Source organism: Struthio camelus, chromosome 2, assembly GCF_040807025.1.
Source record: "Struthio camelus isolate bStrCam1 chromosome 2, bStrCam1.hap1, whole genome shotgun sequence".
Lineage (NCBI taxonomy): Eukaryota > Metazoa > Chordata > Aves > Struthioniformes > Struthionidae > Struthio > Struthio camelus.
Window position 1 is genome coordinate 158,475,233 of NC_090943.1, and position 114,179 is coordinate 158,589,411.

Genomic DNA, 114,179 nt, shown 5'->3' on the forward strand with positions numbered 1-114,179 from the left:
TGCCACTTGGCATCTGCCCACACCCAGGATTGTGCTTGCTCAACACCTAGTCACCCAGCTCCTGCTTAAACCCTACCAGCATCCAAAAGTCACCTCAGTGGGCAGATCTTTCCAAGGCCCCTTCAGCAGGCACATTCTGGGCTTTGAAGTGCACAGGCAGGATCACGTCTTTCACAAAACATAGCTGCAGCTTCTTTTATTGAGACGGTAGCTTGAGCATGGGGTGCAATTACAATCCACCTTCTCTGCCTAGAGGACAGGGCACATATCTAGGAAGCGGGAGGCTGAGGCTGGAGACCCGCCCCCTCCACCTGAAGTGCTGATCAGAGCTTGTGCTCAAGAGCATTCACCCTGGCCACCAGTCTAAAAACTAGGCTAGCTCCCTGAAGTGGCCTCTGTATACCATCGGCATGCTAGATTTAAATGGACAGAAAGACCAACCTTGCAAGTCTTAGTTCAGGAGATGGGCTTCATCCGGCATCAGACCCAGAAGAGGGCTTTGGACTTCAAGGGCTGGCTCTAGGCCAGTCCTCACACCATACATTTTTTGGATTGAGCTCCTGAGATGACTTACTGTCTCCGTCCCCTGATGAGAGGGCTTGAACACTCAGCTGGGTTTTCCCTGTCAGTCTTGGGCGAGTTGCTAGGCCTTGCCATGGCTGCTTGCAGCCTCAGCTGACTTGCTGAGGGTGGCACAAGAAGACTGTGGCAGAGCTGGACGTTGAGGCTGATGATGGAGCGCAATGTGGTCGTCTTCATCACTGAACTGCCCTGGTTCTCCTAAGCCACACCATAATGCCCTCACACAAACAGTCCTGTGGAGTGTTATAGCAGAGGTTCAAACGTCTGCGTAGAGCCAGGATCAGGACATATCATCACATGTTGTGATGTATGAGCCAGCTATGACATGATATTTAGGTCAGGCACCTGGCTCAAATATGTGAGGCATCGTGAATCTTCATTTAATCCACTGGGAGCCGAGGGCATTCTGATCTTCATAGGATCTGAACCAGTGACCTAAAAGTGAAAGGCCCTTTTTCCCATGCTAAAACTACTGTTTTTCCCATCCATGAGTTTTCATATTGGCTTCTATTCAACTGCTGCTCCAAAAAACAACATTTTGTTTGAATATTTTGAGGTTTAGAGGGGAGGATTTTGGCTAAATGTAATAAAAAATAAAAACTTGAAATAATTAATGGCTGAGAAATAGCAGTATGCTTCAGCTCAATTTTTATAATTAATAGAAGGAAAGACTCCTGAAGGAGATGGAATCAAAATGACACTGCGGTCTTGCCATTCCTCTTATAAAAACAAGTTCTAGTAAATATGAAAAAACAACCTGATATTACAATAACTAAAGAGAGCTGATGTAATCTATAGTGTGCTGTCATATAAGGACAAAGAGAATTGTCTATTCCAAGGAAAATTTTGACATCTGGGAATTTGTTTTCCTTCCGTATTATAAAAAGCTTCAATACTTTATGTGAAATAAAATTTTTAAAATGGCATTCTGGATCCATAAGATTTCTTTTTTCAGCAAAATCATCTTGCTTAATAATGACGAACCACATTTTAAAAATACAGTATAAATTTAAAGCCATCTTTTTTTAAAATAAAAAGTGAAACATCCCCTTCCAAAAAGGTCAAGTAGCACATTTCAAGCTTTACCAAAACGGCTTAATTCGTATTTTCCCAAAGCAAAATGTTGTCAAAATAGACATATTCTTGGGGAACATTTTGATTTCAACAAAACTATAATTTCCAGCGGAAAAAATCTTCCACTGCAAAATTTTCAACCCATTCTCCTGATTTGCATGAGGCAAACTGAGGCACAACAAGCCTGCAAAACAGCCGGGTGAACTTTATTAGCACAACTCATGCCACATAGAGGTGGCCTCACTTACCTCCTCCCGTGTATTAAATTGCACAAATAAATACACTTCAACCGCTGTGTCCAGGGGACATTTGGCCACCAAACCACCGCTGCCTTGCTCCATACGGGGAACGGACGCCCGAGGGCTGGGCAGGCACGTGTGTCCAAGGGAGAAGCCGGGCCGTGCAAGGCCAGCGGGTCGATCCTGCCCCACGGCACTGGCAGGAGAGGGGGAAGACCAGGCCATGGCCTGCTCCTGGCCAGGGAGCACCCGGGGCACCCCGCAGATGGCACGGGCAGGGGCCACGTGCCTCGACCCACCCTTCCAGCAGCAGCTCCTGCACAGCCGGGTGGGCAGGCAGGGCTCAGCCCTGAGCTTCAGCCCCTGCAGCTGCTGTGGTTAAATCATCTTCTTAATTACGCAGGAGAATGTGCTGCAAACCACAATTTACATTGGTTCAGCTCACCCCTGCCTGAAACCAGAGTAAACTGCACAAGAGGAAATCAAAGCTAAGAGCAGTTTTTGCCTATCTACACCAAGTGTTATCAGGATGCAGGGACATCGACGACTGGGAAATAAACATTTTAACTGAAATGGAGACACAGTCGTAGCTGTGGGTGTTTCTTAAACTACACAGATCTTTTCTCCATAGTTACCTTTATCCTGGTTCATACTAACTGTTGCTTATTTAACCCACTCTCTAAGAAGCTACTGCCGCTATGGGTGTTTCCATTTGCTCTAATGACTGTTCTTACTTGTCATGAGCAGATATACCCAGAAAGTTGGAACAAAGAACAAATTCAGAGACTTGTATCTATTATGACAATTGCTCTTCCTGCGTAACACTGTTTAAACCATACAAATTCATCTTTGCAAATGTAGGATAAATGGCTTCAGCAGCTGTGCTTTTAGAGGCATTGCGGATGTCTTACTCTGAGCAGACTGAAAATTACTTTCATCATACGGTTTGGAAAAAATAGCCAAACCTCAGGGCTTGCTAATGACGGGTAAATAAACCAAAGTTAGAATCCTGGGGAAGGAATAAACAGTAGCCGTGCTTGAGATTCGGTGCGGCGACCCAGGCAATGATACCGATCAATGCCTTCCCGGAGGAGGACAAATTAGAGACTGTGGAATTAGAGACACCATTCAGTTTAACATGAATAGAGCCTTAAGGAAAACAGAAGGGAACAACCTTGTGATGTTGTAAAAGGGCCTTTTTATTCAGCCCGTACCATACCTCCTTTCATTGTGCAACGCTGTTATCATCTTTCATTAGCGGCCCTTTCAGCACAGAATTTTTCTCCCATGGAACAGGCCGATTTTTATGGATGAAATTAGGACCATTAAATTAAAAACCTGGATGCTTAGCAACAAAACACAGTTGAGGAGAGAAGTTTAAAGGCATGCAAGAAGCAATCAAATCACTTGGCAAACAGAATAAGCAAATAAATACTTTGTGGCTGGACAAAAACTATGTTGTATTAGTTTTCAGGAATATCCTGGGAAATAAGTCCATGGTGGGTATGGGAGACCCAGTTTAACATCTCTGCTAAAGCCGAGACAACAATATGGAGCTGTAGGCTGGGGTCTTCTCTTTTCTGTAACATTGCATCAATTTATTTTACTTATATATTCCTAGCGGCTGGAGGCCAGGTAGCCACAGCTGCTGAGCTGGGGAGTGCCCACGGCTTACCTCTGGCCGCAGGAGTTGTTCGGGACAACCTGCAAAGTGAGCTAGTGTCAACGGGCGAGCAGAGGAGGTGCCACAGTGGTCTGCCCACCCCATGAGGCTGGCACAGCTGGAGAGGAAGGCAAATACAAGCCTCCACCAGCGGAAGTGTGACCTGAACATGGGTCCCCTCATCCTTTGCAGATGTCCTCCCCGTCACGGAAGGACTGACTGCCAAACCAGTTCAAAGGCATCTTGAATAGTTTATTAAACCATAACAGGTAACAGATTCAGATGTCGGTATAGGCGTTCCTACTATTAACAAATGGATTTGATAATAAAATAAAGTAATTAACTAGTAAACATATTTATCAAAGTATTTACATATATTAACTATTTACATATATTCATATGTTATGGCACAAGGAAAGGAATAGAAACAAAATAACAGACAAAAGAAGGGTAAGAAGCTACTCTCAAAAGGGAAAAGGAGAAAAGAGCGAGGAAGCTCTCACTTCTGTGGTTCGGACCATCACAGTCCCCTTTAACGAAGAAGCTTTGCTTGTGTAGACTGGACAATAACCATTCAATAGGTGCACCGAACACTCACGCAACCATGCGGAGAGGGATTTAAATCCCGGCGGGAACTCCCCGGGCGGTGTCCCGATCTGAGGGCAGTTCGTCCCTTCAGCAGACCGGTTGCGTCCGATGAGGCAGTCTCCAGGTTCGGAAGCCCCTGGTGGCCCCTGGTTATTTACAGCCGTGATCGAATTGGTACTGTGGTCATACATAGACACAGCCGCGTGGTGGCTCTGGCAGGTTCTGGATGATTCTGGCATGTTCTCGAATGTTCTTTGACAGACAGGTGCCACTTGCCCCACTCACGTGGGATTTGACGGCTAGCAGTTTCCTCCAATCACTGTCCAGTCACTAGGCAGAAAACCGTTGGCCAACAGCTATACCCAGATGGGGTCAGCCATAGGTCAGGCCAAGAGACATCAGGTATGCCCATTGACTTCTGTGGGCGCCACCACACTCGGCCCTCGTGGACGGGGACGGGCTGCGACAGCGGCACCGCTTCTGCCTCTTGCACGGTGTGCAGCTCCAGACCTTACTTTCCATAGTGTCTCTTTGGCTATAAATACTCAAAAGCGGGGGAGGAGAGGGAGAGAAGATTCACACACCCCTCCCTGATCACACAAGGTTAGTGGATTAAAAACACAACAATTCACCTTGGTCGTTCTCACAGCGGGCCCTGCTCTTCCTGCAGCAAAAGGCAGCGTGCAACTGGAGCTGTCGTGCAAAAAGCAGCGTCAGACATTCACGGCTCCTCTTCTGCTCTCTCCCCAGCGAGAGAAGGGGAAAACATTAATTTGCCCTTTTTCACAGGTTATCTGCTCTCCTCTCAGCACTCCTTACCGGCAGAGGGGAAAAGGTAGGAGGAAGGCGGCTTCCTACTCACTTGATCATCACAGAGAGTGTCAAGAAATGGCTTCAGCCTGAGAAGGAGAGAATGGGGATCCGCAAGAGCTAGGAGGAAAATGTGGTGTGAAAGAGCAAGGAACACACAACTAGTGTAAGAATTGCCAAGTATTAACACTTCCAAAACTCTTACACGAGCACTGTGCCGTCCAACGCAAGGTAGTACTAGTGTTTGATTCATCTTGACAGCTCCAGAGGAACAGAGCAGAGAGAGTGGCTTACATTAGTTGCATGCAAACAGAACAAAGTCCGAGCCAGCAATTCTATACACTTAGTGCTTTCACAAAGTCCAGTTACACAAAGCTGAAAACAATTATGAGCCAAATTATTTCAGAGAAAGAATTTAAACAGGAAAAATGTGAGTGATAATTGGGGACTATTTAAACACAATTTACTAAATGCCCCAAAAGGCACATTCTCACATTGCACAAAAGAGGTCAAGTGGAGTTAAAAACAAAAGCAAAACAAAACAAAAACACAAGCTGGCTTAGAGAGGAAATTAAATCAGCTTTTGTAAAAACCTCCACAAACAATCCCCCTCCACCATTCTCCCAGCAACAGAACACTAAACAAACCAAAAACACATATATCATAATGAATAAGGAAGGAACTGCTGATAACAAATGCATATCAGCAGACAGCAAGGGTAGATCGTTGAAACCAGAAGCAAAGGGATACAAAAAGAAGTATCTGGCCATCATAAGGACAATGAGAAGGGATTTTTCTCCTAAGTGTAAGTAAGTGGGGAGAAAGGCCTCCTAAGAGTAGTATTTATTCACTGTAGGATGGTAAAAGGGTCAGAACTGTGATTCATAATAGAAGATTTTAGGAATTTTTTCTTTTTTATATTTGAAGGAAAACAAACAGGCTTGGTTCTGTGGTATGCTGGTTGTGGTGCTGATGAAATGCAGTAAGGAAAAAGGTATGAAAAGTGGCCCTAAATAAAATAATGAATCCACATCACATTCAATCAAGTGTCTTACCCAGGAGTTCTCTAAGTTTGGAAATACTCATTTTTCAGTTGCTTACCATATTAAGAAGCTTACAGAGGAGTGAGAGAACATTTGTATACTCAAAGGGAGAGAACAGCATGATCCATGGGGCAGAGCGTGGCAGGGAAGGGGTGATGATGGACCTTCCTGGCTGCGTGCCCAGCCCTGGCCCGTCGCAGAGCCAAAGTCAGGTGTGTGCTACCCCTGGGCCAGGAGGATGCCCAGCAGGAGGAAAAGACTCCACTACTGAGATGTGCAAGTTACTGAGACATCTCGGAGGAGATCGCTCTCCCAGACATGAGCAGTTCCGGCTTTCCTGCACAACCGGGATTTCGCCCCACAGATTTGTCCACCTTTATGCACCACGCATGCAGCCGTGTAGTCCGCACTTGGTTATAAGCTGGTCTGTGAGCACCACAGGAGCTCAAAACGCAATTGAAGTATGGCCTACCCAAGGCTGGGCCTGTTAAACCTGACACTGGGCCCAGGTTTCTCGAATCTCCTGCCAAAGCCCTGCCCCCGGAGCAGGTCCCAGCAGCTTTGGCAGAGGCAGGCAGCGTGCGGCGGGGCCAGCACAAAGGGTCCGCAGGTCCCAGCTTTGGTGCCCATGGGTCCCCAGCTCAGCGGGACCTGGGACCCTAGGCAGGCATATGATCTCTTACATTTTTCCAGCTTTCTGTCAGTTCGTTTAGCCTCACATATAGTCTGACATCCCGCTCTTGAACCATTATTGACATCAGTGCTCATGCTCCCTGGAAATGTGTTCATCTGCCCTGGAAGGGGCAGCCTTGAAGTGGCTGCAAATTCTGGTCTCCAGTGCTAACTTGATCCACGGCATTTACGATAACTTCCAAGAAGTCAGGCCATGAGAACAGCGGTTTTAAATTGCTGTGACAGATGGTATCTGTTTTGCTCACAGCTGGTTGTATGTTAATACGCGACGGTCTTTTAAACGGATTTGGCTGAGCAACAGAGAGAAATGCTACCAGCTTGCCTTGCCCTGGCTGCTGCACGCGGGTCAGGCGGCGGCGGCGTCTGCAGGGAAGCGAGAGCGCGGCTTTCCTGAATACACCGGGGAAGGGAGAGAGGCAACGGCCCTCGTTGAGCAACGGGGAGTCGTTAGCAGAAAGCAGGAGAGGGGCACAGAGCAGACACCCAGCAAGGCCTAATGACAGCGAGATGCACTTCAAATACCCGGAGGGACTGGGAGGGCTCGCTGCGGCAATGCGAGGAACTGGTAGGAGGCTGCTGGACTACGATCAAGCTTGAAGTGAAGGCCCTGTCTGTACGGACACAATGGGCAGGAGCGAGATTTGTTTGCAAACCTTCCTGTTTTCCTGCTGAGTGTCCTTGAAGCTCTCCTGTTACAATAGCCCTTCCAGGAGAGTCTGGCCGTCGCGCTGACACGCTCCCCCTGTGCCAGGTGTGCTGGCCCTCGAGAAAGGGCACAGCTCCTCCGGCGAGCTCCTGGTATCGCCGCTCGTCTTACAGTCCACATCACCCCGAGCCAGGGCGCAAACCCAGGCCAGAAACCGAGGGCTTTTAGCCCATTGCCACAACTTCACCCTCGCCGGATAAGCTTTTGCATCGAGTATTAGTCAAAAGAGAAACAAACCCAAGAACCACAACAACAAGAGCGAGTACGGCCTCGTTCCATGAGGCTTAATGGAAGCCTTGGAACAATATTTTCATGGCCTGTTCTCCTCAGGAACAAGAGGGAAAAAAAAGGATTAACAAGTAAAGGAGTATTTAGATAGTTACTGGCTTAAAAAGGAAGAAATGCAACCACAGAAAACCTTCTGCAAAACAAGGCCTTGCTGCCTGTTTCTGCCACATTTAAGGGACAGCCCAGAGAGAAAAGCAATACTGGGAAATGATACCACTGCACGCCAGGGCTGAGCCTAGCTGAAGGCCCTGGCTTGACTGTTGTCTAGGGAAATGCCCCTGGGCAATCCCACCCGCGAGTGGTGGCTTTCACACAGGTCATACGCCAGCTCCTGTTGTCTTTTCCGTAACAGACAGGATTCCCAAACTTGATGCACCGCCTGCCTTTGCTGGGTTGTGCCTGCTGCTGCCATCATTGGTGGTGGCACCCAGGCCGTCTCTGGCGGGACTGCAGTGGGGAGTTGGGCAAGCTGCTCGGAGGAGCCCTGTGGCTGCAGGGGCTGCACCGCACACCCGCTGGCAGCGCCTCAGCAAGCCCTGGGAACACCACAAAAACCCAGGCTATTCGCTTATATCTATACATTCACAGCCGATTGCTCAGGAGTGAGTGGGACCATCGGCAGCGTAAGCTGTGGCAGGACACGGTCGAGTGAAGCCTTCTGTGAGCTGGATTCCTTCATCTATGGACCACCCCCCCACCCCCCCACCCCGAGCTGGCTGCAGGGACATCTCCTGAGGATGACAATGACACGAGGGAGCAAAGTGGTTAGGCATCTCTTTGGAAACTCCTCAAACACGCTACTATCCTTGAGCTATATTTAGGTGTACGATTGTTACTCAGTACGGCAGGTATTTAACTGAGCATTCCTGAATGGAAAACTGATGTCCTAAATTATGCTTTGAATTGCTTAAGAAAACTTTTAATGAGGGTCTTGCGCTACTAAAAGTTTAGAAGAGCTAAAGGTTTTGGTGTTTTGGATTTATAGTTTGACATGGGAAAATTTTGGACTTGATTTGAGTCTCCTTGGTAACAACAAAAAAAAAAAAGACCATGAGCTGTTGCTTGACTTCTCATTTTTTGAGCTCATCTTGTTCTCTTTATAGATTAGCTTTACTGATATCTTTGAACAGGTTTAATACAATATGCCAGAAATAGATAGAACAGTGTATGCAATAAATGTTAAATAAATAATAAATGGTATTCAAAGAGATGTTAGCTTGATATTTGTGTCTTTGGTCTGGCTACTACTTAGCATTTTGCAAGTTTAATCTTTCTCTGCTCATCTGCCTGTTATGTATGCGTTTTACCTTTTATCTCATTGTAAATAGAGGTTTTAATTCAACATTTAAAGAACATTTGGGAACTATTCTGAATGCTTCATAAGTGCTTATAAATCTTCCATGGCTCAGCTTTTAAAATTTCATCCATACCCAGAGGAAAACCATTCAGATGGAATGTACCAGTTAAAAGTACAGAGAAAAATCACAGATTTTGCAAGACATCTATAAATTAAGTGTGTGTTTTTAGCAGAGTTAAACAGATTCTTTATTGTACTTGCAACTTGTGAGCTAAACAGGCACCAGCACAAACCCTAGGCAGTAGACAACAGTTCATAGCAGGGTAATAGTCAAAATGCCAAAAACTAATTTGGCCCTTCCTCCTCTCCCCAAACTTTGCAGAAACATTTTTCTTAATTTTCTGGACAACTTCAGACCAAGGCAATTTATCTAACCAAAATAAAAGGCTATTTTTACATTGTTCCATAATTTATAATAAGAAACAGATCATCAACAGACAACAGTTATTTTGTTTGTTTGTTTTTCCTGGAAGCTCTATACCTGACAGGCCGCGAAATACTAAAGCTCATTGCAGATTAATTAGCCTTTTAATCACTGCTATTTTGCAGACCCGCTTAGAGACCCACAATTACTGTCTCATTTTCTTTTATACACTTCCTTTCCTTGATCAATGAATACAAGAATTCACCACCACAGCTGAGAATACTTAAACAATAAAATAAACAACCAAAAAGCCCTCTGAACCCATGCATTTTAGAAAAAAGTGAAGCTAATGGAGCAATCAATTGCTTTTCCATCATGCAGAAGTTGTTACAGAGAATAGCAATGGACAAGTAAATATATACATATAATTTGTAGATGACAGAAATAAGAATTATTTATAAAGATCAAGGTCGGTTTCAACCATATATTACCATTTCTGGAAAATCAATCTACATTATTTTTAGTACAGGTTAGGAACTGGGAGCAATGATTGAGTTATTTGCCAAGAACATGCTTAGACAGACTTGGAAAACTGGAAACTGTGATTTCTTTCCAGAGGGAACATGTATCATAGTCACAGCTGGTATCACTATGTAGAAGAGACTGAGTTCATAATTCATGGTGTAAGCGACAAAAATACGTTTTAATACAAAGCCTCATTTTACCAAGCAACAGGAATTACCCTTGAGCAGAGTTTAGTCAAGTCCATTTGAAGCTACACTGGCATTGCAATAGTACTTGGTGTTTTATGTTTGGAAAGTGCAGTTTAACATTGTCTAATCCTCACACCTCACTAGCAAAAGTACATGAGCTTATCACTCTGTTTAGCAGAGGGGCAGGCAGACCCAGCAGACAAGTCAAAAGTTATGAAACGATCTGGGGTTCATAAATACTTTTTTCCAACACCTCTATGAACCTCTCCTCCAAAGTAACACTCAACATACAAAAAGATTTTACATCTTTAAACTCAGGCTCCAGTGCTCTCAAAATTAAAAGGATTTAAGTTACAAATGTGATTGATTGAAGCACACACATAAGTGTCCTGCTGAATTACACACTGACACAGATGTGATACAATTGATCAAATCCACCATATGTTTAAAGCCAGGCTAGTCGCATGGTAGAAAACCTCTCTCGCACCTAGCCACCGCACCCCAGCATTGCACCCAGCAGTTGCTCTGTGAAGGGCAACCGTCTCTCCGAAGAAGAGAAACTGACAAGAGGAACCAGAAGGAGCCAGGTAAAATAAGAAGTAGCTTTCTCCTTCAGTGGCATCCTGCTTTACCGAGAGAAACAAGACTCTCTAATTGCACGTTAATTGGTGTTACCCTGAAGACGTGTTTCTGGTGCCTCTTCTTTTTCAGTTATAAAAGTAACTATAATGCAGCATGATCCAATCTCTTTGGTTGTAGCAGTTAGTGTTCATCCATCCTAGCAATAAATGGTGTTGTGCAGGATGAAATATTAATCTTGCCTAGAAAGGTCTTGTGCAGCAAAATTCCTTTTGGTCGGAGAGGAACTTCTTAGAACAACTTTACATTTATAAATTGACTGATTGGTTACAGATTGGGTAACCAGGAGAATCCCAGGTTTTACCACATATAGGACCCAATGTAAAATTAATCTCCTTGTTCCCTCAATAAATGTGGCTTGGTAATGTTTTACTTGGGCAGGGAGGGCAAAAATAATTCATAGTGGACACTCAATAGCTAAAGATAACTCAGTATAAGAGGGTGAAAGATAGCAAAAGATTAAGCCACTTACAGAGAGAAATACTGCTTTTTATATTGCAGACAGAGAGTATCAGAGAATGCACAGAGGAGTGAGATTGTAATGGCAGCTATTTCACTCGACTGTTAAGCACATTTTGAAGGGCAATCCTGCATACACTAACACTTGCAGGGAAGTGCTGAGCAAACTTACTCCTGTTCTTCCAGCCCTGCAAAATACCTCCTGAAAGCTGAAAAAGTAAAACAATAAACATTAAAGAATTATTGCCTAAGAGGGGCTTGGGAGGGCTCCACAGCTGGAAGTGAGGGGCCAAACAGCAAGGGAAACGTTGGCTGCACGGGAGGACAACGTCCCCCGCAAGGAGCCCTGCTGCGAGGCAGAGCAGCCGGCTGCTGGAAGGGGCCGAAACCCCAGCCTGGGTGCCTTTTAAAGCAAAGCAAGCACATGCTGCAGGGAACATTTGCACAGGCAAGAGTGAGATGATCGAAAAGGGATTTATTTTTTTTTTTCCCCCCCCATGAATAATGTCTGGGGTAAGGGAACAAGCTGAAACTGTATCAGCAGATCCCCTCATCAGTAACTGCCATTCTCTCTGACCTGCTAACCAAGCCTCCCCTGTGTTGCTTCCTATCACATTTCAACCTAAGTGAGCCACATTAGTAGATCCTGAACATTTAAACTATTCAGGGAAATCATCTGTTTTTCCAACTAAAGTGGGTTAGTGAGGAACAATTGTGCAGGCAGCTGAGGAAGCAATAATCTTTGCAGGGAGAGGAGGCAATAATTTCTTCATCCAGCTCAACGCAGCTGAAAGAGGCCATGTCCATGGCCTAACAACATCACACGATTTGCATCTGCAACTCCAGGAAATTCAACCTTCTGCGGGAGGTGGGGACGTCTTAAACTGTTCCAGAAAGTCCCACGAGAATATGCCCTGACGCAAAAACTGACCCTAAATTATGTGGGGATGGACCAATTGGCTGCTGAAGAATGATTATCGTTGTGCCAGCTTTATTTGTTGGTGTACTTTTATTTATGATAGTGGAAAATATAATCCTCACTATGACATCCATATTGTAAAATTAGAATTAAGCAAAGGTACCTAGGGCATAAAATGTAGTGTTGTTTGCATGTGTTCTCTTAAATCTAAACTCATAAAATAAATACAAAAATTAAACAGGCCTCTTTTCCAGGAACCCATTGCAACAGTTTCCTTTCTTATTCATAAGGGTTGTGCTTGAAGCTTAAAAAAAATACATTTTGGGAAGGAGTGGGTGGATTATTTCAATACCAGAGAGAAAGGAGAGCTTGTTAAGATAAGCATGATGTTGGCACAATCAGGATAAAAAGATATAATCTGACCACGAATACATTTAGGCTTGTCATTTTTTATCATCTTTCTTCTGAATGTAGCTTCCAGTTAAAGCACTTAAGGCCAACAACTCAACTCCACTTAAGCTACAGCTTGTTGCAGTTCTTATTTAGCAGTTTCCTAAACGAGTTGCCTTCAGTGTCCAGAGCTGGGATGCAGTGGTCTGAAAAATGCTACTTCTAAAGGTATTTGTGCGTTCTTTTGGGTGACATTCAAAAGAGCAAACTCAAAAACGGTGTGGTTTTTAGATCCTTCTTGCTCTGTCAGGTGATGCATATGGTACAAGCCAAGCTCCAAAATCTGCTCTAACTTTGGCTACTCTAGCAAGACCTTGTCAATTCATGCTCGATGCTGAAATTTTGAGTTAGATTTTTTCATGCTTCTCCATACCATCAAGTGTTGTAACAGTAGTACAGTCTGGAAGCGTCAAACCTTTTTCAAGCCCTTGTGGTAGCTGCTCTGTTACAATGTTAAAAAGGACAAGCCTTGAAGTATCTACCATTGTGAATACCTATTGCCTTTAAATATTCCAGGGGGAGAGAGTTCAGAGGAGGGCTGAGATCTCTCCCAGTCACTCTGTGTTGTGAATCCAGCATTTCTGATGGACCATCCTGGGATTTGGGATGCAGACCACTAAACAGCCATGATGTCCTGACTGTTTGCACAGCTGTGTGGCTGTTCTGCCTTTATAGCTGTATGGCAGGGAAGAAGATACAGCATCTGCACTGCTGAAGACAAAAGCAAAAAGGGGCTATCAGCCTTCCCTCCCTTCACTATTTTTGCTTCACCCTCTCCTACTCTCGCCTAAATCTCACAGAATCACAGAATCGCTTAGTTTGGAAGGGACCTCTGGAGATCATCTAGTCCAACCTCCCTGCTCAAGCAGGGACCTCTAGAGCATATTGCCCAGGATCACATCCAGACGGGTTTTGAATATCTCCAGCGAAGGAGACTCCACCACCTCTCTGGGCAACCTGGTCCAGTGCTCTGTCACCCTCACAGTCAAGAAGTTTTTTCCTCAGGTTTAGGTGGAACTTCCTGTGGTTCAGTTTCTGCCCCTTGCCTCTTGTCCTGTCACTGGGCACCACGGAGAAAAATCTCCGGCGCCAGGCTGCCTGCGCCACTGTCGCCGCCGCCGCCTGCCCGACCCGTCTGTCTTTGCACTGGCTGGCCAGGGGAGAGTGCAAACGCAGTCCTGTCAGCTTTGCTTCTCTTGTACAATGAAAACTGTCAAAGAGCAAGCAACTGCCTTTGTAGGAGACAGTATTTTCCAGAGGAGCTGGACAAAGACCAGAGAATGAATTCCCCAAGAAACCACAAAACCTTTTCTCCAGCTTCAGAGCAACATGAAAATTAAGAACATCAACACCCTCTGAAACACATACTTCTGCAACTTGGAAGAGAATGAGACAACAAACATGAAATATGTGTTAATTATGTTATTTAATGGACAACTGGAAGGTCCTCAGATAGATTGGTGATGAGAACCTGACTAGATCAGAGGAAAACAGGGGAGACCTTAGCAAGACAGAGGATGGGGAGAAGGAGTATAGAGAGAGGAAAGATGAAGGAATAAACAGAGATTGTCAGGTAATCCCCGAACCTCAGAAAAGAGATGTGGACAAAGTCAGATAAAGGGCAAGTGGAGTGAGGTGGAATGAGGTCACCCCCAAATATCCAGGAAACTATCCAAGTTTCTGTATTTCTCAATTGATTAAAAGTTTTCTCAATGAATAATCTAAGGATAAAATTTTAAACTAGATGACGATTACATCACATCTGGGGTAACAACAAGAAGAATAGCTCATGATTTTGACCACAGGAGGGCTCCCAGGTTTCATGAATGCATATGGAAACCTTTTGAGAAAGCGTAGAACGAGATTACAAGACATGGAAGATGACAGTCATGGAGTTAGACTGGAATCTGGTTAGGTCAGCTGGGCGTACTATGGGCATATAGCTTTCTTCCTCAACAAAACAGAGAGAAACAAAAGGAACTATTTTTCTGCGCTCCACTTTTTCTCTCTTCTCATAAAAGAATCAGTATAATAATGTCAGATGTTAGGTCCCTGAGGCAACAATATTTCTTCTGGTATTATTGGTAACGAGGACCCACCACCTCCCAAGTCAAAGGAGTTTTGGCTAGTGAATAATGTTTGGAGATTGTGTTTTTCTTTTGTGGGAAAGGATTATCAACATCTGAACGGTCTGCAGCCCACAAGGATTAGGTATAGCCTGCTAGAAGATAACATGGTCTGTGACCTGCTTCCTACTGTCTTTTCCTCGAGGGCCCTCAGAGGTGGGCTGGGAGTAGAGTGTAGACCATGAGCCAGGGGCTCTTGAACATAAGGGGGCATTTGCAGTCATGTGGCAGTGGCGCATCTGACTAAGTGAGGGAGCTGGGGACAACTGTGCATGTGCTCATACAATGGAGGAGGAAGAGGAGGGTGCAGCTGCTGTTGGCTGTGAAGAGTCCTTCAGAACACCATGCTCCACACGCCACAAAACACATCCCACTAAACAGCTAGAAACACAAAAAAAGACTAAAAGTAAAAACAATAAGATGCCTGAAGAAGACAGCAGGTGAAATCACAGACATTATCGACATCCTAAAGAATTTGTTTGATGAAAAGGGTCATTTGAGCCTAGGAAATGGTCTGCCACAATTCCCACCAAAGGCAATTCTGAGACAGTTCCTGCCTTCTGATGTAGCTGGAATGGGCCCCAGCTTTGCAGTCCCAGAGAAGATGATATTGACATTATTAACAGGAAGTTGATATCAACTCAACTGTTAGTAATGGTCTAGTTGGTCAAGGCCTGTCTAGAAACCTTCTGGTTGATACCTCAGATCTTTGATGTCCTAGACTCAATGACTTTAAATGCCTCCATGCAAAGCCACACGCAGATACAGGTCACCATGTTAAACACTCTGAAGAGATGTTTCACTTACCAAAGCTAGTCCTGAGGGTTTAATTGTACTAGAGGAGAAACTGGGAATATATCAGGATCTTCCACATCCTTTCTTCTGTAATAGGAGTGTGTAAGGCCTGACAGAGCTAAGAGCTATCTGGCAAGGAAAAACAAAGAGGACAGCTGGCAACAGTGCACACTGTAGAGATATGCATGTGCACAGAAATAGCACTGGCGAGGCTAGCACTGCGACAATTTGGAGATGGTGAACAGATAAGAGTTGGCAGAAAAGAGGGAGACCAGAAAAAATATTAGTGACAAAGAGGGAAGCTAGAAAGTTTCCCACTTGAGGAGGCAGAGAAGAGGCTGAACAGCTTGAAGGTCTGGGGCATGCTGGCAGAAAGGTCCAGGGACCAGAGAAGATTTACTCAGAAGGTTTATGAAGCCTCTGTTACCTCCACATCTAGCTTCTGACAGACCAGAGCCCTTCACTTACAATGCATTAAATAGCTCCCTACTTTCTGCACACAGCCAGGAAACAGAAACCTTCCCAGGCAAACATCCCCTGAAGAGAATTTCCTCCTTTTCTGTTGAGGGTTTATGTTCACAAATAGTCCAACATCTTTTCTAGTTAGTTCCAGTTGTAAAGTCAATCAGTTACAGCTGTGCTAATCCGCTATTACTAACTCCTTTACCTGCTGATCTCTTCATGGTGAAACTTGCAGGTGAAACCAAGGTGACCTCCGTCTGCCTTTCCCTATCATATTTAGAAAACATCGGGGTGAGGTAAGACTTCAGAACAACTGTACAGACAGTATGGATGCTACAGCATGGGAAAGATTTTTCTTTGGGAAAGTAGATGTTTGAAGAGGTTACATCTCAAACTTTTTGACTTGTAAAGTCAAAGAAACTTGTGGTTTTGTTTACCGCAGTTGACTGTAGCAATGCTGCTTTTTATGTCAACATACATTTTAGTAAATGTTAGCTTGTACTCTGTAGTGATGGGCTGTTTGCAGTAACCTTGGCAGTACTGCTCTTATCTTATATTTACACAACAAGTGCAAAGAAACGAGATTAGGTATTTTTCCAGAATGTTTTAAAAGCCTTTTTCCTCCTGTCTTGAACAAAGGCTGAACTTTAAACATTTCAAACACTTGGAATCTGTACAGTTAATTCATTATTAATCGTTTCCTGACAGGTCTATCCTGACTAGAGTATTTTCTTATTAGCATGGATACGGTGTGTATCTTAGGGCAGGTGCAATGGTTGTGTGGGACTCCAGCAAGGGAGATGGAAACTAGATTCACAAAACTGACTTGGACTGGGACTAGACCCAGAAAGTTAGGATGGATGGACATGTAGCATGGCGTTCCTCTGGAAATGGAAGGATTTTGATAAGGAAGCAGGTCCAATCACAAGCATTTTGATGGACTGGACTGACAGAAAATTAGCATGATCTACTATCCCCAAAGGAACAGATTTTTGTTTCTGTAGCCCTACAGAAATTTTTATTTCAGCCACATGATTCTCAGACTTCTGCGCTTTACAGATTTTTCCCTGAGCTCTTCCATCAGTGGTAGCACCACCTGAAGTGATTTAAAAATGCCACATATCGATCCCCGTACGGGAGTGCTTTGATCAGCTTGACTACTGGGCTTACTGCACACATATCCTTAAACACATTCTACCTCTCCACGGCTCCGATACTTCTTTGTGAAACTGTGATAACAGCTGCTTCCCAGGGAGGCTGTGAGACTTCATTTGTCTCTGTAGGTTAAAAGAGCAGGATAAGACTCTTGGCCATAAGCGCCCTGTACCCGGTCAGCACTGGGCAAGGGCAGCAGGTCTGCAGCGCCGACGCTCTCCCTGCCCTGGGAAAGCCTGACTTGCGTTCACCTCCCTCACCAGGCAGAACAAGTGCATCAGCTTTGCTGGGGAGAGGCGGCATGCAGTCTTCCGAAAAAGAAAAGGAATTTTCTTGTGCTGCTTAGCACCACGAACAATATCTCCTCCGTCCCCTGCAGAGAGCAGCCCAGCTGGGCTGCACGGCTCTGTAATATGAATTTAAAGTTAATTAAAGATGTTTGGAGTGGAAGTGAGATTGAAGACTGAGATTCCCTGAAATGTACCCTCTACCTGCTATAAATCTTTGCCTTTCAGGTCAGGACTTGAACTCTCCCCTCACTGGAGGGGCCCTGAAACTTTTCGAGTTCATGCACTTCTGCTGCAACCAGTGACAACTTCAGAGAGGAACTGTCCTTCAAAAAGCACATGCTTTCATTTGCTGAAATCTTCATTACCTCTGCGTGAGTTGACCAGCTGCTTGCACATAAAGCCCTGAGAGGTTGGGGAATACAGCAGGATTGTTTCATAGCAGCCTCCAGGGTCACAGCAAGACTGGTCTATTAAATATGTGTATATGAGTATATTTTACTCATACGATATCCCTGTGAATACTAGAAAACCTGCACAAGATGACACAGACCAAACAATTGTATTTCTTTAGTCTTTCTCATTCATCTGGAGCTGAAAATGCTTTACAACGTTATATAAACTGATCTGCTATTACCAGCAAGCTGCCAGGGTCCAAGCGAGGGCAGAAACTGTTTAACACTTCATCTAACACCATAGAGGGACTAGAGGTTGGAAACGAGGAACAGCACAGTACCAGCAAGCAGACAGCACTAATCTAACTAAACAACATGTTAGCTGACCAAGACAGACTATAATCAGGGGAAACTGGTTATGTCAGTACTGCCTGTACAGGATGGTGACTTTTGCTATAGTTTTGCCATCTTAACCATACGGTTGGTCAGTTGACTCGACCTGCTTTCAGCGTTTCTCCATAGCGATTGCAATCTTGTTCTGGTGAGGGATTTTGAAAAAGGGTTTAAACAGCACGATTTTCCTGCCACGGGGATATTGCGGCTCCCGACCAGGTCCGCTACCTCAGGAGGGTTTCTCCCCGAGCAGGAGCTGGTTAGGGGTGCCAAAAACCTGCCGATTTTGTCACCCTGACAACTGCTCGACCGAACGGCCTCTAACTCATTAAACATTCTTCCTATTTACCTCACCCATTGCAAACAGTCATTACTGCAGCCTGCAAAACTGGTGCTTGCTCAATAGGCAAATTCAATACTCGTTCTCCTCAATGGACCTCTTGCGGAAGCCAAAGTAATATCAAGAAAAGGAAATACAAAATACCATTTGCTTGTGTTATGCATTTTCAAAATGGCCAAAAACTGAATAGAAAGCAGAGAGGTTCCTTCCTACACACTGCCCTAAGCTAACATTCACCCTGATGAATACCAAAGGGAAATTACAAGTTTGCTTAAAAATGTCTGATGTTTCTGCAGAGGGACTGGAGTTGCTCAGAGGGATTTACAAGGAAGGCTCTAGCTTCGCACTGGAGCTTTCCTGTGGATATGACATCTTCCAACAGGAAAAAAGAATATCCAAATCCCAGAAGCCTCTACAGACTTTCCCCAGCACAGCTACTTCTGCTAGCACGCTAAAATAAAACAGCAATACCATACAACAGCTTGGGGCCAAGGAGTTAAGAGAAGTAAGTAGAACAGAAGAAAATTACCAGTATTTATTCTGACAGTAACTGACTTTAAAAAAAAAATCACATTTCCCTACACGCTAATTTATAAATGATGATTTTTTTTAGTGAGACAGATAGAGTTAAACCATCTTTCCCAGTAGTCATCAAAAACTGTGTTTCAAAAGCAGGAACTTTGCAAACTTTTCTGAATACATGAAGAAGAGTCTGTCTTTCAGAGCTTAAATGTTCCTTTGCTATACATCACTTTCTTTGGGAAGGAAATAGAGGAATTGCATCATTTGTTAGATTGCATTGGAGACAAAAAAAAAAAAAAAAGTAACAGATGAATGTCAAAGCAATGCAGTAGTGGTGGTCTTCAGTTTATGAACATCCACATTATATCATTGCTAAAGTCAGTGTCAGAGAAATTGGGTCTTAACTGAAGACTGTTTTAAATCCAGAGGAAATACTCTTTGTAGCACATGTAAGAATGTAAAGTTTATCATGGCAGGAAGCCCTGCTGAAAGCTTACAGAAAAATAAAATATTTCTGTGCTACCAGACAACCACAAGAGACAAATTTTAAGTTGCAGGAATAGAATGTTTCCCAGAGCTTTGTGTAGCTATTAGAATTTCCATCCAAATATTTTTTTTTATTAGGATTTTAAAGTGCTCATGTTGTGTGCACTTCTAATTTAAGCAGAAATTGACACCTAGAATAATAAGACTTTGTCTATTAGTCAGAAGAACTGAAATGTTTTTTTATCATCAGTGTTAACATGACTAATTCCAGTTTAGCACTTTCTCTTAAATGGATGCTAAAGGGATGCAAGTTGCTAAAATTTTGCCAAGTTTAATTTTACTTAGGAGACTTGACAACTTGTATGTGTACACGGCTGAGATGATTGCCACCCCTTCTTGCTTCCCTCCTGCATATGCAGCCCTCAAAGAGAAAACAGACACAAACCACTTCAGAAGACAGAGGGAAATCTGTAACCCCAAACAACTTTCTCATTTCTTCCAAATTCCTCAACAAGTATTTTAAACAATAAGCTACCTTTTATCTGGTCTAACTACTAACTATGCTCACTAATGCTTAATGTGGGTCTTTACAATTCCAGCTGCATGCTCCACGCTGTATGTTTACAAAAAAGCAAGCCAAATCAAGCCATTGCTTAGACACCTGTATGCAACAGTGTCATTGGCATCGGTCTAGGACTGTGCGATCAGTGTCCCCTGTGGGGCTTGCCAGGATTACAAAGTCACAGTCTGAGATGGTGACTGCACACATGTAGCCAACAGAGACTTGACTGGCTTGGCAACAGTCGTAAATCACAGGCACTGTGTGGGGTTTATAGTACCAGAAGTTATATATGTGCACTCAAGCCAAGGGGCTTTCTTTTTTTTTTTTTTTTTTTTTTTTTTTAAAGAATGAGGGCAGGCATTAGGACAACAAATTGGTCCCAAATCCAGGGGGAAACTCTGCAGATTCTGGCCAGGAGAATGAGAAGCAAAAAATCGGGCTAGGAGGGCCCTCTCTTTCTCCTCCCAATGATAAGTGCTGCTCCACAATGCCAACCAACCTTCTCTCCCAGCTCTGCCCCTATAGCAAAGTCTAACTACTAATGACTACCACGAATGTCCGTGTTCTGGTCTCACTACAGAGGTTAGGGTAGGCCATCTGGGCTCTTGTCAGTAGGCTCAACCAACAAACCCAGACTCATCAGAAGCTGGTTCTGCCCTGAGAATAAGAAAGAGCCTGCAGCACTCAGCTGCCAGCAAGTCCCTCTCAGAGTCCCTGTGAAAGGAAATCAAAAGACATTAAAAAAACTGAATGTGTGGTTTATTATATTTAAGATTCTATTTGTCTATAGGGTTTAAATATGTCTGTCACATAGTTAACAGTAAATTAATGTAATTTTACATGTTCAGTATTTTGATACACAGTACAGGACTACAAGTGTGGTAAAGGAGCATGGGAAATTACTATTTCCTTGATGCATGTATCAAATCCTGCAGCACCACTTAAAAGCTTGGACTACGGACTCAAGCTGCAGTATTACAAGCGCTACTAAATAAACCAAAAACATACCTATATTAAACATTAGAGAAACAAAACAAATGACACAAGGTTTTAATATTTAAGATTTGATACAGGATTAAAATACTAATATTTTTAATGTCCTGGTTTCAAATTAATAAATATAAAAACAATATAAAAATATACACCAGTTGATAAAAGGATGCACTGAGTAAGGTTAGAAAGCTAAATTTCACTTTCAAACGTATGCAGGTATGTCTTTAGGGAGAGGATTTCTGTGTAGCTGCGACTGGTCTTTCGGAAGAAGTCCAAGCTTGTGAGCTGTTCGATGTCGCGCACCCGTGCAGTGTGCATCTTAAGCAGATCTTCAACCCACTTTGATTCATCCTCCAAGCTCTGAAATGGGGGGAGGGGGGGAAATTATAACATGCTATGCCAAAAAGCAACTCAAAGCAAGTGTAGCTCTTCTAAAAGTTAGGACCATTTGAACAATCTCTGAGCACTACTCAAGAACTAAGGTGAGATAAAGGTAAGGTTCCCTAAGATAAAGGAAGCTGAAGGTAAAATTTTGCCAAGTTTAATTTTACTTAGGAGACCTGACAACTTGTATGTGTAGAGGGTTCACAGAAAATAGGTTTGAAACTTTAGATGCAAGATAATTCCTACAGTTTTATTTCAGAACCCATTTCAGGATATAGGTTGAGACAGGGGCAAAAGTCATCTGTGAAAAGCTGGCTCAACATTGCAGGTGTTTCAAAAAAGCAGGCATGCTGCTCCTAGAAGATCCACTGGTCATCATATAATTTTTATCTCACAGAAAGAGCTCCATATTCATCAGTCATTCCCTATTACCCAAATTCCAGACTGTTTATCTCTGAGCCCTCTCCCATACATTATCCTCATCACCTCATCTAACCTTCCACCTTATTGTTAGTAGACGATTACAAATTTCAATATTAGGGCTAAGGTTTATGCTGGTACGTGTAAAATATTGTTATTAAGACATACATATTATTCACTGATAGAACAAATACTTTGACGAAAAGTTGTCCCATATGAATAGAATCAGGAAGGTGTGATGTTCCCAGGGTCACCTCCAGCCCAACTCGGGCTGTGTGGATGCAGTGTTTCTCAGGGGACAGGTCCAAGAGACAAAGGGCACCAACACAACAGCTCCAAAAGGGGCAAGTCCTGTCCTGCTTCCTATCACCCCCCTCTTCCTGGCTGCTTGTGCCTGTTGCTTTCCTTGTGCCAGCTCCGTGCTTGCTGGAGACATCCACAAGCTAATTTAACTCACTTTTTCATGAGAAAATCAGCCCTGCAAAACAGCGGAGTTATTGGCTGTTCGAGTGAGTTAAATCAGCTTAGTGACGTGTCCGAGGAGCACGATAGCCAGCACCAAGGACTGCAAGGCTGGGAACAGATGTGGGAAAAGCATAGAGCAAACAGGACTTTCCCCATTTTGGCCTCGCAGGCTGGCACCACTGCCAGGAAGCCTCACCTTAGGGGACAGAGATTTGCGCTCAGGGAGTTCAAACACAGTGTATGCAAACCAGAAATCATACTGATAAAATTCCTTCATTTCTGTGCTTACTCCTGAATTAATCCCCTTTCGACTGTCTCAGTGAGGGCCTCCTGTGAAGGGGTCCTCTCACAGACAAAAGCTAAACTTCAATAACTCCAGAGACTACTCAAACCAGTGGAAGTGCCGCAGACCAGGCTGTGTGTCTCTCTATAAAGGCCAGGAAGGTGAGCGTGATCGCTTGCACAGAAAGGACAACTAGGTCACAGCCAGCTGCTCTAAAAGCATACATCCATGACCAGTCAGCACCCATCTGTTTTGATACAGGAAGCTTTTTAGCTCCAAAACCACTTTGCCTTTTCCTCTCCATGTCAATAGCAACCTGAGGCCCAAAACCAAGTCTGGAATATGAAATGAGAGATGCAAATTAAGATGGAAAAGAAGGGAACAAGCTCTGCTCCTTCCCCTCAGCCTGCCCATGCTCCAGGAACATGGCTTGGCAGCACACAGCCGCAGGAAATCCCTTGCTCAGCGTCCAGTCTGATGATCGGGTTGCTAGTCTGCAGATGGGTCTAAATGAGGTTACTATTGTAAATGTAATTACTGTGACATTTTCTTGTCTTCAAGTCTTCCTTCTAAACAGGAAATCTGCATTTTGCTCAGATGGACATCCCGTTGCTACAAAGCTCAGTTTTTAGACTACAAGGAGGACTCAAAAAAATTTGCTCAAGAACTAATATGAATAAATCACAGGACTGAGAGCTGGATTTTAAATCAAGTGCAGCAAGAGAACATTTGCATAACCCTAGAAAATCAGTTGCTTGATCTGTGTTTTAGTTTTTCCATTCCACAATTGACCTGTGAAAGCTCAGGTCCAGCATCAAGGTTTTTCAACACATTCATCAACTAACATGGTATTATATAACTGCAAAACTACTGATTAAGTGTATACATTTAAAATGATACTATTTTCTCCATCTGTGCCAATTAGTCTGACCTCAACAGCACTCAACAGTAAGACTTTTAGTCAGTCTTAGAAGGAGAAAAACCAACAACTGAGGAGATGGAGCTAAACAGAAACAGGCAATAAAATAGGAGGCCAACGTAAAATTTCTTTGAAAAAATACCAGATATTCTAGACCAAAGAATTGCAGTAATATCCATCCCTGTGAAATCAGCAAAGCATATGTGACAAATTATTAGTTGGAAAGCTGAAGATGTGCAGAGTGTAGACAGGTGGATCAGGAAATGGCTTATTAAGAGAGGTATTTAAAGATTCTGCTGAAAGGGAAGACAGTGGCCTGGAGGAAGCTTCTAGCAGAGTTCCTCCAGCTCTAGTCTTGGAACTGATTTTATTTAATATTTTCACAAGCGCTCTTTGTGGCAAGGTCGTTAAGAGTGCTGGTAAAAAACAGTTGGGAGCTCCTGTCAACTCAGAGGAAGACTGGAATGTCATACTGGAAGATCCAGACGCCTTGAGGGTTGGAATCATCAGAACAGTTTGAAACTGGGTTATCCTCTTTGACGCTGAGAATTTCTGACAAGCTAGGAGCTCCTCAGGTGAAAAAGCAGATAGAGGAGAAGGACCTGGGTGTGATTATTTATCGTAGGATGATTGTGAGCCACCATTATAATATGGCTGTGGAAAAAGCAAATCCTAGAAAGTATCAGTGGAAAGAATATCATTTTTATTTTGAGATCTCAGCTGGAATATTTTATCGCATTCATGTCCCAGAAGAAATTCAGGCTGGAACAAACGCATAGGAAGCTACTGAAATGCTCATCCTCGCTTATAAAAGGAGCAAAAAAGATCCTGAGTCTCCTGTGAATAGAGAGAGGTATATACCTAGAGTATAATCATAAATCATCAGGAGGAGTAAAACCCAAAGAAGCCCAGTGAAGTCATAGAAAGCCATACAAAAATGTTGACACAAGAAGAAATGAGCATAACCTCACCATGAATAAACACAGTTTGGAAATGAGACAAATTCTAATGAGGAGAGTAGCAGTGTTCTCCAACGGCCGTATAAAGAGAGAGAAAGTGTGTGCAACAAGAGCCGAGGGGGAAAGCTAATATTTCTGCAGATCTTAAAAGAAAGCTGTGGAGAGGTTAAGGGAAAATTTTTATATTATCCCAAGCATTTCATCTATGAAGCATTTGAGGTTTTACACAGTCACTTCTTTGAACAAGCCAGATGCAATACCATGTGCAAGAGTAAGACCGACGCTGCACATGAGTGCCAAAATTTTGCCTATCTTTTGATTAAAGAGCTACATTCAAACATTTTTGGAGTGATTCTTTGCTATGTCAAGTATAGAGTAATATCCATTAATGACTGTGTAGTAGCACTAAAACTGCATACAGAACTGTAATACATATACCATATGTAGCACAACCTACACGGAAAAGAAACCCAGTCTGGAACGTAAAATCAAAAAGGAAAAATTCCATTATTCTGAGCATTTCCTGAAAAAGATTTCAGCAATTTAAGAGGACAATGACACCTACCAGTTAGAGCACAATGTAGGGAGACAAGAGGAGAAAAAAAAAAAAAAAAAGGAGGACTTTTGTCATAAAATCACATATGGGAAGAGATATGAAGGCACAGGCACTAACAACTGTCAGATTAGCAACTTCCAGATCAGCAACTGGACCTTGATTCAAAGATCCAGCAGGGAAGCCATCCAAAAAAAACACACGATGAAACATATGTAGGGTTTTCTGAATGTTCAGATAGAAAACATCTCTGCCCAAAGCAGTTTAAAGTCTAAACGGAGGAAGCCAGACCTCTTCAAGAGAGAGGTGGACTGCTCCAAAAGCTTGGTTTTTAAAAAGAGGGACCTGAAAGCAAGCGATGTTTGATGAATGAGAAAGAGACACTGTTCCAGGTGAATTGTGTACAGAGTCGGAATGACTATTTCTGCTTGTAGCTGGAACAGGAGCTTTAACTTTTTGTGCCAATACAAAATTCGTAACATTAATGTGCTCATTCAGGAAACAGACTCCTGGCAGCCTATAGTGACGAGTCTGTGTGCAGGAATCCACACAGCTGTGCAATGGGAGAACAAGTTCAGGCGGAAGGACAAGACGAAATACAGCTCCCTGTGATGACCGCTGTCCTAGCAGAGAGCAGTAACCCATGGGGACTGTACCAGCTCTCCTGCTGCATGACCAGCTACAGAACATTTGCGTTACTTTCTAAAGCTCTGAGCAAACCGAATCCTTCGTACTTCGCCAAGATCCTTACCCTATAAGATTTTTCATCTTAAAGGAATATGGAAAAGGAACCAGGAGGGTTTCTGTTCATCTCTGGTAAAGAGAACCCAAACTTTCCGCTTGAATCAAGACATGTCCTGGAAACAGCAAAGTTTTAATACTGTGTGGGTTGGGTGTAATCATGCTGTTCAATGCACTCAGACTGCCACAGCAGACAGACACTGTAACAACTATATCCTACCTGCATATGGAAATAGACCTTGATAAACACCATCGGGCCTGCTGCCACCACAATACATCCTAGGCACAGAGCCTTTCCCCCAAGCCTGCTCTGAGGTTACACTGACAGAGTCTGGCAAAACATGGAAGCCCACAAGCTGCTTACTGTGCTGCCAACTTACTGCATGCCAGTTCTTCCAGATAATATTAATGCATGGTAATAGCTCTATATTTTCTCTGATAGCCGCATTTATCATGAGAGAGCACTCTTGCCTAATGAGCGGAACACGACACTTTTAGAGTCACGGCCTTGTGGTTTCATTCGAGATATTGGTGAGCCCTAGCATTTTCCCACTGCAATTGGGTTTCATGTATCCCATGGTCATATTCATCATGGGGCTAGAGCACTGCAGCAGAACCTCACTGAACTTACGTTGCAGCTCTCATCGTTGTCAGGCCGGTGGGGAAGTATGTAGGAGAGAACGGAGAGTGGTCCATCGCACTTGTCAGCAGGCTGAGTGAAGTCTAAGCAGCTGGTTATGATGCTGTAGTAATGAGTTGGAACAGGGATGGCACTGCCTTCCACAAACCTGCGGTGGAAAGGGAGATCACCACAGATAAAGCAAACATTTACCCACAGAGAATTAACCTCTTTGGAAGAAGAGGTTACAAAAACAATATGATCTTCCCTCCCCTACATGTGGGTACACATGTATGTTGTTGAGATGTGTTTGATTACTAAACTCGGTCTTAAAATGAGCATTCAGTTAGCTCATGTTTTGATACCGTGCCATAGAAATACCACATGCTGATTTCTAAAAGGCTTTTTCAGTTCAGGGATGTAGGCAGAAAGCACTACTGAATTAACAAAAGGCTTGAGTATCTAACTCATTAGCGCTATGGTATGCTGCGATATCCAGCTGCCTTCTCTTAAGCTCTAGAAAACATAAAGAGAAAAGAGATTATTTGAAACATAAACTACCTTCATCTTAAGGATGAATGAACACTTGATTTCAAAATCAAGGAGAAAAGTTACCTAGTGAATTGCCATTCCTGTATTTTTTCCACTGTCCTACGTATAAGGGTCTTGAAGAGAAATCTTTTTCAAGAGAGTCAGGAAATCCACATAGCATATCTAGTGGTTTTGTTGCTTTCAAAAGCCATGGTTCAAGTTAGTATTCTATATCTCTTCCCAAAAATTAATGTGAAAATATTGATTTGTTTAAGATAAAGGCATCATTAAGTGAAGTAGTACCAAAATCAATTTAAATATAAACTCTTACTGTTTTATTTTGTCAGGTGTATCATGTAAACCATCATAGTCATAGTCAAAGATTGGTCCACTTATAACATTGACTCCATTTCGTTCAGTGGCGTATCTCTTCACCAAAACTCTTTGGAAATAATTCCATACCTCTGCAGGGGAAAAAAAAAAAAAAAAAAAAAAAAGGGAGAGAGAGATCTGGATGAGTCAGAATGTGCCTAATTTATAAATAATCTTTTTCTGCATGAAGATAAAAATTCAGAGGACACCGTTAACCCTATCGTTGAGGATATCAAAGAGTAAGCATTACAGATTTACTGCAGCTTCATTCGGTTTTGGCCAATAAAGCCTATTTAGACTTCTTCTCTGTTCATTTTTTTTTTCCAGCCAGAGATAAAGGAAATGCACAGTACCATTCTAAGGCTGGCATTGCGATAGATACCACACAGAGAGCTGGCTGTTCCATCACTAGCAGTAGAAACAGCTATTCACACACAAACGCTTTTGATGTCCTTATAAACATTTCCTTTGTCTTTCTTATCTAGTTCCAGGGACTGATGCAATTTTTTTTTTCCTTCTAAACAGGAAATAATACCATGATTAAAAGCAAAAGCCACCCGTTTTAAAAGAAAGGCAAGTACAAAGATCACTTTCTTTCAGTTAAGCTCTTCTTAGAAACAAAATGTCTAACTTTTAAATTAGGTTCAGCCTAGTATGACCAAATTATGGTATGGCATCTCAGTAGATGTCTTGCCTAGAGAGGAATTTTAACCACAACTTTTGGAAAGAGCAGGACACCATGCTACCACATTCTGCTCAGCCTTAACAAGCTGAGGGTACAGAGACAGGATCTCTAGTTACATAATTTTTTGCCCTTTTTTTTTTTTTTTTTTTTAATATTAACAGAAGCTTGTCCAAACAAAGCATCTCAAACTTGTAGAAGTTTAACCTTTGTCAGGCCAGCTCAGACATAAATCCATGGTACACCAGCACTGACGGCAGTGCCAGTTTAAGCAGCTTCCTTGCACTCTCATCCCATCCTCTCTCCCTCCCTTCCTCAGTGCACTTTTTTTTTTTTCCTTAAGACTACTCAGTGCCATATGAGCTCACTGCTCAGGTTTATGAAGAGGGCCCCACAAGCAGTGGTCTAACAAGAACTGCAGCTGCAGTAACCAGTTGGCAGTCCCACTCCTCTGGCTGCTCACTCCACCAATGGATCAGCCTTAACAAAAATTAACCCCAAAAGAAAAGTATTTTTTCTAATTTTCCCACTGAAATGCAGTTTCTCATCTGCGTTCCCACCACAGCCACACAGACAGCAGTGTTGGTGCAACTGGGAACCAGCACAGGGGCAAGATCTTGCAGCTCCGAGAAAGTGGAACAGCTGAAGCCAGACTCGCTACTGAAAGGATGGATACAGAATTATTGCCTGAAGGAGACCGTTTAAAAAAAAAAAAAAGAAAAAAAAAAGAAAAAGCAGGAGAGAGGGCTTGAGCAGCCAGCACTGCCATCAAAACTAGCGGGGCATAAAACTGCCACCTCATATTCCCCTAGTTGTGAAAACTTCCATATAATGAACGTCCTTGGTTCTCTGCATTGCAACCTGCACACTAATGACTTTAGTTCCAGCAATGACTCTTAGGGAATCCTTCACTCACGTCTGATAAAGAGAAACACCAGGAGACAAAAAGAGCTGTATTTGGTTGGTTGCTCTCTGGTGATTAGCACCTCAGCTAATTTGATTAGATAAGCATTTGCATAAAAAGCATTTTTATAAACAGTGATTTCAGAGGGGGAAATCCCCAATAATTTTGCATGCTGTAATCAGTTAAGTCACTTTGCTCAAATTTCCAGCAAATATCACCACTTGTTCCTACTCAGAGGGTTTTGGTTAAAGACAAAAAACAAAACAAAAAAAACCCAAACACATAACTTTTTTTGGTTAAAAAGAAAAAGCCTCCCGTATGCTTTGATATTTATCCAAACCTCCCTGGCCTAAGATCTGATTTGGAAATTTCACAAGAAGAGGCTCTTGAGATTCTTCCAAGGTTTCCCAGGTCCTGCCAAGCCAAAAATACCAATAGAAAAGCCTGATGGTTCTCCTACCTCTTGGCAAAGCTAGAGAAAAAAGGGATGTGCAGACAAAATAAATGTTAATACAATATTCACAGAGCACTGAAATTTTCAGCTGTTTTTAGATCATTCTTCATTTTTCCACAAATTGGTTTCCTCTTCCTTTTTCTTTATAGGTAATAAGCATGTTTAGTCCATCTCTAAGCGTATGGATAGAAAATTAAAACTAATCAAGTCACCACTTGACCCTGAACTACAACAACACAGGCCATGCGCACACTCCCAGGCTGCTCCAGTTGAAAAGTAAAACATGTTGCTCAAGCATATGCTGCACTAACTTGGGGTACAAACAAGAACATTTGAATTGTCTTGTGCAACCTGAATTAACGTGGCATGAAGCACAATTGCTGAGCTACAGTTACTGATCATGTCTGTACTCCTATCTCAGTCCAGCTCTGAGGAAAGTATTATTAGCTTAACTCCTCCTTGTGGTGGTTTGCCTGCCCATAGCTAAAACTACACAAGTTCCCACATGCGTTACCTGCTGGTTGCACCTAATTGAAATTTCTGTGCTAAACTTCTCCCATCGATACAAGAATTCCATACAAGAATTCCACTCAACAGGCGCATTGTTAAAAAAAATTACAAGAAGTTTGAGAAAGACAAGAAGCACCATGGAAACGGCACTTACTTTTGAAGGCAGGATACATCGGAATGACATTTGTTATTAGAAAGGCATCATATTTTGCTTCTGCAGAGGAACTTAATTCTGAAAACAATAAAACAGAAAAATATTAACAGATTGAAGTATCAAAAATTCAAGGAACATAAAAATGTTTTCAAAAAACAACTTTCAGCCATAATCAAAAGGAATACTCTCTTCTAAACAGAAATTTGAATTCTTTATTCAGAAGTACACATTATATGCGTAAAATTTATTCTTACTGTAATGTCACAGCTGGGTATGGATTGCAGGGATTTTGTCTTTGTTTCAACTGCCAACCATTTCAAAATATTTTTATAGTTCATCTATTTTTATAGTCTCAGAAGTCGGAGAGTTGCTCTACATGCTTTTGCAAAATAGACACGTACTTTCCAGGGAAAAGACTGCCAGAGGATCCTCTAGTTCTGAGCAAGCCTCCTCCACCAGTAATTCCATGTCACAGATCCACTCTTTGAAGTGTTTCAGCCACTGAGTGAGGAAGGCAGAGCAAAGCAGCTCGCAACCGTGAGACGCTCCAGTTGCGTCCTTTGAAAGCTTACTCATCCCAGAAGACCACAGCTACAGCTTGCTCCAAGACTGAACAAAGGTAACCAGCACTAGGAGAATTCAGGACGCTCATTTACATAGGTTTGCAACTAGTGTTGTTTTGATATTAGGACGTTTCTACAGTATGCAGCAGTCCAACACAGATTTATAAATTAGATGTATGTTTATCTTTCCGCTGTTTGAATTCAAAGTTAAAAACTTTGGCTAGATTCTCGGCTGGTATAAACTGACTTCCCATGCACTGACTTCAAAGAAGTAGTGTCAAACATTAGTAGCTAAGGATTTCTCCCTTCATCACTACTGCTGCGTACGCACTCCTGATTACAAACTACAGAGACCTCCGGCTTTGTGTCCTTATTCCACGCTTTGCAGATTTAAGAGTCCAGCAGGGAGCACTGTGATAAGCGATACAGTCTTGTGCATTGCCAGGGCCATCACCATGCTCCATCACCTTGGTCTGAGCTACAGCACACAGACTTGATTTAAAGATCAGCCTTTGGAAGGTCGCTGGCTGGGTTACCGTCGTTAGCGGTAATGTTACAGTCTTCGTCACTCTGTCTGCCTTCCACTTCCAGCCTTCATCTGCCGGACCAAAGGGCCAGCTTTTGGTGATTCTCTTCTTCTCGTTTAAATGCTCCTAGTCTGTGAAAATCTCTTTTCACTTTTCCCCCCCCCCCCACCCCTTTTTTTTTTTTTTTTTTTTTTTAAACTTCAACCATTTTTGTGCAGGGAGCTAGACACTGGTTTGAAATCTCTCTCCAGGCCTGCGGAGAGGAGAGGCCACAGCCCCTCCACCCACATAGATGTGAATCCAGCTCACAGTATTAAGCCTTTGGTCCTGAGCAAGCGCAGTAAGAACATACAGTATCTCCATCCCATCCCTATGTTTGACACTGGCGCAGAAGTGGCTCCCCCAAGGCAACCGCATCACAGAGGGGAGAATCACCCAGGGGAGGAAATTCTGACCTATACTCCTTCCACGCAACCTCAAAAAACCCTTATTCTCTGTACAGTTGGTAGCTTTTTTCCCCCCTCTTCCCAGAAGTGCTTCCTTAAAAGACACACAGAAATAACTTTAAATTCTACAGACTTTCCATCTAAACTTACGAGGAGGGAACAGGAACCCATAGGAGATTTGTTTGTCGCCTCTGTAGGCTGCACAGCTCTGACTGTTTCCCGGAGAGATGCGCAGGTCTGCCCTCACGCAGCTGCTTAGGTGCTCGGGGACACCAGATACCTCGGCCTGCATTGAAAGACATGCACTGAAACCACAAGAACGACAATTCCTGCATTTACATCTAAAAAGGAGTTATTTAAGCAAAACAATTTCGTACAGTCAACAGATTAGATGAAAGGCCTTCTACGGAATAAAACAGGTAGAAGAAATTGCTGCTGGACACTGTTCAAAGGTAGTAGCTGATTATGCTATAAATTCTACTGGGAAAACAAATTCCCACTGAGAAAAACTCAGAAAGAAAACGAAAACAGGAAATTAAATATACAGTCCTTTGTCTTTAAAACTGTTATCTTCTGAAGGAAATAAGGAATTTTTTGTTATTGTCTATAATATTCAGCATTATTTCTGGCAGAGAACTCTATTTGGGGAAGAGGAAGTTTTAAACCTCAGGAATATAGCTACGACACAGGCTTTACCAGCATTTTTCAAGCCGGTTCCAAGAGCAGAGAGAGCACTGACCTGTTTGGAAATAGTGTAGGACGTCCAGAGAGGCATCAGGAATGTTTCGCTGTAGCCACTTTCAAAGTCATGGTGATGCAAGATGTTGTATTTTGTGCGATACAGTACTGCAGGGCGTCCATACAGAAGATGCCTCTCTACAAATCAGAAGAAGTTACATTTAAATTTACCAACGAAAACTTTAAAGATGAAAAAAAACAGCTGGCTTTCCAACACACGCTAATTTTACAGCAGTCCTCAATGGGATCCTGGCCCTTAACACCTAAGGAAACCTTGTAATAGAGAAAGCAGTTATTCTTACATATTTTTGCTTGGGATTCCCTTTCCAGGCTCACAACCCACTTTGGGGCTGCATGTCCCCTCTTCTGCATTCGAAAGCTTGTCAGGGTTATAAATGTTTGTTTAGAAACGACTAAGAGCCTGGAAATGGCTCAGAGCATGGAAAGAGGCAATTTCTCCAAACACGGCAAACTCCAGAATGGTCTTTGTACCCACATTTCAGTTGCACATAAGGTGAAAAATACTTTTTTTTGTAGCTTTACGCCGGACCCTGTCTTATCACTCCCTGCTCCTCCTCTCTCTCTCCTTCCTCTGTTTTCTGTACAGCAGAAAGTCCCCAACAAAAGGAAGGCTTTGCTCACTCACTGAAAGAATTTTTTTTCCACTTGGCTGATAAAGATGATATTCTAAAGACTGATGATGTGTTATTTTTCTGTCAGTCACGTGAAAGAAAAACAACAACAACAAAATCTTTTTGTAACTTTGGCTCCAAAAAGACATCTTTAACTCTGCAAAACTTATTTTTCTTTCGTAGTGGAGACACGGTATGGTTAAATATCACTAGCTACCTCAAATAAGTTTGCTTATAGGGAGGATACAGATAAAAACATCATTAAAACCAAAAAGAAGGAAAAAAAACGTCCTGGCTAATCTTCCCTTGTGCTGCATGAGTCATCAGTTTTGATAACCATCTGGAAGAGAGTCTTGGCTTGCTTTTGGGAATCAAACATAGAAACAAGGTAAGTAGCCTAACACTGTTTATTGACAGGAATTTAACCCAGAAGAAAAGGTCATGTTTTATTAGTGTTTGAGTCCCACCAGAGTATATTTTTATAGGACATGAGAAAGAAAAGTAGAGAAAGCTTTGTCTAAGGAAAAAGGTCATATACTTCCCTTTATTCAAGAGAAGCTGAAGGAATCTTTTTCTTCTGCGTGTGAATAACAACATCAGCTAAACATGCACGGTTCAGGACAAAAACATGAACATGTGCAAAAGCCTGTCATAAAATATAACAAACTAACTTGTAAGTACTAGAATTGTTTATTGTTTAAATAAGAGGCACTTAATTCCAGTTCATAAACAACTTGCAGATAAACAAATGAAATTGATTTAAATGTTATTTCTTAAACTCCAACAAAAATATTAATTTTATACTACTAAAGTGAAAAAGCATCAGGACCTAAGGCAAAATAAAGATGTTGAGACATCTAGGAGTACAGTGTTGATTTTTTTCCCATTGCCAGAAATTGTCACAGCAGAGAATAACTCTCTACTAATTGAAAAAATTAGTTTAATAAGATGAAAGTCTACAAAAGACTTTACCTTACACTATGCATTTGATCCTTTATAATAAGTGGTGGGTTTTTTTTCTCATTTCAGTATGAACATAAGCTTAGCAAAAGTTACTGCAGCACAATACATGTAATAAAAGCGTCAGCAAATTTTATATGGCTCATCTGGTGCTTTATGCTTTCAGAGAAGCTGCAGAAAGGCAATTAAACTTGCAGAAAAAAAAGAATATTTTCATTAATAGAAACTAAAGCATTGGCTGTATTGCCTGTTCACTGTAGTAAAACTGAAGTAGCAGCAGCTTTGTGAGGTTTTTTTTTTTTTTTTTTTTTAAATCTCCTTATCCATCTGATTTGAAATATGTCAAGTCCATGTCTAAACTCAAAGCCTGAGAATTTGCTAAGTTGCATGAGGGGAACGCTATCAGTTAGGCTGAACTGGATCACATCTGCAAGAAGAAAAGCTGTGCTTTGACGTGCCTCTAAGATGGCATTGCTGCTCCCAAAAGCAGTTCCCATCCCCTCTTCTCTGGCCTCTCATCCTATTTCTAAGTTTAACCTGGACCAAAACCCTGGGGGACCATGCAGCCACACAAATGCCAGCGTTGCCGTGGAGCAGGGAAGGCCCAGGAACTCACATCCAGGAGAGGAGCTGATGCTTTCTTCTAGAAGAAACATCGACCTCAACATTGATGAGGGACTGAATTGGCCTTAGCATCTCTGAACCAGCAACGCAATTGTGCATTGTTTACTGAACAGCTTCAGTGGATAACCCTTATCCTCAAAATTAAGCGTTACGAAGCCAATCAGAGAGAGATGGCCAAAGGAGTTGCACGGTCTTTTTTACCGGTGACCAAGTGAAACCCAAGACTGAACGTTACTGGTAAAACAGTGTGCAAACATGGTGCATGTTCCTTTTTACCCCATCTATTGCTTGTGATTGAATGGCGCGCTGTGTCGTGCTCCCTCTCCTTTCCTTTCTTCTTCTCCCTTTCCACAATAAGGATGAGATCTCCAAATGGTGATGGAAAGCAAGAGCTAAAACTTTTATCACATTGAGTGATACTTTGGCCCTGGTTATTGAGAAGACAATGTGCATTTCCTCACTTGAGGAGCACTTAATGTGCCATTCTGACAGGCATTTGAAAGGATAGTGTGCTACACAACATTAATTAAACCGAAACAGGTGTTTGTCTGGTATTAGTGAGGCAGTCTAACTTGCAAAAGAAAACAAAAATCATTTTTATTAACTGAGTCACCAGGTTCTTACCTTCTGTTCCTTTGACATGAAAGCGCTTATTGAGTTCATCCAACTTGTTCTTCTCAAGAATAGAAAAAATGAACAAGATTAGGATCACTGGAGCATTCTGACATCTTGTTTTACTAGGCATCTAGCAAAACAAAACTAGTGCTATAAAACACTGATGATGTCTTTGTTTCTTGTTTTACAAGAAGCATTAACTGTTTAAAAAGGGCACAGAACACTTCATAGGAAGGATCTGGGGAATTCTATTAGATCAAGCCCTCTAAAATATGGCTTGATGGCTATATGGCTATAACTTCACTAGGCAACTACTGCTAATAGTAGAAGTACTGGCAGATCCCAAATATCTACCTTGTCATCGCATGTACATCCTATATCAAAATCGGATGCAGAAGGAAGAGCTACAGGATAGAGTGGTTTAGCGACTTCATCTGGCACGGTGGGTTTATAAACACTGGCTCTCAGCAGGTGATTTAAGCTTCCATGAGTTCCATTATTGGGAGCAGGCTTTAATCCAAGCAGATCTGCCAAAACATCAAACAAATCAACGATGGTTAGATTGCAAACATATGTATCCAGTAACATATCTACTGAGCTAAACGATTTATTTGTAATAGTCTTTACATCTATGACACGCTAGTAAATGCTTTTAATGTAACCAAAATGCTAACATTTTGTCCACATCCTAAAACTTCAAGTCATGCCTGAATAGTAGGGTAGTCTTAATGACAAGAAGGTTAATTCGCATGAAGATATTGGAAAACAGCTTTATTATAACTACTTCTGCAGGTTCCAGTGCATACCCACAGACCTTCACACCAGCCACCTGGAATAGAGAGTTACTAGTCACCAGCTTTACAGATAAAGGATAGTTACCCTTTTGGTATTTCATGATTTTAAAAAATTTAAATGAGTGAATTACACTTTCAGTGTCGAAAGTTCTATCCCCTGGAAAATCAGCGTTAAGAAAAGATCATGACCAGTATCTGCATACAACATCAGACTCTACTTCACTGCTACAGAAAGAGTACAATAAAATCGTTATCAGGAGATGCTGTAGAAAACTGAGTGATGTCCCTGAGCTGCTCCTTGAGACGTGCAGGGGCAGAAGCAATCTTTGGGTGCAAATTGCCTTCTTAGACTAACGAAGCATGGACACCACATACTGTAGTGGTGCATATTCGATCTCTGCCAAGCTGCAAGCAGCCAAATTATGTTAATACCCTTTATTGGCCAATTGCTAGAATACAACAAACCCCAGCCTGAGACGTGTGTTCTGCCCTCCTAGCCAAAGGATGAGTGCCTGAGAAGGAGGGAATAGGGACAGGATACAGGGAGGGAGTCAGGACATGAGCTGTCATGTGCCTACATGGATCCCTGAAAGCCCTGTTAGCTAAAGCATCGTGCTTTTTTCACAATTCATTCAGCAGGTAGCTTACCACACATGACGTTGTAAAGTTCAATATTTTCAAAAGGAGGTACTTTGGTCTTGTATTTAAATGTAGGGCCGTAACCTATAAAGACAGTCTTTAGGAAAACAAAAAGAAGAATACAAAATAAGAGAGTTAAATGGTAGATTTTTTTTCAGTGAATATTTACATTTTAGAGACCTCTAATTTCTTCTGCCACCAGTGACCCACCCATAAAGGTTTTTGCACTGCTCATACCTGCATGCTGTTTATCTTATTGTCATAGCCATGGTCTCCATGGAAGAAACATTTTCCTGTTGGTTTCTTGTAAACATCCACAGCTTTCCTAAATTGAAAAAGCATTAGCAAGTTTCTCAGGGTTGTAGTTATGGCTGCTGACCGAACAATGTACTTTTGGGACAGGAGGGACAGAATTTCAAAGGCAGTAAGTTGCTCATCTTTTGCAAGTAGAGGGGGGCGCAGGCTCACCTGACAATCCCATCGGTAATTTAAAGCCACCTCTCGGTTTTGTGGCAGTTTGGCTCTAAAGAACGCAGTCAGACTTTGCAACTCCAGCACTCCCCCGAAGCGAGCAGAGCGTGACGCTCGCCAGTAACCAGGACAAGAAGGAAACGTGTGACCCCAGCAAAACTCCGAGGGGGGTACCGTAGCTGGTTATGCAAGTGGATCATCCTTTTAACTGTGGTCTCTCAGAAGGATATTCAATTTCATTATTCTCCTCCCCAAAGACACGGTTTCTCCCTGTGCTCCCAGGATATGGGGGTGCAAACCTAAAAGCCAGCTCTTATCCACTGATAACAGCTTTAATATCTGTTTACTTATTTTAGCAGACTTTCTCATATCACATCATCTCCTGCACACTGGAGGTATTGAGGATCATGCTCTCCCAATCAGTAAAAGGCCAACAGAGGCTGTAAATGCTGTGCCAATGGCAGTGTTTTAAAGTCCTTTCACCTGTTGGCCTTTAACCCAATTAAAAAAAAAAACGGAAACAGCAGCAAAGCTGGAGGGAAAAGAAAAAGGAGAGAGGGAAAAGATGAGAAAGATTGTAATGAAGAAAAATATCTGGAAAAATAAGTACTGTACATAGGAACGATAAGTAAAGCTCCTTCCAGAGTACTACTTTACATTTCGTTTTGTGAGGGACATGAAATGTATAGATAACGCACATAATGGAGTGGATTATCCTACAGGTTAATTTCTTCATCCTTGTAAAACTGATACTCAGCCAAAGTTTGATTTTGACCTTGTAAATTACTGGAGTTACAACAATCAACTCTAGAACTACCCTTTTCCTGGCTATGAATATGCAATCAATTACAGTTATATTGACAGATGACTTATGGTGAACCAGATTTCAGAAAATCTCGTCAGTAAATAAGCCAAAAAAAACTTGAGATGAATAATAAGAAAAATAGCAAATGTAAATCAGCTTGGGTATGCCACTTTGATCCAGTCAGTTTCAGTAAAATTCTTAAAACTAAAAATTTTATAGGCCTAAAACTCAGAGTCTAATTCTCTGAAATGTACGTGAACCCTAGCCACAGAAACTGTACAAGGAAAATAGCCAAAACCTAGTAGAGTTATGCAAGAAAGCAACTGGGGTTTCTCATTCACTGCTTCAGCAGGGTGATCCTTGCATAATTCACGAGAAGATAAGCACAGATGTCAAAAGGCACTTACAACACACTGTGTGTTTGCCTGGCAGCAATGCAGGCAACAAAAACTACTGTAATTTAAAGCCCATAACAGAATACTATGAGCCAAATCTGTGTCATCTTCCAAGAACCACTGAGTCAATTTTATGGCTAAAGACCCAGTCATTCTTAACACTGTAACATGCAACAAGTGTCAAAAGATCAAAGGGACAAAAAGAACGTATATTGAACTAGAAAAGGGCGTGCAATTCATAAACAAAGGCTATTGCACTTGTGTTTTCTCAGTAGTTTTAAGCGCCAACTCGTTTTTCCTCGATCAGTCACTAGCTAACTGAGTTTATAAAAAATTGCCCGTGTTTTACAACTGAAAATTCAGACACATTTGGGGAAGAACAAACCAAAACAAGGTTTTCACTGAGCAGCAGCACTGAAGCATCCTGGTTTCCTGCGGATTAGTTTCACAGCACAGCGCTCTCTTGCGTGCACTGGGATGGCCATCCCGTAATACCCTCAGGGTCTTCCACATATTCTCAGGCTTTTAGCCACTCTGCCACCCTCTCAGAATCTCCATTTTCTTTCCTTTTACCCATTCCACGACTCAGTCCCATGTTCTCAAACCTCCCCTGGTCACCTATGCCTTCCACTTCCTCCCATGTTCCCCACTCCCCAGCTGGGATAAGCTTGCACCTTAATAAATGAGTTGACCAAATAAAATATATGCGAGGTATATATGAGCTAATCAGTCAAAAAGCACACAGCTATTTGGGGGAACTAATCTGTGTTTCTCCTCTCTGTCTCGCTATTGCTTTTCCTAAACTTCACTACAATTTCCTGTTCTGAGACACCCGTCCCTGCATCAAACGTGATTGAACCTCACCAGGAGTTCAAAACTCTTCTTGTTCCCAGGCAGCAGGAGGGGGATGCTGACAGATCCCAGGGGCCTTTTTTCCTCCGAAAACCAGGGTGAAAATCAGGATAAAAGCATAAGCAACAGTTTACCTTGCCACGTGCCATTTGCGATCCACCAGTAAATGGACGTCTTCAATTCTTCGGTTGTAAGCATAGTGCAAGCGTTTAGGAAGGTGCTGTTTCAAGTAAGGCTTAAAGTGCTGGTCTGGCTTTCTACACTGAAAATGAAGCGGTTACAAACAACACTGTTGTCAGTGAGGTGCAAGGTACACGTAACCTTCAACTACAGAAATCAAGCTGCTAAACACATTACTGATCATGCCTTGAAAACGACATGAACATGCACAGTATCCCGCAGAGCCCTGTCTGTGCAATATTTGTGCAAGATCAGTGCATAGGGGGTCATTCAATGACGTATCTGGAAAACTTCATTCTCATGACAGTCTTTTCAAAAGCATCATGCCAAACATCACACTTAGCTTACAGATGAAGAACTTTGTTCTAACTTGACCAAAGCATAAACTTCAAAGGAAAGCTAAATGCTTGTATATATCTTGTATATATCTTGTCTACAGGTATATTTACTAAATTTGATAAAAATTGGCATTTATTTTAAATGTTTTTTTCCCATGAAAGACAGGGTAACGGTTGAGGGCTATCAAATGAACTTTTTCAGCATCTTCAAAGTGCTAGTAAAATATTTACTTGAAAAGATTACTTTCCATTTCTGAAGGAACGAATAAATAGACTCAATTCAGGGAGTCAGGACAGTCATGGAGATTCTGGCTCAGCACTACCCGAAAAGGTTATAAAAGCTACTACAGTAGCAAACAGTGGAATTCATGACAAACATTAATCTCTACTCATGAAGGGCCCTATTTAACACTCTTTATTCGCACTAATGATTGGTTTTCCTGCCTAAAGAGTGAGCAGGGAATGCCAAATAATGTCCCAAAGTAAGGTGTGAAGTCAGCAGTGCACTATAGACATACATCTCGGTCCTAAATACTTACTGTAAGGTTGGCAACGATCACTTTAGGGTCATCTGTTAAGTAAATAAAAAAAAAGGACAAAGATATCAAAAGGTGAACCATCTGCTGAAGAAATTACATGTCATATTATTAAAAGGGTTCCTCTTAAAAGTTGTCTGATCATTACTAAAAATATACTCTATATCAGATAGGATATTCTGAATATGAACTAAAATTTAACTGTGTTCCCTTTACTCAGTATTTTGTTGCTCAAGTAACGTTGCATGTTGCTCGGTGTTTTAGGATTTGGGCCTAAGCTTAATGTTTATTCTATTTTTTAAAGACATTCCATTTCAAGTATTATGTCTGCTTCCCTTTAAAATGTAAGGCCATTCCCAAAATATTTTGAAAGCACATTTGAACACAACAATGCATTTCCTTAGAAACAGTAAGATAAATGTGCTACATTTTTTGCCTCTTTTAGCATTATACATTTCAGTAAGCTACTATAGAGTAAGCGAAAAGCAACAGTGAAATAGTCTGGATAAGTCTTAGGATTATTAAAGGGCTGTGCAAGACGTAGCAAAGCTCAACCCAACAACAGCCCACACTAACTCTGACTTCTTCCAGGGTGAAGAAAGAGCATTCTTCAGTCTAAAGAGAAGGAACAGGTTAAAAGAAGGTAGAGTTTCATCTTTCTTAACTCTTTCTGATTGCTTAAGGCATGATCGTGCTTACCTTGAAATAAGCTCTATTGAATCCCAGATCTATTGAATCTATCATTGCAAAGGTGTGCCTGTAAGCCTTGGAGCAGCATTAGGAAATTAGGAAATTAGCAGAGCAATAAAACTGCTGGTAATTAGCCATTTAATGAGCCAAACTCCATTTCCATGACCAAGAAATATGCTTCTTTGTCCTATGTTCAAACTGTTAATTTATAAGCAATTGCAAGTATTCGGACTAGGAGGCTGGGGACAGAAGCCAAAAGAGGAGAATGGTGTTGCGGGAAAACCTGAAGTATGACTCAGAGGTCAATCACACTAGCTGATCTTTTTGGAAGATATTGCCATTCATCCTCCAAAGAAAACTAATCTTGCTCAGCAATTTGGGAATCCAAGGACTGAAAGTTCTTTAAAAAAAAAAAAATCTTCTCAGAAAAATTGAAATATAAATTTTTAGTAGACTCTGAAGTGCAGAAATTCAGTCTTTGTGTTAGTCCAGTGAGTTTTATCAACATACATTCTGTTTTCAACAGATCTTTACACGCACATCTTACATTCCTACAGTACAAATATTCAGATAAATGAGATCATAGTAAATAAAAATCATCTTTTCATGGTTTCTGCTATCATTCTAGAGATCTTTAATCTTCAGAAAACAATTTCTTGCAAAATCTGTCTTAAATCAAAGTATATCCAAAGTATTGTGAGGGGTCAGTTGGCTGTCCCCGCTATCTGGTGGTCCCCTCCACCAAAAGCTCTCATCCTTTTAGTATACTTTGCAAAAGCACGGGTACTTATGGTTTAGCTTTTGAGTTTCACAGTTTGTATGGTAGCTTAAACTGCTGGCAAAGCCACATTTGCACTGCTACACTGAAGCAGAGCAGTCAAGGTGCTGGCACAAGCCCCGTCCTGGTGCCACTGCTCTGGAGGTGGTAATCCTCAGCAGAGTGGTCAGGGCAGATGGGGGCAGTAGTGTCATAAAACACAGTTAGCCTCCCCAGAGGACACCTGCCAGAGCCCTCAGCACTCTCATATAAGGCCACCTGATCTCAAACACCAAGTCAGGATCAGCTTTTAATAGTGTAATACAACAAAGCGGTAAGTTGAACTTGAGTTGAACTTTGAGCCCCCTTGGCTCAAACGTACACTTTACAGTGCCCTTATATCCTTCAGCACCCCCAGTCCATCTTGGCTGTTTAGCAACCCACTCTGTTCCTCATCCACGCCCAAAGTTTGAAGAGGCTACTCAATTCAGAATTAACAATTCACTTAATCCATTAGGTCAGAAAAGGTAAAAGACACTTTTTTTATACCCCTCAAGTCCTGTTTTCATTGACAGGAGGGTGAAGAGCAGCCAATTCTAGGCTGTCTTTCCTCTGAATGTCCTGTCAACGCCAGGCAAACTTACACCCTTTGGGCTACATCGGCCCAAGGAAGGGATGAGGTCTAGTGTTCAGGACATAAATGATATGATTAAATTAACTTACATTTCAGATTATTGCTAGATCTAGGGCGAATTCGCCCTAAGGAGCCAGGCAATAAAATGATATCTTCCACATTAGTCAGATAGTTGCTTAAAAATTCAGTTCTTTCACAAGTAGTGTCTTCCATCCCTGCAGAAGGAAAATGCAAAATTAATCCAGACTGAACAAACATGTTTCCAAAACAGCGTGCAAGACACCCCAAACAGACTATTTTAAGTATTCTTTTCGTTTTGGTAACTAATCCTATTCCTCTTCTTTCCAGTCATCTAATTACAACATTGGACACCAGAAGGAGCCAAATTAGGGATGCTTTTAACACTTGCCTACATGAGAGAAATACCAGTCTCAACACTGTAGAAACAATCACCACATATACCATGTGTGCACTGTCACATCTCCAAATTAAACTCATGGAAAAATCCAAGTCTGTTTCTAGTTTAGTATACTACTTTGGGGATTTTTTTTTTTTTTTTTAAACAAAGAGAAGTCACACACAAAAGGTATTGTCTGTTGGTGGTCTGTTCTAAGCCAGCCTCAGATAAACAATTCTCTCCTAGTTTGTGGCTTGGAGGAACGTATTGACAGGCACAGTCCAGTTCTCAGCACAAAACTACCTCCTCTGTAAATTTGTGCTGTCCCGTATCCTTCTCTCCCCACAACCAGACAGGAGGCTTAATCCATTTTATTGCTAATCTAGCACATCTTGTGAGATTTTCATAAACAAAGACACGAACAAAACAGTACTCCTTACAAATGATTAACATCTGACTAATTTGTGGACTCTGGATATGTCACTGAAATGTTATGTCAGAACAGGTTTATCTCAAATATGGCCACTTTTTTTTTTAATAAAATTTTCTTTTTCCTATTGTCTTTGCTAGCATTTACTATTTCTTCTCATTATAATGTTTTCAGAAGAATTAACCTACCAAATCATATATCTGCTTTTTGTGGTGACCCTCCATCTATCCCCTAGATATCTTTTATCCCCTTTTCTCCTTCCTTGATGACTTTTGATGACTTTCTCTATTGAGACACAGTCCCTCACATATATTCCACTCTTTTTCCTGTTAAGATAGCTCATCTCACTAATTGCCATGAAAACGTTTTGCTCCAAACCTTTACTCCTCCCCTCATGAAACAGAGAACAAGGCTACTAAATTGTTTTCTTCCATGAAGACTACCAAAAAAAATACTCAAGGCATATTATAGTCTTCTGCTATCTGCTGGGAAAGTTGCACTTGGAAGTGACATCAAAAATGGCAAGCTTTGAAAAACTCTATATGAAGATTTAAAGGTCAAGATCAACGAAATTAAAGAGAAGTGTATCCCAGTGAAAATGAACAGGAGAGTTGAATGGCAACTCTACACTGACTGGTTGTGTTTTAGGACTTAAACTTCTAAAAAAAACAGCACAAAAACATCTTAAATGGGACTTAGGCCACCCATTATATGTACGGATGTATTACTCAAGCAATTCTATAGCAATAAAGAGTATTTTTTTATTTTACCGTGATCACCAACAAATATGACATTGACACATCGATGTAGTTTCAACTGTTTCAGTCCATCCATGAGTTGTCCTACTGTCTTGTCAATCTCCCTCAGGGGATTTACCATCATCTGTATAAACATGCACAAACAGAAAAAGTTACTGCTGTCATTGCAACGTTCCCCCTTTTAGTACAAACGGAGGTCCTTTGGCACAACTCTGATAGGATAAACATCCAGGTCAAGAGGCAAAGCCTTGGCTGAGCTGTTACACCTACAATTTATAACTCCTTTCCTCTATCCACACCATGGTTTCTTCCTGAGAAAGCCCTGCTGGGAAGACAGTAAAAGACACAAGACAGCAAAAGATGTTTATGGCTGCTTCTAGGCCTCCCAAAGAACCTTGCACATTTGGCAAAACTAAATACCAAGAAATCAGAAAAATGCATGTGACTTTGGGATTCAGTTTGTTTCTTCTAGATAAATAACTCTGCTTTTAACTGGCTGTTTTATGTGAATAGTATAGTTCAAACATGGACATGAAATGAAGCTTTTGACTCAGGATTCATATCCCAAGACACTTACTAAAATTCATCTCAAAAGATATCTGATACTAGGATGACTATATGCAAGTCACTTGACTTCAGTAGAACATGGAGCTCGGAGGGAGGCATTCATCTGCTCCAAAGCCAAGTTTCCAACATCTCAGAGGACAGTTTTGGCAAAATCGTCAGCAGGCCCCAAAAGACGTAGATACAGTGCTGTGATTTCTTCATTTAAGTTTCTTTTTTCATTAAGAAACAAAACAGAAAACACTAAAATAGGCTCACAGGATACAATTTTCACTCATGAGAGAATAAAACATTTTTACCAGATGGCAGAGAGAAGAGAAATATTTTAAAGTAAGATTTTAGGCAGAAGACTTGGATTTTGCTTCGGTTTTGAGAAGAAAATATTTCTTGTCACAGTATGCTGACTTCCTTCTCACTTCTCTGTTTGATTTGGCTGGTCCAAGTATCTGGAACAAAATATTCTCCCAGTGAAAAAACAGAATGATAACAAATTCTGGATGAGGAAAAAATAGATTTGGGCAGAATTTTCTGAGAAGAAAAAACAAACACCACTTGACTATGACCCAGAAAGAGAAAGTTCAGAAATTGTCCCTCTTCTGAATCATTAAGAGATGATATATGAGCCTGATAATTTATAAGATGACACAGGAAACGTCATCTCCCATGTGGCACTGTAACTACATGAAGAAACTGCTCACAGGAGATGGAATCACAGTGTGGAACAAGAAAAACAATTTCTGCAACACACAGTAGTGGTTCAGGCACAGAGTGAGATTTTGAAATATTTTGATTCAGGAAGACTAAGTAGTTAGTATTGTTAAAAGCATGAAACATTCTGAGTTTAGAAAACAGAAGAAAATACGGCTACAAGACAACTGTGTGTTTCAACATTCGCCGAGAGTCAAACAATGAGGGTTTTTTGTTTTTTTTTTCAATGAATGGGAATTCCATTTTTATGAAACTATCCGTATAACATCAATCGCCTAAGGAAATACAACTTTTTCTCAGAATTCAAATCTTCAGGAAAACTGGAAATCCAGATGGATTTCCCATTAATGTTCACTTTTCTCAGTGGACTTGAGGCTTCTTTCCTAAGAAAAGAGCAACAAAGTTTACAGAGATTTCAAGGATTCATGAGCGATGTTAATTTGTTTAGCTGCTCTCTTCACCAATTTCATCTGTAGGTCTGCAGAGACACTTCTGAAACTAAAAGAAAGTCAATACAGATGAAAAATTCTGTTCTTAAAAGAAACAGAAAGCTCACACAAGCAAGCCACAAAAAACTCCGGTTCTGCCCTTTCTACCTGTGTTCAGAGCAGCTCAGAGGAAGGCTCTCACCTGTATTCCTTCATTTAATTGCATTCTTTCTCCCTCTAGTTTTTAAACCTTAGCTAACTTTTATTTTTCTATCCTGAACTCAGGTTTTTTCCCAAAACGGTCACTGCAGGGTAAGGCCAGCTGTAGGTTGCACATCCGGGCAAGGTTTTTTTTCATTTACATGCTGTTTTCACAAGTCATGTGCTTTCCCAGATGCAACTTCCAAAGCTGTTCCAAAAAAAAAAAAAGTCTGGCATGTACCTTTCCTCAGTTATATGTTGGTCTCAGGAATCTGGGAAGCTGTACGGAAGCATTTTGTCTTTGAAGATGTATGGATATCTGAGATGGTACTAGAAGAAAGAGGGGATCATTAGGAAAGCATTAGTCATGGGATCTGAGATATGCAGACCATAATTATATTCTCTTCTGAGTTTTCCTTTGGAAGAAGCTTGATGTGGAGGAAGAATTAATTTCACTATATCCTATTATTTCTTTCCTTTGTAGGATCCTGGCCTATACTACATTCTGTTGCTCCTGAACAGCACCGAAAGACTAACTTGCATATGTGATGGGAAATACCATGTGTAACAATGGGATGGGTTTTCTTCTGAAATTCTAATGATAAATTCAGAGTAGACTTTTCATGAAGAGTTCTGAAACGGATAAAAAGTTAGGATAAACTTTTCATTGCGAGAAAGAAAGAAAGAATCGCATATGCTCACATCAAGAAGAATGTTATAGGCTACTTAGAATACTTAATGCCAGAGCAGTATAAGTTGTCAGATAAATTAATAAGAGCAATATTGTCCATAGCAGTTATCAGCTCTTCTCTCAAGTAAATCAATGCTAAAAGTACTCTGAAATTTTTCAGCTTTCTTATACCTGACAACTTTCTTGAAGCCTTTTGTGTCCCTGTCTGCCCCTTCCCTATTTTAAGATGAATCCTTACAACACATGCAACAAGTTAAAACACACACACACTTATAGAGAAGACTATCTCTGGCCTCTTGCAAAATACAGCAGAGTGTCAAGGCTTTTGCTTGAAGCCTAAAGGAGGAACATTTAGGTTGTTTATTTGAACTGTTTAGTTAAAATTCCTAAATGAAAAAAAAACACTAAAGTTGTCTGTAACCCCTCCCATTGTGTTAATTAGTGCCAGGTGGAGAAAGGCAGTGCGCTAAGGAATACCATTTTCCTCTACTTGCATCTTCCCTGATGAAGCAATTTCCAGTTGACATTTTTCTTGTGAAAACAGACTTATACATCACTGCACACTTCTATTGCAATCTGGCATTCAGAAATCATGTAATCAAGAATCCCTTGCCCTCAAAAAAAAAATCACAAATTGGTTTTAAAATAGTTATTTTTAAAATAGCTTTTCAAAGATTTCCTTTTAGTTTCTGAGAGTCACATTTTCAGGATTTCTCCATAATCAGGATAATTACAGACAGAGTCTCAAATAATCATGAGACTTCCAAGAGTTGGGGAGTTAAAGTGGCTACCAAGTATCACAGAGTGTATAATAGATCACAAGGGTTGGCAGCTCCGATAGTGTCTTCCCAGGGATTTATCTGAGCATTGCCTCCAGTTGATGGCTGGGTTTTAAAGGAGATTTTAAAGATGACTTTCCCTAAAGCAAACAGTCTGAAACAAGAAGAATAGTTCCCAGAAAACTTGGTCTTTTTGGCTGCTTTCCTTTGGGTCCTTCAGTACACCTACAGAAGTTCTGTCGGCAAAGTCCCAACCTGAAGCATCGAGGGAACTCCCAAATTGAAAAAGTAAAGCTAGAGAAGTGCCTAAAAAATGGCACTTTTGTCATAAAGTTTTGGAACACACGTGAACTTACTTTCTTCCGGCGAGCTTGCGCAGCATATTGATCCACTCTATGTACTTTTCTTCTTCTTTTCTTTGGAGCTGCAACTGGTCTTTCCTGTCTCCTCTTAGGAGCAAGCTTTCTCTTAGGTCTCTTAGGCGGAGTAAGAGAGGAGCCATAACTACTCTCCTGTACTGGCGGGGAGAGATGGCTGGACTCAGAAAAAAAGCCTGTCTTGACTCACATCAGATAGCAAAGCTACCTGTGTCAGCTAATCCTCGAGCACAAATATAGTGGCCTCTTCAAAAATTTAGGCATTTGGACAATTTAGGATCTGCCTCTCTTTAAAGAGGAATCCACCAAATTGTACTGAAAGCAGAATAGCAGTTATGAGAGCAGACAGCATAAAAGCAAATGAAATTGGTATTTCAGGAGAGGGTAGCTGGGGCTTATGTTTTTTGAAAGGATACAGTTTTGGTTATTTTTTATTCATCAAGTACTAATCCACTAATATTATCAAAAGACTATCGATATAAATTGTCTGCAATGAACTTTACTTAATGAGTGCTTGGGGGAGAGCGTAGGTGGAAATGCAACATCTCACTTGGTTGATGGTTCAAGCATGAGTACTAGCACCTGCCCCGCAGGAACGGCTTTCTACACGCACTTTTTGGCTGAATCAGTGACATCACGTACCCTTATCAGTAGCATTAGCCAGTGCCACCATTCTATGCCAGCCCATGCATCCCACCGAAATCACCTGAGCCCTTCTAGCCACTATCTGGGGACTGCAGGTCATAGAGCTTACCTCCTTCAAATCAACTGGGCAGGGCACTACCACCTGCCTTGTACCAGTTTTATGCCTAATTTGAGAACTGCATTTCCTAGCACTTTCAGTACAACATCTCATATGGGTAAAACTGTGGAGTATTTTTGTTTCGTTTTGGGGTTTTTTTTTTGCACAAACGCACAGATCACTGAGATAGACTTACAGAAGTGAAAAAGTCTTTTTAAGACTTGACTGGAAAAGCTACCATCCCATTATTTAACTCACTGACACTTTTAAACTGTACAGCTCCCGTTGACTCCAACACAAGTTGGAGGCTCTCAGCACTGCTCAGGAAAGCAGCGATAGATGACGCCTACTGGGAGACAGTAGAGTAACTACAGTATGCTAAGTATAACGGAGCACGCTGAATGGGCTTGAGAAGAGTTGGTGATTTATGATGATATTTACTTCTAAGTATTTAGTCAGCTTCCCACAGTTGTTCAGTTACAGAGTTATGTAAATAGGGAAGGGGAAGGAAGGGGATGTTACCATCTGCCATGCTGTTTCATTGCTTCCAAGGCAAGCAGCTGGAAAGGAGATTCTAGTCCAGTCTCATTCGTCTCTCTCCAGAAAGGCATTTTAATAAAGCAGCACCAGAGTTTTCTTTTTTAAAACGCTTCAAGCTTTGTGCAGTCCTGATGAGAGGAGCAGCAGGGAAAGGAAGGATTCTTGTTTTACTCTCTCTGAATAAACTCAGACAGAGCTTCACAATGCCAGAAACACACGAGCGCAGGAAACCCAGGAGTTTTGAACACCGAAAATAGCCGTCTCAAGACAACATGTTAGAGGAGCAGCAGGAACGGCCTAGCAATGCCAATTTTCGACGTGTTTTAGAGCTCTTACAGTAATATATTTCTAGAATATTTTATATCCAAAAAAAGTTAGCTTGGAGAAAAAAATAAAAGCCAAGTTCTTATTAACCAGCCAAATCTTAGTCTTGCTTGAGAAGAGTCAGAGTAAAGTTATGGAGGAGGGAACATCCCTCCTCGCTTACAGAAGGGAACTGTAACATCACAAGGGTAACTAGCCAGCCAAAGCTCTACTTCTTGACCCAGAAGAACCAACCTACCAGAGTTCAACTGCAGAAGCACAGAGGGAAAGAAAATAATTTGCAGAAGTAAATCAAGAGCAAGCATATATTCGATAACTCACATCAACTGTTCCTGAAAATAAAACAGAACTTCCTAAAAATACATCCTAAGAAGTTTATTCATGTCCCACCAAAATAATATCTGGACAACCAGTTCCATGTACATTGAGACTCATGACGTTAGAGGACATGAAAAGTTACTGCAGTGGTCACTGGCCATAACCTGTGTTCCATTTATATGAACAACACTGGCAATTCACCCATAAGGTTTAAGTGCTTCTAATTCACTTTACTCCTAGCTTTTAAGGCACTCTGGACTTATGCTGTTGTGCATACCCTATGTAGTTCCGAGTGCCATCAGCTGAAGTCACCGGAAGCTGAAGATGATCAGCAGTGAACGCCATTAGACCTTTAGGATTATACATTTAAGATACGTTTAGAGCATTACTTGGAATAAGAATCTCTGGTAAACATCCACTTTACTCTAACAGACATTTGAAGGATTTCAAGATGTAAAATTATTCCTCAAGCTATTAAATGCAGCAAGAAAAGCTCACAATAAGATGTTCACTGTTCAAAAGAAGAAATCAGAAGCCCATCTTAAATATAGCAGATAATTGTTCAGAGCTTGTTTTCAAACCTTATTGTTTTGCTGATCTGCCTTTGCATGAAGAAAAATGAAGTGGTCAGGACTAGTCCAACTGTCTAACTGCTGCCAGCTGTATACAAGAAAAGCATGATTTCACAGGGAGGTCATGCTCTCAGTATCAAGGAAGCAGCTGAAAGGGATCCCTTTGAGGACTTCCTTCCCAGCTGATTTATGCAAGTTTTATAGCTCCTAAAAATTATACTGAAAACAAAGTGTAAAGAGAAACAGTATAAAAACTCCCTAGCTTCTCTGTCCTGAAACCAGGCCCCTAACAAATCTCACCATCTGTATACTTACACAGCTGTATTCATTTAGTTAAATTTCCATTCACAAAGTTATGGCCATTATTTAATCTGTAAGCCCGTACATGCTCATCTACTAAATCATCTGTTCTCAATTCGCTAAAAATCAGTTTCATGCTCTTCTTGTGTTTTACACGAGTGGCATAAATCAAGTTATTTGTAAAACTTTCATAAGCTGTGAATTTACACTTACTAAGAGGCTAAGCTTTTCCTTGCAATTAGAGGCCAAACTTTAGATAACTCTCCAGAACCACCCTCAAGCAACAACAGCCTTAGGGCTTTTTGCTTTTGTAATGATTTTTGTTAGGATGATACAATTACCTTTAACTTTTTAGACACCTATAATTAACCTGAAACTAGATTACTCAGCATCAGACTCTTAACTGGCTTGCTAAAGGCTCAAATTAAAAGAAAAAATTCAATGTTATCTTCATAGCCTCCTTTAAGTCCATGGAAAGAGCCCCACAACTCTGTTCAGAAGGAAGTGATTGTCTACAGATAAATAAAATTAGAGTTGTCAGTCATAAGGCACAAGTAATATTTGTAACACTTCAATAAGAAGAGGAACTATAAAGCACCACTGAGTTACACATCCTTGAGCTGTATCAGAACCAGAGAACCCTTATGCCCAACAACCTGTTTGACCAAGTCAGCCATCTCTCCTGATCTGAGCCAAAGGACAACACTAAGATGCACGCAGGTGGCCAGTGTTGTCCTCCAGTATGGTGTTTCAAGCACACAAGTAAGAAACTACTGCTGGGTACCTGGCTGTTCTAGAAGACATATAAAACCTCCTGAAGTCTCATGACTGTGATCTGTGGGCAGACATTTTGCATTGAAACCAGAAGAGTTTTGCCAGATGTTCAGGTCCCAACCACCCTAAGCACAAAATTTGTTTTACCTCCTGACAAATCCCAGTCAACTGCATAGTCTAAGTGCTGTAAACTGTACAGTCTTGGAAGGGAAGCAGTATGTATTCCTTTTAGTCAGCTACTGAAAACCCAAACAAGGGGTTAAACTACTACAGTGTTTTGAACGTAATTTGTCATTAAAATACCTTTCAGCGCTTCAAAACGTTTTCCAAACTCAACAGTCCAGTCTTAGGGAAATAGTATTGGCAGAATTCCTGAACCTTTGTAGGGCCTATATGAAATTAGAAATAGCAGGCTTTTTACAGTTCATGACAGACTGGAATTATCAGTTTGGGTATTGCATGATATCAGCCTTAAAGAAACCTTTTTCCTTCTCTGCCTTTTCCTTCAACATTTTCTGTATGATATTTTTATTACTTTCAGGAAGGATAAATTGTTTGAGGAATGTTAAATTGTGCTGTTGAACCCAATTAATTTCATGTCTTTGCCAAGGAAATCTTTCCATTATATCACACAGAGAAATAGTCTCGTGAAAGGCATTGGCAGTTCCTTCTTAAAAGTGAACCTCAGATGATAAATCCTTAAAACAATAACTTTGTTTTCTCTGGCAGAGGGGGAGCATACTGCAGAAACAGGAGAAAAAAAGTTGCTAAGAACGTTACTCCTGAGCAGTGGCTGTTATTCCAAAAATGTATTCAAGACATGTGCTTTTCATACAGAAGAAAAGCTGTACTAACCTCTGAGTTGAAAGGACCATATCTGTGGCCAGCAGTATCTGGTTGTTCAGAGTAGAAAGCATAAGCGTAAGGCCTGAAAGAAAGAAAAGCCTTGTTCACATAGCTTTCCTTCAATAACAACAAAAAACCTCAAACCTGCCAGGTCAAGTCAAATCAAGTCAACTTTCAGCTAGAGCTGGCTTTATGGAAAGAAACTGTTGTTCAGTCATATGTTTCCATGGTATGATTAAGCAATTAGTTGTTCTACAAATTCATTAAATCCAAGCACACATGCAGGGAGGCTCACGGGGTACCATCTGAGGACACACTCTCTTTTCTTACTGTTGTAAGAGAGATCGTAACAGCAGCTCGCATGAGCTTTGCAGCCAGCAGCATGTGAGAACTCGTGTACTAAAAAAGTAGTGATAATTAACATCTTAGAATTTTCCCAGTACAGTTTCGGGGTACAGTTCTGCAACTGCCATCGCCTGTTAAGGTTGTTAAACCATTATTTGACTCAGCAGGATAAGAACAATGCAACTTAATCCACGTAACTAAATGTTTCTTGACAGGAAAGAAATTCATACCATAAATTTATTGAGAAGAATCAAAATGCTGACGATTAAAAGCTGGGATTCAAAAAAAACAAAAGTCTTCAACTTTGTAATACTACAACAGACTACAAAAAAAAATTGTAAAAATAAAATTTCCCCTTACTCTTCTAGCTACTTTTAGGGACGTGAAAAGGGGCCATTATGCAGCAACAGATGACCATAAGTGAATTACCTTTCATTATCCGGAAGGGTTAACCACTGCAGTATTGTTAATATTCTGCGTTCATGAGGGATGACACTGGACCAAAAAAATGCAAAAAGTATGCCTTGTTATCATAGAATACAAAAAGCATTCAAAAAAGCCACACTATATGAACTGATCCTGACATGATCAAGACCAAACATCATAATGTCATTTTCTTTTAGTATTTTGTATCTTCTCTTTCCTCATTTGGTAGTGATTCTTATTTTGCAAACAGAATTACTTCAGATCTGCTGGATGTCCACATATTCCAAAAGAAAGATAATTAAATGCTTGCCACTGGAGTGAGAACTCAAGGTGGTAAGTTTAACTGCGTGAAGAAGGATCCATTCCTGTAGTTAACCTAGGTAAGCAGTTTTTATTCACAACAGTGTTGCCATTGAAGTCAGATGGATAGCTGGCATGAATAAAAATCATGAAATTGCTCATGTCAGTACAAGTTTACACAATCATCCTTCTCTGGTAGTCTTGAAGATACTGGAAGAGTTCCCATTGACTTACTAGAAACTGAACCAAGGGCTAAAGCCAGCATAAATCAAAACAGGTCCATTTGGAACATCAGGCCAGCAGCACAGTAACTTGCACAACTTTGACAACTTCTCACTCTGCAAAACATGTTCATCCTATTTCATTGTTTGTATCCTGAGACTTCTCGCTTGGCTGCTAAGGCCAAAATTCATGCTATGAGAATGACTAACCTTATAAACAAGCTGTTAAACTTCAAAAGATCTCATCTTGAGCAAGCTCTACAGGCCACTGACCATGCTATTACTAAAAAATAGTAGCGTTTGTTGATCCAGACTCCATCAGATCAACAGCAGACTCCTAAGCCAGGAATCAAATTCAACCATCCTGGATTCACCATGTTGTATCCAACTCAACGTTATTTGGAAGCACATTCAACAGTGAAATAAGGATGCCAACAGCCATTTTTTGCCTTGTGGAGCAACAGTGGTCCCGAGTCTCCTGCTATGCAGACAACTTTCTGTTACAAAACAACTATAAGAACAAGAATTTATGCTAAAAATTAGCAAACTGGGCCATATTTAAGATTATCGTTCCACTTTATGGTATTGCATATAACTGGGCAATGCCATAAAGCTGAATAATATTCTCGGGTATTACCTAGTTTGTAAATTTTTATTAGAGGTGCAATTTCAAAAATCTGCATTATTCCATTTAAGTCATTTGAGATTAAAATCGTTCAACATTTATGTTTTCCTGAAAGACAGTCAATCTAAAAATTCGCTGCCTCAAATTAAATAGCATAGTTTCAAGGAGGATACGTATCATTCATACGTAAAGTGGCTGAATCCCTCTCTTCATATTGGCATTCATATGAACTGTAACTGGTTACCTTCCGTAACATTTTATATCCCAATGCAAATGACCACCAGCTCAGGTGTTTATGACAACTGTCTGGTTGTAATCTTTAGAATTATATAAATTCCTTTGTTTTGTAGAGCACTAGATTGAAGCTAGAGTAGCAAACAGTATTATTCTTAATGGAATTCAAAAAAATAGGCAAACCCCTTGGTACTTCAATCTTCACCGTTTGCCCATTCTCTTCACTAATGGGATCATGCCACCAAAATGACAGGTTGATCCACAGAAATTCCCCAGAACTCAGAAATGATCAAAATTTCCTTCATTTTCATTTAGGAAGATACTACTTAGCTGGGACAAGGGAAAAATAATTTGGAACAGAAGAGATCCTCAAGACTGTTTTTAAGAAAGGAGATTTAGATATCTTATTCAGAGGTCAAACAGACTGAAACATAAAACGAGTGTCTATTTTAAGGGGTGAGCTTTTGAGGCAATTAGGGTGCTGATGTCAAATGACATAGGAGGACAACAAAAGAGTCTTCCACAAATACTCAAAGATCTAGAAAATATTACTAGCAAAACTAAGGGGCAATAAAACACAGACAAATGAAGGAAAATAATTTTTGACAGACATATCTTTTTTTGAGACAATTGCTAAAAATCAGTGTATGAACGTAAAATAGCAAATTGTAGCATTTGTTTTAGTTATGAGAAATATCACACAAAGGAAATAGGAGAGGGTTACAGATGCAGCCTCCAACAAGGCAGACGCTGAAAGCTCAGAGGAAGGAAAATAGGTTAATAAACACTTGTATGAAATTAATTCTGAATTATTCGTTACAAGTCTCCAGAAAACAGAAGGCACTTACACAGACCAGAAGAACGTGCCAGCTTTCACCCCTTGCTTGGCTGCAGTAATCCAAATCTAATGAGGAAAATATAAGAGGATTAGAACGTGTTCAGGTCTTTAACGTCCCCCTAAAATCAAAAGAAAATGTTTTCAAGACACATTCTTCTACGCTGAACCTAGAAATAGGGATGCAGGCTGAAGACTGCAATTTTTAATTCAAACACTTGGAGTAACAAACCCATGCAGATTCTGTAGCAGTGAATCGGTGCTTTACCAGCTATGCCATAAACAATCTAAGCCCTAAACATCTGTATTGCTTTTAATGCAAAGCACTGAGATGCATGGCTAGGCGTTCCCCCAGGATACCACTTAATTTTCACCAGGTGCCATATTTCACCTGAGCACTTCAGTGTTCAATTTTTGGATGTTCGGTTAGGAGACTGCTACACGTTTAAGATCATAACATAAAGCTACTCAGGGTCAGAATAAAGGTCCCTCTATCCCAGTATTCTACCACCAGGAGCAGTCAATAGAAAATGCTTTGGGAAAGCACATACAAAAAAGGGTAGACATGGTGAGTGGGGGAGCAAAGGAAGTGGAGGAGGACTCCTTACTCAGTTTAAGAGCTTTCTGAGCTCACCCAGAACAGTGATTGATGGGAATGATGGAAACAATCTCCATGAATCTATCAAATCTTTTCTTTGAACCCATCTATTTTTATGGCTTCCACAAAAGCTTGCAGCAGCTAGTTCCACAGCGTAATCACACTGCATGGATGTATTTTTCTTTTGTTTATGTTAAGCCTGCCAATTTCACTGAGGCTACGGTAAAGTTCTCATACTGTGAAAACAAGTTATTAATCCATTCTCTTCCCATTTCTGTATACCTTTCATGATTTTATAAGCCTCTTCTGTATTCCCCTCTACTTAGTCCATTCAAGCAGCCTTGGTTTGTTTGATCTTTCTTTAATGAAAGCCATTCCCTACCTCTGGTTATCCTCCTTATCCTTCTCTCTCTCTTCTTTATTAGATGAATACATATACACAAGGCAGGGGAGCGAGAACAATCAAAAATCAGAAGGCCTCAAAATTAAAGTAAGCATGCAATACAAATTTATACCCTGACAGTAGTAAATTTCCTTTGCAAAGAACTATCCAAATTATTTCAAAACCCATTTAAGCAGTAATAGCTTAAAGGCCAGTACTGTGTATGTAACTAGGATATTTCCTCCCCGTGTACCTTATTTATGCATGCTGCATTTCATTCATTTCATTACAATTTAAGCCAAAACAGTTCCCTTACTTGGTAATCGCAAACCCTCTGGTTTACTTTAAATCAGCTGCTTGAAATACATTCAAGACCACTATATCTTGCTGAGGCAGCCACTTAAAATCATCATCTGAGCCTACATTATTCACGTCACGCCTGAATTTTTCACACACTAGTTTTAACTGAAACAAGTTTGGCACAGTCTGAGGAAAGATCATTTCCACATTGAAGCTATAGTAAATGGCAATTATACCTGGACAATGTTATATTCATATTCATGAAAAAATTGTGCATCTTTGCCCTTCAGTCCACATGTGCCCTGGACATACCTCTTCTCTGCATCATGCTCAGTTCTTCTAGATCTTACTGGACCTAATCCAGTTATATTAAAATTAAAACTGTAAAGGAGCATTTGTCTTCACTTCATTCAAAATTTTCAGTAAGGCATTCTCTTTTCCTGGGAAGAATATGTCCTTAATAACTTTACAGAAACGGTGATTTATTAAATAACTGCAGCAACAAGAAGGATCAGAACGCCCGTGCACTTGCAGCCCACTGCTCTCAGTTTTCAGGGGCTTCCAGGCAAGAGTCTGCTTTCAGGGGTGGCTTGTATTAATCAATGCTCATGCTGCCACCAGATGGGGAATCCCCCCAGCATCATCACCCAACTTCTGGAGCCCTAGTCTTGCATGGTGGCACAGAGCACAAACAGATCCGGTTGAAAATTAACCCTTAAAAAAAAAGTTGAAATTATATTGGAATTCTGTTTTGAATTGTGGAATAACAGGGTCATTGTTTTTAAATGTTCACGTAATACGAGCCCTGACAGGACTGGACAGAAAAACACAGGTAAACAAGAATAGAGATGAGAAAGGGCTTGCCCTTTCACAGATCATGTTACTGAGCCCATGGCTGCAGTTAGAGACATAACTGTAGCACAAGGATGCATCCACAAGCTCACTTGCAGCACGTACACAACCCCAGCCGGGAGTCTGTGTCTAACTAAAGCAGGTGATAGTCCACATTCATTAGTAGTTCTTGGGCTACCCCCGTGAAAAGCACTCTTAAAGCAATTACATTTTCCATTACACTGTAGATATACTCCTAGAGCAGAACCCCTTCATGGCAGAGACAAGAGGTCAAATTCAAACTCGGCATGAGGAGCGTCAGCCCCACTGCTGTTATGCTCTTTGGTCTTGCTGTATTTGGAAAACCGTTGTCCCTACAGAGCTGCAGTAAATTTATTTTTCTTTGAAAGTGTTCGAGTTCCTGCAAAGTTTAAGTAATTTTGCAGAAATCTTTGGGCAGTTACCAACAAACTAAGTTCAGGGAATTCAGCATTTGGATTTTACCGTCTGTTAACTCTCGTTTAGCTTTCTAGTGCTTTGGACTGCACAGATCCAAGCAGTTTGATCTGTCTTTGGTTGGCCAAATCAGATCAGCCTTGTTCCACAAGCAGCAGTTCAAGTTGTCCTGTGTTACCCCTGACTCTTAGCCCTAGTGAAATTACCCATGACCCTGTCCATTTCAGGCAGTGATTCTAAACTTGTGCCAAAAGACAGCTTCTCTCTGGCCAAGAAGTTGGTAGCTACTTTTTATTCCAGTCGAGCATACAGCACACTTTATGAATGCCAAGTGAAAACAGCATGACTGCCATCCTGAAAAAGAGGAATGCAAGCAGCCATCCACTTCCCACCTGTGTGAAGGTCAAAGCCACATGCAGCTTGAACCAGCAACCCTTACAAGGCACTGATTCTAGGAAACTTTTGCAAAGCTCTCACAATACCGAGTTCAGGACAGGACAAGAGACAAGGCTGCAGAGTGAAAACTTCTATGTTTTAAACAAGTCTTTGAAAGGGAAGGAAAAGTGGCAATAGAAACAGAGCCCTTGAAGAGCTTTTCCCATACTGGGCTGCAGGGTCTGACAATGTCCCCAGAATAAGCTAAGTAGAGACCATCTCTAATTGTGCAGTCAAAGTGCCTCCCTTAGGTCAGCTCTGGTGGGCAGCAGTGAGGAGAGGGCATGGACTCCCAAAGGCAGCCAGCCTGGACTCCAGACCGGGAAAAACAGCAGCCTCCCTGCTTCCAAGCCTTCTATCTCTGGAAAACAGCAATTTATGTTGGTATTAAACACTGGGATGAGGACACATGTCTGCCGAACTTGAAATAAGCTCAACAACTAAGACAATGATCTGTTCCAGGAAAAGACCAACAAATCACATGGTCCATATCTGACCCCAGCATCTGAGAAGTGAGTTCGCGTTAACTACTGGTTTAACTCAAGGCTACAATAAAATGCTACTGGAGCCTAAAAATAAAGAGAGAGGCTTTGTTTATTTAAAACCAAAATGATAGAATTCAGCACAATTCAACATCATACCTAGCATAACTAAACATTTGCGGAGACATCTTAAAGCATGCTGAGAAGCAACAGGAGTCTTCCAGGTCAGGCATTTCTATCCACATTAAACACACTTGAAACCAAATTTCCAGAGCGTTTTACAGCTGTGACAGTTACTGCTGGTGAATCTAGTGGCAGCAGTCTCAGTTATTCTACTTTATTACCCTGCCCTTTTTACCACTTCGGCAAAAGTAGATGAAAGATGATCCGCTGGCATAGCTGATGTGAGTACCTAGGTTTCCTTACCGTCCTCAGCTACAGGATAGTAACTCCAGCAGAAAAGCACAGCAGCTAAGGCACGTATGAGCATCTGAGTCTTTAAATTCAACTCACTGTCTTGCAAGATGCAAAAGTCATGTCTCTCCTGGGCTAACATACTGTCAATCAGGGTAGGAGAGGAGAGGAAGATGTAGTTGATACCCTCTCAGCCTTATCCATCCAGAACAACAGAAATTAAGAATAGAGTAAGCTCTATCTCCTCCCTGTTGGTTAAAGTAACAATCTTAAAGTTAATTAATCCTAGATGTTCCAGTATTGTGCATGTAAATGTAGTGTGTTATACTAGCCTCCATGGCTGGTCACATCTGTTCAGGTCACTTACCATAAAGTTTGCTGTGTTTGGCATTGCAAGGTCAGTACCATTTGTGAGCTTATGTAATTTATTTGCCATATGTAAATAAATTGGATTTAACTGTTAATATCTCAGAACTTTATAGTAAGCTTTTTTAACTATGTCAGATGTGCATCCCTGGTTTGCATACAGGACAAGACTTTGTCTTGTGAACCATATAAAGGCTATATTTCCACATGAATTTGCTTAACCAGAGAAGAAAGTAAGAGGTAAAAAATTCAGAGATTAACCAACCTGTATTCACATTCACATCACAGGGATTACAGAATACCTAGTTTTTCCAGCGTAGGGAGACCTGTTACATTATAGAACCACAGATTCAACTCTAGCACGCTGGCAAACATTGAAGAAATAAGATACATGATTTGCTATGTGCATACCAAATGTATCCTCTAATTTGAATTATAAAAAATTTTATATGCTCTGACTATATCTCTTCTCCTTTGTTAATGGATAAAAATAGACAGGCTACGCAACACTTGGTGTGGCCATGCCATATGGACCGTGGAAGTCCCAGGTTCTTTCTCTCTTCTTCTGACTCCTAAACAAGATGCATTTTTTGCACACAGATATTACAGGGGAAAATCAACCAAGATAGCTGTCAAACTGTGACAATGTGCACAAAAAGTGCTTCTGCGTCTCTCTACTTTTAGTCTTCCATGAAGAAAGCCGCGCCAGGAGCTTCGCAAAGGCTGCCCGGCACTCGTTGCGCTAGGAGAGTCCGGGCAGCGGCGCGTCCCAGGTCAGGGCCGACGGGAGGGCCAGCTCCAGGGGAGAGCTGTGCAAACACTCTCTCCGCTCACCGGCCAGCAGAGGAAATTGTTGTCAGGAGCAGAAATCAGGCGTACACCAACTGCGGTCGAGGAGAGGTAATGCATGAACAGGAAATCCCTGTCACGCTTCAGGAAAGGTGGGGAAGGGGAAATCGCAGCGTTTCTTCGGTAAACAAAGGCGTACGGGATTGGTACAAGCATGTGGGGTTAACGCCAGGGTGTGCCAAACATAACGCTCCTGAGCCATTTGCAATTTGTCTGGCCAACAAGGTAAAATGCACAGCAGCCACTTCCACCCTCCTTGTCCCTTTAACAAGATGCAAATGGACTGACAGCTTTGAGCAGCTCAGCACTGCCCAAACAAAAGATTCGGCCTCTTAATTAATTAGACAGAACCAAAGTGCCCTGTCTTTTTGGGGTTTTTTTGTTTTTTTTTTTTTTTTAAAAACATGGTTCAAGCCAGGAAAAAGAAACACTTCTCAAAATCCAAAATTTAAAGACACGCCTCCCTTCTCCTTCCCCCAACAACCTGCCCCCTTCCGCTGGCAACAAAGTGATGGCAAAACACGATGGCTCAGGGCAAGAGCTCAGGATGAAAAGGCGGATGGCAGCTTTCTGCAGAGCCCTTTCCCCTCAGCTGTAACTATCACCGCAACACTCAGGTCAGCCAGGCAAGAACAACGAAAATAGGAAGTTCTTTCTGTAACCCTTAGGTGGTCAAAACCAACAACATTTGGATTAACGGAAGAGCAAAATGATTGCTTTTATGCCAACAATAGCTTTGATATGGAATATGAAATTCAGATAAGCATCAGGAATATATAGTTAAGACGTATAGCAGTGATGCCCAGTGTCTATAAACACAGCTTTATGACACGCTCTCACTTCTTTAGGAACGCGACGTCCCTTTTTTAAGGCTCAGCTCTGCATCCCAAGCTGAGCCCTTTTGAAGGGTTATTCTCACTTAAAATGTCTAACAGTGAATGTAAAGTTTCATAAAAGGTGCCCTAAGCATCCCTCAATACTTTAAGATATTTCTGAAAAAGAGAGGCATCTTTGGAAGCAAATTTAGATCCCAGAGGTGCTACCTTGTGACAGGGCCTCTCTGTCTCCATTAATTACTGGAGAGCAGTTTTATAGTTGTCACCTTCTGATCTCAGGAGGGTCAATGGTTTATTTCTAAGGATCATGAAAGGTCATTAAGAAAAGTAATGTATCACCAGTAAGGTTAAGCTCACTACACCAAATCACTCATTGGAAAATATTTAAGATGCCACAAACAGAAGGAGATGGAAAACTACTGCTAAGGCAGCTGGGGGCCTGATTTAGGCAGTTCACTTAAATTTACATGGAATAAAAAGAGTCTGTGTCATGAAAAATAGAGGGGGAACATAACGATAATGAGTGGTTATGCACTCAAACACTTTTGTTATAAAAAAAACAAGTTATTTTACACAATAAGCCAGAAAACTAGGTCTCAGGAGGTCACACAATCAGTTAGAATTCCTTGAAACGCTTCCAGACTACCTTCTCCTCCCTTCTCCTTTTCTTAAGGCTCTTAAAATTAATTTCTTGTAACTCCTGATGTGGAAACACTCAGCTACTCATCTGCCAAATCCCACTGATGTTACATGGTAATCTGGATGTTTCCCAGCAAGACGCTGACTATAAGAACAAGTAATTAAAAAAAGTCTTTAACAAAGCATTATACAATAGACCAACCTCCGTGAGCAGGCAAGTATTTCAGAAGTGATCACCATTAAATGACATTCTCTTCTAGCAAGTTTCTGGGGATGCTAGACATTTTTATTGCTTTCCTGGGGAAGGTAGGCAGTTTTAGGCTACAACTTCCAGGTCTTTGCAAACCAAGCACTACTCTGAAGTTGTCCAAGTACTTCAGTTTGAGACCTAAGATCTAAAAGAAGCTATCAAAATAAATTTTTCTGTAAAATATCAGATAAGATTTCCCTTCCTCTTCCCCCCCCCTCAGTTTTACTCTCTCATCTTTGACTACTCAGCTATTTTTGTCAATCTACATCAATGTGATATTTAGAGAATATTATTAAAAGGACTTGGTTTGGGAATGTGCATAAATCATATATAGACAGAGAGGTTTTCTTCATCGAAATCTGTCCCCCAAGTTTTAAGAGCTCATCTTTGCATTTTCCTGACTTTGCTAGTAAAGTTATGCAAAACATGCAGCTCTTCCACATCATAATTACATCATATTTCTGCAAGAGATCTACCATCTTCTTACCTCTATCAGATTTGTCAAACTTACAGGTTTCCCTGTAAGTTTGCAAGTATTTGGGCCTGAATTAGCGTCCTTCCTCTGAACATTTGTTTCTGATTCTCCAAAGACATTTCCAGGCTTATTGTATTTTATTTTTAACACTTTGAGATCAGCTGTTTTATTTTATCATCCATACTCATGTATGCAACACTCCCCACTATCCTCTGAAAAATCTCATTCGGTCTGTGGTGATCCACTGGTTCATAGCTTCCTTGAACTCTTCTCCACTGACTTTTTTCATGACTCCTGTTTACAATCCATAGCAACTCCTACGCTCTGGAACAACACAGGTGCTTCTAAAGGATGGGTGTGGGAATTATCTAATATTCCCTACTCAGCACAGTAGGTGATGCAATATTCTTAGAGAGATATGTTGTACTCTAAAAATATTGTGGTTTGAAGTTAGAGGCATTTTTGAGTCCCCAGCAGAGGAACTACCTCCTACCTAGTTTTGATTAACGTAAAATGCGCAATGAAATTAGCGATGCATAATTAAGTTACAGCTGCTTAAGAAGTTGCCACACAGCAGCTGAGCCACAATATTGCCTCTGAGCTCGATGTTTGACTGCAGGAAATTGGAGGTTGGCTTGTAAAGGACCTGTGGCTGCTCCAGCTGAAGCAGAGACAGATGAAGAGGTTACCTGCTGCTGCCCCTTCAGTGCACGCATCCTTGATCCTGCCTCTCCTTTGCTCACGTCTACCAGCACAGCAAGGCACATTTCCTCACTCTGTCCTGTCCAAACAAGCCATGCTAAAAGCTAACCCAGGTCACAGTTGGGCAAGGGAGTGACTACACTCACTATTATGCTGACAAACTTTACAAGAGAACAAATATCTCATCCTGGCTCGGCTACAGCCAGATACATCTGCTAGTCACACATCTGTCTGCAGCTCCAAATGGCCTTGATTTGCATTTGTTGCAGACAAAAATCACTCACAAACAACACACACTAACTCAACAAGCCTAAAAAACATCCACATAACTCCCTTTAGTCTCTTGGGATAATTCTGTCTTAGAGTTTGGGGGCTGACAAATGACCATCTTAGCAAACAGCTCTGACAACTTATGGCGTTCCCAATCCCTTCCTGATTTCCCCCACATCCATCACCTTTCTTGTAGGGTTATTTGGTTGGGTCTTTTTAAAGAACTTTTCACCACAGATTATAGTTCCCCAAACAATCAGTTCAACAACATATGTATGCACCTTGGCATTTAAAATCTATTAGCTTAATTTAAAACCACTTCTCCTTGCAGTTTAAACAAAGCCACCACAGCATGCACCAACAGGAGAAAGTGCAGCAGAAGCAGGGGGACCTTCCCAGCTGTAGCAAGGCAGGACACTTTGAAGGAGACCATTTGCCTGTCCAGAGGAGGGATTCAAGAACAGAGGAAAAAAACCAGTTCAACGCTGGTCTATGAGACAGTGCCTAGTTCAACCATTGCTGCCATGTTCAAGGCAGAAATTAATTCACAAGCTTCTATAGCAAGTCAGGTAACAGTGATCACTTGTGGACTTAAATAATTATGAAGCTGTGCCACGCTACTCTGACAGAACATTAATACTCGAGCTGCCACAAGAACATTACCAGGACGAAAACCTGAGAAACCTATAATGAAAAGGAAACATTATGCCTTGGTGACAAAAATATAGTAATTCGTGTTAAACGGCTGCCGAAAGTGAGGGTTTTTTCCTAGCCACGTCTAATTTATACTTATCAACACAAGCACCGTTCCATAATCAATGGTTTTATTATTCTGAAAAGCAAAAGCCAACTCCAAATGTTACATTAACATGATAGACACAGGGCCAGCCGCAGGGAGATTAGGTACAAATTGTTCACAGATGTATTTTTTTAATTATTATTATTGGCTATGTTCCACAGCACAGGGGGAGGGGAAGGAGGAGGAAAGGAGGAGGGAGGAGGAGGGAATCAAACTTACTGGTTGACCTCCCCACCATCTGTGATTGAATTTCTCTCGCCCTCGAAGACTGAAGCTGGCATCGAACACTGGGTCATACATCGAATTGCCAACGATTCCATGTGATTCAGGATAGAGTCCCTTTGTGCAAAAGTAGATTAATTAGTAAAAAACCTAATGCACATAAATCCAGTTCTCCATAGCTATCCACAAATACCACTAAATTATTTTAAATTGAGTATCCTTGTAACTGCACACCAGAAGAGACTTTCATTTTAAGACAGGCACATTTAAAACTGCCTGTAGTAATTAAAGCAGTAGGAGATGATTGAATTGTGTTACGAAGCACAAAAACTGCTGTTACTGGATACTTTAAGGTATTTCCACACTGGATAAAAGTTAGTTTGGGGCCATCTAAAATAAGCAAAAACTTATGAAAAGACGACTGATTTGAACTTTCAGTTCCTCTTTATGAATACCCTTTATGAAACAGTAATTCATTCTTTGGTGGCAAGAGTAACACTTAGCATTTCCATTTTATAATGTTTTATCTTCACCAGTGCCTCTGAGATAAGTGTTATTCCCAAGAAGAAACTGAGGCAAATCACGCAGAGCCATGGCTTTCCTCTATTCCCCTAGCAGTAAAGGGGATTTAAGAGGTTTCTTCTCTTCTCCCTGTCTCAGCCCTCTCAGCCCACTCCCATCCCCAGGTATTTATTTCTCCATTCCCTTTCTCTTCCCAATTAATGTTTGGGCAGAGGCTGCAGCCTACAGGGAAGAACAAAAAGAAAAAAAAAAAAAAAAAGGGAAAAAACGCAGCTGTAGGTCAGGAAGGATGGGAACCCCTTGACCCAGCTTCAGAAGCACTGTCACTGCCACGCAGGAGCGTCTCGCAGCCCCAGCGGGGACAGACTGACTGCCAGCATCACCGCCAGGCTATGGAGGTGGCCGTTCATTTTATAGCAGAGCCAGCACGGCACCCAGACATGCTCAGCAGCTGTAAATTGTGAAGTCGGCTGTTAAATCAGCCCCACTGACTTCAGTTGCTCCAGCGAAGGAACAACTGCTGGTTGTATTCTCGTGGTAGGATTTCTTTTTCTCCCCCCCCCCTAGAAAAAACTGTGACCTATAATTACACAGCAGTACAAACAACACCAGAAGCAGGCATAAGAAAGCACAGGAAAGCTGCAACACAGTGTATAATGGTGAGATACACTTTATCTGAGAACTCCAAAACGTTCAGGAGAATACTTAACCTAACGGACAGTGGAACAGGAGGGACAGCCAAGCAGTTCTAATAAAAAATTTTGCCTCCCACAGCCCGCATTTCTAGTGAAGTGCAACATTTTATCATCAAAAAAAATCCTTCCCAGAGACTTACGGTGGCAAGGGTGTACAAGTTGGGGAAGGTTTTGGTAGGGTATACAGGTCTCATATAAGGAGAATGTGTTCCACAAGATCCTGAAAAAGTCAATAGTGAATGCAAACATTAGAAAGCGAAGCCAGCATACACAGAAAACAAAAATAAAAGATGTCATTTGCTTTCAGCAGAAGCAAACTGCAGAAACTGGTTAAATTTTAACTGATTCAAATGAACAGTCTGCACCATAACAGTGGCCAGCCTTCCCACAGGACAAGGCACTCATTCACTCTTTGCACTTCACAAAACCCAGCTAAAATAATAATGCAGCCGCAGGACTACGAAACTGTCCATACACAGTTACCCCTTTTGTATTAGCCTCCTTCCAGATCCATAGTCATTAGAAGTATCTTGCTATTAGGTAAATCAGCAGGAGAAAACACAGGCTAATTTTAAGTGACAAATATACCAGAGCTTCAGTTTCACAATGGGCTTTGGCTACAGCTGTCCTGATGGCTACACAAATACAAGGGCCAGCACATACACAGGGAAAACACTGTTTAAGAGTATGGGCACCCACACAAACTACCACACCATAGTGGGAAGCTCAGCAGATACACAGCGTGTCCAGCACTCCACAAAACCTCCAGAGTGCTGCTCCCTGGCGATGAACACGGGGCTGCTCCCTGCTGGAGCATGCCCCCGGCCCGTTAGCACACACCAGCTGACTCGCTGCAGCTTCAGGACCTGCTTACCCTTAGCTTTAACATTTCTGACTCAAAGGGAAAATTTTGTGGCACCTCCCAACCAGCCTATAAAAGTGCACGATATATATCACATACTGGGGATTCATTTCTTTGTTGACTAAGAATCAACTTCACTTGCCTGAGCAGCATTCCCAAAGGAAGCAGCTCTCTTCCCGCTCCTTGACTGCCCTGTTCTGCTTTACCCAAGGTGTCTGCTGGTTTGAAGAGCCATCTAAAACCAAAGGGGACTTCTGCTATTTCACTTACATGGAAGGAAGATTTAATCTTTGTCAGACCTTTGAGTCTGAAGGGCCCTGCATTTGGCCGAGCCCTTCTACCAGCCAGCACCAAGCTGACTTTTTCCTCAATAAACAATGAAAACAATTGGACTGCAAGAGACTGTCTTTTCTTCATTGCAACAAAATAGATGTACTTACTCAGTTTTTCAATATTGGGCATGACCTTGCTCCCTTTCTTCATGTATGATGCACGGAAACCATCAACAGAGAAAATGATCAAAGGAGGACGAACAAAGCTAAAAGCAAAACCAGCAGGACTGTAAGGCAGCATTTCAAAATGTTTTTTATGTCCACATGCCGAATGAGACCCCTGAGTATTTAAAGTATAGGTATTGCAAGTGCTATATGTCTCTAATTTTTTGCTTATAGAACAGATCAACACAAACTACTAATATTCACATTTAATAGTATCCAGCATTCAGTCATGGTCAGTCAAGAGCCTGAGTTTCAACAAAAAAGACATCCTCCTTGTGCAGCCAGCAGTGTACAGCCAGTAAAGGTAAATACTTACATAAGGGGATGGAGGAAAAAAGAATAGTAAGCACGAGTACCCAGCCTAGCACACAATTTGTTTTTACAAACCTTATGTCTCATAACACCTGGTCTTCACTCCTTAAACAAAAGTCAATGTGGTATTTTACATCTGCTCTATGGGGCAGAACCCATTCTCACATATTAAAGATAACAGTACTCCATATTTTTTTATTATGTTTTTATTACTACTTCTATGAGGAGTTGAGCCCAGTCAGGCATAGATGTGTCCGAGACGCACTTGGGCTTATCCACCAGTCACGCACTGGTGGGTAAGCCATCACTGGAGTCACTCACTGGAGAGGCTGGTGCTCCTGCCTCCTCATCACACGGTCTGAGTTGCAGTGCAGCACGGCACCTTAGCAGGTGCTTAACATCAAGCATAATAGCAAGCCAATTGGTTTAGTAAAATACCTACATTCTTCAAGTTGTTCACAGGTTTGAATATTTCACTAAGTCAAGGCCAAACCCCCTCACTCAGGAAAATAGTACTTAAAAGAAATGGGGGGGGGGCTGAACTACATTCACATGTGGCTCAACCTGAATTCTACCGAAATGAGAAAAACATTTCCACAGACTTAAGGGAGTTTGGTTACCTTCCCCACCCAGAGAAGTGAGGCAGGCAAACTGCTCAGCAGGTGATCAAAGGACAAAGAGTTCAAGCCCACACATCATATACCACTACTCATCCAGAAGTGGAAAGGGGAATGAGTTACAATGCGACCAGCCCAATTTTACAGCCAGTGAAACACAGGACAGCAACAAACCCACAGCCATTCGGCAAAGGAACTGCAAGGCCAGCAAAGAAATTCAGCGTTCAAAGGCCCAGGGACTATTTGCCTTGTTAATTTTAATTTGAGGTTGCATGCAAAACACTTACCCTGCTGGACATTCAGGAGTCTTTATTTCTTCACAATCGTCATCTACCCAGTGGGTTTCCCCTACCAGGGAAATCGCAGAGTTAAAAAAATTATATATGGACACAGCTACAGGTTTTGCAAAAGATTTCAAAAAAAGAAGTCTAGCTCCAGTTAGTGGACCATCTTGTCATACTTCCTGTGAATAATGATGAGGTCTCTTCTACAGAGCTGAAGAACTGACCAGATTATATTCTATTCAACAAGAATACCCAGACTAGCGCTGCTAGAAGTAGGTCTTAAAACTGGAGTCAAAAGTATCCTTTTAGTTGCAGGAGACAGTGGTAAAGCTTTAGACACAGTGGTCTTTTTTTTTTGATCCATCAAAAAGGGCAGTGCTGCTTCTGGCTGTGAATTCCTACCCTCCTTCCCACCAGCTCTGATGTCTCCATGAGCTCATTCAGCTGGCTAAAGTCACAAAACAAAACTCATTCTGGGGAAGAAAAACAACCCTAAATAGTTTCCAGCTGGTTTAGTGTGCTGATCAGCTCATGGAAGGATCAGGTGAGACCCAGACACAGCTAAAAAAGCATCAATACTCCTTCAGAGTAAAATTATTTTAAATTATGTTATGTAATCAACTATTTTAGCAATTTTTTTTTTTTGCTACTGAATGCTGACTATAGAGCAGATAATGACCTGCACTTTTCACAGGTCAACTGGAAAGCAAATTATTCACTAACGAGGCTCACTTCCTGAACCTGGCACTATTAAAGGAATTACAGTTCAATTAAAAGGGCAAAACAGAAAGCACCATAGAAAAGAGCTGCAGGAAATGTGTCCTGCAGCAATTCTAATTGACCATGACAGGAGGTGGAGGGAAGATTTCCAAGAAAAAAACACTATCCTTAGATAGGCAAAGGCATGAATAAAGAGGAAACACTGTTCTCACATAAGGCTTATTCCTGTCAGACTGCCAGGGTCATTGAGATCATTTGTTATTAGCCAATTAAACAAAGATTATGTACATTAAAGCAGGAGACATGTAAATTCCTCTGACTTGACCCTTGTAAGAGGGAGTGCACAAAAAAAGCAGGAACTGAGAACTATACCAGTATTTGAGCAGTTTCAGCCTTGTGTTTTTTTGCAGAGGGGAAGAATGCAGTCTACTGGGACTGGCTGGAAGATGCATATTTAATTTTGATTCCCAATAATAAAACTCAAGTAAAGAAAAGCCCATTTTCAGTGCATCGATCTGGACTATTACCATCTTCTGAATTTATGCAGTTGGCCAACAGGGGTGTGGAAGACAAAATTTCAAGCCTTATTCCCTCCACCATTACAGTGAATAAATGAAGACTAAGAACTAGCTGAGATCCAGAACTGAGTGTATATAAGGCTTATTACTAAGAACTGGAAGACACATTACATAAGGCAGGACATGTTTCAAAAAAATCAGGGTACAGGATGAAAATTAAGCTTTCATAGCCCATCCACCGCAGGGTGCAGGCCATATTGTGGCCATGGTGTGTCTGGAAGGTGGCACAGCCACCCCTACCATGACACTTGGAGCCTATGCCACCCTTCTAGGGATTACGGCCCTTGTATTCACTCCACTCCTGCCTCAGGAGAAACAAAGCACTCAGGTATTGGGCCAAGTCATTTGAGCAGAAGCTTTTGTGACAGGGGTGGGGAGAGGCCTTTGAGACAGAGATAACATATCTAGTAATGGTCAGTTCTTTCCAAGATGTCAGATATCTCTTTTCTCTGTGATGCAGACAAGTGTATCTGAATACCTTGGTATTCTCCTTTAAGTTCTTCTTTGTCCACCCACCCTTTTCTCCTCCCACCAGTATTTTTGCAGGCAAATACAATGTCTTTCCACCATCAGTGAATTAGAAGTATCCAGCTTTCCTAGTGTTGGAGATCTCATCCATATAGTCTTCCATATATTCTTCCTCCCAAAAATCAGAACAAAATAAGGAGAGGGGATCTCCTTTAGAAGGATACGCTTTACCCATAGGTCTACCTTCTATCAGGTTCAGAAAGACCAAAGACTTACCTTTGCAAATGACTTGGTAATTAGTGCAACAATCTCCTCTACTTAAGCAGTCTTCAGAGCAGTGACAAGCATTATCATCATTCCTGGTTTCTCCACAGCGATCTTTGGTACATTCCCAGCCCCGAGCTAAAATATTCACAGGATAAGCAAGAATGGCAGATTATAATCAAAATAAAAAACTACTCACTCAAGCCATAATGACAACACTCTAGTCCTCGTTAAAGTTGGATCTAAAGTTTATGGCCCTGTTTTAGGGAATTCAAGACCTCTGAAGGAGGCATGTTGACCATAAACAAAAAGGAGCCTTGTGTCCTGCAGATGCAGGAAGGCTCCTCCATCCATATACAAGTGCTTTCAACCCTCAGGTGCTGCACTCCAAGCTCTTCACAAACTGAATGCAAGCAAAGATGTAACTGGTGGAAAAGAAAAGACAAGACGGACTCCTGAAGGATAGGTGGAGCATAAACTAAGAACACTGGTGTTTCTTAGACACTATTCTTTTTCTCCTAATTATTAGGAAGTCCCAATTCAATGCATGGAAAATGGAGAAAGTTGAAAAGGGGCTATATGGCATGCAAACTGGTGCTCTACTTATATCAGTCCCTTGTGCACAAGAGGCAGAAGACGCTTTCTAATACCTTAGCGGGTGAGATTCAGTACGAACCACAAAAAATTATGAGAGCAAAAACTGCTTTCCAAGGAAAAACAGCTGTAAAACACACCAGCCTTTCTCATCTTGCAAATGAAGTCAGGATCCAAGGCCCTGTCTAAGTTAGGGCATTCTATCACGGGTACCAGTTTGCCAGACTTCAGAACAGGTCCTAAGGGTATATGGGTATGCTTTTCCATAAGTCCTGGCCCAAGCAACAGGAAACTTTAAAGATCACTTCAGACAACATGCACCCAGCAAAATATACAATGTACCCCCCCCCCACAACCTTCTCCTTACTGTGGGGCTTTGTTTCTATAAATATATAATATCGACAAACTGTAAAAGTGGTAACTGTCTTAATAAGTGCCTGTGGGAGTATACAATAATTTACATGACAGTTCACAGGTATCCATAGAGGTATGTGGATATGGTACGCTGTGGACAGGAGGCTGAGGAACCCCAAGTCTCTCCTTTTGTAGCATTTTCTACTGTGCTGAAAAGCTTCAGAGCCTCACACTTTGTAGCCATTTACACCCAGGGGAAAACAGCATCAGCCTAAAATTCTGAACTTCTTGGCCCAGAACCAGATTAGTTCATAATTTTTTGGTACCAAGCTATTGAAACGATATCGCTACCTACAGAACTGAGGAAGTCAGGACTCTCAAACATGGCACATCCATAGGGCAATTATATTTTTAATCCTCAGACTTCTTTTCTGGCTGTTTAATAGGTGTAATTCTTTGATAAAGCAAGAAAAAGTTTAACAGCAGAAGTAGAGGGCACCTGTGTCAACTCTGACCACTGTACAAACATTCAAGGAGATGGGTACAACTAAGAACTTAAATGCAGTGTGTTAAGAAATAAAACATAACTCATGGCTCTCTTTGAAGTTGTCCTTGCCTATGAGTCATGAAAGAAAAAAAAAGAGAAAAAAAGAACTCTGCTGTATTTCCATTCCCCCGGGTCCACTGAAACGAAGCTGAACGTTTTTACCCATGGGTTATATGCATCCTCACAGCTGGAAATAAGAGTCTGGAGCAATGGTAACAAGCTCAAGTCCATCACCTGCAGCTCGCTTGGAGAGGACCTGCACAGCTGAAACACTCCCAGCTTCAGAGGCGCGTACACGAATAACCACACCACGCGGTCCACAAACCAGCGCTCAAGTACCAAGTTTATCACTTGGGACCAAAAAAAAAAAAAAAAAAAAAAAAGATGGCTGACCCTGACAGAGCCCCGTCCGGGATTTACCACGGCTATTTTCACTCCAGCCTGGAGGGGAAACGGGTGCCCGACTGCTGATTATTGTTTTTAACGAGCATCCGAAGATCTGCTTCTCAGGTGGGAGCTGCTACGAGGCGTACGCTGCCTTTCGCTGCCCGCCAAACCTCGGCGGAGCTGCGGGCAGCCCAGCCGCGAGGAGCGATCGGTACGCGTCCCTCCCGCTCCTCGCAAGGGAGCGCGGGCTGCGCGACGGGCCGAGCGGAGCCGAGCCTGCCGGGGGAGGCGAGGAGGGGACGCGGGTTACGGCAGGGCGCGCTGGCTTATAGCGGCGGCTGCCGGCCGCTCGCACAAGCCAGGCGTCAGCGGCGCAAGGCTGGAGCCCCATCGTACCTGTCTTTAAGCACAGATCATCAAAGTCGAAGCAGCAGCTGTTGTAGCTCTTGCACAGGTTGTCACAGCGGCAGCCAGGAGGCTCTGCCTCTTGAAGTTCAAAGCATCTGTTTTTGCAGGAGCCAGAGGTACTGATCCAGGGGGAATCTGACAGGACTGTGTGGAACAAGAAACAGGGCAACATCTGTCAGGCCGGCAGCAGCGGGACGCGACTGCTCAACCGGGAGCCACCGTGACGAGCGAAGCCTCAGCCGCCTTGTTAGGCGAAGGGAAGGGAAAAGGAAGAGGAGAAGGTTTGTTTGCAAAAGCAAAAACAAAACAAAAATCCAATAAATTCCAAAAAGGCTGCTCTTTTTGGAAAAAGGGGGAAAGCAGCGTGCTGCGATAACGTCCTGCAAACAGAGCTGGCTTTACCTCTGTAATAATCAAGAGAGCGTTAGCAGAAGCGTCCTGAAGCCCCCAAGGCCCACTTCCAGGAGCTGCAGCTATTCCTCAGAAGCAGGCCTTTGTCTGCAGAAACCAAGTGGCATTTTCATGGCTGGCTGCGCAGTTCGCTTAGGAAAGGGCTGCAGTTAATCTACGCGCAGTCAGCAGGACTTGGTTTGCTGTACTGGCAGGCGCCAAATCAACATCAAGCGTGAAAGAAAACTATAAGATGCCCTATAAATTAATGGGGAAATAAGGCAAGGCTTTTTGGTGAGCTTCTGCAGAGCATTAAATTATAAAATCTAAACAATGGCATATAAGAAAAAAAATCAATATATTTGATGCCTATAACTAAATGAAGGACTGCCAGTATGAAACCATGAAAACCATTAGACCAAAATAATCTATTAGTAAAGGCCCTTGTTGTCAAAGCTGATGTGTGCTTCCCTGCTCTTTTTCTCAAAACTTTATTTTATACACTTATCCTATCAGAGAATCCTACATGGCACCTTATGTAAAGCAGAAAAAACAAGCATTTGCTGCTCTCTAATGTTAATGATGTTTTTATGAAATAGACTACAACAAACGTATGCTATTCTTTAGAAACAGAGGTGTTACAAGGAAAACTGCACAATGTCTTTTGTTCCTTGAGAGACCTATTAAAATTAAGACTTAGATTTTCTTGGTGTTTGTTTTCTTTTAGACCACGTTTTGGTTGTGGCAAACCTCACAACGATTAGCAACACAGTTTTAAGAGAACTGATGCAATGGTACTTTTGGGAAACACTCTGGTCTTTTTTCATGTATATATATATATTTTTTTTCCCCTGCTCTTTTGCATAGCTGAAAGTTTAGTCTCCACATAAACTGAGGAATAGTGTCTTCCCAAATAAGAGGGCATTATCCCAACACTGTTAGAGGATATGGAAAGGATGATGGAGGGGGAGCTGGGAGGTGACACTACAGCTAAAGCAGACTTAGCTGATCTCCCACCCGCTTTGAACTCCAGCCTTACTGTTCAACCACTTGCTGTGCAGCGGCACTGGCACCGGTTGGACACCAGTATAAGCCAGCTGAGGGAGTTAACTTGGCAGAAAGTTAACCCTACAACAAGATAAGGGGGGAAAAAAAAAATCTGCCATGCTTACAGTGATGGATCATGACAGTTGCAAGACGCGTGCATATGACTGCTGGAAAAGGTAACAGTAGACACCTGTGTTGACCTCCCCTGCTTTTGTATGTTTTTCAGTCAACTCAGTAATGCTCACAGCAAGTAACCATGGCTTATTCACAATTAAGTTTTACTCTAGTTACATACCCTGTAAGAATGCCCTTAATGAGCCATCAATATTTCAGCCATCTGGAACTCCAGGGAGCTAACAGCAGCGTGTCTATTCAGGCAGCTCATGGACCATTACTTTCTTTGCCCCCATGAACAGACCACGAAGATATGTTAGAAAGTAATCACATGAGAATTGTTCCAAAGTACGCTAGCACTCAGATTTTCTTATCTAGAAGTCTTGCTCCTTATTCTTAAGGACAGCTGCTTTGTAACAAATGCTCCTGAAAATCTGTTGCTAAAGAATTTTTCTATGTTATTTAACCTCTGCCTCTATCATTCCTTTGCAAAGGTATGGTTTTTCTTGACATCCGAATTACAGATCTAAGAAGTTGCAAATCTGGACCCAAAAGGTAATATACTAGCGTACGCTATCTATCCCTTAACATTGTCATTGGCCTCTTCATGTCAAAGGTATGCTACCTGTAATAATCTTTAAATGAAAGGGAGACCATTTCTTAAGGTCAAAAGACACATGCCAACACATGTTTAGATGAACAAACGCTAAAATCGCCCGTGGAGGCTGTGGAACTTCCAACACCGGAGATTTTGAAGAACAGGTTAGGCAAAGACCTGTCAGGAGTAATTCTCTATACCGCAAGATATGGACAAGGTCTAGACAGCTGTTCAAGGTCCCTCCAGCTCCATCTTCTAAGACTGCAAGAAGGGTTACCATTTTACATGAGAAGGGTTTACCTGGCTACCTAGTCAGTTTTTTTTTTTTTTCCCACATCTCTGACAACCATGAGCTACAGTTTATTACTGATGTGACAAATTATCCAAAATGCCTTAGCACTTTCAAGTCACACCTCTTGAGTCAATGTAGGACACTTTACATATAGCAACACAAAGAGGACTTGCTTTAACTCCTCTGATCTCTGAATATATTAAGACCGTTCCATTGTTCATTACACTTGACCTTGCCTTTGCAGCCAGACCATGATTTTCAGGTCGCGCACAATGCTATGGCATGGGTACTGGTGCATGCAGAATAGTTTGAAAGTATATCATCAGGAGCTCCATCCATGGCGAGCATTTTCAAATTAACAGAAGTCCCTGCATGGAACAAACTCAAAACATTTCAAAATCCTTTTCAAAATTCCTAGATTCCTCCACAGCTCCTGCCATCAGACCTGCTTCCACACAGCAGGCAGATGCACCTCAACATCTGCAACAGAGCTTTTCACATCTTTTCCCACACTTTATTTTTAGCCAGCTGAGCTGAAAGCAGCCATCAAAGTATGATGCTGCTTTATCTCATGTGTCATCGATAAAAGAAGATACATGGGGCAATAGTGTCTTCTTGATTCAGTCCGTGGAGGTTATCACTATGAATGTGTGATATTCATCTTGGAAAGCACCCTAACAGATTACTTGGCCTAATTCCAACAGTAAAGAAAGGATCAGGTTTATTTCCAGTAATATTTCAGTCATAGGACTACACTATATAGACATGCTTACATAGTCTTTCCAGGAAGAGACTGCCTGGTAAGAATTTAGCATTTTCAACCTATATGGAACAACCAAATACCTAAATGTCTAGAAAACTCTAGAACACCAGTTTTGCTACATAACAATATTCATATTGTGAACTTGCATTTTCTTTCTTCAAACTGCCATTTCAATGAATAAATTTCAATTAAAAGTCATATAAAGTAAAAATACATCCTAACCATACTAATACAAGAAAGATCAGATTCCATTATTAGTGACACTCTTAAAAGTGCACTGGGGAGAAAAAGGAAAACTTCAATGTTACTCCTTTTGAGACTTAGGCTGTCATCCTGTCCTGACCAAGGAACATGCTTAAAGAGAGTATTAAGGCCATTTTTTTTCCTGAAAGCGCTTAACAAGAACTCTAGAAGACTCATACAGCAAACAACTTAAAGGCAAAGCTATGAAAAAGTAGCAGTCCTGGTTCTCTAATTTCCTTGCTCTTGAGCGTTTAAGTCAAACTTTTTTCATTGAAATATTTTGTTGGGTACAAACATTATCTCAAATGTATAAAAGCATACATATATATAAAAATATATACATTTATGAACACTTGAAAAGATAACAAGAGATTTTTTTTTCCTTTTTTTTTTTTTTTTAAACTCTTACAGTAGTACTTTGAAAAGTATGCGTGACTTAGAACAAAAATCATGTTGGTTTTGATTCATAAAGAACCTACACTAGATTAAAACAGAAATTTGCACATTATCATGGCATAACTCTGGAGAAAGAGCACATCAGACATGTACAGCAATGGTTCTCAACAAGACAGTGTTTTGTCAGGACAAAATAGCTAATTCTAAAGCACCAAGACACTTGGGAATACATAAGCCAAGACAGAGTGAAGCTGAAAGAGAACATACAGCAATCTTATTCTGGATATTTCATTGGCACGGGGCTTCTGAAGAAGTACAACTGGGAATCATACGACGACAAGAGCCTAAACAGATTCTGCGATCCCAGCATTTTTGTCTTGTTAAAGGAAGGCATATGTTCCAGCACAACAGTTTCCTTTCTCTTTCAGACAGGTGTGGCTATAATATTTTATTCTTAGCTATCACATCCAACTTTTTAACTGAAATAAAAGTAACTAGGCTAGCCTAAACAAACAAGGGACAAAACCCTCCCTTAGTCTTCTGTCTCTCATTGTTGCACCCTGGACTGGATTACTTCAATGCCACGTTCTGGTCCAATCCCAACTCAGTAAGTTTTCTCTAGACTGTCCAAAATACCCCACCTCCTGTCTTCTTGCAAGAGATCCTTTATTTCTTACTGTTCTCCTGGGATGCTGAGCTAAACCTCCAGCTATTGGAAACAGCAAGCAGCTACCGTTCCCAACCCTGTGGCACTGAGCAGCGTGCCGGTTGCCTCAATAGCGCTGGCACTGATGAGCTGCAACTGGTCCCCAATATCAGACCTTTGGGACTTCTGTAAAAGTTAACTGAGCAGCTCTGCCCCAGACCTCTGACAGCGTCCAGCAAAAGCAAAGCAACTGACAGTCAGGTGTTGAAGACGTGAAACGCAAGTCTTTCATGTCACTATTAAACACATTACCTAACTACTGTACAGTTAATGTACTAGGAGATAAAAATAGAAGGAAATTTGTTTTTCCAGTAAATTTGTTTTACTGCAATATAAATGCCAAAAGCAATAGCTACTACCTTTTTAGTTACCTAAAATGCCTCTGCTCAGTCATCAACAGCCTTGATTGTGGCTGTGATAAGACAGCAATTCTTGTGGAAGATAGCGGAAAGAAGGGATGCAGCTTCATTACCAGGGACACAACCAACTCAAGCCAAGGTAAGCAATTTTTAATGAAAATTCACAAGCTATCATTACAGACAGGTATCCCTAAATGAACTCCTTTCATTCCAGGTACGTTAACTGACTCTAAGTCAACGACTACAGGTTTCCTTTCTCCTGCCAAAGGAAGGAACAGAGACACAAGTCAAGCCTCCCTAAAATAATAACAATAATAATAATAGACGACTTTTCCATTTTATATGTTTTTCCACTTGGACTACGCTTGAGCTCACAAACCCTTCTACTGCCCAGAAAGCAGACGACAGTCACTTCTGTGCCACACTCTTGCTTTCCTCCAAAGAGGGAAGGAGGAGACGAAAGAGAAACGCGCGCCTCCCCGCCAGCACCGCTGCTTCCCGCAGCTCCCGACGGGAAGCGGACACCTGCCGCGCGCGCCCCTGCCCTGGCCTGGCCTGGCCGCCGTCTCCCACTCGCCAAGCAGCGTGACCTCGTGAGCCACAGAAATCCCCAAAAGCCTTTCGCACAGGCGCTTCCTGAGAGCGGCCGCGTTAATCGAGATTACAGAAACCGCTTCCGCAGCTACCAGCGTAAAAAACCTCTGCCCTTAAAGCCAGCTGTTTCTTTTGGTCCTAGGAGGAAGCTACGCAGGGTGCAAACGTCGCAAACGCTGCCTAACAGCTGATGAGCCTGGTCTCTGCGGGGCTGACAGGGCTCAGTCCTAAAATAAGCGACATTCTCCATAGTCACATGCACACAGAGCAAAAGTTTAAGTAAATAGGAGACCTATAGGTGAGTCCCAAAGGTCAACTGACTCAGGCTCGGCGAGTTATTTATTCTTCACTATATCCTAGAGGTAAAAGGAACAAGCAAACTACTGTTTCGGAGTAGGAGTGGTTTCTAGCCACAGTATATAACATAAGGGTATTGCGATGAAAAATTTATGTTGGTTACTGTACCTGAGACTGGGCCCTCATCCCATTCTTCAGATCTCCTAAACCGATTTGTTGTAAATCCCATGCAGACATTTACTCCAAAGGCAAACGCAAATAAAGATATAACCTGCAAAAGCAAAACAGCAAAGCGATCAGACCGCGCAAAACCCAGGACGTTTCAAGTCAAGAGCGTTACTACTCAGATGGTGGAGGTGGTCCTCCGCGCGTTGGAGCTCCCCAGCCCTGCAGCTCCCAGCGCTGGCGTGGGAACTGGCAGAGCCGGTCACCAGTTCAGAGCAACGCAAACCAGAAGGGGTTTATGAATAAAACATCTCTTTTTGCAGCTGAAACGCTTCTTTCTGCGGGAACTTATTCAAGAGAGACAGGCTACTCCTCCTCTAAAAGCAAACACGCTGCTTTCCTCCCCTACCTGATGCAAGTGGAAGCAGCTTCTCCTAGCCATACTAGAGGATTCTTGAAAAGCCCTCGCCGTGCGTGCTCTTTTTCTTTATACGGAGCGCAGTGCTCTGTTTGCTCTGGAGTTCGGGCTATTAGGCTACAACTAATCCCACCTGGTGAGGTTGACAGGCTCGTGTGATTTGTCCAGGGGGTGATTTCATCATGTTTCACTCACAAATCGCAGCTCCGAGTGCAAGAAGCTCCAGGCATCATCCCTCGCTGCGCCCTCCCCCCAAACACACACACACACACACACACACACACACACACACGCGCGCTTTTATGTGGTTTCCTCTGGCAAAGCAGGATTTTCTTATGCTGCTGCGGCCAATAGCTGTGCGGGGTGGTTTTCAGCCTCCTCGCAGAAGTAACATGCTTAAAAGAGAAACCAAATGCGTTTGCATCTGGCTAAAAGCAGCCGGGGGGGGGGGGGGGGGACGGGGGAAGCTCCGTGGAGCTGTGAAATGACCCCCCCCGCCCCCCGAGGATGTCACACAGCGCTCCGGCGAGCGTCGCTGCGCGGGGTCTCGGCGCACGGGCAGGCGCAGGCAGCCGAGCGCCGCTGCTGACCTTGTGACAGCCGTACGCTTTTGTGAGCTCCGTCCCCAGCCGCATTCGTCGAGGCTGCTCCTAACGTTTCAGGGCGTGCAGAGTTGCTTAAACTGGGGGCAAGCACAGAGCATGCATAGGGTTTGCCCCCCCCCCCCCGCCCCGCTCCCCTGCGCTGCTGCTGCGGTGCAAGCTGCAGAGGGACGTGCTTGCAGGCAGCGTTATCTGCACGGCTCCAAGCCCCGGCGTTTGGGAGAGGAAGGGAAATGACGCGTTGCCTCTGCCCCGCGCTTTCCCGTTTGCAGCGGCAGCAGCGGCAGCAGCAGTAGCAGCAGCAGCAGCGGCAGCAGCGGCAGCAGCAGCAGCAAGCTCCGTTGTTCTGATAAGCGCTGCTGTTCGCGGAGCGGAGGATAATGCTGAGCGGAATTACGGTTCGAATCAGTGGCTTCAATATTATTTGCCGAGGCAAACTATGTGCTAGCGCCGCTCCCCGCCTTTGTGTCTGATGAAAGCCTCTTTCATTAAAGCGTTTACTAGCAATTACATTTAAAGGGGCAGAGCCAAGGTTCGTAAGCCTGCAAATGGACTTGGCTTCCCCTGGGACTTGTCCCATATTGAACGCTTGCGTTAAGAAAGCCAGTATAATTTGCTGTAAACCGTGTGGCGGTATTAAACACAAGTCTGAGCTTTCTTTAGGAGTGCGTTTTACCTGCTGCGGTATCTGCCCTCCCCTTTACAGGGCAGAGGCTAAAAATCACTGCTGTTTGCTACCCACGTCTTATCGGACTGCCACCCTCAGCTAGGAGCTGATCCTTTTTTATGCAGCTTGTTAACAAAAAGCGGCTCCATTGTGCAGCTGTATCTTTGCGCTGCAAGCCTCCGGGAAATGCAATTAGGCTGGGAAGAGCTAGATGTTAGCTACTGCAGGACATTGTATTCCTCTCCTTTGCACTGGCCAGAGAAAAGGCGTAAAGTCAAGACTCGTCTCCTAATTTTCACTTCACTACTAGCTGATTGGAAAAGGAAGTAGGCAACTGAACTATAGGCTGCATCACATGCTGAAGGCAATCTCCTTCTAGCAAAAAACTGCACAGAGTTCTAGAGAAACGCGATCACCAACATTGTTACTAGCTGTTCCTACAAAATCCTTAGCCTCTGATATATCCTGCATTTAAATGACTGCATCCCATGCACTAGGTAAGTACAGCAGTGCACGACAGTAGCATAAGGGAAACAAAAGGCATCACACACAAAAATCTCTTTAACAGTGTTGCATATCACAGTTGATGAAGTTCGTAATGGCAGAATAATAAAAATAAAGGCAGAACATGGCACTCAGCAGACCCAAGCTCTCTCCCAGCCTGTGACTCTTGGCTCACTGAGTTACCTAGGCAAAACACAGCTCAGGTTTCAAATCTGGTGACCAATTCTGAGTGCCCAAACTAACGTGTCCAGCCTCATTTTCGGGTGTATTGAACGCTTGCAGCTCCTGCCTATCTTCTTACTCTTCCTAATGTGCAGGTGCTCTGTTCTTCTGAAGGAAAGTTCTTAGCTAAGTTGAAAATGGCAACCTGGAAAAATACAATGTGAAACAAACAATAAAAAAACAAAAAATACAGAAGCATGGATTACTCCTACTGATTTGAAAAAGCACCTCTCATTCATTCATTCATGTAACCTCTCTGGAGTTTGTAAGCTCTGCAAATACACATTAACAGAGGAGCTCATTTTAAGTTTCCTGGTCCATGCAGCAAGTATGTTACATTAATTAACTTTCTGTATAATATCCTTTGAAAACTACAGACGACAACCACTCTGAAATTGTTAACAACTTTCTTGTGTATTACGTAACACATTTTCCAGCAGCTCTGAATTGGCCTTGTACTCAAATGGACGACCTTCTTTTCGTAACAAGGATTCTGCCCAAAACCATCCCCCAGATGCACAAGGAACTTACTAACTTAAACAAGGACTAACAGTTCTGCTCAGGCAAAATTTCACTGTGGGGTTCACTGGTGATCAACTTTTTAATACGCAATTAATTATCATTTAACTCATCAAAATAAATACTATTGTTTAAAAAAAGAATAAAGAAGCAGTAATGTATAATGTATTTCTAGCTAGTATTATTCAGCAAGAATTGGAAACAGAATGCAGAGGTTCACTGCAGGTTTTAGGACTTAAAGGAAACACACTAAAAAGGAATTTTATCAAAATCAATAGACTATGAAATTCCTGTTCATCCGTTACTGTGCATAAGGATTGGCCTTTGGCTTTTATGGCTGTTTAATGTATATGATGTTATTGATTGTTTAACTCGGAATGCAAAACTTCCAAGCGGCCACTAGGTGACACTTTGAATGACAAGTTCATATTGCAGTTTTTCCCCAAAGTTACAAGATTTTCTGCTCTGCTACTCCATAGAGTTAGAGTTAATATTAAAAAAAGCAGTATATTCAGTCTAATAAAAATCAGATTTTTCATGAACAGTTTTTTAATGAGAAAAGAAAATGCAGAGGAAATCAAGTAAATTGGCTGAGTCAGATGCTGGGACAGGCTCCGAAGACACTAGGGTTTCTATCCACTCGCCTACACTTTGCACTGCTGGGTGCAGCACGAAATCCCCATCGGCTGACAGTGCACCGGGGAAAAGTTGCCAATAGCGTTGACAGCAACACCAAAAAGGTGAAGGACCTCGTCTCCAAGCTGAAGGTCCTCTTCCCCCTCCACACACCTTGCACGTATAGTTGTGGCCATGAAAAAAAGACTGGTCGGATACATGAAAAGGCAATTTCAAAGAACAAAACCTTTTGGTGAACTACAGAAATTCAATCCCCCAACTCAGGCAGCGTCCACGTCAAGTCTCCTCAGATAAAAGCGCTGTGAAACCAAATAAGCTTTCAGCAGCTGAAGAAGAAATGGAAAGATGTGGGTACTTCGCTGAAAACACCTGGCGTCTTTTCAGCAAAACTAACACAACAAAGAGGCACCGCATAACGAGAAAAGTGGATTCCTAGGAATAATGAGCTGTAAACCACATTTTTATAGTGCTTTACAGATCAAAACCAAATATCTTTGACCCTCGGCCAGCAAAGCAGTTTAAACCAGGATTATGATAGCAGGGTTGTGGCTGCGACTTGTGGTCCCTTGAGGCAGATGGTGACCGGTTCCTAACGAAAGCAAGAGGGGTTGACACGAAGCGATGGGAGCAAGACGGAGAGGGAAGAGGAAGCGAGCGCGCGAGGGCAAGGTCACCAGGAGGACAACGCCTGCCGTGTTAGCGAGTCCGAAGGCAAAAAGGGTGAGGAGAGCAGAGAGGAGCAAGCGCCCAGGCTGCTCAGAGGGCGTTAGCGGAGATCAGCCGGGGATCCGGGCCACAGCCGTACATGAGATCCAAGAAACTGGGATAGACAGCCTTGGGGGAAGGCCGGCCAGGCGGCCAGGGCGCCGGGGGAAACATCGCGGAGGAGCCTAAGCGCCGGAGGCCTTAGCAGAGCGGCCTGGTTAGCTGGAGAAAGGAGACAAATGTTCGATGACCTGAGGAAAGGGCATCTCCTCTTCCAGCGCTCCTACCACTGCCAGGCCATCCGATCGCACGCGAGGTGTTAGGCCTGTGACCCTCGCCGCAGCGTTGGTGCTACTCCGGCCTACGTACGCGTTCCTCAGCTTCCAGGCAACGGCGGATGCCCTTACACGTTTCCAGTCGAATCGCTGGTCGATAGTCTTCTTGTGAAGAAGGGCTAAAGCGTGGTGCTGTCAGTTCACAACTGCGTTTCTCACTTCAGATGATTACACGCAAAAATTCTGGCGTGCAAGCTATCCCGAGGCGAAGCAAAACCACGTCTGCACGCCTGACGCGAGCGCAACGTGAGAGCAGGAAAGCTGAGAGGCGTTTCCAACGCCGCCAGCGCGGGGCCAAGTACGCCTGCAGCTTCCCACCCTTCTGTTTTTCGCTGTCCCCAGACGTGACTAACCTCGCAGGGGGCCCCCGGGGCGCGGTGGCGAGCGCCACGGGCGTGAGGTGCGCGCGCGGGAGGAGGGGGAACAGACCAAAGCTGGGAATACTACTTAAAGATGGAGTTAAACCGGTATCCTCGACTTCAGGTCGTGTCCCTGTTTTTTATTCATGTATCTTGTACATGCACCCTTCACCACGTTTAATTTTGTTTTTTATTTCTTCAGTTCAACAATTAGCTTTGACCTCTCCGAGCGTGTGTAAAACTTCCCGTGAGGACGTCTACAATCGTCCCGCAACATATTCCTCCCACTTAATCACAGCTGCCCCCAGCCCAAAGCCCATTCTGGCGCACTCTTCCGGCTCGAGGCTTGTTTATGCAGAAAAAACTTCCAAGTGCTAGTCTCTCCGCTACAACTGCAATGTGGATATAATTAATAGAGATTTGTTTACTTTTATACTTTTCTCTTTGCCAAACAAGTGTTTGCTTGTTTTAAATCTCTCTCTTTAAATATTGCAGCACTTGGATCAAGAAAGAAATATTTGAATTATCATTTTTCTTCTCGTGACTTCCCGTCTATTTTTCTTGATCTAAAAAGACGCTGGTATTTTCTAAATAGCAAAATCCTATTCTATTTCGGTTTAAAGAGATAGGCCACCACAAATACCTGTTCTCAGCTTGCCTGTAATTGGAGCTGTGGACACCCATGCTCTCCAGCACCAATACTTCTTCTGGGGAAGAAGCAATGTGGGATGAGGCTAGGACAGAGGATTGCCCCACAGCAACAGAGGGGAATGCTCTCATGTGGGCACATTTTCCTTTTGTTTCTATGTATGGTTGCACCAGGAAGCATTTCAGGACTGAAGAAGTCACTACTATCACAGAGATCTAGAAGTGTCTATCTGCGAAAGCTTTTTCGGCATGGTAAATGAACGCCTGAACATACGATTGCAACGCTGCAGTCCAGTGAGGGGCTATAACAGCGCTGCAGACAACAGAAAACAAGGCTGTTGGCCCTCGGGGACCTGAACCTACCTCCCATGCGTGTAGTTCTGATTCAAGCTCACAGCTGGTTTACTCCCGTAGGGGCTGCAAGACTGCAACGCTAAACGCAACTAGTCCAGCATAAAGAAAAGGAACTCCTCTATTAAAAGAAAAACTCAAGAAATCGGTGCAGCTGACAAAGAAGAAAGGTCCTCTGAAAATGAAAAATATAACCATTATTAAAAGTTGGCTGAACTCCCTGAGGTGGTTCACTGAACGGCCCCACGAACGCTTAGGCGGAGGAGGATGCAACAGGGACTGCGCGGGCTGCTGCTGCCAGAGACAGGCTGGAGGATACATCTAACACACTTGCTTCAACCTGCAGGCTCATTTTGAGGGCACTGTTTTATGGTCGAGAGACTCATCTTTATAGTTTACAGAAGCTGAAGCTGCCTCCAGCTGCTGGGAGGACTGAGGTATCTGACCTGGAAATACCTGGCTGTCGTGCCCTTTCCCTTCAGAGCAGACATAAAAGCAGCGGGGAGAGTCCCAGTAGCAGAGGTCTGCCAGCAGTCCCCGCAGACTCGCTATTCCTCGCCTCATCCCCACGTGCAAAGTCACCTCCCTCTGCACCAAACTCTAGCTCTTAGGGCCACACTGCGAGTCAAAAACAAGTTAAAACAAATTCCCTTCCTTTCACAGGGTTTCAAAGTCGGGTGAGCTCCCTGAGCTGGCTCTGAGCCCTGCAGGTAGCGTGGGTGCAAGAGGCAGCGAGCAGCGAGCGGGACTGGCGCCAAGCGCTAGGGAAGGGGCATCCCGGCGCCAGGGTCCGGCGAGGGCAGAGCAGGGACGAGGCAGCTCCGCTCCTCCCTCCGCCGGCTGCCTCCCAGCAGCGGTACGGCAGCTCGCGCCCGGCTCGCAGTGTTTCTGAGTAAGCATCTGCCTCAGCCTTTTTTAATGGCAAAGTACAAAAGCTTAAAAACAATTAATTACTTTTTAGGTCATTTCAGACAGATGGGCCATTTTCCAAACATCACAAATTTTCCCAAGAGTTGAACTGTGTCACCACTACTGTAGTCAAACGCCAGCTTTTTTTCTGATTACAGCTGAGTGCAAAGATGACAAATGTAAGAACAAAGGGAAAAACATCCTGTTGGAGCAGTACTCCCTGTTTTCTCAGGGTGAGAAAAGTAGAAATGACATTTCAACAACAAAACAATGTGATCCTTTGCTGGACTCCTTTTAATCCCGTATCATAATATGTAACTGAAAAAATTTCAAGCTCTGAAGGAATGCAATATAAAGTGTGGAGGAAGTGCTACTAAGTAAAAATATGCAGCTCTATGCTAGCATGGTTCTGGATTTTTTCATAAGGATTATCAAGGGGATTTTTTTGTTGTAGATATTTTTCACCTTTGTAGCATAAAACTGTAGAAAGGAATAAAGGCAGTCATTTTTTATAGATTAGACAAGTTAACTGTAGGGAAACTCTAGCCACTTAAATATTAATAGATCTCCTCAATATATTAAAGCAGATAATCTTACTGTGTTTTGTTTCTCTGATTCAGCTTTTTTCCATCCAACTATGAGAGATTTTCAGAAATAATCTTTTGCTCAGTTTAATGATTCCTGACTGCTGTACAATAAAAGCAAGTTATAGTTGCTCAGCCTTTGCAGAAAAGATATATCTCCTCCCCACCCCAGTAAATCTCATGAAGAGCCTCGGCAGAGGCACCTCCTTCTCCAGGAGCTGACCATCCCCAGCTGCCTCTCTGCTGCCCATCTGCGCGACCCCTTACTGACTGCTCTTCCTCCAGCCTCATTTGGAGAGATAGTATGATTAAATCACTTCTATTTTTTTTTTCTTTCTTTTTAACAGAAAACTTTCGGCAAGGGAGCAGGGATGGGTGATGGAAATAGGCTGAGCACAGCAATATATTCTTCAGACTTCAGCTGCGCACCTGAAAAGGAGCAGCTCTACCCCTCAGGCTAACCAGGTTCACTTTGCACTGAAACAGAGCAGGATCATGTATATATTTCCTCTGAGGTAGCTTAAGCCATTACAGCTGTTTTAAAAGTGAGTATGTGACTATAATCTCACCCCTACTGGTAAGCAACCTGAGCCTGCTGAAACATCTACTTGACTTTGCAGACGGTTCAGCATGTTTTTGGAAGGAATCAGGTTCTGATACCTTCTGACAACACTAGGAAAACCTCTGTTTTCATTACTCTGGCGCTTTATGAATTAAACAACTCCAAAAGCCCCATCAAAGTGGCAGGTGACAGTGCAATCAGATCGCAGTGCTGTGCTAATGAGCCGGTACAGAAGACTCAGGGCAAAGGTGTGGGCATTTTTTGCAGAGACAAAAGCTTCAGCAAATAAATGAGGCATGATAAACCAGGCCAGTAGCAAGTGCCAAGACAGCACTGTAAAAGAAAGGCACCCACTGTACCAGTACCGTCATCCCATGGAGAAATGCTGGACGAGGTGGGCAGAGCGGTGGAAGGGCAGAAGAAGAAATCTTGCATTTAGCGGGGTGAAAGAAGAGATAAAATATTACAGCGGAGCTCTGGAAGCTCCAGCGGAGGGAATTGTTCCTCCTATTGTCCTGTGTGGGGGACCAACGAGGAGGAAACCACCCTTAAGATCTCTAATCGATTGGTAAGGCTTCCGTTTGGGTTGTATGTTGCCACGCAATTCCAGTATAGGTTAAGGGACATTAAAAAATTAGAACCTATGCATTCTCTGGTCAAGCGCAGACAGCCTAAGTAATGCATCCTCTGGGGACCAGCAGCTAGCTAAGGTTTGGATGGTTTGAGCTGTTTCCTTTAAGAGAGGACTTAGATAGTGGGATCAAGTAATTCTTTGGTACAATCCTGTCGTTTACAAGGAATGTACAAAAAATGCTGTTTCCCTGAGCACGGAAAGGAATCCTTTTGTTCCAGATACCCAAAAGGCACTTAACCGCTTCCAACGCTTATCCTGAATGAAGGGCCATCAGCTCCAAGGAAATTTCGCCAGACTTTATAGCAGCACTCCCTTCCCCCATGCCGTCCCCCCTCCCCTCCACAAGCCCTCGGTTGTTGTCTCCTGTTGTCTCCGCTTTGCCTGTTGTCTTCCTGGCCTCCTTAGCTCTGAGGTCCCCATACGGCCCACCCTAAGGGAGACCAGAATTTCCAGGTGAGCCAGCCTTAATTATTTACAAAGATTTGTCTCACCAGGACATTTCCACCTCACTCCTTCAAAATAGCTTTATTTTCATCCAAATCTACCAGGAGGTTTTTATTTCTTCCAGCTAAAATATCTTTCGGGTGGTGTCTGAAACCCTGTCCAGAAATGCTGGGACAACAGGCTCAGGCGAGGAGGCCATTCCTGCCCGGCCTCCGCCGCGCTGCCAGGCAGAGGCGCAGGGATTCGCTAAAGCTCCAGCGGCTGCAATCGCAGTTTCTCTGCCCGAGCGTAGGCAGCCCCCAACCCTGACCTGGGGGAAAGATTAATGGCCCAGTTCCTCTGCTGCTACTGCAGCACTGGTTCCTCCCTGCCAGCCTATCAGGGCACCAGTAACCCCCATCAGCCCTAGGCCCCTTCCCCGTTCTCCTACTCTGGCCAGAAAACTTTTTCAAGGTGTCCCGTTCATCAGCTGCACCAGGCATTCACAGCTGGTACAACTGACAAGGCTTTTCTCCAAGGAGAAATACACAGCAAGTGATTAAATATTTTGATGATAGCAATTTCTACCTTGAAATTCTCTTTATGCTCTTTTCCCTTTTGTGGCTAGTTTTCAAGAGTGGCGGTGCTTACTGCTGTACCAAAACCCCTTTCTGCCTCAAGGACTCGCACTTAAACGCGGCGGTTTGGTGTATTCTGAAGAGCTGAGCTGCTGGAGTCAAGTCGCTGGGGGCACATCGAGCGAGCGAGCGAGCTGTGTGGCATTTGTAGGCTGTATTCCTCCCTGCTGCTTTGTTATGCCATTCGCAAAGTGCTGAGGAAAGTGTTCAAATCCTGTCCCAGGTCTGTGCGGGGCTCACTATAAAACGTAGAGAGATTCACCAGGGCAGCCTGGCCGGAAGTATTCTGCCCATGCATTCGGCAGTATACCACACACTGATTCTTAAAACTTCTGCTATAGCATGGAGACAGCAGTAAAATCACCCTGTTTTCAGGTCTGCATGTACTACCCCCTTCCAAATTATTCATGCCTGGCAAAAGAATGACCTGCTGGGCTAGCATGTGTTTATAGCACGTGGATGGACCCATCCTGGCATACCTCCTCCCCATGTAGTCCTGGCTAAGTGTAGTCTGCAAACACTGTAGCTGGGCAGCATACAAAACATGCCCTAGAGCTGTCCTTCTACCTGCTTTTTGACAGATGCCAATACAAAACCAGAAGCTCGAGATCTGACTTTAGATAGAAAACCTGTATGAACAAAGCGGTATTAGGCAGGATGGTTAACACATGCTGACTTCTTGGAGTACTGCAGAGCTGAGAGGAAGACCCTCAGCTGAATGTACTATTTAACAACAAGCAGCAAGAAATAAAGGACCACAAAGAGAATAAAACAGGAAATTGCAGTAATGGGGATGGGATGTAACTGCTGTGGGAGTGAGGATTTCAGAAGAAAAATGGCAGGAACAACTCTGGCAGCATTCCACAAATGATATGCAGGCTCCTACACCCGATGACGTGGGAGGAAAAAATAAGGTTATGGTCAAGGATGCGTTCCCAAGACCTCAACTTCGCACACACACGCACACACGCACACGCACACACATACAAGAGTTAACGAAGAGGAGATAGCAAAGCCAGAGATGGCTTCTGAAACAAGAAGGCTTTCAGCTTAAAGTCTTTTAATAGTGAAAAAATACATGGAAACATAAGTTCAGAGGGTGAGAGTCCAGAAATGAATAATGTTGTGCATTGTACATGTACATACATATGAGGTTGAGGTTTAAGGCTCCAAATGAAAACTCTCTACGAAAATTATATGAAAACTCTCTATGAAATTATATAAACAGAGGAGAAAGCTTAGAGATGAAACCTGACGTACTTTACAATAAAAAGAGTGGAAGGAGGACATAAAGTGTCCAACAGAAATGAAAAGAGAAGGACTAGACTGAAACTGCAGAGGAGGCAGCTGGGGACGCAATTTCCTGTCCCAATCACACATGACAGAAAGACGCATCTGCAATAGTACAGAAGTTTGGTTTGGCTCAAACAGGGCTAGGAGACTGAAGCTGAGCCTACCTGCTATTACTTTATATTTTCGGTCTCTTTTCATCCAACTTTTATGTACAGCAACTGGGATTTCTAAGCATTTCTTCACACTTGGGAACAATATCACTATCTGGAAATAAGAAGGCTGCTAGGGCAAAAGACCATTTACCACAAATCCTTCTGATGGAATTTAATCATTACCCAACAGCAAAACATTTCTCTGATGCTCATAGGGCCCATCTGTTCTTGCGTATTTATTTATTTACATTTCTTAGTGTACTGAAGCAAGTTTCCCTGTTTTCTACCACTCTAAAGGCATGGAGCGCGCACATTTTGCAGCTTTGAAGGCAAAGAAAGGCTGCGAGATCACTGGCCCTGACACCCCCTAAACACGGTCACCATCGCCCCACGCATCGAGCCCATGGGAAGGACCTGCAGAGGCAGGCGATGCCGCCGGTGCCACTGCTCCGGCTTTGCACACCACAAGGCACTAGGTTATAGGTGTGTCGGTAATAACAGGCATTGCTCCGTTTGTATAAGTGACCTATTAATTTGCTGAAGTGCCCTAAATTAGCAATTAGAAAGGGTGTGGGAATGTGGAGTCCCTGGCCCTAGCCCGAGCTCTGTGAGTAACAGTCTCACGCTGCCGCGTTTCATGCACCTCTAAGAGGTGTTCGCTACCTCTGCTTCCCGTTCAGCGCGTGCCGGTGCATTACATTTGACATCCTCGGATAAAGCCTCTCACGGGAGCGGGGTTATTCAGAGTTACAGCTTTCAAGAATGATGCTCATATAGCTTTAGCTATCTGGCATCCCAGCTCAGCCGGCTTCCTTTACAAATAACTGGAAAACTCCTCGCTGCAGTGACTTTAAACTCACAGTTCAACCATCATATTACGTCCTCTGAAATGAGGCAAGATTTTGCAGAATACATATCGCTACCCTAATGCGATACTGACTTGTTTTCTTAACGTCCTAGACAGGCCTGCCTCCTAGGGAGGAAATTTATACAGCCTTGGGCTTCAGGAGAAACTCCTTCTTAGCCCCAAAACTTCTGCAGCTGTCTCTGAATAGTTCAGCAGGTGACTTGCGCGCAGCCCCCTGTTCAAGGCAGGGTCAGCCTCTTTTTCTTCCTTTCTTTCCCTTTTTTTTCCCTTTCTTTTATTTTTATTTTCAGCGCACTCTAAAAATTACTAAAGTTATTACAATTCCCATCACACAGAGGAGAGCTACAAAGGATGAACTGTTTGAATAACTCCATATTAACTTGGGTCCCTAATCAGCACTTTGCACCTGCGGCACAGGGAGTTATGAAAAGTTAACAGACCCTTGAGGTGTCACTACTCTGATTAAAGAAATTCATATCTTTGCCGTGGAAAAAAGGCTTAGGTAGAGGTGCCTGTAATGGGAACCTTATTTAGACAGATTGCCTTGAAGCCCAGCACTTTACTAGTACAGTCCAGACAGTGCAAATTTTAATATAAATCAAAAGCCAAATGATGTGCAAGTTAAACTCATAATTACTTATTCCCATAACACTAAGACTGTAGAAAGCAAATACAAACAAAACACAATCAGCTTTACTTGTGCCTGGACTGGGTGCTGATTTTAACATCATTATAAGGTAACTAGATATGAAAGGCAATTTATATTAAAAAGATTAAAAGAGAAGGCTATCTTCATAATGCAAAACAAGCAATAATAGAGCCACTATGTTTTTTTAAAAGTATACATCTTTGTGCATTAAATAAAAGCCTCTGCTTGGATTCTGGATGGAAAGGCTTGCATCGTCGCCCCCGAAGGCACGCTGAGAGGACTTTCAACTGGCCAAATCCCGATCCAAACGGCACTTGGCAAATGTACATCGATGCTGCTTCAGAGCCTCGCTTGACTTGCAATTATATTTATAGTGTAATTAGATTTACTTAAGGCCGCCGTAACAAGCTAGAGAAAACACAGCGGGTGGAAGGGAAGATGCTCCTACCGTACCAGCGGTTCTCTTCTCTCCATGGCTGAAGGCAGCGGGGCTCGGCAGGGGCTTGGGCAGCTGGGTTCAGCGGGGAGCGGGCGCACGGCCGCCGCGCGGTGGCCCCGGGGCTGGCGCGGGTGAAGTCAGGGCACAGCTGCCCGTGCCGGACAATGGCCCCATTGGCACCGGACTCCCAACAAAGGCGTTGCTTTCAAGGGGGATTTTGTATGCACACGTGTGAACTTTGCCTGAAATGACTCTGTGTAAAGTGTCCCCCCTCGCCCCGTGCTGAAGACCTGCTTCTAAACGCACCCCTCTGATGTGCATGCTTAATCTTTTTTGCTTCTTTTTTTGGCTGTGGATGCCTCCGGAGAGGTCATGCGCACGTAACAAGGCGGTCGGCGGTCTTTTGAATCGTTTAATAGAGCTGTTCAGTTACGGATGGATTATTTTCTTCGCTTTCAAAATCCTTCACCAGGATTTACAAACTGGAGTGCTTTTATCTGTGTTTAGGCATTTAAATACAAAACCAGAGGACCCTGACTTCCAATGCGCTGTACTGAGCTGTCCTCCTTCCAAGCTCAGGCCACCTTTGCGGGAGCGCGTACAGGCTCAGCCTCAAGCATCCAGATACGAACCATCGGAGCCCTTGGATTTTTGATGGATTTGTGGGGGAGAAAGACATCTTAATCAATTCCTGTGCTGTAAATGTGATGGTTAAAGTATTTTAGAAGCTTTCTATTTGACTGGATCTAAAATAGAAGCTGGCATTATTTAGCATATATGAAATCCAGATATTTCTACTGCTAGGCTGGAGGGGTGAAAACGGAACTTATTACCCTTACTTCGGAATAGTACAGCAAACACAGCGCAGCTGTGGCAGGTAAAAGCAAGGTCCTTTACAATGACTCTTTGTTACATTAGAGGCAAGGCTGATAGCAGAACATGTCCTTAACGTTAGCCAACGTTTTCCATTGGAAGATCTTAATTTTTATTATTTATAATTCTGTCCAGCTAACATTTCCACTGACCATTTTCGTGCTGGAAAGACTGGGGTTATTTTTAATCTAAAGAAAAACACTACCTATTTTGGAGAACAAGACAGAGGAACAGTTTGTTACACCCATGTTAAACACGATTTCAGATATTTTTGCACGTCAGATCCAATAATTTTAGACCTAAATCCAATGACAGTTACATAAATACTAAATGTAAGCAATGTTTTTTAACTGGAATATTCTGCAATGTCTAGAAACAAAATAACTGAGTATCTTAATAGCAACAAGGGAGCAAACAGAGCACAGAAGAAGAAGAAACAAATGAGCAAGCTGACACACGATCTCCCCACCTCATCACAGGCTGTTCTCAGCATTGTGCTTCACCATATTGGTTTGAATTCCACGTGAAAGAGGGTGCCTCTCACTTCCCTTAGAAGCTGATAGGCAGCATGTCACGTCATTGACAACATATTTGCCTTTGGTCTCCATCTAATTTTAATCTAATTTTTCAAATTTTTCATTTCACCTTACCATTGCTGATTATTTCTTATCTAGGCAAAATATTTCAGTTCTACAACAGAGGGGGCTTAAACTCGTTGTCACAAGTGTGCTGAATACAAACATTTTTACGTAACAGACTAAATACTCTCAGTGTTTCTGCACTATCAACATCTGGAGATGATCACCAGCTTTCCCATTTAGTCTTCATTTGCAGTACCTAGCATTATCTAATATTTCCCAATACATTCATTGCGATCTGTAAACATTTTAGTAGACATTTTCCTCTGTTTAACAGCACAGCATTTCTGGTCATGTGGCTATCTACCTTTTTGAGTCCTCCTCAATTGAAAAAAATCTTAGCCAGCTCTTTCCCATTCTGTATAAACAAACTGAGGACATTCAGCAAAACAGATGCCTGCTATCTCCAGACGTCATCGGGGCTCAACTTAGATGCTGCTTCTTAAGAATTAACTAACGTGAACTAATACACTTCCAAGGGCAGAAAACACAGCGGAGAAGCTGTTGGAAAAACCCCTCAGCCTGGCCCGGGGTGGGCCAGAAGGGGCACACGGCAGTGTCTGCCTCCCCTTGCAGACACCACACGGGCAAGCCGCGTCCATCCTTAAGGACCCGTAAGGTAGGTGAAGGGCTTTAGCAATGGATTTCTACCCCTAAACACATGTCAGCCCCTGAAGAGTTTGTTTGCGGAGCACTGGAGAAAGTGTGTTTAGGTAATAAGGTCTGTTCTAGATACTAGTAACGTGAGGTGTGTAATGGCTATTTTAAATTTTAATGTCTGACTACTCATTCCGAAGAGGTTTTTCAGCCTCGTTCTCCTACTCATCCAAGCAGCTGCTCACTGGACTTTTAAACAGTTTGGTGGGGGTTGTGCGTTGCTGCTAGCACTATGGCTTTTTTAAAAAAAAAAAAAAAGCGGCCACAGCTGCATTTTATCAAACGTCCATGCCTGGCGACATATCTTCAACGAGCGACAGTCAGAGCTATTGCATCTACTTTCAGGATTTGGCTTTAAGCAGGAGCAAAACACAAGCCCAGACCAGGGCAATGCTGGACATACACAGGAATATAATTTTGCACTTAGGAAATTTGCAGGTGTGACAAGGAGGTACTTCCTGTTTCAAGGAGTAACCCGCTGACAGTGGATTGCAAGTTTGGGATGAGGAATTTAAAATCTACTGAAGTCTTGATTTTGTTATACAAAATCTTCAAAACATTCATTTGAATAAAAAAGAAAGCTACAGGTTTCCAAATATGCTGTATACAGAGACTATAAATGGGAAACTCGATTGTGCAAGAAATGCATTGACTTACCGAGGGGCATAATTTCATGCTTTTCATATATAGCGCAGGAGAGGGTATAGGGGAAGCTTAACTAAAACAATAAAAATTATTCCTTCTGCTTCAGGATTCAGAATTTAAGGAGGTGACAGTGGGTAGGAGTGAATTCTGCAGCAAGCTAGCAGAAAAGATTATATGGTCTTATTTGTAAAGCAGATGTTCTCATCAGAATCAGAAATTAGGAAATCTGAACGTCTCTTGACCTTGTGAAATCAGAAGGGGTAGCTACATATTTAAATCAGGCCATGTGTTGAATACTTATATATGGATTTGAGGACCTGACATTAAGGTCCTATTTTATAGGATATGCCTCAGCCTGCTAGAAATAAAGGACTTTTGAACATTACTCCTTTTAATCCCTTCATTTTCTGCATTCATTTTTAAACAGTATAGTTGCAAATAAATTCATCAAAAGATTATACCGGCAGTTAAATGTGCCACGGCAAATATGAAAAGACAGCACTAAAATCAACCACAAGAAAACAGCGCTTCAAAGAAATTGCACTGCAGATAGCCATGAATAAGAGGAGACTGTGATTTACAAGAAACATACAACCCCTCCTACTATTAATCTGTTCCATATTTGATGCTTGAGAGTGAACTACAGTTGAAAAATATCCCAGGGGATTACTTAATGTGCTGCCTAATGCAACCATCCACCCCCTGCAAAGTACAACCTCATGCGGTTTTGCTTCATTAGGAGCTCCTCTGCAGCTCCCAGGTCCCAGCTCAGTTTCACCTCCTGCAAACAGGTTTGAGCATGAAGAAACGGCTTCTGTGGCCAGAGACATCCAGAAATATGTAATGCTGGACAAGCATTATTCCATGAGCTGAGTTAATGGAAAAAATGTATTTTGTCCGACTACCTTCTAGGCATGGCTGGAGTTATCCCTTCTGAAATCTGAAGGGATGATGTGGTGTTGTACCTCTAGCTTTGCTTTGGCATGCTTTCCTTCTTTTAACTCTTAGTTCACAGTATTAAAGCTGCACAACAGCTTTCCTCAGACTCCAAAGGTTTACCACTTCTGTTCAAAAACAATTTTCCTACCATGAAACATTTTTTTTTTCCAACGCAATTCGCCCACCAGAGGGGATGCCATAGTATTCTTTATCCTCAGTTTGTTCAAAAACATATCTTCACTTTGAAAAGTCATCAGATCCAGAACTTCTGGCAAGGACTTCTAAAGAGCCTCTGGCAAAAATTTAAAGCTCTCCTCTTGAGCTCTGTTAATGATAGCATATGAGGCTAGAAGCATCTGTAAAATAGCACAGCTTTACAAACCTAAACCAGCTTGGGATCTACCTCCTCAAGGGTATCTACTGCAGTGAGTTGGGATGAAAGAGAATTGGCCATAAACTGGAGTTGTGAGAAACGTGCGCAGGGAAACAGGGTGTGGATACATGAAGAACCGTAAAGATCATTAACTAAAATTTAGTTCTCCCCTGACAAGCCTGAAAAGGCTCTGCATGCGCTGAAGGGTTCCACCTGGACAGTGCGAACTTGCTGAGATAGTTCGAACCCTTTGTCCCTTGGACCATCATACAGGGCGTTCCAGATCTAGGATAAGGCCAAAAAAGGGCCATAGGGGAAAGTGAAATATCACCCGCATCAGATAGCAATCCTCGGTTTTTCATAACTCTAAAACCTGTATCATGACTTCTTTGTCTACTTTCCCTAGCCCTAAAATATTGCTTTCTATGCTTCTTAACTTTGTCTTCTCACACTAGTTTTCTTGCCCTACCCCAATCCACAGGCCCTGTCCTGAATACCATTTTTGTAATCTAATGCAGATACAAGTCCACACCTCACTTTGAAATTCCTGCTCTCAAACAATACATACAAATTCCACACCCTGAATGATACATACAAGTTTCTTAAATGAAACAGTAACTCACAAATTTTAACAAGAGACCAAGTTAATAAAATCCTTCAAGAGATCTGACAAGTTTATGCCACAAAAGCAAACACTGCAAGTTTCAAGGCTGCTCTTGTCTGCTACAGAAAATCCCTTGTTGAAATAAAGCTGTAAAGGTTTGGAGAGAGCTATTTTGCTAGGAACCAAGGATACGCTGACAAAATTTAAAGAATTGTTGAAACAATATGATAGCTACAAAAAACCCACAAGCCGTATCCTTTTCACCAAATTAAACGTGACCTTTGCTTTTGTGCTTCAATACAGCTGGTTATGGAGTCTGTCTGTCATCTTGGTCTCACCCTGCTCTTCAGTAGCATCCTTTCCTCCTATTCCTCACCAAGCAACACCTCCACCCTCCAGGTGCACCAGGGCTCCTCCCAGTCCTCTACTCCCTTTGTAACTTCATCTCTCCTCTGACAGCCCTTCAAAGTGTTTCCCAAATGGGATGGCAAAGCCCTTAAAAAAACACTTAAAAACAGACGGGACAAAATACTTATGAATGTCCTACAGGGAAAACCTTCCTTTGCTGACAAGACTAATGCACCAGATAACGTAACTCCATCGGTGAAGGTAGCCAGCATCCCAACCCAAACACAGCCACAACTACAGTCAACATACCCTAGAGAGCTGAGGAGTGAGGAAACTCTCAAAACAGTTAACAGGTGAAGGGGTGAGGATGACCCCCAAGGGGTCCCACTGCAGCACAGGCACTGGGGGCACAGACAGATGCGCAGGTCATATGGCTGGAGCAGCCTTCAAGCCTGGCAAAGGATTCTGACCACCCAGCAACCCCTACGCCAGCAAGTGCCTGCTTTTGGTCCTGTGGCCTTGGCACGGCTTGTCTTTTTCATACAACATTTGTAGTTCAAGAACAACAGGCTGGCCACCATTACTATGGTTTCTGACTTTTAATAAAGCCCAGGATTTACACTCAGAAAGTAATAAGAAAAAGTAATAAACAGGAGAGGACTTAACAATATGAAAGCTTTTTGGGGGATAGAGGGGGTGGGGGTTCTTTTTTAAGAAAAAAAGAACAAAAACAAGAGACTTTCTTCTTTCTCATCAACTTCCACTGGGGTATAAAAAACAATTTAAGTGAATGGACAAGTCATACTTGGGTTTCCAAGAGTTTTGAATCAAGGCTTCTTGATGTGCCTTCTGAGCTCCAGTCTGAACAGAGATTTGAGCACAGTGACAGTCACTCCTGCACAAAATGCATCAACTCTGGGGACAAACCAGAGCGCTCAGTTTTGGCCTCTGCAGAGAGGAGCAGCTGAGAAGGGAGCGTTCTTGGGCTACACACAAATGAACCAAGATATCTGACTCGAATTTCACAGATAACTACTTGAGACTTATAATGTGACTCCAGTTTATTTGCAAAGCTTGGTTTATATTCCTGCTTATAATTTATGTTCTGCTTTTGATGCCTTACAACATCTGTGTCCTTTTCTCAGACCCCCCCCCCCCGGCACGGTTTTATTCACTAAAGCTTTTAGAGTTTTGTTTTCATTCTAATGTTTTTGCCATCTAAGTTTTTTAGTTCTTTTTTTTTTTTTATTATGATGTACATCACACTGAGCGCTCTGGCAGCCTGTGAGGGGTGTCTTCTAAGAAGAATAAATTATGGGCATTAATAACAAAGCATAATGCTTTTGAACATTTGGTTTCAACGTGGAAGGATTCTCTTTCATATGAGAATCATGTGGTGGATTTATTTGTAGGGGGACTTTTTCTATTATTAAGATCTAACAAAGCAGTATTTTACGGAAGGGTTTTTGCTTTTTACTTGTTCACTCGGTCACGGTTGTTGCAAAGCTCTGCTGCTGTTTTTCATTTTGCTGCAAGGAAGGTACCTATGTGCACATGAAGGCTACACTGTGCGGTTTTTGCTTTTAAGTTTTCAGTTGCATGTGTGTGTGCGTGGCGGGGGCTTGTTTGGGCTTCTTTTGTGGAGAAGGATTAAGGTAAGGATACGGAAACCAGGGGAAAAGTAGTTCTATAAAATAAATCCAGCTATCCCCTCTGTAAACACATACCAACCAAATACACAAGTTATGACAAATTGGTTTGCTGTGTTCATAACTGGGCTAGTGCTGAAAAACAAGAGCACTATATGCATGAGCTGCAACATTTATTTGGACCTCCTTGAAAAGTCTTCCTTTCAGGAGGCTCAATCCTGCAACATAAGCAATTTAGTTCTCATGAGTAGCCCCATTGACTGAAAACGGGGCCTGGATTTACAGGGTCACCTAAACCAACAGAAGAGTTTTGAATGCAACTTTTTCCCCATAAGTCACTTCCCATTATACACTTTTGCCACCTGGACTCCATCTCCTTAAATCTGTTTTATTGGTCCCATATGCCTTTATTCAGCGAAGTGCCCAAGTGCTTTGATGAAAGGGAAGGGACGTAAGCGAGCACCAAACTGCTTTCCTGAGCTGGTGCTGCAGCCGCGCTCCAGATTAATGCCTCCTTTCACATAGCCACGTCCCCGCGCTGCATGCAGGGAACAGCCTCCCGCTTGTAGTTCCCCAAACACGCGGGCTTTCTCTTCCAAACCCTCTCTAAAATCCACCGCCTGCAGGCCCCCTCCAGCTCACGCCTCTGCAGCCTTTGCCACTGTCCCTCACCCAAGGCAGGACTCTGTTTGCAAAGGACCGTTCAGCAGTGAACCCCACCACCAAGGAGTAAGCCCCGGCTTGCTCCCCGTGGCCCCCGGGAGCGGGGTCTCGCCCGCAGCCGAGCCCCCGACTTCTTCCACCCCTGCTGCTCCCTTGGCCACGGTCAGCAGAACTGTGGATTTAGATCAGGTTAACTAATGGCGAAATCATACCCTAATTAGGGAAGAGACAGAGATAGCTCCATCTACCCTTCCTACAATATATTGCCGTGCAGCTTCTCTTTTACTTCCACGTTTTATAATGTGAAAATATTAGAAAATGTTTTAGTGTAGATTTGCCAAAAATAATGGCAAACTTTGCAGCTGGATGGATCTTTAGCGGCAGCTAAACATATTTCAAAGCACAGTGGCTATTAGCTATACAGCTGCTTTTAAGTTAAAGATACAAACAGTTTGATTACATGGTACTTGAGATCAAAAAATGAAGGTGAGATGTGAAAACACTTAAAGGCTTTTATTGGTGTTTTTACTTCTCAGTGACAAGAGTCAAGGTAAAAGTGATGTGATTATTTCTTTTTATCATTTTCCAGCCATGGTACAAAAACAGGAATTGGTTAATTACTTCAGACACCTATGGGGTCAGATTGGCAGCAGCGAGGAGCTCTGAGCCCTTTCCTTGTAACTGATGTCATGAAAAACCTGTGCGTTTCCTTCCTCACTGCATGTTGCACGAAGAGATTTACTGCTGTGTTTTAACCACATGTCAGTGAGTTATTCAAAATTGAGAGCAGCAAATTTGGGACTTATCTGTAACATAATTTTCCTACTGATAGGCTATAATTTACAGCAAGTGTTTACCTATTTAATTAGCTGCATGATGAGATGAAATACCACAGAAAAGTAGGTAAGTACAAACTGAAAAATGAGATGCAGCTGAGATTTCCTAGCTGCCCCATGCTGCTCAAAAAAAGCAGCAAATAACTGTATAGCAATACAAAGAAATGGATGTTTATTTGCGTGGTCCTTAAGTTATACCAGCTCGTGCAAGATCCAGCAATGCCACCTACATCAATTCATTTTAAACCAGACTCCTGAACTTCCCAGCAGAGACAAAGACACATACGCTGAACTTACGTTGGCGATAACGTTGGCTAGTTTAGCCACCTTTTGCTAAACAAAGGGTTTGAAAGTCATTTCTCCAGTCAGTTTTAATGATTAGGTCTCCAGTCAGTTTTAATGATTAGGTCTTCACACCAGCCTGGCCTGGAGATGCAGAGCAGTGCTATCGCAGGAGCACACACCTGGGCACCCCCCTACTTCCCAAGCTGCCTCTGCAGGAGGGCAGGGAGAGAGGTCCCCTTTCCCCTTTGGAGCCAGAAGCAGCATATGAAGAAAAGATGACTTCCCTGAAGAAAAAGGGATCGAAGATGCAGCTTTGCTCACTTCCCATGTCCACGGGACAGGTTGCGAGTCTAGAGCTGACGGAGGTGGTGGGTTGTGAGAGGAAACCAAGGAAGAGACCCAGTGGCTGGTGAGAACTGAACAGCTGCATTTTCTCTGCACAATGTTTCTTCTTGTCTCCTGACAGCACGTGCCTTGCCAGCCCCTCTGCTCTTGGCTGCTTTAGCAACAGGCATGCCAGGGAAAGGCACAGTAGAGCACGGAGGACCTCACAGGACGTCTAAGCAATACCCAGAACGAAGGCAGGAGAAAAGTAATTTCCTGTTACCGTAGATTTTTTTTCCCCTCATATCTTCTTCTCCCAGCTGATTCCTTCTCAGATGAAGCAAGTTCAAATCAAGCTAAGGTGGTTTCAACTCACTTTTGGCATGTGCCCAGAGCACAATCTTCCTCTGTGTTTCAAAAATCAAACCTTTCATCTGGATTTTGAGCATTTCCAGTTTAAATTGCTGTAACCTTTTTCTGCAATATAGCCATGTAGTCAAAAGAGCATATAAAACTTAGACACTGCAGCAACCTACCAAGCAGCATGCAGTTGAGCTTCTCGTTCCCATTTTAAGCCTGCTTTTATGGAGAATGACATTGAGATAAGCATTTGTCACAGACTTTGTTAATAAAAAGCTGTTAAGCTGACTCAGAAAATTCCAAGAACCTCTCTGTCACAGTCATCTTAATTTCAAATTAGGTTTCTTTGGTTCACCTCTAAGGCCTAGTACAACTCCTTTCCTCTAGGTCCTTTACTTTTAGTGCAAGTGTTGATATTCTGACCAGCCCCTTGGCTGAAACGGTGAAAATCTTTCCAGTTTGACCTGCTGGGGGATTTTAGCCATAGGACCATGGGATGGCCAAGAAGCCGTCTTCTTCAGAGAGAGAAGCATTCAACAGAACTAGCCTAGCAAAGCCTAAACCAAATAACCAGGTAATAGGACTATTCCGTCTTCTACTTTCTCTTCTAGCCCCACTCACAGTCATTTCCATTAGTTTTATCACATTTAGCATGTAAGCACTGTAGCGCAGAGATCCTGTTCCGTCTCTTGCGAAGCGCTCACAGCACTTTCAGGCAATATTTCTTATGGAAGTTACAAGCTTTCTCCTGCTAACAGAATTTTGCTATTTGAACTTAGCAGTTGTAAAACATATTCCAGGGGAGCAATATAATTTCAAAAGTAAAAGTAAGCAAAAAATATATATTTAAAAAGACAACTTTTCAGGGTATCTTCCTACATTGTAGAGGAATCAGAAGGAGCACACTCTCATCTTGTTTCCTTCTCAAGTGACCATTTTTAAAATCTCTTACTGAAGCAGGTACTCTCCAGAAGAGCTTCTCCTCCCTATCAATTCAGCTCTCTTTTTACCAATAGGTAAAAACAACAGGATCAAGGCGGAACTGTGTAAATAAATAAAGAGCAATAATATAATTTGTAAAGGGTTCTGAGAAGGTGTCGTCTCCCTGCCGCAAAGCAACAGTCTCCTCTCTCTGCTCCCTTATGTTTTCGCCATTCATCTAACATTGGAAGTAAAACTAAATTGTTAAATCAGAAACTGGGGAGTAAGCCAGGCTTCCAAGCCTGGTCTATGAAAGGCCCCCTCTGTCCATTAGAGGGTTTTACGGGGACTGCAGACAGCAAAGCTGTGTCAGCCTTTCAAGTCCGTCTTTATCAGGCAGATCTCCTCCTCCTGCGCTGCGGAGGAGAGGCCGTGAGAGGCTTCGACCCCCCGGCTGCGCCTGCCTCCCACCCAGCGCACCTCCGGGCTGTCAAACCCTGCACGCGCGCAGCGAGCCGCCTTCCCTGCGCACGCACCGCTTCGGCCCCCGCCTCCCTCTGCTCGCAGTGTTTCATATGCCCGCTGGATGTTGGCAAAAATAAGATATCTGTAAGAATTAAAAATTAAAGTCTTTTTCAGTTTAAGTACATTCCTTCTGTCCTACAGGTAGGCTGTTTCCGTCTCATTGTGTTCACAAAAGACACCACAATAATCAGCAAGGAGTTTGCTTTCGTTCCTTCCGGATGATTTGCCGTAGACAAATTGTATCTGCAGCGGGAGAGATTAGTCCTATGTCTACTAATATGTCAAAGGCTCAGTGAGCGAAGGGGGGAGGAATCCCTCCAAAAGGCTGTTTGTTACAAAATACACCACGAGCAATCAATATACCTCCAAAGAGCAAAAGCAGCACTGGAGCAAACCCGTAATGCGAACCAGACCGAATAACATGAAACAATCAGCTAGCTGGGTGAAGCAGTGATTTGGCAAACGTCCTTACGCTCCTTGCCATGGGATTTCCAGATAGTCGTGGTGAAAGTAAGTAAACATGCCTCATTAGAAATAAGGTTAACAGCAGACAGAGCAGTAACGCACAGCTGGACCATTCATTCAAAAAAGGGATTCCTTCCTATACCTGACAGTAAAGCTTCCTCTCTGTATTGTACCACAAAGCTACGCGGATACGAACTTTTTACAGGGTTTACTTCTATCAGAATATTTCGGAACTGGAGGTGCTGCACTTTGATGGCGGTGTTTATATTTCATAACAAAAACGAGAGGTTCCCTGAACTAATCTGTACCCTTTCTGAATGTCTGAAGTGCCAGTTTGGGAGCTGGCTTGTTCTGGCTCCCCGTCTTGTGCTTTATCCGTTAGACAAAGAAACTCTGTTCCAGAATTGCCCAGTCCTTCCTGGGGTTTCTGAAGCCAAATCAATTTCCTCACCTGTAGAATAAGAGGGTTGATGTATGTAAAGGGTTTTAGAAGTTCACTGTGTAGATGCCAATTGCTATTGTCCATGCAACAACCGAATCCTGATTTTTTGGTTTATGTTTCATAGAAGGCCCTCCTCCCATCCCCAGGGAATGTGAACTGCGCAGAATGGAAAACAGTAAAAAAAAGAGGGGAATTCCCCTCTTTTGTCAATAGGGAAATTCAGTCTCTGCAGTGCAAGGATGAAATACATAAAGTCATTTTATAAGTCTTCAGCTCCAGAGCTACTAATGCAGGGTTCCTTTAATGCCTTCAAGCTTGGATTATTAGCCTGTGATCTCCCAATGCCCAGCCTTTCTATCTGAGTAGCTACAAAAAAGATGTGAGGTTTTTTGGTGACACCAAACCTGAAGGGGGCTGACAATCCCTCAGACTGGCAACTAACAGCAGCAGTTGTATACAAAGGTTTGGATTTTTGGATAAAACAGCAGGACCCAAGGGAAACATTCCTACATTAAAGTCAACACTTGAGTCCAAAATTTGACATCTCCAAGATGCTAGAGAGCTTTCCAGAAAACAAGACCATTACTCAAAGTATGATAGGGGCTTCTAATTGTTACAACATCATCTCCACCAGACATTAACACTAAACTTTAAACACTGAACACTGGGGTTTGACACAGCTCCAAGAAAATGCTCTGCTAAGCTTTGGAGAGGACGTGCTAAATTTGGAATGCTGTCTAGAGAGAAAACCAATTATTTTCAGCAGAAGTGCACCTAATGTTTTGCAATGACCTTAAAGCAGGGCTATATAACAAGGGATGGCAAGTAGCCACTGACACGAATTACATTTGATTGCAGCTCCAATATTGCCTGTCAGTGAGTGACCAAATACTGAGAAGATGCATGGTGTTCAACATGCAGCCCAAGGGTGGAAGGAGCCTGCAGTATGGCTGAAAGACAGCCTCCTGCCCTCCACAGGATTAGCTCCTGGCTGATTGTGCACTCGTCTTCCACCGAGAGCCTGCTCAAGAAAGTAAGCGATTGCTTGTTGCAGAAGACATCAGCGTAAGCCCGCGTTCCTCATGCACTTGTTAATGTGTTCATATCTCGATACCAACTAGTTTTAACATGCTTGCAAATACTAGCATGGTCCTCTAGATCCAAAATGTCACCCAAAATGTCACTCAAGCCATGGTAGATCTCATTTCTGCTGGAGTTTGTCCTCTGGCAAGACACTGCTACATGGCTCTGCTGCTCCTACTCCAGCATGTCCTGTTTATTTAGGTGGTCTCTGCATACGGACTGGTGCTGTAGACCCTTTTGTCAAACTATGTTGTTCACAGCAACAATTAGATGATCTTATACAGCCCCTTGCTCCATCTGCTTCCCCACATCAGTGCCACAGCGCAAACTAAATCGGGGAGCTGTCTCAGATCAGAAATTTTGAGCTAGCTTGTTCTTTGCTCAGATCAGTTCTGCAATGGTGAATGCTGCTAAGGAGAAAAGGGCAGAGTACCACAGTCTTGCTGTTTATGCACTGCAAAGCACATTGGGGCCACAAGGACCACTTGGACCTTTTAGACGCTGCAGTGATGCCAAGAGCCACACAGAGCAGCCCAGCACGGTCACTGCGTAGGAATTTGTGACTGCCTTTCATTAATGGAACGTCACTCAAACCTCTGGTTTCTCGGCTTTTTCAAGAGATGTCTTTGCAGTAGTGTCCAAATGGTTTCTAAAATACTGCCACAATATTCCTTTGAAATAAGGATAGCATTATTATTATTTTCAGATGAGATGCGGCGTTATTAGCAAACTATTTACACTAATCTTAAGAGCCTGCCTTGAGACTTCAGGAATCCCTGATTTTGGAATACATAGCGTTAGATAGCACTGCTACTTCCAACCAAAATCACATTTCAAAAGACATGAGCTAATTCATGGAGGGTCAGGTCACTGATGACTATTAAATATGACGACCTGGATGCAGCCTACAGCTCAGGCAGTCCTTAAACTGCTAATTGCTGAAAGTTGGAAACGGTCACACAATATTAATCCTCTTTTTCATGCTGTTTCCTCAAACATCCTGTAGGCACTACCAAACACTAGCTAAACTGCATGTTTAAAGCACAACTTCCTGTTATCTCCAGCTGAAGCCATCGGGGCTCAGCAATTCTGTGAAGGAGAACTGTGCCTCTCAAGATGGGTGCTTAACAGAGAAGTTAAAAATGACCTTTTCCGAAAATTGTAGTTTAAGTGACCTGGCAGCATCGCATAATAAATTTGTCTGTGGAGAGAGAATGCAGCTTTCCGGAACAAGATTCAACTGCTATGAGCATGACCTGATTTCTCCTACAGCCTTCTGCCCCACTCAAGATGCTGCTTTGGGATCATCTCATCATTCTTTGATGCCAAGGGGCTGCATAAGCTTGCACAGATGGTCTTATTTCCCCTTGAATTGCAATTTTAAATAGATTTGTCAAAGAGAACACTTTGTGGTATTTTGGTGCATTCTAGAAGAGAGAAATAAAAGAAAGAGCAAACGTCAATGTCCATGTCAATGACGTCCATGTCAATGACGAGACGCGCGTTGACACTCTTGCAGTTCAACAGCAGCACCGGAGCATACCAGCTCGCGTAAGGTATGAGACCGGCAACTAAAAGCTGTGGTATATTGTTATCCTTTGTGTTGACTGATATTTAGTGAGGAATAAAGCATGCATTTGAGCAAAAATGGCTGCACAACCTACTAACAATCTCCAGTTACAACCCCAACTGAGGGTGGGGATGGGGGGGTGGAGGCGGATTGTGTCCCCAAGGGCTTCTGTTCAATTCTCATCATTTTAGCCCATTTTCCCTCACTGCTCAGCTTCTCCTTACTGCTGCTCCCTCACAGAAGTTCACTTGTCTTCTATCCTCTGCCACCAGTTTCCTGCTCAGACCTCTTTCTCTCCGTTCCCTCACTCCTTGGGCTAGTTTAACTCTCCCTTCCACCCGTTTAACTCAGCTTCACTGGGGGCCAGTCTAAACCACCAGACTTCACTTTGGAGTGGCTGAGGCCAAAGCACCCATTCCTTTCTGCTGCTGCTTCTGCAGGAGCACTGATTTTGTGAACTGTTTCAGCCAGAGGTCATTAAGCACAGTGGTAAGTCTCACAGAAATTCAACAGAGCTTAGATTTCCCCATACTTAAGTCTCCTCTGCAAAATGAGCAAAGACTGCTAAATCATGTGGATGCTTTGGGCTATTCTACTCTTCACGTCTGCTGAAAATTTTGAGTCTTTTCATTATTCCAGGGAGATGTTAGTGGGCGATTCAGGGAGCAGATATATATAGCTGCCAGCCTCTTTGAGTTGAAGTAGTCCAAGAAAAAGTCCAAGAGATGATAAAGTTGAATAGACCTGAAAGTTATCCAAAGCCTGGAGTTTGCATTCAGTTCCCTTGGGAACACACAACACACACTGAGCAACGGATTCCAAAATATTAAGAAATAAGCTAGCGTGCAAGAAAAATAAGGAACTCCTGTTGAATTAAAGAGTTAGGTCATTAATGCTTGTTCATATTACATTACTCACACTTGAGAGACAAATAACTATCTGTTGCCTCACTAACCCACATATTTATTTGAACAAATATTTCCCAAGAAGTAGGGGGGAGAACCATTGCAACAGAAAAGTTCTATATTATGGCCTTATCATAACAAGCCACTTCACAGTGTGCTGATGTGTATCGTATACAAGCATCCATTGTAAAAAGCTGTTAAGCATATCTCATTTTACGGTGCTGACATGTTCGTTCATTCACGGAGGTCATTAGCTCACAACGGCTCCTCTCATTTCCATACGGCTTTCCGAGGTTTTGGTACATTTCAGAACCAAAGCTTAATATGAGCACTATTAACTCAGAACATGACCAGTGCACACTTAAAGTTTCTGGCAATTTTATACATATGTGTATATACACAAATCCTGCAATCATTCCAAAGAAATTTTATGAAAAAAATACACAGAGTCCGAATGGAAAGGGCATAGTAGATGAGGTGTTTCATATGCTTAATAGCCTCTATAAAAAAAAAAAAAAAACAAAAAACAAAAAAACACACCCAAACCTAAACAACAAACCTACCTATTTTCCTCCAAGCTGAAAACAGTGCTCAGTCAGGCCTCCCTGTAAACATGATGCCGCAAACAGGCTCTTCGGGGAGGTGAATGGCTGCCTGTGTTTTGATCAAACAAGTCGGTTATTATTGCTTGAGTGACAGCGTGACCCTTACCTCCTAGCAAACAGAGGCACGCCGGCACCTGCACAACGCAGCAACTTTGCCCGCTCTGGCGGATCAATTCAAAACTTTCAGGAGGTGCTCCAGACAGCCACGGGCAGAACGCTATTGACTGGGACAAAAAACACACAGAGGAAAATCAAAATCTCAGAAAAAGTAAAACAGGCAAATTATCGGAGCAGACAGCAGCTAATTAGCAGATTCCCCCCTCCCCCCCCCCGTCACACACACCGTTTTTAATTATCTATAGGCTATGAGAGACTATTTGATGGCATATACTGATACCTTCCGCATAAAAATATTTCTATCTCACCGTTCAACTCCTCATCCCAATGGGCTTTAAAACCTTGCCATCCCGAGCAACTTGTGTCTGAGGCTGCAGAAAAAATCGGTACAGAAAATGAGGGGAAAGGAAGAAGGGAGACACAAGAGCGCAAGAAAAGGAGCTTGAGAGGTGACAGGGTGTAAGGTGCTCCTTGTCCATCCAGTGAATTGAGCTTGTAAGAGCAAAACTGTTCACTTTCTACTGTCCCTCTCCCCCCTCACCTGGCAAAGTGCTTATACAGCATGAGCAGGCACTCAAAATTTCCTCAGCAGCCCACCTAAACAGCAGATGCGGCTGATGAATATATCAACCAGGAGACATGACGCAGAACAACGAGGGGTAGGAGGAAAAGTCCTGGCAGTTATGACGGCAGCTTGGGTGAGCCTATGTGCTTTCTTGTATACTTTATTGTGCCTTCCTGAAAGGACAGGGAAGTCATCACCATGTAAATAGGAGATTTTGGCAATAATTTGAAGCAAGAGAGGGGTGTTGCCTTGGCAGAGAGGAACCAGAAGCATCCTCGCTGCAGATGCAGAGAAAACCAGCCTGAACAAAACTGGGATCCAAAAAGCTGGGATAATCATTTCCCTCTGATCAACGCCAAAATATTAGGTAACAGACATGCAACAGCTGCTCACCTGGAATTTCTGTTAATAGCAATAGCTTTGTGGATGCTTCGTATGGATTCAGCCTTGCTTTAAAGAGTGTCTTTAAAATGCTTTAAGATTTACAGCTTCCATCTTTTTCCCTGGTAGATAGATATCCGTCAGAAAATTCCTTCAGGAATCCAGGAAGGAGAACAGGATTGTCCCTACCTGAAAGTCATCTTCCCATGATCCCTGGGTGGAGCCTCTGCCATGGTTAAGTGCAAGATAGATGGATAAATGAGAAAAAACAGCACTCAAACCGGGGAATCTGGAAGAGGCTCTCAATAGCCCAGTAGTATCTGCTCTGATTGCTGAAAATTGGCCCAGTGTCTAGGGGGTAGGTACAGGACATTTGTTCAACTCTCAGAACCATGATCAGAAATATGTCTTCATAAAAATGGAGCTGTTCTGTGCACAACAAAAAAGCCAATTCCTGACTATTTTTCTGTTCATTCAAAGTACACATTAATAATTATAGACCAGGTAAATCAGGTTAAAGTACATTTGATTTCTGTAATGAAGTCATAAATCATTCTTCTCTAAAAACAAACAAAAAAAAAAAGAGAGAAAATCCAAATTGTTTAATAGCTTGTAAGATGACAGGTCTTCAGTCAGGATAAACTGCATGATTATACAAAAGAAATGGAGCTCTGGCTGTGTTCTCAATTAACACTACAGAGTATAACGTTCAAGGAAGAATGGTCCAAAATTAAGAAGTTGTTACATGCTACACACATTATCAGTGTCTTGTTCTCATTTATAAATGCCTTTCTCTCATAACTGAATTGTTGAACATTTACTGAAAAATAAAAGTACTGCTTCAGCTGCTCTCTCCATACTATTTTACGTAGGTTTTCGTATCTCCTACATCACAGCCGTAGCCATCCATCAATTCCTTAAAGTCCTTCATCACTTTTCCTACTTGTTACAAAATAATTTCCTTTTTTTTTTTTCCCTTCTATGAGGAGACGTACAAAAAAGCCTTGTTCTCTCTTCTCCTCTGTGTCTTGTCCTGGCTTGTAAGTGCTGAGTGCTTCATTAAGCATCTGGAACATTTTCAGTGCTGTAAAAACAGACTTCTAGTCTTAAAAATCTCAGTCTTAAAGCAACTGAAGTGTTCAGCATTTTGAGATGAGGCAAGTACTCGCAAACAAATGTAATAACAATTCCAGCAGTTTAAGAACAACTGTGCACCCTTTGATAAAAGCACTTGAGACAAAGAACATTTTCTATCCATAATGCTCCAAAAACAGGTAAAAACAAGAAAGATATTCCCACAAACCCTGGAACTGTAAGACATCCATAAAGGACAAGAAATATCTAACCAGATTGTCAGAGAGAATTGATAAACGGTAGTAGCCTGCTCCTGCCACTGAACTGGGGACAGACCATGGCAAAGCAAGGTGCAGGGTCACATCCCATCCTGGTGGAGCTCAAACCCTCTGTTTCGGTGGCGGTCTTTGAGGGATCTGCCTTTCTTGAGCCTTGCACAGCCCTGTGACTCAGCACACCAATAAACTGGAAAAGAAGTGAAGTTAAAGAAATAATGGAGGAAAACCAAGGAGGCTGTAACAACTCCATGGGCAAGTCCAAAACATTTAAAAATAGTAGAAACTGCCACAGGAAGGTGAGTGTTAGAATTGGTCTGGGACCTGTAACCTCACCACGTCTCTCTTCATTATGGTAGTAAATTATCTCAATCCTTATCCCCTCCCCTTTTCCCTACCTCTATTTTTTCAGTTTATGGAAAAATTAGCAATTAAATTACTAAAACTAGCAAAATAATAGCACAGACTCAGTAAGCTGCGTAGAGCTTTCACAACTGCCGTATCAACTTGCAAAGTTGAATTCAAATGGAGTATTCCCAAAACTGCTAAAAAATAAACCCAACAACAACCACCACCTTCTTCCCACACATGCTTCAATTGAGAGTCCTGGATGGGAGAGGAGCTAGCAAAAATCCTGTTTTTAATGGCAAAGTTGAATGCTTAAAAAGACTTCAAAGTTTTGACAAAGCAAGCCATTAGAAGCTCCTAAGAACTTTGGCTTGGCAGCGTAAGGTAAACCAGGTCGTCGACTGCTTTTGCGTATGTTGTAGGTGGGTGCCTCTGAGAGAAAGCTCCAGGAGAAAGCTGCCACCACCTTCCCATTGCTCTAGGGGGCTGCTGTGGGTCCCACACCGGGAGCGGTGCTCGGGCAGGCTTGCCGCGACTCCTCCCAACACATACCGCAAACACCGGCTTACTTGCACGAGTTCAAAAAGCTTCTAAACCCTGAGCAAGTTTAAGTCTTCCTCCTTTCCCTGGAAAGGGGAGGAAGAGAGACCTTCCAAAGGAGTATTTTCCCCCAAAATAAGTTTTTGAAAAGGAACCTAGTCATGACAAACATACATTTCTAATGTGCTTTCAAACTTTTTCCTTCTTGTTGGGCATATTTTCGCGTAGAAGTTTTATCAAATAATTACTTTTTACAACATGGTTTATATTTATTTATTTGTTTATGTGTGTGTATATATATATATATATATATATATATATAAAATATATAAAAGGAACATTTAGAAAATGAAAATCTGTTTTTAGAATGAAATACTTTATTTTTAAAAATGTTCTGAAATTCAATTCTGTGGATAGAAATAAAATAGAAGGAGGATAAAAATAATAATAAAACTATTTGATTTTACCTGAAATGACCTCTGGAGCCATTCTGAAGAGAATTTTTGGACCTTTACTCCTGAGACAGTTTTCTTTCTTATTTTTAACACAACACAGAAAAAAAAAATGTTAGTCATGTAAGCTCAGCTCACTCGTGTGTTCCAAAATTTTCAAAATTGTATTCATATTATCACTTTGTTTTCTGAGTGTGAAGTTGCAAGAACTAGCTCAGCCAACCTAACGGTTTGCCATTGCCAAAAAAGAGCAGGGCTTGTTCCTTCTCCCTGCGCTGCTCTCAGCAGCAGCAAGCTGTTAAATCACTCAAACGCTATCGTGCAGTTTCACTCGTTATTCAGAAACGGAGAAAAAAAATAGCTAAACATGCTTTCAATTTTTGCTCTCATTTTACGATATTTACAAAGATATTCGTCTACCTTGCTAAGCATCATGCTAGGTGAAATATGTTCCAAGAAAATATGCAGTTTTTCTAATGAACTCCTGACTCATCTACATCAACAAAGGTTGCTAACATTGCAGACTTACCCTGACAGTAATAGTAAGAAAAGAAAGCCTTGGAAAAACGTTTAGCAAAACTATATTTAGGATATTAATGACTATAGAGTAACACAGACTTCATATTAGCTGCCAGTATGTTTGAAAACACTCATATTATTATTACCATTTTACATAATAAAACCAGGATATAAATATATAACATATATAAACATATTTTAAAATACAATTTATTACAATAAATAGGTAAAATGTCAAAACATATTCATACTTATATATAAATAAAAGTAAATCTAACTCAAAACATTTATATCTGCATTCTATAATTTAAGGGCCCTATGCAATATTAGCACTCTTAAAAATTAGGTTCTTATTCTTCTGCGAATAAATTGTCTTAAGGAACTGAAAATATTCACATGACTTAAATTTCTTTATATAAAAATTTACATAAATTATCATATTTCTATGAATATGAACTCAACTAAAACACAACTGTCATATCGTAAAAAGCTAACGGGTGTAAGGATAGTTTGTAGTCCTTGATATTAATCCCAGTTTATGCTCCAGTACCTCGTGGGACTGCGCACCAATTTACTATACAAGGACTGCTGCAGCTCACTCAAGAGCTCAGAGAAGTTGCACTCTGCTGTCCTTCCTCCACTGCACGAGAACACACTGACAAGACCTAGGAGCTAACCAACCAAAACTGAAACGTATGTTTAGCTGGGCACCCAAGGAGAGAAGTTATATCTTAATTAAAAGCTTGAGGATGCCTACAAACATAGGAAATGCAGCAGTTGCTTCAGAGACATCATCTTCTATAGTTACACTGAGATGTAAAGACAAAACATAAGACAAATGGAAAAATCAATATTAAAATTTCACACAGGTAGTGTGATACTACGTATTTGCCTTCCACTGTTTCTCATGAATAAAATAAAGGAAATGACATTGAAACCTGAGATGTCAACATAACCTCTCCAGACTTTGACCTCTTCGCACATTTCCAAGAAAATATGCATTTCTACCTTCACGTATGTAATGCATACTCTTCCAGTATTTAGGTACAACCCCACCTAAAATCAAGTATTTCTCCTTGTTTCAAGGAGAGTGCACTAGAAACCAGAAGCTTAAACTGAAAAACACAACCGATGCTAAAAGAAACCGCACAGGCTACAGCCCACCTATCAGGTTCAGTTGTGGAGAAAATAAAGAGCTTAATCCGCTATCCAAACCCAAAGGGTTTAGTTGAATTGGCATACGGTTAAAACTTTGAAATAGTCCAGGTTTTAAATAGAATAAATAAATAAATAAATAAATAAATAGATAAAAAGCCACCAAACCCAAGCTAAACTGCAATCACTAAGTTCTTTGGGAGGCAAAGGTCTTTGTTTCCCCACCTGCCACAAGTGCCCGCAACATCCAGGGAGTCACGGCAGTAATTTCACTGACGGAGAAAAGGAAGGTAAAAGAACCCATGAAAACAAACTGTACTGGGAAGGTCACCTAACCCAAAGGCCTACCCTGTGGCAGGGCTGAACATCCCATAAATACCTCCAACAGACACTTGCCAATCCACCGCTTTAAAGACTTCCAAGGAAAGAGCTTTCCCACCATCGTTAGGTGCCTATTGCAATGCTTTCCCTCCTTTCTTCCCCTTACAAATTGAGCCAAGCCTTTCCTTCCCACAGAAAATATCAAGAACAACTGATAAAGGCTTCTTGTAGCAATCATTTAGGTATGAGAAGGGATAGTTCCTTCCTCAGACTTTTTATTCTAGACTGAGAATACCCAGTTTCCTTTATTTTTTCTTATACTGTTCCTCTTTTGGGGAATTTGCCCACAAATTTTTTAAAGTGTGTTGCCCAAAACTGGACCTAGTATTGCAGGTGAGGCCTCACCAGCACTTGATAGACTAAATATTTCTGTGCCTTATATAAAACATTCCTGTTAGTTAATACCTCCATTAGACTTGCCTTTTTGCAATAGTATCGAGTTGTTCACCTCTATGCAGCCAGATGCTGTTTTTCTTACTGCACGCAACAAGTTAAATCCCCCGTCTTGTAATCAGGCACTTCACTTTCCCCTCAAGTTCAGCAGGTAGGATTCAGCAGGAATGAATGGGAACCTGCTGATTTTGGATCACCTGGGCAATTTGCCTAACTATCCTGCCTTCTGACGATACCTGTCAGTGTGTTAGCGCTGCTTGCCCGTTTAGGACTATCCACTGACTTCAAACTTTTCTGTATGCCATCAAACACACTAACGCAAACTGTGTACCAGGCCAACGACCGAACCTCAGAAACTGTACCGGAAAGGTCCTTTTGTCTCCCCCGCCATTTTCTAGCAACTGTATCTTCACCATATTTCCTTAGCTTATGTTCAACAACTCACTCAAGGTCATACAGCCAAATGTACGAAGCTCAGAATAACAGCATTACAGCTCTGTGCCCATATCACTAAACAATACATTTCTCCTCAGTGTAATAGAGTGTAAATCCAGAGCGTCTCCAAAACTAAAAACTACACCAGCCTAAATTATCCATGACCTCATTTTTAAAACATAAATGCATCTGCCTCCGCTCTACCAAACAATGCCAGCTTTCATTGCTTATTAGCCCAGGTCTCCCACAAACACCTCTGGCACTGTTACCTCACTCCGTAGCCAAGGGAAAAATATCTAAAAACATTTCCATCCAGCTATTACTATAGCCTCACGAACCTCTCCCTGTGACTCA

At 42.4% G+C, this 114,179-nt stretch overlaps 1 protein-coding gene across 10 annotated transcripts; it reads right to left on the reverse strand.

Moving 5' to 3' along the window:
• Positions 1 to 20,852: 20,852 nt before the first annotated feature.
• Positions 20,853 to 91,739, reverse strand: ENPP2 (ectonucleotide pyrophosphatase/phosphodiesterase 2). 10 transcript variants are annotated; one of them, XM_068933173.1, is made up of 25 exons: positions 91,495 to 91,739; positions 78,367 to 78,469; positions 72,388 to 72,543; positions 70,122 to 70,247; positions 68,083 to 68,143; positions 66,810 to 66,907; positions 65,648 to 65,727; positions 64,288 to 64,407; positions 54,998 to 55,053; positions 52,773 to 52,838; positions 52,008 to 52,080; positions 43,847 to 43,958; positions 42,339 to 42,464; positions 40,172 to 40,203; positions 39,249 to 39,376; positions 36,829 to 36,916; positions 36,601 to 36,688; positions 35,513 to 35,685; positions 35,168 to 35,216; positions 32,329 to 32,465; positions 31,740 to 31,875; positions 30,054 to 30,131; positions 27,309 to 27,441; positions 26,459 to 26,615; positions 20,853 to 21,463 (listed from the first exon to the last, which is right to left on the reverse strand). In XM_068933173.1, exons 1-25 carry the CDS (start codon positions 91,513 to 91,515, stop codon positions 21,293 to 21,295), a joined length of 2,568 nt encoding a protein of 855 aa, XP_068789274.1. In that variant the 5' UTR covers positions 91,516 to 91,739; the 3' UTR covers positions 20,853 to 21,292. The 10 variants fall into 10 exon arrangements, with proteins under 10 accessions (XP_068789274.1, XP_068789276.1, XP_068789275.1 ...); XM_068933175.1 differs by having other exon boundaries at positions 91,490 to 91,739; XM_068933174.1 differs by having other exon boundaries at positions 35,168 to 35,219; positions 91,490 to 91,739.
• Between the last annotated feature and the right edge of the window lie 22,440 nt (positions 91,740 to 114,179).

What these genes read in the sequence shown, in the direction of transcription:
- ENPP2 (XM_068933165.1), bottom strand. Translation starts at nt 78,965, where the DNA reads ATGATGAAATCACCCCCTGGACAAATCACACGAGCCTGTCAACCTCAC. An exon ending in GATGGTGGGGAGGTCAACCA is followed by an intron (nt 55,054 to 64,287) that starts GTAAGTTTGATT and finishes TTTCCTCATTAG; the next exon opens with ATTTGGATTACTGCAGCCAA. An exon ending in CGCAAATGGCACGTGGCAAG is followed by an intron (nt 36,917 to 39,248) that starts GTAAACTGTTGC and finishes TTTTCAATTTAG; the next exon opens with GAAAGCTGTGGATGTTTACA.